Raw genomic sequence first — 144,179 nt, forward strand, 5'->3', positions numbered from 1 at the left:
TCCACAGCCAGGGAGGCTCCTGTCCCTCAGGAAGGGTGGCAGCCCCATTGCCAGTGCCCAGAGGTATGGGGCAGCTGGGGAGGGCAGCCAGATCCTGGCACCCCGCAGCATGGAGCAGCTGGGGCACTCTTTGGAGTGGGGCAGCTGAGGAGCCTTCCCCCACACTCATCCTTCATGGGGAAGCAGCCCCATTCCTAGTCCCCCATTGCTCAGGGAAGCTGGGGAGCCCCTGGTACAGGGCAGCTAGCCCTCTTCTCTGCTAGGCTGCATTTCTGGTGCCCTGTGGCTGGGCAGCCACCCCTGAACTGAGCAGCTGCCCCCACTGCTGGGAAAGAACCCCCACAGCCTTCATCCCTGGTGCTTCCTGTGCCTGCTGGCCAGCAGGCTGCAGCCCCTTCATCCCTGGGTTCCTCTGCTCCCACTGCAAAGCTGCAGCCCCTACCACCAGGGGGACCACTGCTGGACAGGAGGCCCCAGGTCTAGTGCCCCAGTGCTGGGCAGCAGCTGGGAGTGACAGGACTTAATCCTGTATTTCCAGGCTAGGTATACACTGTTGCAGAAGATCGACCCGCTCAGGGTCAATCTTCCAGGGTTTTGTTTTGTGCATGTTGGAAACAGCTCTTCCTAGGGTCAAAGTCCACCCCAGATCTCCTCACAAGCAGCAAGCATTAAGGAAGGTCAATGGAAGAAATGATCCTGTAAACCTTCTTCCTTGTATACAAACATTAAAGTCGACTACTGATAAGCCAATTTTAGCTACACAATTGGCGTAGCTAAAGTTGCATAACAGAGGTCGACTGCTGTGTCTAGTATAGACATAACCCCAGTGTGCTCCCTGTGGAGGAGAAGCCTATGGGGTACAGCCAGGTCTGGAAGCATCACATATTGGAGGATAACAAGATGAGGACAAGGCAGGTGCTTCTGAAGAGCAGTAACTACTTAATTGTAAAAACAAATTTTTAATATTTTTACATATTAGTTATGTAGTACATGTTTAATGGGTGCTCAGTAAACTTAATGTTATTTTGAACACTTGTACTGCATAGGTCTGATTGATTTCCTTTCAACTTGCTGGAGTCTGAGCAATTTTACCAGGTGTCCCATATTTGGTGTAGGGAAATATGGCCACCCTACTAAGACAGAGCTCCTAAGTTCACTCTCAATTTTAAAAACCCCTTCATTTTGTTTAATGTTCTGTGAGCCAAGTCAAATAGTCTTGGCTTTGTTGTCACTCCAGATGACATTAATGTGAGTTTTATCTGAGTAAGGAATGCAGGATTTGGCTGTCTTCCTGTATAGTAGCAAGAAATAAATTAATTTAAAAGCAATGTTAAAGTGAAGTTGGTTCAGCTGTTTATAAATATAGAGTAACTATAGCCTGGGCAATAGTAGGTCAGGGCCCCTAAGTGTCTGCATCTCTATTTAGGATTTAAAGTGTAGTCAAACCTCTCCAAAGCTATTTAGATCACCTCCATTACCATAGTACAGTAATCCCTCAAGTAACGTGAAGGTTGCATTTTCACGTACACTTGCATAACTCAGATTTTGCTAAGTTGGGGGCCGCGTTTTTCCCAGCAGAATGGAAGTTCTGCAGCTGGGGAAGCAGCAGGAGCACCTGGAGCTCCTTCTGGAAGGTAAGTCCTGGAGCTGGGTGGGGCGGGTCAGTTTGCAGGGTTAAGCCTGGCAGTGAGCTGGGGCTGCGGAGAGGGGCAGGAGGGTTAAGCCTGTGTGTGTGCGGTTGGGGCTGCAGTAGGGGTGGAACAGAGCTGGAGCTGTGTGCGGGGGGGCGGGGTTTGAACTGGGGCAAAGGGGGTTAAATGAGAGGGGTGAGCTGGAGCCAGGCCACAGGGGCATTGAACCTGGGTCAGGGTGGGTTGAGCCAGGTCTGGGAAGTTGAGCTGGAGCCGGAGCCGTGCAGGGGGGGGTTGAGCTGGGCTGCAGGGGTTTGAACCAGGGTGCGGTGGTGGCTGAACCAGGACATGGGGGCTGTACCAGGGCTGTGCAGGGCCAGGGGGAATGAGATTTTGAGTTATGTTTAACTTGCATTAATGTGAATTAAGCACAACTCGAAATTGCACATTTTGAGGGATTACTGTATCTGAGTACCTTAGTGCATTTATTCTCACAACACCCTTGGGAGGCAAGGGAGTGCTATTACTCTCATACTATCAATGAGGCACAGAGAGGCTAAGTGACTTGACCAAGGCGCCACAGGCAATATGTGGTGAAGAGAATTGAACATGGGTTTACCAAGTCACAACCAAGTGACCTTGTGGGTCATCTTGCCTTTGTGTCCAAGTCAACTTTTGGCTTCTCAGTCTAGGACAGTAGTTACTTATAACTTTTTAATGATATAGGTTGTTGTAATACTCACTTGTGTATTGTGCGTACAAAAAAGAAATACATATGTAGTACAGAATTTGATTCAGGAAAAAATGGATGCTCTCCAGCAGCAGTGTGCTTTTTTTCTTTCTCCATCCTACTTCACCTCTTTCTTGGACTGTTATTTCTCTCTCCAAACAGTCATAAATCAACAGAACAATCTCCCATTCCTGAAGAGGGTTTGTGTTACAAGTATAAGAGGATATATACATTCAACTGGAGATGTTCCCTGCACATTTTACAGGTTCTTTATACATTTGAAAGCATGCGTCTTTAAAGAAGGGAGAATTGTATTTCTTACCTTTGTACAATTTCACAAAGAAGCAAAATATGGCCAACTTTAAAAAAAAATCAGAAATAGTTCTGCTATAACAGCATGTAGATCCAGAGTAACTACTTTTGTTTTGGATATCAGAGGAATCGGGAATTTAAGGGAAGAAATAAATTGAAATGTTTCCCCTTTCTAAACAAGACACAGAGATATTCTGACGAGAGGGACCAAAAGTGAGAGAGTTTGCAAGAGAGGGAAATTGGAAAAAAAGAGCAGAAAAAGACAGCAGGAAAGGAACAGGGAATATGGGTAGTGGAGAAGCATGGAAAATAAAGGTGGGATGGAGGAATGGACATAAATTTTTGTAGCTGTATGAATAATAGTTGTCTAACTTCAGAGAGAATATTGAGAAAACAAGAAATTATTTATTATCTGTATTATTTATAATTGTTCTTTGTAAAGGATTATTGAGAAACTACTGAAATACCAAATGACAACAGAGAAAAAGGAAATGAGAAATCAGAAATATGTGGTTCCTAAAGAAAAGAGGTGATGTATTGGTGTATTTACCTCTGTTTTCAGAGGTAAATGTTACTGCAGTGAGTTCTGGGAGTTCCCCCACGCTTCTTGCTGGTGGATGCATTTGGGAGATGTCTTTGTGTGGGCTCAGTACAGCAATTGCATGTATTGGAACTAAAGTTTTCTCCTTTGGGTTTGAGAATCTTGCTGCCTTTGCTGATGTCATATTTTTGTTGCAAATGTGTTTTTGATGTTGCATGATGCACACCAAGCATCCTGCTTTCTCTTTCTCTCCACTTGTTAGTCCTTAACTGTGCTTTATGCTAATCTTTCACAGTGATGGATTTAAGAGCTGCAAGGGTCTTAGCTACCTAGCTCTCATTTATTCTATTCTGGGAACAGTGCTGTTGGATCACACTGGAAATAATGTGTGCTGCTGAATAGATTATTTGCACCAGCTTAACTTGCTATTTTACCAAGAAAGTAGAATGGTGTTGAGCAAAATGGCATTTCTCATAACAGAGTACAAACTTCACTGTGGAATTTGTGCTAGTACAGTACTTCAAACAAGGAGACAAGCACTTTACAAGGCTTGTAACTGATTTTCTACATGAATGATAATATTCCTTTATACTGCCCGCATGGTGCTATACAGACATAAACTCTTGTCTCTGAATACGGTGGTCATGATGTACCCCCAACTCCCAAATAAAAGAGCTATCGAAACACTATAGAATGCCAAGGCCCTTTATCTGGTAGAGGAGGTGCTGCTTAGCAGGTAGAGCAATTGCGTGGGTAGGCTTGCCAAATGATAAACTAAACCCTGGTCTTTAGCCATGCCAATGGTAGTAGTAACACCAAAAACAATAGGCCATTTAATCAAACTAAGAATGACTATAATGGCTTAGTACATAAGCTATGGTAGGAAAGCTCACTGGTTCAGTTTATGTACATGATTTGTCTGCAAAATTTTATACTAAACATTTTGCACTTCCTAACTCATTTTAGCTAAAGTGTATTTTGAAGGCTAAGCTTGTCACCTCTCCCATGAGGTAATTACTATTTATTACTATTGATACTAGTTGGGAGGGATAGCTCTGTGGTTTGAGTGTTGGCCTGCTAAACTCAGGGTTGTGAATTCACTCCTTGAGGGAGCCATTTAGGGATCTGGGGCAAATATATTTAAAAAAATCTGTCTGGGATGGTTATAGGTCCTGCTGTGAGTGCAGGGGACTGGATTTGATGCCCTCTGTAGGTCTCTTCCAGTTCTATGAGATAGGTATATCTCCATAGGTATACCCATTTTATTGATGGATAAACTTCTGTAAGTACAAAGAGAGTGAGTGAGTGACTTAGCCAGTGTCACACATTGGGTCAGTGGTGGGCTGGGAACAGAAACTGCATTATTGCAGACTCTCAGTCAGTGTTCCCTCTAATTTTTTTCCATCTGTGGGAGAAATAAATTTTGTTATGTACACCAAGGCATATGCAGATTTACACCATTAATAGAAACATGCTACCGGCTGGGGGAGGCTGTGGACTCTCTGCTAAGTAGCCGAGTGGCCCCTGAATCTCTCCTGGGCAGTTGCCCAATCACAGAGCTTACAGGAAACATGGCTCTCCAGCTCTCTTCTAATAGCAGTCCAAAAGCAAAGCATTCCTATGAATAATGTGTCCAGCATAGGTGACCTGGGGTAGCACTTAGGAGGTGCACCAGCCCCCCAAAATATTAATGCTAAATGGGGTACTTTCAGATGCCCTTCTGCCCCTCTGGGTGGGCCTTCGTACAACCCAGACCCCATGCAGACATGCGTTGCCCAGAATATCCATGTGCATATGATCCCTTCACTGACTGAAAAAGTTCTCAGTTAAAAAAGAAGAAGTACAGTTATTGTTTTAGGCAGAAAAAATTCTGGTCTGCACTTTGTGGGAATTCAGGCATGCAGTCCTCAAGTGGTCCTCTGTAGGATCAAGCTGTACTTAGGACAAACCCAGTGTGCTCTACCACAGTGGTTCTGACTATGTTGGTCTGGCTGGGCTTGACTCTCCACACTAGGCACTGCAACCTCCAGGGCTGCAGCATAGCTTAGGTTTGGCTCTGCCTCTCTGGACCATATTTGTGTAAGCAGAGTTGTGACTAGGCTCAAGGGGTTTCAGTGCCACTCATTCAAATGTGACCTACTTAGATTCCTATCATCATGGCAGCTGGGCCAAACCTGAGTGGGGCTCAGACCCCAGGAGTTACAGTGCTTGAAGCAGGGAGGAGAGTGCACTTTGTTTCTCTTTGACCTCTGCCTCTTGTAGTCTTTCAGACTGTGGTAGGTGTACCATTTGCAGTTCAGTGCATTAAATGTTAATTTTTTTTTCTTCTTGTTAATGAGGTGTTGCTTGTTCCCTTGTGCAAATAAATATCATAAGTATGTTCTACCCTTGAAATCAGGTCATATTTCAACCAAAATATGAGAGATTAGAGAGGTTTCATCCTCCTCTGAACAGTTACACATTACAGTTACACATTCATTACACATTAGCTGTAATGAATTTCTCCCATTAAGAAAATCTTTTTGAAAGCTGCAAACTAGCAGTAAACTAATTAAGGAAACGTTTTCCACACACAAGTCAAGTTATAAGTCTAATGACTGATCATGTGGCATTTTATCTAGAAAAATTCCTATTGTGATCCACCAAAAACAGTAACTATTTTTGTATTTTAGGGCATCAAAACTAAGCTTACTCACTCTATAGTAGATTTGTTGGGGGAAAAAATCTAATACAGTCATCAGTGACAAACTAATAAAACTTCTTCCAAATTATGTTGTAATTTAATGGAAATTATAAGGCAGAACTGAGTTCTAAGTGTCACATCATACTGAATATTTTTCAGATTTTGTTTTTGTTTGCTCAATTTTGGGGATACCCTGATTAAATCTGTGGGGCTGTCATGGAATCAGTGATATAATTCTATTTTCTAAATAGTTTCTCAGAACTGATATATGTTTTGTACAAGTCACATGAAAGCTTTTATTATATTGTTCACACATCTGTTCAAATATGAACTAAAATAAACTTAACTTTCATTAACATTTTTCAGTGGGAGGTTGTATTTTTTTATTTTTCCTCTGTCACATTTTTCTTTTTAATCTTCTTTTTCATTCTTTTCATCTATGGAGTCTCAACATTTTCTTCATGTGAAAGTGGTTATTTGAATTCTGGAGAAGTAATGGTGCATTAATGAGCTCCTGCTGGGTAAAAAGTACAGAATTTCCTGAAACCCTATGAGTTCAAATATTTGGAGTGTGTTTGAAGATCTCCCCATTACAGAGAATTTGAAAGAAATCACACAATACCAAGCTCTCATAAAACTATTTTTATTGAAAATACGTCTACAAAGTAATGGTTTTCAATCCACACTGGCTGCATTCAAGTGCAGAGCCAATGAGACACGGGAAATGGAATCTTTCTATAGTAATTGATTTCTGTATGAAACAAAGTTAGTAAAAAAAAAACAAAAATCACAAACTTTGTGACACAACTCATTTTTCTCAACTTATGTCATAGAAAGACAGCCATTTACATTAAGTCTTTGCAGGGTATTTCCAAATATTCTCAACAAAATTAAATTGTTATTCCATACATTCTAAAGTTAATTTTTATAAACACACATTGAATACAAGAGCTATATAAAATATCTCTAATTACATATCTGAAGACTTCTGTCTGCTTTCTAGGTTTTCATTCTGTTAGCAAGGAAAGTTCACACTTTATCACTTTCGGTCAGAGATTCATCTAGAGCTTTGAGGTGATTAAAGCACTGACTGCTGAATACTCTCAGCTTCTGCTCAGTTCACTCATGAGTTGTTTCTACTCAGGTTGACTGGGCTGCTAAAATGAGCAGAATTTGTTACTTTTGGGGGAAAAACCTGCCTTGTTGCTTAAAAATTGGAAAAAACTGCTTTCAATCATCACACTCAGGCTTTTACTAGTTACATTGACATTTACACAACAGTCTCAGAGGGGTAGTCATGTTAGCCTGTAGTTTCCCCTTTCCCAAAAAAATCTTAGTATTCTTATAGCACCTTAAAGACTAACAATTTTATTTATTAGGTAATGAGTGTTCGTGAGTAAGCTTTAAGGTGGTACAGGACTGCTTGTGTTTACACAACAGTTCTTATAGTCTTGTGAAGACAAAAGTTACAGGTGTTCTCGAATGTTTGGCAAGTTTGGAAATTGTGGTATGACACAAGAATATCTCAGGTCGTTCTCTCTCCCTAGTTCAGAACAAAACGAAATATTTTCCAGTAAAACAGACCACTCAGCCAATTTTGTGCTTGTGGATTCAGTTCCTTACTCACCTGTCTCTAACTGCACCATAAATCTTTCCAATTTGACTCCTACAATAATACAAGGAGCAGAAAAGGAAAATATATACAATGAATATTTTTCATAAAAGGGTCTCCTCTGGGAATAATCTTGAAATGAAAAAAAAAAAGCCATAGGATTTGGAATGTATTTCTCCCCCTGCCTTTTTTCTTTCCTTTTTTGTGACTTGAAGGCTATCTAAAATATTATTCTTAACTTTTTCTTATTATATTTTAAACATTTATTAAATGTATTTATTATTCTGCAGTTTATACATATATATTTTTTCTAGTAAGTAATGGAGCACCCATTAGTTTTGCTTTCTAAAAGATTATTCTTTATATTTGAGATGCTGTTGCTGGCAAACCCACAAAGATATGGGAACCTCACAGTGGGAGTAGGGAATTTCCTCGCCTGTGTACAAGAAGGTGTATTTGGCTAATAGTTTTATTTCATCACTCCAGACTAAATGATGAGAAGATTTCCATTTCTGAAAGTGACCTCTTGGTCACAGGACTGCCAGCAATGCAATTTCAGCACACAAAGACAGGTTTAGAGCCCCATCCAGTTAGATTCTGAGCTCCTTGTGCCAGGAATGAAGTACTCTCTTACAAAGTGCTGGTCCTCTTTGCTATATTCACTTATTTATTTATTATTTAGATTGTGACTGTGTTCACATTGTGCTAGGAATGACACACAAACAAAGTACAACTTCTGTCATATAGAGCATACAGTCCAGGGCCCTGATTCTTCAGGTACTTCTGCGAGCAGAGACATGGAAGTTATGGGGACTTCTCAGGTCAGCGAAGATGCACGTATGCATAAGTGCACTGGTCAGTGGGTGTTTAAGGTGCTAAGAACTTGTCAAGAACTGTCCCTCACTGACCATAAAATGTCCTGAAATTATCATGAAATCACCTTCTCAGAAATGACATTTCAGCTCAGCTGGTAAAAGTGCTGATTGTGGGTATTTGTTTAAACTGAACATCTATTTTTTTAAAATGGAAAAGTCCTCTTTTTTGTTATCCAGCAAGTAATAGGATAAAGATATAACATTTCACCAGAGGGGAAACAACTCAGTCCTGTTAGTTTCCTTATTTGGATGCAGTTATCAAGTTAAAATGTTGATTTGTGTGCTTACTGATATTAAGAAAGGGGGAATAGGTATTTAAAAAAATAAAAACCTTTTCAGGCTGCATTATCTATTGTGACTTTCCAGTTTACAAAAAGATCACATTTATAGGATTGAGTAACATATAGACTGGCTTTTTTTTTTTAATGATTTAATAGACATTCTCTCTCTTCTCCTCCCCAACATAGTTAGCATATCTCTAGCAGGACCAGTATGATAACGCATGAATTATTTTTTTAAGGGAGGCACAAACACATACCTTGGCCACTGCTAATTCAGGATCTTTTTGATGAACTCTGTTCCAATGCTATCATATGGGAGAAAGGAAGATATAAATGGTCTTCTTGAAAACAAGATATGAGTGATTGTAGAAAATATGTTTCCCACACTTCTAGTGTTTGGAATCAAGCCTGGTCTATCCTACATCTTGGTTTCACTGTCTAATGGTTTTTCGTTCTCATTTTCCTGTGAGATCAATTGGTACGGTTTTTTCATTTCATTCTCCTCTATCACAGAATTACCCATCTCGGCATCCTTATTCTTCAACTCATGCCGTGACAAATGCTCAACAATTCCTGCACCGATGGAGTCACCCAAGACATTTGTAGTGGTGCGGAGACGGTCCCTGTGGAAAATAGTTGAGTTAATCTTGTTTTTCCTGCTTGTTTAAGTGAAACAATCAGAGTCTGGATTAAAATAGCTTTTGAAAGTAACTATGAGATGATCCAACACTTCTATGTTTATTCATTTATCTGAAATATTAATATTCAACTCCATCTAAGTTGAAACTAACAAGTATGTCAGAAATCTAAATCGAAGGCAGTGACCTGAAGCAATGTTGCTAGCCAATTCAAAGGGCAATATGGCTGCTGTGTTATGAGGTGATACGAGCAAAGAGGGCTTTTGGCAGCTCGTGTTTGAGGACTTGTATGTTACAATAAGGCAGGGGTAGTGATCTCATGCTACCTGAATTGACTGAACGTTGCTTTCTTAGCTGTTATTCCCAGAATGAATATAAGTCATTGTAAATAAGATAGGGTGAGAATCACGAGTGATGTAAAGGGCCAGAGCTAGGGCCTTTATACCATGTAAGTCCCCCAAATGCTTTCACATAGAGACTGCAGACAAGCACCCTGCCATAGGGTGACTGGCCACTTTAAGAGCAGATGGGCACACTCATGCCTGTGGCCAATCAGCTGCATTTCAGTGGAAGTTCTAAGTGATTTCAAAGGGAATTAGGCACTTAACACTTTTGAGGAACTGGATGCCAGTCCGCACAAAGGCCAGCAAGAGATCAGTTGAGCTGGAGGATGGCAGGAATGGTTTTGTATGCGTCCCTATATTAAGGGAAAGATCTGGAGTGGATAAGCTGTGAAGGAAAAGCATCTGGAGTTCAAATCCATTGTGGGCACAAGAAATATTTTTTGACGTTTTTGCTTAAGGTTTGGTTCAACTGATTTTCTGTTATGGAATTACTTTTTCTTGGGCTGGTGGACAGCCCAGCAGCTTACCTGGGTCTGCAGGGGTGCAAATATACTTCTTAAATGCTGTGAAAGTCTTGCATAGAAGGTGACGATAGTAAAAGGCTGGAGGAAGGCCCACAGAGGAGCTACTGAGACATGTTTATGTAAACTTAGCGGCTCACAACACACCCCGTAGGCTGGCACAGTGGTTCTAAGCCATGGATCCACGGGGTCTGAGGCTTGGAGACTGAGTTACCCCCCTGCTCCCATGCACTCAGGCTGGAGTTTGATAGCATGTTGGGGGCACATCAGAAAACAAATATCAAGAACCCCATTCTAGCAGACACAGAAGTGGGGAAACAAATGAATCAGCCACAGTGGTCAAATGATTGTCCATATTCAGATGGCTGCTGAGGCTAATATGCACATTATTCAGATCCCCCTTCAATTCACCCAGTCTTAGGGGAAGTACACAGACTTTCACTGGTCTGGACAGTCTGAAGTGTTTGGATAAATCAACTCTGAGTTGATCCTTTGAATTTTCAGACTTCATGGTAAGGTAAAACTTTATTCTTCAAAATAACCATATTTACTAACTATTTTCAGTAATGGAATAAGCCAAATCATCAGATGCCTTGCAGGTTCAGAAATGATCAGAATGTACCTATCCAGTGTATTTCATAATATCCAATAGCCCTTAAGGACTTTAAGAAATACTCACAAGAACCAGTCCACTGCAATGATAAGAGTGATGTCCTCTGTGGGCAAGCCAACTGATGTCAACACAATGACCATGGTGACCAGTCCAGCCTGGGGAATTCCTGCAGCCCCAATACTGGCAGCTGTAGCTGTTATGCTATGCAGAAAGATGGCAGTGAAAAAATAAGTCAGCATCCAAAAATAATTCTTACTATTTTGTAAATACTTAACAATATGCAAAGATCAGTGATTTTAGTATGAATACATACTACTAGCTGCCCCAGGGATAGAGCAGCAAACCCTTGTGCTAGGCACTGTACAAACACAGAATAAAAGACAATTATCCCAGTTGTATAAAAGGCTCTTGAGAAAAAACCTTAATCAAGGCAAGGCATTTGGACTGGTAGTTTTCTTTCTGATTTTTCACACAATTTCATATTGTTGGAGAGGCATATGGTGCAGAGACCTACGGGTTCTTTACAGATGAGTTTGAACTAAATCAAACATCTGCACAGATGCAAACATTTGTAAAAGTATAGAACCGGATCCAGTAGGGATGACAGCAACTGTAGGCCCCAGGGCAAAGAGGGAGAGGGACCAAACTCTGCCCCAGAAGGGCTGGGGCCAAAAGCAGAAGGGGCCAAGGGCAGTCAGCCCTCAGCACGGCTGTTGCAGTGCTCCAAAGGCTCCCAGAACCCCCTTGGCCTCCCCCTCTACCCCAGGCCTCAGAGGGCCTCTCTGGAGCCAAACTTCATTGTTAGCCCTTATTGTAATAATGGGTCAAACTGAAACGCTGTATCTAAGCACCTTTTGGGCTTTAGAGAAATTTGGATTTTATTCTGAATTTTCTTGGTCTCATCTCGTCTCTGTTTGAGAAATAATCAGTATCTTATGAAGGAATTAAGATTTATAACACAGATTTAATGATAACACATAATTTATCATCCCTATGGAATATTGCAGAACTTAATCTAAAAGACAGCACACTATCCATATAATCCATGGCAAGTTTCATATATGTACTAGAGAGCCAAAATCCAGACTAAAAATGAGCCACGAGGGTCTGAAAGCAGAATTTTCTCTTGTGTTGATTGCAGGACAGTTTGTAAAACCAGAAATGTTCCTTACAACACAAAGTTAATAATGAACAAAGTCTGTGATTTGTCCAATTAATTATATTCCCTTAGCGTAAGCATTGTAACATGTTACTGTGCTGATTGCTTATGGGATGTACTTCGAATGCAGACAAATCATTAATAGGAACAATTAGACAACATTGACCGCTTTGCTATGTCTTATAAGCTGGGGATCAATAACACCATTTCTGTTCATAGAGTAAGATATCATATATATTATTTTTATTCTAAAATATTACAGGCTCCCCCCCACCGCCCTCCAGCACTGTGCAGGCCCTGGCCAGTGCAGGGCCTGGCCCAGCCCCCTGACGGAGCTCCCTCCCTTCCGTGCCAGCACATGGCTTGGCCCAGCCCCCCAAGGGAGCCCTGCCCCCGCATTGTGCCAGCCCTAGCCCCTTCCCTGGCTAGTGCAGGGCCTGACCTAGCCCCCCCACTGAAGTCCCCCTGCAATGTGTCAGCCCTCCCTCTCTCCCCGCAACCAACATAGGGCTCAGCCCAGGCCCCCAGTGCAGCCACCCTGCTGCACTATGCCAGCCTCAGCCTCTCTCCTGGCTAGTGCAGGACCCAGCCCCAACCCTGCCCAGCCCCCTCAACAAAGCCCCCCCACATCGTGCCAGTTCCAGCCTCTTCCCCAGCCAGCACGAAGCCCAGCCTAGCTCCCCAACACAGCCCCCCTCCACATCATACCAGGCCTACTCCTTCCCTAACCAGCACAGAGCAAAACCCCTCCCAACAGAGCCCCCCCCGCACCATGCCAGCCCCACCCTTCTGCTGACCAGGGCAAGGGCCCGTCCAGACCACAATGGAGCTTCTCCCCAACCCAGCACAGGGCCTGGCCCATACACTTTGAATTTTTTCAGGCGTAGGGAGCCCTCAACAGAGGGGCTTTTAACTGGCAGAGTCAGGTCTACACAACCTGTTTAACGCTGGCAGCAGCCTCTGGCTATGCTAATTAGCCCTGGGATTATGCTAGTGAGCAGTCATTTGCAATTGCAAAACTGCTCATTAGCATGAAGCTGCCTGGAGAACAGGTCAATGTAGACCTAGCCTTAAAGTAAAATACTTCTTAAATGATAGCTATTGGTAACTCTCTTAAATACTATCGTCAATTATTCACATCATTGGGAAAGCTGTGTTGAATCAAAGCATACACAAAATGCCTTCTGTACCTGATTGTGATAATCTGCCCAAAATTCAGTTCAAAGTTGTTAACCTGTGCAATGAAAATTGCAGCCAAAGCCTCATATAAAGCAGTCCCATCCATGTTAATTGTGGCTCCCACTGGGAGTACAAATCTTGTAACACGCTTGTCCACTCCATTATTCTCTTCTAGACATTTAAAGGTTATGGGTAGGGTGGCAGAACTAAAACAAGAAAAAATGACAATATAAACACACATACACACACACACATAACAATCTTCTGTCTTAGAGAGCAGTAGGCCTGAAGTAGTGTCCAAAACCACAACAAATTAGTATATGACAATGAATGTATTTAGTTATATCGGCCTGTGTAGTTTAGCAGACCAACAGTAGTACAGTGTAGATTTCTCAGATTTAGATATTGTTTAACTTTGTGACCAGAGTAATCATAGTAGTACCTCCAATTATATTTGTAAATATCTTCATAGGAGAAAACTACCTTTTCTAATGCCTCAGGGTATTTGGGTATATTAAAGGCCCTCTCTTTGACATCCATGGGAGAGTTGTACTAGGGACTGCAGGACTGGAGAAATTTTGGTCGGATTGCATTTATAATTGTGCCTTAAAATTTCTTAGCATACCTCGAAGATGTTCCCAGAGCTGTGATCAGAGCCTGCAGAAGTCCTCCAATAAATACCCATGGGTTCTTACGAACAATCAGGAAATAGAGCAGTGGTAGAACAATAATAGCATGAATGAGCAAACCAATGATAACTGTTACAGTGTACATGGCAAGCTGTCCACCAATCACACCCATATCTTCCATCTCAACAATTTTCCCAGCAATCAAGAACAGGATACCAACAGGGGCATACCTACAAATAAGTAAGCAAATCAGTTTGTACAAATGTTTGTTTATATGCTAACATACTGATATAATGACCACAAACATCCTGAACCCAATTCAAAATCCTGGGCAGTGGTAACTCAACTTGGTGAAGACTACTTCAGTGGAGACTACCTGCCTCCTGGTTTCCAGCGCTGCATATGTTTAGGGAAAGAGATACAGCCAGGAAGCTGTTAGGTTTGGCTGATGCCTGGTTGTTTCAGGTCATAGGTAGAGAAGCTTGGAGCCTGCTTTTATGATGGAGACTGTGCATAGGGTTGGGGCTTTGCAAAAGTAGCTTAAACCACATTGTGCCAAATACATTGTGCCAAATGTATTGTGCCAAATACAACTCAGCCAGAGTGGAGAATCTAGCTTTGAACACGTGAACCTGCTGCTTAAGGTACATAAAAAAATCATCTTAATTGGAGCCAGACTTTTCACAGAGTCTTATTGAAAAAGTCATCTGTCATTTCACTGCACATATGTAAGATAGTATAATTTGATTATCTGATGATATCTAACACTTCGCAACCATCAGACCGACCTTGAAGTTTTCCTCTTGTACTAATTCTCACCCCATATTTTAAATTCCCAGACATTTCTAATATAATACCTAAGAAAACACTCATGTTTAGAAATGGGTTTGTGAAAGGCAAAATGTTTGAAAAAATATGAGAAAGATAAACCTCTTTATAGTTTTACTCAAGGAGTTTCCATGACACTGGAGATAGATGTATTTATGTAAGATGATATGCTGTAGCATCTGAGGGAACACGTCATCTAATGAATAAATTGTTTTATTAGGCCTCTGACCAAGAAATGTCGCATCTTAGACTTTTTGTAAAGATTTCAAGGTAACTTTTTTAAGCAGGGATTTCAATTTGATTTGTCTGTAATATAACATGCAAAACTAATAATTATTCATGGGACAATGAGCATTTGTGAATGGCAGTGCCATTAATATGCTATGCACATTACACAAGCAAACAGTGTTCTGAAAATAATGGATGTATTGTTGGTAAATGGGATTGTGACATCTTTCCTTTTCTACACATTTAGAGGGAAGGAATGATAGGAATTAGGCTATGATAAGATGATCTTTATATGCCAAGCAAGCTGTGCTCTGGACTGTAAAGTATGTATTTACTGCTTAATCATAATGCTCATAGAAATTATTCATATACATCTAGAGATAACTATACACTGAAATGTTTAGATTCTCTTCAGATTAATCAGTGTGCAGAACTAAATTTTCAGAAAAAAATCACGTATAGTTAAACAGGTATCACTTTTCAGGACTGGATTCTCAGAAGCTATAGTCTGGGCTAAGTCTAATGAAATAAATGTAGCTATACCAATTGCCAGTAGAAGAAGATTCTTAGAATCATAGATTTTTAAGGCCTGGAGAGACCATGATGACCTCGTTGTCTGGTTTGAAGGAAAATGTATGTAGTCCTTCATAGGTGGGAAAGGCTGCCCCCCTAGAAAGACTGTGGAGTATGAGAGTGACATGCTGCAGCAGCTTCAGACCAGACCAATGTGGGGATGCTGACCCCTCTCCTACCCCCAGTGAGTGCAAGAGAAGGGTGACTCTAAGTGCGGGAGAAGCCCTCTTCTTAGCTGAATTAGGTGAAACAGCACCAATCCTCCCACCCACATGAAACAGTTAAATACAGGTTGCACCTCCCTCATCTGGTGCCCTCAGGACCTGACTGGTTCCAAATGAGGGAATTTGCTGGATGAAGGGAGATCCCCTGCTGCCAGCTACCCCATTTGCAACCCACCTCACTGCGGCGACCTCTGCTTTTGTTCTTTGCACCAGTTGAGCCCTGGGGACCCTTTATCTTCTGCCTGGACCTCAGCCACTGCTGGGTTGACACCAGCCTGGCCATGCTCAGGCTGCCAGTCATTGCTGCAGAGGCCAGCTCCATCTGGGCTGATGTACCAGGTCTCAGCCCCAGCTCCATGGGAGCCAGATGCAGCCATCGCCATGACTCTGCAGGCGCCAGCTCTAACTGTGACTAGGCCACCAGCACATCCCTGGCCCTTGTCCAGCCCCGTGGAGGCCAGCTCTGGCTCAGGCTGGCTGCTGCCTCCATCTGGGGACACAAGCCCAGCTGACTCCTCTATCACTGGGGTCTGCCCAGCCCTCCCCCACAAGCCTCCCAACCCAGGGTTTCTGGTCCAGTAACACTTGTGTTTCTACCAGACGACAGTGGTTGATGGACCAGAGAATGCCGGTTTTGGGAGGTTCAAATTTTCAAGCTTTTCATGATCTGCTATGGGGATTGTACCAGGAGTGTGTGGAGGAGCGGGAATTTTTTTTCCCCAAACCACCAGACTGACCAAGGTAAAGTAGGTTTTTTCACTTTCCCCACAATGGGTAGAGAGCTTAGTTTGGGCAACCACGAAATGGTGGTTAGGCTATGATGTTGCAACTCATCATGTAAATGTAGGGTGGATGGCTAATGCAGATACTCCTGAGAGGATGGATAAGGTGATAAAGTGGATTGTTGCACATAAAATGGATGGGCAAATGATTAAAAGGTGATACTTTTTAAAGCCATGTCTAGATGGCTGTTTAGCACAGTGCTGCTGCCAGCAGTCCTATGCTAATGACAGGTCATGAAATTGCAAATGGAAGACGGTTTGCAAACTCACACGACTAATTAGCATAACTGTGTAAGATTTTGCTGTCAGCAGGGGGCGTGCTGGCAGTACAGAAGCTGTGTGGATGTGCCTCTGCCAGCTAAGCCCCTGCCTTTGTCACCAGACCCTGTGCTAACAGGTCATCTAGATGTGGCCTAGATGAAAAGAAAGTGGGGATGCAGGTTTCCTATGCCTGGCATGTTAGGGAGTCAACCCCCATCTTTTATATAACTCCCCTTCATCTATATTTGTTGGGGGTTAGGGGAAGTGAGCTCCTGCCAGTGGATTGGCTGGGGACCAGGATGGGTAAAGGAGGAGGGCTGATAGCAGCTTCACCTCCTGCCCCTGGGCATATGTAAACAATTATGGAATTACTTGCCTTATACACTTTTATCTGTTGGGTGCTCACTGACATTTAGGACTAATTAAACTACAGTCAGTTCTCCTATTCTCCTTCTAGCTTAGCTGAAAAAGTAAACTTCTAATCTGACCTGCTACAATATACAGATCCTCAGTATCCAACACATGCTGGTGCTGAATTTTCAAAACATTTGGAAACAAGTTAGCATAGCATTTAACAGAGGCACTTACCACATGATTAGCGCTACCAATTTCATGATAGCTTCGTTAAGGCTATCGAAGAAGTCTCTTAATGGCTGTCCTTGCTCCTTCATGTTTCCAATCACCAGTCCGAAGCTTATTGAGAAGACCACCAGCCCCAGTGCATTCACTCCATTTACAGCACCTGGAACAGGGATCACTTCCTCTTTCATTCGAGTTAGGGTTTCCATTGCCTCTGATACATTGTTTATTATGGAAGGCACAACAGAAGTTTCATTGGGTGGAATTGCTACTCTAAACATTCTCTTCTCATAGTTCGTTTTGAACTTTAAAAAAAGGAGAAAAGACAGAAACCAGAGTGACTTAGTGCAAGAACAGACAAGTATACTCATTTATCACTGTCATGTGAGACAAGCAGTATTATGCCCCCAGACTGAGACGTCTTTTGATTTATTAGTTTGTTGGATTGCCAACCATTGAGGACTAGCCTGGAGTTCCCAGGACTTGAAAATTAATATTTAGTTAAAAATTATGTGATGTGATGAAATCACCAGGAGTACATACAACTAAAACTGGCAACCCTAGTTGTTTGTTTTATTTTTAGGGATAAAATAAAGGTTTAGGGTGAAATACTGGAGCCCCTAAAATAAATGAAAAATGTGCATTGACTTCTTTGGGACCAGAATTTCATCATTGTTTTCAAGAATTCAGGTTAAATTTTCACAGTTACGATTAAAACTGTATATTTTTCAGACATGATTTTTGTGACAAAACTGACTTTTAGATTGTGTTTTATGGGGTACTTTATATGCTTTTAAACTATTGATTACAGTAACAGAGAGGTAGCCACAGCAGTCTGTGTCTTAACAAAATGAAAAAGCAGTCATGTAGCACTTAAAGACTAACAAAATAATTTTATTAGGTGATTAGCTTTCATGGGGCAGACCCACTTCTTCCAAGTTGCGTGGGTACTTTGAAGTGCCCATGGCTACACGGCATGCCAGTGCTTCGAAGTTTGCAACTTCGAAATTGCCGCTGTGAGAATTAGCCTAATGAGCTGCTGCATATTCATTACAGCACCTCATTATTATTCCGTGCTCACACTGATTACCATGCCCCCTTCAAAGAAGGGGGCCAGTGTAGACAAGGCTCATTACTTTTCTTTTTTGAAGAACTGAAATTAGGACTTTTACATAATTTTTCCATGACAAAGCAATGAATTTATCTCTAATAATTTGCTATTGAGTTACCTCTTTGTTTGTAAAATAATTCTGTTTCATGTGACCACTGACATTAGATGGACAAAAGAGATTCAAGTTCTGAGCACTTTCCATATCTTTGCTTTGAAAACACTATTCCCAAATATATTCATTTCTGTTTTTCCCATGGTCATTTTATATCCAGAATATTTATATCTTTACCAGCATGGCTCTATCTTACATACACATCAGGAACCTAATTCCTGTTTATGCAAAGTAATTTAGGAACATTCATCTGATTGCACCCAATGGTACTTAGTCATCTAAGTCACTTAGGAGATGTTGATAATTTTACCCCAGTATACTTACACACTGAGAATGAGGATCAGGGCCAAAGAGTTCTGTACTATTATTCATAGTTTAAAACTATTGCAAAACTTTTGAAATTTCTATGTGAAATGAATGCACAGCTGGCTAAGAATTCTTGTGTCTAAGAAGAGCAACCTGTGTGCAGGGGAAGTAAAAAGAGTCCAACAAGTCTGAGATGTGGTTAGATTCCATATATCACACACACACATTCTTGGTACACTGCTGAAGAGTATCGGCTTAACCTTTGCAGGCATGCACTTCCAGCAGAAGTACTGTTCTGAAGATCTAGTGGAAACCTTTTATAAAAGGACATATTTCAACTAACCTTCAAGAATGTCAGATATTCCAGGTTTTAAATCAACTTTACAAAGAAACCCCTAACACTTCAATATGAGACATGGAAATTTCCTGGAATTTATAAGGAATAGTATTTATCTGACTCATCAGTATCTTGCCACATATCACCAGTGTGGTACTTCAGACCATTCCAGCCTTTTTTTCATTCACCTGTTAATGCTAACTGTGACTCATATTTGGTTGCCTTGCTATTAAGGAGGAAAAGTACCCCAGGAGGCTTTTGTGATTGTGCAAGAGCAGTGCATGTGTGAGTTACACAAACATATTTAAAATTAGCCTTAGGAGATGCTGGGTTATTGCCTTTTATCTTACACCATTTCTCAAATTCTATTTCAATATAGTGAAATATTTGATCCTTCATTAGATAATATTATCTTTGAAACAGGTTGTCAGGTTCAAGGATCTTACAGAGAGATGCAGAACTCTTCTGCTGATTCATACTGAGGGCAGATTCTAGAACCCTGCACAGATGTCAAAGATTTCTGATGACTCACCTTGTCAACCAGATTATGGCATTCTTTTAATGTCAAACCAGGATATGAAAGGATCTGAGTGGATAATGGGTGTCATTTTAAGGCACAGAAAACTAGGGTCTATAACATGGTAGTAGTACAGGAAGATTTGTAGTTTGTCTCAGGAGAAAATATAGGCCAGGGTTTACATTTTGTTCTTGCTTTTTAGATTACAGTAAAGGGAATTGCAATAAAAGAGTAAGTTGGTCTGCAGCCAGTGAATGTACTGTGTCAGGAGCTGGGTGGGAATGCCATCTGCTTACACAGGGCAAGATGAAACAATTTCTCCACAAATGGAGTAAATATTGGCAATCTTGAAATAGATGATTGGCTTGCCAAGTCAACAAAATTAACTGGAGGCTGCATCCTGTTCAACAAGTCTTGCTGCCATTTGTGTAGGAGTGCTAACCAACAGCAGCAACTTTTCTGGAACCAACTACTTTGAAGTCTCTGTGATGAAATGTGTTCATTGGTAGCATCACATAGACATTTTCTAGGAGGCTAGACATTTGCTTGTCCCAGCTCCAGTATTTCCTCTTGCCTTCAGTCACGATCCTCCAATCAGGTCATACATCAGTATACCTAGGGTTGCAGAGTCCCAAGGAAGATATGGGGTCTCCCACCCTCAGGATTGTGGAGAGAGGGGGAACATTTAGTCCAGTGATACTTAGGCCTCAGTCATTTGGGAGCCTAACGAATGAACCAACACTATGCAAAAGAATCACAATATTGTAAATTAATGTTTCATTTAGTGTGTGTATAATATACATAAATTTCTCACAAGAAAATGACCAAGCATTATCTTATCAACTACAGTATCAGCATCCAGGACTGCCTTAAAGCTGTCTCAGACCACTTCCTACCACATGCTCTCTCAGCAAAGTCTGAGGCTATATCTACGTGAGAAACATCGGTCAACAGAAGTTACTGTTGACAGAGAAATCTCGATGGACCCTCTGTTGAGAGATTGCTGCTACACACAACTTGCTCTGTCGACAGAAACTGCTAGGTTGCACTGCCCTCTGTTGACAGAAAGCAGAACGGCAACTCTGCAAATGGCTGCCCAGCAACCTGAAGCCCTCTGTGGACATAAATGTCTGTGCTGCACTTGTGTTGATAGTATTCTGAGCTCTGGGCTCAGCGCACAGGCTCTTTCTCTCTGCAGTACCCACCTTCAGGAGCTCTCAAGACAGCTCTTTCTCCATGCCCTTTCAGGTCTCCTCTGCTCTATCTCCACACATGCTTTGTGTGGCTGGGTTGGGTCACCTAGTCCCTGAGTTGTTCCTTAACCCTTTAGCTACATTGTGGGGTTTCATATACTGAACCACACAGTCTCCTGAATTGAGGCACAATGCTTGGGATGTTAATAAATTCTAGCTCTTATCAGTCTAAGCTGGGAACCAGAAGATGGTCACTTTTAAGTAGGCAGCTACTTCATCTCAGTGGGAGTAGAGCTAGATTATCTGTGTAGGCCCTTATTGGAAGGAAGAGACATAAGCTATGTCCTGGGGGAGTAGGTGAGGATGTTTCTGTAACTTAGGATGCGTCTACACTAGCTGGCTACTTTGAAGTAGCCAGCACAACGTCAAAATAGCACCCGTCGCGTCTACACGCGCCGTGTGCTATTTCAACGTTGAAACTGACGTTAGGCGGCGAGATGTTGAAATCGCTATTCCCATCCGAAGATGGGAATAGCACCCTACTTTGACGTTGAATGTCGAAGGAGGGTGTGTGTAGACGATACGCATCCCGCTCCTTTGAAATAGCGGGGTCCTCCATGGCGGCCATCAGCTGAGGGGTTGAGATGCTCTGTCCAGCCCCTGTGGGGCTCTATGGTCCCCGTGTGCAGCAGGCTTTAAAGCACCACGGACCCAGGTTTCCTGTGGCAGGAAGCTGAGAGCATGCAGGCAGCAGCACACGCACATGCTAGCCCTGCATGCTTTCCAGAGGACCCAATCTGCACAGCCACCACCCATGGCCTCAAGCCAGCCCCCCAAGCGCCCTCAGGGTTCCCGTCCTGTGGGGACCCAGGCACCCCCAGCAGCCAAGTGGGGGGCCAAAAAGAGGCAGGGCCACTCCTAGTTGGAGGCCGAGCTCTGAGACCTGCTGGGGCTTTGGGGTGAGGAGGAGGTGCTCCACGTGATGGGGAGCAAGCGGTGGAACGCAGAAGTGTTCGCCCAACTGGCCAAGGGCCTGGCTGCCCAGGGTCACTCTGCCCGCACTCCGGATCACGTCCGGAGTAAGGTGAAGGAGTTGCGACAGGGGTACACCCGGGCCTGGGACTCGGCCAGATGATCTGGGGCTGCTCCTGCTGCTTGCCCCTATTACAGGGAGCTCAGGGGCATCCTGGGCCCCCGGGACACCTCCTCCCCCCCCGGCCACCCTTGACACCATGGCCGACGAGCCCCCGCAGGTCTCGGAGCCGGAGTCCGGCCTGGAGGCCAGCTCCGCACCCTGGGGCCCACCTGAGGAGCCCCCCCTCTGGACAGCGGAGGAGGGGTCCAGCAGCGAGGAGTGGGGCTCCTCATCGACCTCCCCTCCCGGAGCACCAGCTGGGCATCTGCCCACCGGGCTTCCCCTGACTGCAGCAATGGACGGTCAGGTACGTACCCCACAGAGCACACACCCATGGGCCACAGGGCAGGGGCACCAGACACGACAGGGAGCCTCACACACCCCCAGTGGACCCCAACCCGCAACTGCCCAGCCACAGCACGGTCCCAGAATGGCGGCACAGCCATCAGCACCTGTCAGCACCTGCACCCATAGACAGAACTGTGCCTTAACCCCAGGTGCGGGGAGACAATGCTATTGGGACAGCCAACAGGTACATCAAACCCACCGATGGGGACGGAGACCCAGCACCCAAGGGCGGGGAGGGGGAACAGGCCACGGGCCAGGGCACTGTACTAACAGCCTTCCTCTCCCTCTCTCCCTCTCTGCAGCTGCAGCATCCAACGCCCCAGGCAGCCTCCGTCATCGCCGAGAGCCCGTCGGAGGTCAGCCACTGCCAGCGCCTGGAGACACCCCCAAGGGCAGGGGAACGGTCCCACCACCGCCGGACCCTGGAGATGGCCCCTGTGGACTCCCAGCTCCTGGCAGCTCTCTGGTGGCAGACGGAGGTGGCAGAGGAGAGATTCCGCTTTCACAGGGAGGAGTCCACCTGGCACTGGGCGGCGTGGGAGGACTTCATGGGGGTGTTCTGGGACATAGCAGGGTCGATCTGGGAGGCTGTCACCCGGCTACCGCCCCCCGCTGTCCCTGGGCCGCCCTCCCCACCACTCCACCCAAGGCCCCCCCGCCGCACTGCCTGCTGCCCCATCCGGCTCGCTGCCTACTGCCCCACCTGCAGCCCCACCCGCCTTGATGCTTGCAAGCTCCACAGAGCCCACTGGGGCTGAAGACCGGCCAGTGGAGGCATCCCGGCTGTACTTGCCGGTTCTCCCAGCCCCCAGCCAGCCACACCGGGGACCGCGGACATGGAGGGGGCGGTCACAAGCTGTACCCACCCAGGGTTGCACCCCTCTATACCCACTCCAGACTGATGGGCCAACGGCCGAGCCATCCGCCAGGCCCCCATGTATATAGTTGTCCCCCATGTATATAGTTGTCCCCCTTTTTGTATATTGCTTGCAATTTCTGTTGTGCACAAAACAAGTTACCAGTTTTCAGAAAAAAAAAAGGTTTTATTTTAAAAAAAGCTGGAGGCGTGTGCTTGTTGGGTGGGTCGCGTGCGGGTGTTGGGGGCGGTGTGCGGGCAGTGCGGGCTGTGTGTGTGGGGATCTTTTGGGGAAGGCCAGGGAGATGTTCAGGGATCTCCCTGATCAAAGTGGGCCCGCAGGGCCTCGCAGACCCGTACTACCTCATGGTGGACATGGTGGGTGGGTGCGGTGGCTGGCTGGGGGAAGCCTGTGCCAGCATCGACCACCCACCCCTGGATGAAAGCCTTCCCCTTGTTCTCGACGATGTTGTGGAGCGTGCAGCAAGCACCCACAACCTGGGAGATGTTTTGGATGGCCAGTTGGGCCAGGAGGCACCACCAGCGGCCCTTCAGATGGCCGAATGTCCTCTCCACCACCTGGCAGGCATGGTTCAGGCGGGCGTTGAAGCACTCCTGGCTGATGTTGACGTGGCTGGTGTACAGGCACATGAGCCAGGGCTGGAGGGGGTAGGCCACATCTGCCATGAGGCAGAGGGGCATGGTGGTGTCCCCCAGAGGGATCTCCCTCTGGGGGATGTAGGTCCCTGCCTCCAGCCGGTGGCACACGCCCGAGTTCCTAAACACATGGGCATCGTATGTGCAGCCGAGCCAGCCCATGTACATGTCCTGGAAGCGGCCCCGACTGTTCACCATGGCCTGCAGGACCACGGAATGGTAGCCCCTGCAGTTTATGTATCTTCCTCTGCTGTGGTCCGGGGCGCGGATGGGGATGTGGGTCTCATCCAGGGCCCTGAAGCAGTTTGGCAACCCCATGGTGGCAAGTCCGGCAACGGCTGCATCCAGGTCCCCAAGTCGGATGACGCTCTGGAGCAGCATCGTGTTAAGCACACAGACCACCTGTGGGGAGGGAACACAGGTGCCCATGAGGCTGTGCAGGGTGCCCCAGGGCCCTCCTGGGTACCTCCCTGGGCACGCCCCCGCCCAGCCCCTCCCTCCCCAGCTCCCCTTCCTCCCCAGCCCCACTCCCGGCCCTTCCCTCCCCAGCCCCATACTCGGCCCCCCCATCCCCCAGTGGGTGCATGCCCAGGCCTCCTTACCTCCATGACGACAGCCCCGACCATGGCCTTTCCCACTCCAAACTGGTGTCCCACGGAGCAATAGCTGTCTGGAATGGCCAGCTTCCAGACAGCTATTGCGACCCTCCTCTCAATGGGGAGGGCACGCCACATCCGGGTGTCATGGTGCTTCAGTGCGGGGGTGAGCCACTGGCAGAGCTCGAGAAAGGTCTGCCGGCGCATGCGGAAGTTCTGCAGCCACATGTCGTCATCCCACTCCTGCATGATGAGCTGCTCCCACCACTCAGAGCTGGTGGGGTAGCTCCAGAGGCAGAGGAGCAGCTGGCAGGGGAGGAAGAGGGCAGCCTAGTGTCAGGGGCGTCCCTGTCTGCCTCCGGGGAGGGCTCCTCTGACAGGAACCACTGGGTGGCCTCCTGGGCATCACCTAGCAGGGTGCTTGCCCCCTGGATGACTACCTGGAGGGCCTCCTCTTCCTGCTGCTGCTGCTGCTGTTGGGTGTCCATATCTGCTGTAACTTGGTCTGCGAGAGTGTGGCTACTGCTCTTCAGACCTCGTGCTGTGCAGGCCGGGTGTGTCTGGGAGCAGCCCTTTAAAGGAGCGGCTTGCTGTTGACCCGGAAGGGCTAGTCCAGCCTGTGACCGGGTCCGCGGGCTTTGCTGGCCCCTTATTTTGAGATGGAGCACTTGTGTGTGTGGACACTCCGCATTTCCTTCCGGGGCAGCTCCTTTCGACTTTCCCCATCACTAATTTGACGTTGAATGTTGACAGCACCAGCCCTGGAGGATGTGTAGACAATATGCATCGAAGTAGCCTATTTCGATGTTCTTACTTCGAAATAGGCTACTTTGATGTAGTGTGCTAGTGTAGACGTAGCCTTACAGTGTTAAACTGAACTCTAGTAGAATGTACTTAGATCAGTGACATTTTAATATCTTGTTTCCTGATGTTTCAAGTCTTTATTCTTTTGATTATTTTTTCAATGGAGCATTAAGACTATCCATGTATGAAAGACATTAAAAAAACTAGATTGTTACATATTTTGCACTAATGCACAAAGTCCCAGTCACCAACATATGATGGGCCAGAGATCCTTACAAGCCAATGGAGCTATGCTGATGTACACTAGCAGGTGGTATGGTCACTTTATTTCTAGGTAGAGACTTTTTTTCCTTGATAGAGTTACAAATAATGTCATTATTGCATTTTGGCAAGCTGTGGTGTTATTTCAGTAATGAATAATATATTTTAAGATACATTTTAATTCAATTATCCCAGTATGAAAACAAACAGCATCGATTGACTTACATACTAAGATGAAGTACTTATTTAAATTTCTATCATTCATGTCACGGTATTTGGTGACACAAACCACTGAAAGCAATTTTACTTGAATTTACCTCAAAACACTTAAATCAGAAACCTCATAATAGTGCAAACACTTCAGCAATTAACTTGCCAAAATAGTGACATGCAACAGCTGCTATTAAAATTGAGTATTTACCAACAAGGTGCAAGGATCTAAAGGAACTGAACAGATTCTCTCCTGACAGCTAGCTGGGAGGGAACGCCTTCTGGGGCAGACTGTATTTGCATGAACACACCTACTCAGCTTGGTGATGCTCAAAGTGAATAAACCATGGAGCATGTTAGGTTACAACCACTTTAGCAGTGAATGCAGGGGTAGTGAAATATTTTTTCAATGTTGTTTCATGGTTTCATGAATATATAGAAGCAGGACTGTGCTTAACCTGTCCCAAATGAGGGAGTCATCCACTTATCTGAGAGGACCTTGTTAAGCCAGAGGTTCAAATGCTAGAGACCTGTAAAAGTAAGAGGTATGGGACAGGTGTTCCAGCCAGGCGGTGTCAACACTCCTGCAAGAGTCTTTCCTGGACCGGTTTAACCTGTCTCTGAACACTGTTCAAAGAAAGAGCTGAATAAGCTTCTTTAGGGATGTGTAACTGGTTCTCACACAGGACTTCCAGCTTTGGGACCCTTTTGAACCCAAAACCAGTCAGAGACCTTCTTCTTGTGCAAGGACCCATGCCCTTTATTGTCCTGTCAGTTCCCACCATCTTCTAGATGCAAAGATTCAGCTCAGCGAGTGCTCACTTCAGCAGCTAGCTGGTTCACACATCTTGCCACTTCTTGACTACTCTTCCTCTCTCCCTACTTCCTTCTTGCCAGGGTCACATAGCCCTGTGGCTAACAAGGCCCGCAGGTCTACCCCATTTACCTTCTTGGTTTGGGCTTAGTCAGCACCAATTACCATTTCTGCTGCAGTTGGTGTGGCAGATCTCTGGCTCACTCTCTTTAGCCAGCAGTCTATCCCAGAGTATCATAGTTTCATCAAATGCTCCATCAAAGCTGAAATCAGTTTTGGTAGAACATTGTTTCTACTCTTCCTGCTAAGAGCTAAAAATGCCTGAGAGCTGAAGGCACTCACGATGGAGTAGTGTTTCTGCCCAGCCTGCAATGTTCTGAAAATTACTAAGAGACTGATATGCAGCTACCACAGCAAAAAGACAGGTGACAGCAGAAATTGACTGATAGTCGGCTGGTGAACTAGCGGTGAGGTGGAGAGGTGCAGCAAGTAGCTAGTAGGGCTCCTGGCAGAAAGGAGTGGTGAGCAAATGTCTGAGTGGTAGAGTGAGGAAAGTGCCTCTGTACACACTCCTCTCCTGACAGGGTAGGAAGTGAACTCAGCAGATGCATCTCTGAACTCTGGGTCAGCCACTGTGAGGGGGGTCCAGAGAAGGATTGGGTATGTGAAGGGAATGTTTAGATTGCTGGACTTAAGGATCTGAGGGGAAAAGGTCACTGCCCATCCAGTGTGGGGTTGGGTCTGTTGCTCCTGGTTTATGTTTATGACCCCCGTTTGCAGTGTTTTCCTAAATTAATTCCAAGTTACTTCCCTCCTTTTAATAAACTTCTCTTTCTTCCCTCAGACTCTGTGCTTGTGACTGGGGAAGTATTGCCTTTCAGAGATGCCCAAGGGTGGCGTGTAATCCCAGGTTACTGGGTGCACACTTGAGCTAGTTCTGTGTTGTATTGATAGAAGGGACCCCTAGATATTGAACCCAGGCCAGGTTGCTGCTGCTGGGTTCACCTGCCAGAAGGGTTACACTGGAATGAGTGACCATGAACGGATCACTTCCTCATAAGATGTTATGTTCATTTCCTCTGAATTGCTTGGCCTTGGCCATTGTCAGAAGACAGGATACTGAGCTAGATGGTCCTTTCGTCCGACCCAGTACTGTAAACCCTTGAGTTACATGACCCCAATTTACTTGACTTCAGAAATAACGGACTCTGTCCACCAACCCCCACATTGCAAATAAATGCCAGTGACTCACCAGAGTCGCTGGGGCTGGAGTGGCTACCGGAGCAGCTGGGGCCACCAGATCTGGAGGAGCCACTGGCATGGCTGGGGCTGCTGGAGTGGCTGGGGCTGCTGTGACTGGAGGAGCCACAGTGCTGAGCTTGCCAAGAGCCATGGGAGGTGGAAGGAGTCAGGCCGGTGTGCAGCTCCTCTCCTAGTACTTAGGAGAGTGAGATGGAGATATGAGGGGAAGAATGGGGAATGAGGGTGGAAGTGAAGAATGGTGCAGAGGACAGGACTGAGTGATGGACTGGGAAGATCAGTGCATTGTCATACAGTATAACCATTCTGAATTGACGGACTTTCAGCATTAACAGACATCCCTTCCTCCCATTACTTCATTAAAGTGGGGGCTTACTGTATAGCCGTTCTTATGTTTTGTTCCATTTTGCAAGGACTTGCAGGGAAGAGTAATAATAAAGGGATGAATAAGTTCAGAAAAAAATATAGAAAGCAGGATGAACTTTACCATTCCCTTATGTCAGACCTTGATTCCCATCATTAGGTACCACAAGTTGCTCTTTGTGATATTTCAATAGCCTTCAGTTCCACTGATTTGCAAGTGAAAACTGTCAAAATGCTGACAATTCCATGGGCTTTTGTGCTGCCTTTCCTTCCCTATGAACATCTCTCTCACCTCCTTGATGCAGCCTCAGAATGTGAAGAATTGGAACTGAAGAGGTAATTGAAGGCTACTAGATCAGATGCTAATTTCTCTAGATCATTCCATAGGCTCTTCAAATTTAGAGGAGGAAAAGAAATGAGGGTCAGAGCTAGAAGGCAGTGCTAGGGCTCTATCAGAATGTTGTGACAGAAGGAGAATATGGGGATCATGAAGAGAAACGAGTTTAAATAAATTCATCTAAAAATCAAATAAACACCTTGCCTATCTGGATACTTACTAAAACTGAATATTTTCAAATTCATCTAGTGCTAATAGCATGAAAACAAGTTGTCAATATACAATGGAGTGAAGGCTCTGACTCTTATCACATGAATGAACCCAACTGTTGTAAAGACATATTGAATTTTGTCCAACGTATTATTGATGAACTGGAAGAGATGCTAAGAGAGACAGGGAGGTAGTAGTGTATATGTTTTTCTGGAGAAGAGGAGAGTAACAAAAAATAAAACTCCTCATTGACATAGGCAGTTCCCAGACATCTAGGGAAGTATGTTATCTATATTAGCACAAGACGTTGCTGGTGATGATGAACCTTCCTGGCAAAAGCTATGCATCAGCACATTTATTCCGGCTTGACACACCACAGAAGTGTGAGTCTTTGTTCGTGTCTAGTGCTGGGTCCACAAAGTCCACTATAGGTTCCTTTAGACCGTGGAGTTGCATTCCAGTGGTGGGGACCTGACAAGTTTGTGCTACTTTTCTGCTGGGAATTTGTTGGTGGGGATTTCCCAGCTCTGACAAACATCCTTCATATACACCAATTAGGGACTCAGCAGGGCTTTTTTCTATGCTGTAGTGATTCCTCCTGCCCACCAGAGGCTGCTGTATTGCTGAGTGCCTGAAAACTGCACCACCACACTCAATGACCCTCTCGCTGATGCAGCTGCTCCCGGAGTGGGGGAGAACAAGGAAGTAGCTGCTTGTTGCTTCAGGGTTTTGCTGACAGAGAAGAGAGGGGGACAGAGCAGGGTGGAGGTTCAAAGGGCAAAAGAGCGAGTGGAAACAAGAGCACAATGGAGAAGACTGCTCCAAGGTCCTGCCTGAACAATCCCAAGTGTTCCAGGCTTCCTTCCCGCCCACAATAGCCTCTTCCAGTCTATCCCAGGGACTCCCTCCTGCAACTGGTCTGCCATGATTCCTTCCATTACCTTACCACTCACAGTCATTCCTGAGCCGTGTCTACACGTGCACGCTACTTCGAAGTAGTGGCACTAACTTCGAAATAGCTCCCGTCATGGCTACACGTGTTGGGCGCTATTTCGATGTTAACATCGACGTTAGGCGGCGAGACGTCGAAGCCGCTAACCCCATGAGGGGATGGGAATAGCGCCCTACTTCGAAGTTGAACGTCGAAGTAGGGACCGTGTAGTTGTTGTGCGTCCCGCAATATCGAAATTGCGGGGTCCGCCATGGCAGCCATCAGCTGAGGGGTTGAGAGACGGTCTCTCTCCAGCCCCTGCGGGGCTCTATGGTCACTGTGTGCAGCAGCCCTTAGCCCAGGGCTTCTGGCTGCTGCTGCTGCAGCTGGGGATCCATGCTGCATGCACAGGGTCTGCAACCAGTTGTCGGCTCTGTGGATCTTGTGTTGTTTAGTGCAACTGTGTCTGGGAGGGGCCCTTTAAGGGAGTGGCTTGCTGTTGAGTCCGCCCTGTGACTCTGTCTGCAGCTGTTCCTGGCACCCTTATTTCGATGTGTGCTACTTTGGCGTGTAGACGTTCCCTCGCAGCGCCTATTTCGATGTGGTGCTGCACAACGTCGATGTTGAACATCGACGTTGCCAGCCCTGGAGGATGTGTAGACGTTATTCATCGAAATAGCCTATTTCGATGTCGCCACATCGAAATAGGCTACTTCGATGTAGGCTTCACGTGTAGACGTAGCCCTGGTCTCCCAGGACCCCAGCTGCCCTGGTTCCTGTGCTCTGCCCTTTCTCCTCGTGCTTTCCTCAGTCATGCAAATGGAAAACAAGCCTCCATCTTAAGTCACGAAAAGACACTATAACGTCAGAGACTACAGTACTGCAGCATATCCTGCCACAACTGGGGAGGCTGGTGTACAAAATTTGGAAATAATTGGTTTGCTCCATTTGCCACTGAATAGAGCTACTCTTCTAATTCAAAAGGAAAGGCTCATGTTTCTAGTGTTGAAGTTGGAAATTCAAACAAACGCAGTACTTATATGTAAGGACAGGAGAGTAAAACCTCAGTATGTTTCACTACATGTATTTCCTGTGTGAGCTTGTAGGATAAAGAAAGAAATTACCCTAGTCAATTTCTGCAAATCTCTTTGTAACCCCAGAAGCACTGAACTAGTGCAGAGACTTCACTCTTTCTTGCCAGTAGTCTCAGCATCTCTGGAGTTATGTCTTCAAGCAAATAAACTTGTTTTTGAAGGAGACAACAGAACAGAGAGCAAAGTGTCACCACAGAATTCACCACATATTCTAGTTTTTAAAAAGATTATCAGAATTGCTTGACTTTGATGTAGGTTTGATAGGAGTTGTATGTAAGGTTGATGGCAATGGCTTCCATATTTCTGCAGCCAAACATCATTGCAATCTCTTGAGAGCAAAGGATTATGAAATATGCCTGCCAGAATTTTCAGTCTTTAGGCTGATATTTAAAATATTAGTGAACCAGATTATGCTTGTTGAATAATATCTTCTTCACAAATCTTCTGAGAATTACACTGAAAACTTTTATGTAAGGGCTGGGTATTCTGATGTCTAAATACCTTTGTAATGTGGTACATAAATACTTCTGCTGTGAAATGCATTGATATTTTACATTAGAGATTTGATTATGACAAAATAAACTCTAGTTTCTAAAAGTTCTGTTGTATTTTATCTATTTTATTTAATTTAAAGTTCAAGGGTTTGATTTAAACATTAATAATGTCAATATCGATGGATTTGAAGCACATTCTAATTATGAAAGGGACCAGCTAGAAACAGTTGTTCTTAAATATCTCCTGTTTCTTCAGTTACATCTGGCAATAGTTCACAGAATCACAGGGCTGGAAGGGACCTCAGGAGGTCATCCAGTCCAGCCCCCTGCTTCAAGCATGATCAACCCCCACTAAGTCATCCCAGCCAGGACCTTGTCCAGCCGGGACTGAAAAACCACAAGGGATGGAGAATCCACCACCTCTCTAGGCAATGCATTCCTATACTTCACCACACGCCTGGTGAAGTAGTTTTTCTTAATATCTAACCTATACCTTTCCCTCTTCAACTTCAGACCATTGCTCCTTGTTCTGCCATCTGACACCATAGAGAACAGTTTCTCACCCTCCTTTTTAGAGCTCCCCTTCAGGAAGTTGAAGGCTGCTAGTAAATCACCTCTAAGTCTTCTCTTCTGTAAACTAAACAAGCCAAAATCCCTCAGCCTATCCTCATAGGTCTTGTGTTCCAGACCCTTAATCATTTTTGTTGCCCTTCGCTGAACCTGCTCCAGCAAATCCACATCCTTTTTATACTGGGGGGCCCAAAACTGGACACAATATTCCAGATGTGGCCTCACCAGTGCTGAATAAAGAGGAATAATTACTTCTCTAGATCTGCTCGAAATGCTCCTCCTAATGCACCCTACTATAAGGTAAATTAATTAACCCTATATTATAAGGTAAATTAAGGAACACAGTACTTTGTCAACAAAACCTTCACAAAATTTTTGTTTGTATAACAGTTTTTGCACTTTATAGAATGGAAATTGTGCATTTAAGTAAAATCTTTACTCTCACAATAAGGTAAAAATCTCCTTGCATATGTTGGGATTAAAACAACTAGTATGAACTACTTTGCTGTTCGCTGATATCAGCCATTTAAACTGTCCCCATTCAGGTGTTTGTTCAGAGCTATTTTCCATGGTCGTGTAGTACCCAGAGGCACTCAGACCTCATACTAGGGTGAGTGAAGTCTCTGCTCTACAGCCTTAGCTGAGCAGCAGCTGGCCTTGAGCTCATGCAGTAGAGCACAGGTCTTTAGCCTCTAGGATTACAGGTTCAGTCCCTGTTGCTGGTAACCTGTAGCTGTCAGTATTACAGTAGCGTGGAGAATCACTGAGGTTACACCTGAGCTAAAGATAAGAAACTACTGTGCAAGATAGATGTAATCATAGTTACAGCAATGTATGCATATGTAGAAGGCTCACTATATCCATCCATTGCCCTCCAATGTTTTTAAAGGGGAAATTAAAATTCTCATTAGTGTCTTTTGGTTTTGTTTTCCCTTTTAACAGGAATGTTGGCTAGTGTAGACTAAAAATGGAGGAACAAGTGACAATATTTTTGGCATTCCCAGCAATAAAAGAGAAGTATGAGCACAGTTTTATATCAATTTGACCTCTTTGCTTTGCTTTTGACATTTGCAAGTGGTTCCTCTACTTCCAATCTCTGTTCTTTTGAGACTTCCTGAATATGTTCCAGCCTTCATAACAAAAGTATATGGGCACGTCACCATCTCCTCTTCTCCCTGAGCCCAATAATGTCTTAATAATGTACCACTGTGCAAATGACTGAAAACAAAGTACTCATTTTAGTTAACTTTCTTTAGCTGAAAAGTAACAGTACATGAAATATCCATAATTGCTGAAGGACAAGAAAAATCACTGACTGTTTCTTAAAAGAACATTAATAACATTTCAATATGTAATTTACTATATGAAGCGTGCCATTTTCAGTTGGAAACAATAACACAGTTTTACCTGTTTAAAGCAGGCTTCTACCAAGTTTGGAGGGAACATGTTTCTGTGAAAAGGAGATAACATAATGTGAGAAAGATAAACCAAGATCTAGCAACTTGTTAATCAGTAGTTAGCTGATAGAGATAAATTGATTCCTGAAGGCTCACTAATATGTATATGTTACAGTGAATAGATTTACTTACAGTATTATCTTTATTATCTTTTTCAGTACAAAATATAGGAGAAATGATTTGGGCCAGCCAGTAAAGAACTGTGTTTCAAATCCTACACAGTGAATGGTTATGAAACAGAAAGTTATTGTATTTGCCAGAGGAACACGATTAGAGGAGCTGTACTAACTTTAGGGATATAAGTATTTATTAAAATGATCCGGATACCAATTAACTTTGCTCAATATGTAATACAGTTCCACTTCTTTTCAAATGAAAACAGCTGACATTTTAAACTATCTAAACTATCTTATTGTGATCTCTGGAAGGGAATAGTCAATAAGTATTCCTAATTAGGACTGAAGGAAGTTTTTCAATCAAAACATTTTTGTCAGCAAATAATGCATATTCAGTGACACTTAAACATTTTAGAAACTTCATGCCAATTTTGCCAAGTTGTTTCAGTAAAAAAATCTAATAAAAATTTTCCCAAAATATCACATTTTGTTTTGACTTAGAACAAAATGTTTTGATTTTCCATTTGAAATTACTTTTTGTTTTGAAACTTCCTTTAATGTTACCTTTTTTAAATTAACAAGTGCGACTGCTGAAAATTGAACAGAAGTGTTTAATTTTGTTTGATTCATAGACATGTTTTCTTTTTCAGTTTGCCTAAAATTTTGAAAAAAAATATTTTGGTTTCATTATTTTATTATTTTTTGTAATTGCTAGCAAACTGAAAATTCTGTTTCTACTGCTCCCTTTGTATTGGTTTACGTACATTTGACATGCCATAAACAATTTTAAAGTAATTTGATAGGTATTACAAATGTTTTTTTTTCCACAATGCTGAAATTCCACAGGGAATAAATGCCAGCCTGCACCTGGATGGTCTTGAAGAATTTTGGGGAATGAAAGCCTCTTTGAGGCTTCCCTCCATATTTGTTTTCTCTGATCCCCTCCAATGGGGTTAACAAAGCATGAACGTCTTCTGGACTTCCTGGTGGTAAAGCCATTGAGTTCACATTATCTGCTTCCCTAGTTCCTAGCATACCCTGTGGAACACTGGTTGGATAGAAATGGCACTGCATAGTGTCTGTGAGCTTGGATGAAACATGCTACTTTGTTTCTGCCCCATTGTTCCATGCAGTTTATCTACTTTTCCCTTGTTTATGACTCTTCTCCATTCAGGTTGAGCAAAGGTAACCATATGCCCCCAAAGCAGGGCCGGTCAAGTAAAATTAAGACAACGGACTAAATGAATGGATTTGGGTGTAGTGAGACTCTTTTTGGAAAAGGGGGTAAGGCAGAGGAGTAGAACTTGGTGTTAGAAGCTGTAATATGGGGGAGAGAGAGATAATATTGTTCTGAATTTTCAAAGCAGTTTCTTACTTTGCCACTTTATTCAGCTGGTGTCAGGTGTAATGACATTATTGGCATTACCAGCTTCACATGAAACTTGGCCAGTTTAGCTACTCACTGTCCTACATTTTCTATGTTAATTTTCCTTGAGATATACATCTAAATATTACCATTGTTGCCATTGGTACTGAAGAGGTACAATATAACAGCCATACCTGATCAAATCAAGAAAGGCATCTGCTGCTGTCACTTGCATAATTTTGCCTTCCCTGTGCATATTTTCCTTTGTACCTTTCCCAGGGTGGATGATGACCACAATGATTATGCCAATGATTACAGCAATGATCGTAGTACTCATGTAGTAGACTATTGCTCGCATTCCCATCTTCCCTGATGCTTTACTATCCAGGGCAGCTGTTCCTAATAAATTTAAGCACAGAAACATTTACCTCATCAAACTGTGAGTAAAGATTGTAAACTCAGCAATCTGAATATGGTTTTGAGGGAAGAGTTCTGATAACCAGTACATTTAGAGCTACCCAAGTTATCCTGGCTCAGTAAAATTACTCCGTTTCTCTTCAAAGGTAATACGACCTCTGTTACCGACCCTACCTCTCATGCTTGCATAATTTTCTGTTACAAGCGCTTAACTTTCCTCTGAATTATCTGGCGTTAGCAACTGCTGGAATCAGGATATGGAAACAGACAGACCCTTGATCTGATCTGATATGGTAGTTTTTTTGTACATCCAGGATGATACACTGAGTTTTTCTTGTCAGATTAAGCATAAATCAAAAATGCTTTGGAGTTATCTGCTGCACTTGATCTGGAATGGCAGGGAAGAATTCCAGAGTACCCTGCAATAATACTCACTATATGATGGGTTTAAAGAAATGTATGTGTATGGGGTGCCTTTCATGAATATTTAATACAGTGATCTGGGTTTACATGTAGCCCAAGCTATGGGAGATCAAATAGACTAAGTGACCTCGCTTAATTCAGAAAATCCTGAATTGCTACAGTATGAATAAATATTTGGAGTGTTGTGTAGGCATCCCAAAAGCTTGAGACCTCAATTCTAAAGATAATCTAATCCTCATTCTAATCCCAATCTAACCCTAGTCCTAATACTGATAGCAGTACAATTCTGATCTACTATGAAGGCCAGGGTACCCAGTGTGACATTTACTTAATCACAAACAGAGCCAGATCATAGAGTCATAAAATCTTAGACTCATTGGACTGGAAGGGACTTCAAGAGATCATCAAGTCCATTTCCCGGCACTCCCAGCAGTACCAGGCATCACCTAGACCATCCCTGACAGGTGTTGTGGCTTTCAAGTAGAGGACTTTCTGTAGTAAGAGGTCCAAGAGGAATCCTGGCTCCGTGAGTAAGAATTTCCCAAAGATTCCAGAAAGTGCACAGTTCAGGTCGTTGACCTATCACTCTTTAAACAGGTACATTTAGTGCATCTCTTGTCACTATTTGAAAGGGTGAAGTGCCTTTCCAGCTTGTATTTGGGACACTCCCCAGCTATTGAAAAATATTAATAATACCTCCATTGAAATTGTGCCTCCCACCTGTTGAATGATACAAGGGATGTGGAATGATCCCTTTACTCTCTCTATCTCCATCTTAAGAACCCACATAGTGTTGGATGCTGTCTAGCCCAGAGTGTATCTGTTTCTGCCTGTCTAGATATTTACATCGGTACTGGTGGTTCCCTCTAATTTTTTATAACCCTGAGCAGAATGAATTTTCTTATGTGCACCAATACGGGGGTGATGTATGACACATCACCTTCATAGTGGTGCACATAAAAATGTGTTTGGTGGGAGTGGAGTTTGGAGTGTGGGAGGACTGGGCAGAGGGTTGGGATGCAGGAGGGTGCAGGCAAGAGTGTGGGGCTGGGTTTGAGGGGCTCAGGCCTGGGACAGAGGGGTACAGAGTCTGGACTGGTAGCTGGGGAGCAGGAAGGGGTTAGGGATATAAAATCCCATTTAATTGTTTAATCGGTTGAATGCTAGGTTTAACTGGTTAACCAATTAAATAGGTGTGGTGGGGGGGCTGCTGGGGAGGCCACTCCAGCCTACCTGGGCTGGAGTGGCCCCTCTGCAATAGGTGGTGGTTCCCCCAACCGTGCTGGAATGTCCCTGTCTGTGGCACCATTGTGGGCGAGGGGAGGTCCAGCACAGCCAGAGCAGCCCCTGTCCACAATGGCCCCAGGTGCACTGCAGGTGGGGGTGCTCCAGTCTGGCTAGAGCAGTCCCTGTCTGTGGAGGCCACAGGTGCACTGTGGGTGGGAGTGCTCCAGCCAGGCCGAATCAGCCCCTTTCCTGGAACTGTGGGTGGGGATGCTCTAGCCTGCCCAGCATGGGGGGCCACTTCAGTCCAATTGGCTGGAGTGGCCTCCCCCTGCCACCTCTTCCTCCTTCCCAGCCATCTCTCCCCCACAGGGCTGCCATGGATGGGGCTACTCTGGCCTGGGAGAAGCACCAGTGCTGGTCCTGCCAGGCTGGAGCAGCCCTCTTGCCCATGTCAGCAAAGGTCTGCTCCAGTCCATACAGGTCAGTCGGTTAAACTTTAACATCCCTAGAAGGGTTACATGCTCTGTGCTGGGGTATTTGCTTTGGGGTGGGGCTGGGAATGAGAACTTTGGGACATGGGAGAGTGTTCAGGACTGGGAGCAGCTCAAGGAGGGAGAAGGAGGGTGGGGTTGGCCTTACCTGGGCAGATTTCTGATATGGCCAACAAGGAGGGACACCCCACCAGCTATGGAAGCTCTGTGTTGAGGTCAGTGGGCAGGAGCTTACTTCATAGTCCCCAGTACACTTCAGGGCTTGAGAAGAGTAGTCTCTCCCTGTGGCAGCCCTGAGCCCCTGCCCATGTCTTAATAATTCCTGTGTGAGGCTTAAAGGGAATCTGGCTGGCTGCACAGCTCACAGGGAATTATGACTGGCACCAGTGACAATATCTGAGCATTATCTCTTCATTTATATGTTTGACTTTATGAAGTACAGTTAAATGTACCCATCCTCTTTCTAGTAAAGCACACAGCATATGAGAAAGGAATGCCCATGAATATAAAGTATCTGAACATAAATTATATGCAAACCTAAAACAAGAACTATAACCTAGTTAAACTGATTTGTTTTTGTAAAATATGTAACACGTTCACTGTAATTGTTATAAATACGCACACTTTGAATTTCAAGAGAAATGTACATTAATGTAACTGAGACCAAAGAGAGACCTGGGTTCCATTCCTGGCTCTGCAACAGACTTCTAGTGTGAATTTGATCATGCCATTTAGGCCTAACCTTTCATACGGGATGAGGCCTGTGTTCCCTTTTCATGGAAGAGGTGTGCCGTTTAAAAGTGTATACTCAGAAGGAAAGTGTATGCAGAAGGAGATTGATATTATACCTCTTCAATGGCTTGGTTTATACTTATACTTCTAATTCAAGAGCAAAGTTTTACAGGCCCAAATTTTATTCTCCAGTGGAAATCCAACCTTTGGAACATAGGGCCTCCAACTCCTCTGTGCCTCAGATGTTTCATCTATACAGTGTGGTAATGATACTTTCCTACAGTAGCTCACTGTGATATTGTGAAGCTTAATTCTACCTTTATGTACTTTGAGATCCTTGGATGCTATAGACTAGTGAGTGCAAAGTAGTAGTATTATTGTTTTAAACAAGAAGTAAATCATAAAAAGCCCTTTTATCTAAGGATGGGATTTTCTTTCTTCCCCCTCCCCCACCAAGTTTCCATAAAAAGAATTCACATATTCAGTTTACTTTACTAGTATGTCTAAATGCAAGTCTAGTAATTGTTGGCCCTTTCTGATCCCTAATGAATATGTTCAGTTTTCATACCAGATGGATTTGTTAGGATTACGCTATTTTTAGTTCCTCAGAATGATGAAAATAAAGCATATTAGTAACAAAGACTGAAAGAAAATATGACAGTAACAAAATCAAGAATAAATTTATATTCACTTTTCAAAACAATTTGTTAAAAACTTTGCTTATGTATTTTCAGTTTAAATGACTATAAGTTTTTATTCCCCTTGCACTATATTGCTAAGCAAATATCAATATGCTGTGCATTTTTTTCCCTCTGTATTTTAGCTAAGATCAGGTATAGTCTCTGTAATGTCAACTGTCTGGACATACTGTCCTCTTCTTATCGGGCAACAGACTTTTGCACTCATGCCGAATGCTCTTAATGCTTGGAGGCTTTGTAGAATTGGCTCCTTAATGCTTTTATAGGTTTTACCTGTATTTATACCTCAGCTCCCAAAGTTAGAGTTGGGACTGCTCAACACCTTTCTCAGGGTGGTCAGCACTTTTGCACAGTCAGACCCTATGATCATATTTCACTGATGGACTGGCAGGGGGGTAGTGGGATAATCTGGATTTGTTGTTTTACAGTATTTCTACACTATATTAAGGCTATGTCTACACTTGCCCCCTTCTTTAAAGGGGGCATGGTAATCAGGTTAATGGGAGGTTACTAATGAAGTGCTGCAATGCATATGCAGCACTTCATTAGGCTAATTCTCCCCCACATCAACTTGAAAGTGTCAAACATGCTGAACCCGAAGCACTTCATTAGTAATCTTCCATCAGCCTGATTACCACGCCCCCTTCAAAGAAGGGGGCAAGTGTAGATGTATCTGATGAAGTGAGTCTGTGCTCACGAAAGCTCATGCTCAAAACTTTTCTGTTAGTCTATAAGGTACCACAGGACCCTTTGTTGCTGATACAGATCCAGACTAACACGGCTACCCCTCCGATACTAAAAAACCTGTGGCTCAGCTGCAGCTGTCCCAAGTCTGCCACCTCTGGCTCATGGAGCTTGAGCTTCTGCACTCTAAAATTGTAGTGTTGGTGTTCAGGCTTGAGCTGGAGCCTGAGCTCCAGAGTTCCTCCCTTTACAGGAACTCGGATTCCAGACTCCAGCTCAAGCTTGAATGTCTACACTGCTACTTTATAGCTCTTCAGCATAAGCCCTGTGAACCTGAGTCAGCTGACCTAGGTCACTTCTGGGCCTTTTAGTATAGACATACCCTATGGGCTGATTCAGACCCCAGTGAAGTTAGTGGGAGGTTTTTTTTTCAGTTGGTTTTGGATGAGACCTCGAGTGTGTACCAGGAGCCATACTCTTTTCTTACTGAGCTGCTTTTCAAGTTGGCTTCCTGTTCTGTGATCAGGCTGTGATGTTGCCTTGTATTTCAGTTGTTCAGGTCTTATTCCTCTTCTTCCTCTTCAGACAAAGGATTTTCTAGTTTTTGGGGAAGGGAAAGACTGACTGCTCTGTCCCCTATTACTGACCCCTAATTGCTGGTGGAGAATGTTGAAGTAAATGTTCAAGATTGAGTGTGGAGAGCCAAATATTAACAGTCTCAGGTTTCCCTATTATGAGAAGGCAGATTTCTGCCTCACAGAGACTATTCTTGGGAGGTGCTGAACATCCTCACTTCCAACTGCAGTCATTAAGAGCAAAGGGCATGCAGTGCCTCGCAGGAAGCTGTTGGCACTTTGCTGGATTGATCCTGCAGCTTTCAATCATTTTCATCATGTCAACACTAAAAAAAATTATCCAAAAAATCCAGATGTTTTAAAAACATAGATGAATGAAAGGTTTTATTTTCCTAATTATGTTAAGAGTTGATGAGGCTCCTTAGGGCTGAGTGGGTCTCTGGCAAGGTCCTTAATGGAGAAGCAATAAAGTTAGCTCTGAGGCTTTTATGTGCCACAGGCCATTGTGTACATATTCTTTTCTTTCATAGAGAGCCAGCAAAAGCACCCATTGTTCTGTGGAGATGTATGTGCCCCTTTAATTCTGGTTGCAGCTTGCTCTCCCACATGGCTGCTGGCTCTTAACAACTCTGTCATCTCATTCATCTCTGGTCCATCTTCTTTATGAGTCCTCCTCTTTCTTCCCCTCCCCATAGGCCTGGGAAACCTGCTGCTCCACTGGTCACTGTAAACAAGAAACCCTGGCTGTTGTCAAGGCAACTATGAGCAAAGTGCCCGTAATCTTTGTAGGCACACACACAGAGGCCGAATGGGGGTCATGTTTTTGGGGAAAAAGAGGTCTCTAAAATTCAAAACAACCCCAAATTACCTCCCTCCTTCACATACTCTCTGCCTCTCTCCTGAAATGAGTGTGATCAGTCATACTGTGGCTGAAATAAAGACATAACAAGCAGTTCTCCAGAGTGCTTGGGACAAAGGGCAAAGCAGTGCATCATTCCCTAACAAAGATGTTAGAGAGGAAATTGAACAAAATGTTTTGAGAACTAGGAAAGGTAGCAACAAGTACGGTAATTGAGAGAGTGTAAAGAGTTGTCATTCATTATGGACATACAGTAATTAAAGACTGCATTTTTTTAACCAAAAGTGATTGAGTAGCAGCCTCTATGTTGGTCCTTACCCAATTGGATCACAGCCATACAAATTACCCTAAGCCTTTGCTTCTTGAACCCAGTTGTATTATTATTGTTATTCTATTTTCTTAATCATTGCACGCAGGGGGTCTGTAAAGTTGTTGTGAAATGGATGTAAACAGATGTGTAGTTTTGTGTTGTGGTAAGGTAAAGAACCAACCTTTAATGTACACTATCACAACAAAAAAGCAGTCATGTAGCACTTTAAGGACTAACAAAAAAATGTGTTAGGTGATGAGCTTTCGTGGGACAGACCCACTTCTTCAGATCAGACTAACATGGCTATCTCTCTGTCACTATTCAATATGAAAGGCACTTTAATATACAGTACTTTATAGTCCATTAAGGATAAAGTTCTGCCTTTGACCTTTTAGCTTTTTTACACTTGCATAGAATTTGATAGAATAACTGAACAGAAAAGATTGCAAAGGTAATGGCACACTGCTGCTCGTGACCAGAATCAGAAAACAGGCGGGTATTGCAAGAGAGTTTCAAGTGAAGGAGAAATGGGTAGGTGAACCCTGGGGAGAGTCTGTTGTCTATTTATAGTGTTCTTGCTGTTTGACTGTAGTACGTAGTGTGGTCTATTTGGGGAACCACATGCAGAGTATAGATGCTTGCTAGTTAAATCTGAGCACTTCTTAACAATGCGTTTATCCCTAATCCCTTTTGACTCCATTAATCAGGAAGAGGGGCTAATGGAGGGAAAACAGGGATTTAAAAGCCAGCTCCTGAGCAATCAGAGGAGCTAGAGACCAGGAGCCACAAACTGGGAGGTTTACAAGAGAGTTTAGCGAGGGAGTGAGAAAGCCAGATACATCTAACATTCTCTAAACTTAGGCCAATAATCCCCAGCACCCAAGACCCCCACAAAAGAAACAACAACATAAAAAACCCACATGTGAAAAAGAAATCCAGGCAGAAGACCAGCAGCAGCATGGGGGTTATTCAGTTTATTGTGCTGAATGCAGCATGTGTAATTACCTGCCTTGTGAGCAGGTGACATATTTGTTGCATTCAGTGCAAGGAGCTCATGGCCCTCAGCAACTGAAAATGGGTTCTTGAGAACAGAGTGGTTGAACCAGAGAAGCTAAAGAAACAGAAAAATACATTCATGAGATGTTCTGGGAGCAGTAGATCAATCCCACCTCCAGGGTTTCACAGCTCCGTGCTGCTATTGAGATCTGCTATTGAGTATGAAAGTCTTAAACAAGCAAAACATCAAAGAGGAAGGGAGTTGATACCACGCTAGGGGAAGCAACCCAGTTATTAGGAAATGACAGGTAATAGTAATGTGGGATTTGACAATTAAAAATACAGATAGCCACGCTTATGATGACTGGGATTGCCTGCCAGGTGTATAAATTGCAAATCTCTTGATATGGCTTGCTGAAGCTGGGGAGAAGATGGCAATCGTATATGTAGTAATAATGACATAGGAAAGAAGAGGAGAGTGGTCTTGGAAGCTAAATCCCTGCTGCTATGAGTTTGAGGTCCAGGATATCATTCTTTGAAGTGCTTCCAGTTCCATGTGCAGGGCCAGTTAGATAGGCAGAACTGCAGCAACTTAATGTGAAGTTGAAGTGGTGGTGTAGAGGAGGAAGCTCTTAGGTTTATTAGGAATTGGGAAACCATTTGGGAAAGGAGGAGTTGATACTGGAAGGATGGGCTCCACCTAAATTAAAATGAAGCTGGATTGGTGGCATGGAAAATTAAAAAAAGGTCTTAAAGGGTTTTTTAAACTATGCGCAGGAAGAAAGCCGACAGATGCAGAGGAGTTCAGGGGACATCCCACAGGGAGGATCTACTACTGGGGATTCTCTATAATCTAATAAGGAGGAAAGAAGAAAAGTTAATAAAGTACAGGTAGGAACTGAAGAGAAATGTCAAATAAAAGAGTCCATTTCAGTTGCATCACAGGAAAGCAGACAACTAAAAAGTGAAAAATATTATACAGTCTGTCCTAGCAGTTAAAGACTTGGGTGGAATAAGCTTTCTGCACCAACATTTGGGGCACCCATCAGCCACACTGGCTGCCCGCTGCGAAGGGACTGCCTGTCTTAGCAGTTAAAGACTTGGGTGGATCTTTGGGCCATCCGTCAGCCATTCTGGCTGCCCGCTGCGAAGGGACTGCCGGTCCTAGCAATTAAAGACTTGGATGTAATTAGGCTCACAGACCACTCATTACCCGGCCATCGGTTAACACAGACCCAATCTGCCATGGCCTTAACCCCTCCCACTCACCCCACAGACCCAATCTGCAGCAGCCTTAACCTCCCCACCCACCCCACGGCTCCCTCACCTGCCCCACAGACCCAACCCCCCACAGCCTTAACGCCCCCCTTTGGTTCAACAGACCCAATATGCCACCAGTTTTTAACCCTCCTTCCACTCATGGCCCCAAACTGTCCCCAGCCTTTAACCCTCTCCAACCCCCTCCCCTAAACCCAAGGTTCACTTCCCTTTCCAAAGCAGTGCCACATGCTCCCACTCCTTCACCAAATTAGGAGCACTTGGAACAAATCAGAAGCTTTTATGTGTATTTTAATGGGCATTTAGTGGCCCTCTTATGAGTTTTCGCCTATGAGCAGAAAGTTGGGAACCAACTGAGCTCATACAGTGAGGGATGAGTGTACTGAGGAAAGTGGAAAGAAGCATAGACTCAGGCAAGTCAAATGTAAAAGTATAATTAGACAGAGCAAAAAAGAATTTGAAGATCAACTAGCAAAATACAGAAACAAATAGGCTGGATGATCTAGGTGTTCAGGCAGCACTGAAAGAAGATAAGGCCACTATACTATTAAATTAATTCTTTGCTTTGGTCCTCACTGGATGTGCATGAGATCGCCACACTTGAACCATTCTTGTCAGGTGACAAATCTGAGGAACAGTCCCAGTTTGACTACAAAATGTAATATATAACCTATCACTTAAACCAGCTTTTGTACCAGATGACTGGAGAATAGCTAATGTGATGTAATTTTTTAAAGACACCAGATACAAACCTACCAATTATGTCTGATAAGGCTAACTTCAGGCAAATTGGTTAAAGCTATGCTAAAGAACAGAATTATCAGACATGCAGATGCACATGATTTGTTGTGGATGAGTCAACACAATTTTTGTAAAGGGAAATCATGCCCCACCAATCTATTAAAATGTTTGGGTAGAAGGGTGATCCTGTACATGTGGTATACTGGGCTTGCAGAAGACTTTGGTAAGGTCTCTTTTTAAGGCTCTAATCAGTCATGGTATAAGAAGGAAGGTCCTTTTGTGAATTAGTAATTGGTTAAAAGACAGGAAACAAAGGGTAGGAATAAACTGTCTGATTTCAGAATGGATAGTGGGGTCCTCCCAGGGATCTGTACTGGGACAACTGCTGTTCAACATATTCACAAACGATTTGGATAAAAGGTTATCAATATGGTGGTAAAGTTTTTAGATTACTAAATTACTCAAAATAGTTAACTCCAAACAGACTAGAGAGAGTTGGGGCTCACACAAAACTAGCTAACAAAATGGCAGATAAAATTGAATACCATAAATACAAAGTAATGCGTATTGGAAAACATAATCCCAAGTATACCTACAGAAGGACAAAGTCTAAATTAGCTCCCATCACTTTGAAAAAGAGATCTTGGAGTAACCATTAGTTAAGGGAAAGAGCATAAGACAGAAAATACCATTATGCCTCTATATAAATCTGTGGTAATTCTGGTTGCCCCATCTTAAATATATGTATATTGAAAACAAAACAGGTACAGTGAAGGGCAACAGAAATGAATTAAGGTTATGGAACAGCTTCCACATGAAGAAAGGTTAAAAAGCCTTGGCCAGGTAAACTTGGAAAAGAGATGAATAAGGGGAAATAAGGAAAAGGTCTATAAAATCATAAATGGTATGGAGAAAAGGAAAAAGGAAGTGTTATTTCCCCTTTCATGTAATACAAGAACCAAGGGTCATCTGATGAGGTTAATAGGCATCAGATTTAAAACAAAGAGAAGTACTTTTTCACACATCACACAGTCAACTCTTGAAACACATTGCTAGGGAATGTTATTAATACAAAATAAGTATAAATAGAGTGAAGAAAAGAATGGGGTAAATTCATGGAGAATAGGTCCATCAATGGTTCTTAGCCAAGATAGTCGGAGATGGAAGCCCTTGTTCTGGTTGTCCAGAGGCTGTTGTGACTGGACAACAGGGGCTCAATCACTTGATAATTCTCCTGTTCTGTTTACTCCCTTTGATGCATCTGGCATTGGCCCATCAGAAGACAGCATACTGGACTAGATGGATCATTGGTTAGGCTTATAGAGGCCATTCTTATGCTCCTTTCTTGGGGTTTTCCATATGATGTCAGTAGAGTTTGGGGTAATCTCCAGTTCCTGGATTTCACCATTTAAATCACACTTACTTCTTTGCTCTCCTACAGTAACTAAATATTATCTGAGACATAACATTATGCCCCAAACCTTTTTCAACTTTTTGCTTCTTTAAATAAATAAAGCTGTTGTCATAACACAGTTTTAATGTATGATTATAAAGCACTTGACAGCAACATACACTAACCTCTTTGACATTCGGCAACCCTGGGACCGGGAGGGTGCTGGATATTCAAATATGCTGGATATACGGGAGGTTCCAATACATTCTGGGCGGGGCACTGCGCAAAGAGTCGCTCTGGGTGGCTTGGTGCATGGTTGTGCCACATGAGGAGCTGCTCTGGGCAGGTCATGCATGGCTGTCTCGAGCCTGGCTGTGCTGTGTAGGAGCTACTGTGGGTCGCTTGTGCATGGCTGTGCTGCATGGGGAGCTGTTGTGCGTGGGAGAGCAGAGAAGCCACCTCCCACAACGGAATGCTGGTTAATAGTGAAGTCCATTTATTTGAATGCTGGCTAAAAGAGAGTTCACTGTAGTTTAATTTTTAATTTATAGACCAATATCCAAATGGTGAGTGGTAATAAGCAAAGTGATTTATGTTTTAATTAATATTTAATAGGGCAAATAAATAGAAAATAATTTATGGGATCCATTTTAAATTAATATTAGCTGTACATTTTTAAACAAAATTGGCAACAAGCTCTTCCCAAAATATTTTTACATACATTTCCCAGAAATTAACAGTGTAGTTCTTTTTTTCCAAAATAAGACATTGAAACCTGAATCATTTTGTTGCTAATCATTTTCATGATTAACCTCTTACAGACTATTATGAGGCTATAGTTTCTAGGAAAAGTCTGTAATGGTAGAAGAGTGGCAAAGTCAACTGTTGATTCATGAATGTGTCCCTAATTTTTTTAAATTTGTTTTTCATTCTATAAAGACATAGGTTTAGGCCACATCTACAAGCCGTGTCTACACGTGCACGCTACTTCGAAGTAGCAGCACTAACTTCGAAATAGCACCCGTCACGGCTACACGTGTTGGGCGCTATTTCGATGTTAACATCGATGTTAGGCGGCGAGACGTCGAAGCCGCTAACCCCATGAGGGGATGGGAATAGCGCCCTACTTCGATGTTCAACGTCGAAGTAGGGACGGTGTAGTCGTTGTGTGTCCCGCCACTTCGAAATTGCGGGGTCTGCCATGGCGGCCATCAGCTGAGGGGTTGAGAGACGCTCTCTCTCCAGCCCCTGCAGGGCTCTATGGTCACTGTGTGCAGCAGCTCTTAGCCCAGGGCTTCTGGCTGCTGCTGCTGCAGCTGGGGATCCATGCTGCATGCACAGGGTCTGCAACCAGTTGTCGGCTCTGTGGATCTTGTGTTGTTTAGTGCAACTGTGTCTGGGAGGGGCCCTTTAAGGGAGCTGCTTGCTGTTGAGTCCGCCCTGTGACCCTGTCTGCAGCTGTTCCTGGCACCCTTATTTCGATGTGTGCTACTTTGGCGTGTAGACGTTCCCTCGCAGCGCCTATTTCGATGTGGTGCTGCCCAGCGTCGATGTTGAACATCGACGTTGCCAGCCCTGGAGGACGTGTAGACGTTATTCATCGAAATAGACTATTTCGATGTTGCCACATCGAAATAGGCTACTTCGATGTAGGCTTCACGTATAGACGTAGCCACAGTGCAGGAACTGTATCAGCAAAGCTGTGGCACCATAGCTATGCCAGCATAACTCCAATGCACATAGTACCAGAAGGGATTTGCACACTTCAAGGCAACTGCTCCTATATTTCCCCTCAGTTGTCTAGCAAGGGCACCCACTCTCAAGGGTCCAACTCCCCAGACGTTGCTTTTCTGGATGGAGAGATGCGTCTCATTCCCTTCTGACTGGGGTATTTCTAGTCTGCACAGTTTCCTGCCTTCACTACAGTATTCCCAGCACAGACAGGCTGCTGAAGGGAACTTGTTTGCTTCCTCTTCAGAAATGAGTAACTGTGTGGCTGCCCACAGTTATAGTTACCACATGGGTCTTTCTCAGCAAGCCTACCTTACTCTTAAGATAAAAAATGAAAACATGCTAAACATTAACACAGAAAACATAATATAAGAATGCAAAAACATGCGAATAAACTTAACAGAGAACCCGCCGTTCTAACATGGATTCTGGAGAAGCTGTCCTTCAAGTCCCTACTCCATAGGATTTCTTACAAGTTCATCATAGCATCCTAATAACAGGCATAGTTTTCCCTTTATACAGTTCAGGGAGTTTTGACCTGTAGTTTCCAGGAGCAAGTCATTTGAAGACAATACATTTTCTCCCCAGAGTTTAGCTTCATAATAGTGGATTGAAAGTATGTCATGTACATTCTCCAGGTACTTCTTAGGAAATCCACTTCACAGGTAGTGTTGCAAAACATTTTTTGAAGTTCCTAACACCTTCCAGTAATTGAATTTGTCAGTCTATTGCAGAAGGTACATACATAAAATCCACAATAACACACACACACAATAAGGTTTAATTTACTTTAGTAAAGATTATTTTAACACAAATAAACCTTGGGGAATGATTAAAGAATATTGTCAACCTGTCATACATTTTTTCTGTTGTTGAAGGAGCACAGCCTCTTGAGTGGTGGAAGGTAGGCTGACAGAAACATTTCTTATATTGACCTGTGGGGATCAATTGGGCATAGGCTGAGCAGTGAGTGGTGTGAATTCTTTTGTGCTCTGAAGCAGCTTAGATATGTCAGTCTAAGACTTACATATGGACCAGGCTTTATAAACACTGCTTCATACTTCTCCCGCGGCCATCTCCTTCTGTACACTGGATGATGAGTAAGATGATATCTGGAGACTATGTCTATGTCTACACTAGAAAGTTTAATCAACAAAACCTGCGGAGTGTCCAGATTCCTAAGGTGTTCTGTTGACAGTAAATAGTCAGAACTCAGCAATTTTGTTGACAGCCTTATCCCACTCCACATGAGGATGAATGCCTCGGTCGACAGAGATCTGTCAACAGAAAGCCATTCTAGATGTCTCCGAGGGCCTTCTGTCGAAAGACACCCTGTCCACAGCAATCAGCACTCTTTGGTTCCTGCTGCTAGCCCCTCTTAAAGTCACAGGGAGCCCAGGGAGTCCTGTGACAGGAAGCTGAGAGTGTGGAAGCAGCAGAGGTACCATCTGCAGTCCCCCACACACTCTCAGACACTTTTTTCATCTGAACCTTCCCAGATGACAGACAGACAGCCACCCTGAGTCCCCCCGGGCCCTCAAGGAAGCAGTCCGAAGAGTTCCTGGAGTCACCCCAAGGCACCAAGTGGCAGGCCCCCTACTTAGCCCTGGCAAAGTTCTTTTACCTTCACCCATACCTGCTTCATGCTCTGTGTGGGGTGGCCCCATTCTGCAAGAGCGGTGGCCATCCAGGCATGGGGGGGCATCGGGGCACTTTGTCTTGGGTTTGAAAAGGGTTTTGTCCTCACCCCACAGGTGAACTTCCCCGGAGGATGGTGGGTCGCACCCAGGTGTCTTGTCTCTGGAGAGTTGGGTGTGAGGTGGTGAGTCAGGCACAGAGCTCCAGGAAGGTGATCTTCTGCATCCAAAATTTCTGCAGCCACTGCTAGTCATCCCACTGCCCCATGACCAGTCAGTCCCACCAGCTGGAACCAGTGGAGTGCCTCCAGATCTCCCTGTGCGCATGGGGTGGGCAGGCAGGCAAAGATGTGACAGTCCAGCAACCATGGCAAGTTCCTCAAAAGTGGTGTTGGGCTTGCCCTCCATGAGGAAGAGGAGGATGGATATCAAGAGGTGCAGCAGGTGCTGAAGCACTTCTGGGTGGGGCCAGTCAAGCCCAGGGGCTGCTCTGGCACTATGGCTCACTGGAAAGAGCTGTGTCTGCCAGAACGTTTTGAAGCCTTCCTCTAGCAGCTGTGCTGTCCCTCATGGAGGAAGGCCTACTTCAGCATGGGCAGGAAACAGACTTTGGTGGGGGGCCTGTTAAGGGCATGTATCACCAGGGCTCGTGGAAGGGATTGCTGGCTGTGCAACCCTGTCTGAAAGTGTTCTGAGTGGCTGTTTTGTTGAGAGAGCGAACGAGCAGTCCAGCTGCTTTCTGTCAACAGAGTAGATCAAAAGAGCAATCCACTTTGTAGTCTGGACATAAATTAGTTGGCAGAAGTTTTGTCAGAAGATATCTTCTTTTGACAGATCACTCTAATCTAGACTTAGCCGTTTATGTAAGAACAATTCCCATTGTGGATGGTGATGATGATGATATGTGGAATGAACAACAAGATCAGAGCAAGTATCTACCTGAAAAAGATCTCAAGAAAAGTCACTAGTTAGCTGAAACTAGTGGTAATTTTTGTCTGAGTGTGGTCAACATTGCTTGGGCTCAATGTGTCCCCTGAGAAGTACTGTCCACACTGGACTCCCATTGAAGCCAAAGGAAATGGAAGATGCTGATCACCTTTCCATATCAAACCCTACGTTAATACAGAGTTAGACAGAACTAAACTCCAGACGTAACAAAATTAACCAAAGACATAGAAGGAGATAATGCAATAGCAAAGAAGTATAACACTTAATACTTCAGCATCATATATGTATGTTAACTCACCAGTGCTAAAATGAATACAGCTGATGACAACCTGAATTCAAATAGAAGATGTGTCTAAAATGCAGCATTGTGCAATGTTTTGCTGTGCGGATCTGCTTCATGGTCAGAGATGTTGACAGGACCCTTAAATTTCTCAATTTCCTTTATCTTTACTTAGCTAGAAGTTTAATAACCAGATTACACATTTTAATAGGTTTTGCCCACTTTATCAAACACTGGCCTCAAAAAAACCTCATGAGAAAATCGTATTTAAGTAACATAAATATACTCAGTCCACACTTATGTGGCTCTGAAACAGATCATCTAATAATCATATTCAGGGTTTGTCAGAGAAAATCCTCCCTCATGTGAGAAGGCATCCCATCACTTGAGGCAGTCAAAGAAAGTACAGACTATAAGAAAAAGATGGGAATTGACAGGGCATGGAAAAGCCCCAAAAGCCCAGATGGGCAGCCAAATAGAGTAATGTGCTGCAAGGGACTCTCACAGACCCTTTGTTAACATTTCACGGCCAAACTAAAGGGATCATTGGGATGATTCCCTGCATTTGAAGGAGTGAATTCCTCTCTGGAGCCTGCTATCAACATTTCTGTAAAGTGTATGCATGGATGTGCACACAAAACATATATCCATGATAAAAGTAAAAAGACATTTGCTCTGCTATCAATAGATTCAGTAATTTTGTCAGACAATAAAAGCACTGCTACAGTAGCAAGTATGCCCATTGTAGATTCATTTGCCAATCCCTCCTTGGTTATTCCTATGAGGACACGTTTAAATGGATGAACAATTGAATAGATTTCTCAGCCCTCCATCTCTTCTGTCTGTAAATGCATGCCTGGTACACAGAATTTTATTACAGGAAGAAAGATTTTTGTGGAAGCTGTAGGCACCAATGACTGACTGAGTGTTTGCTGTAGGCACCAATAAAAATCTCAGGTGGTTTTACACTGCATTTTACCTTCTTAATACCTTATAACAGCAAAACTAAATACTATAAAAGTATTTTTTAGCACATTGATATTTAAGTTGTTATTACTTTCTTTTTAGACTGTTAACTTCATAAATCCATGTTTGGTGCATTAAAACAACCAATTTGTCAAGTAATATAGTGATTTACAATGATAGTAGGACATGATTTACTTGAAAATGGTTTCAATTTTAATACTGAAGCTTTTAAACTAAATATTCTTTCTATTTTCTTTCTATTTTCCCTTTGTGAGTTCTGCGTGATTTACATGAAGTACATAAGGAACTTATAAAAAGTTCTTTGTTGTAACTTCATTAGGACAGTCTGTTAATGAAGGCAGGAGAAAGTTAAATGAACCTCTCCAGGGCAATGACAAGTATCACTAAGTAATCTAAAACTAGATTACTGTACTTCACAGTTAAGTGAAAAGTGTACTGTATAATAAGTGCTCTCAAATGTTGCATGCTATTGTTTGTAATTCACCCTCTTACTGCAGGAAATGACAATGCAGCTGTTGGAGAAATGTATTGTAGTGTTCTGCAGACCACAAATGACTTACTTTGAAGTGCTGCAAGGCAACAGAAAACTTTCAGGTAACCGAATGCCAAAGTACATTTCCTGAAACCCACATCTGCTAGAGCAGGGTCCTGCTGTGGGGTTGTTTAGATACCCATTTAACTCTTCACATTATTCCATTCTTTGCTCACAGTATTGGAATGTGCCAAACAATATGGTTTTTGAAGGGAAACTAGGGAGTAATTTATCTTCTTTATGTGTGCTAAGCAGAGCAGGAGGGAGAAGCAAGTGGGGATTCACAGCAAGCCATGAAGCAATGATTAGTAACAGCTGACAATCTCAGACCAAGACTCTTTTTTTCTTTGGTTACTTCATTGTAATAGCAGAATACAAAGGACTGACTGTCCCAGTGCCAAGAATCAGAAACCCAGGAGCATAGAAAATAGCTGCTCAAAATTTTTGTAGGTAACAAAACACTGCTGCTACCTGCACAGTGTAGTTCTAAAAAGAAACCCTTTTATGTTCAGGGCAAAACTATTATGTTCTCCTAGAAATGTGATTTTTTTTCTGTTAGGTTTAAAGCTTCCCATTCATTAGCACAATGGCAAAAAAATCAACCAGAGAGATATTTGTTTTACAAAAAGGCTTGCTAGTTGATGACTGGTTGACTCTACTAATGTTAAATAAGCATGATTAACATGGTAAATAACTTCAGTTTAATTAGAAGTTCATAGTAGTAAGAAGCAAGACAAAGCACAATAACATAATTTGAAATTTACAGAGTTGTCGTTATAAGACAGAAATAAATGTATCAGTAATGCAACAAACATCTAAAGTCTGAAAACTAAATAAAGGAAACTTCCACTTATTCAGTACATTATTGCCAAAATATTCTGGCACAATGCTACTGTTCATAGAGATGTAGGCAACTTGTTTTCCCAGCTGTATTAAGCATGTTTCACCTGTATTCTACAGGTTTCTTTGGCTTGTAAATGTAGGTCACAGTATTGGATTTAATCTATTAAGACTTCGATCTGGATTCTGGCAAATAAAAGCCCTGATTCTTCAAAGACATATATATGAGCATAATTTTCAGCTTGTATGTATTCCCATTGAATTTGGGTTTCAACTGCTGAACCTGAAAGCTGGAAGAAAAACTGTTTTGCTGGGAAAATTAAACACTTACTCTAAAACAATATATGCTGTGCATATAAGGCATGCCGTTCTATGAATAGATAGTGTGCATATTACCTGATTGTAAACTTGTGATGAAATCACAGAATGTGACTTATAGTAACAGAGAGGGAGCCATGCTAGTCTGTAAACTATCAAAACAAAAAAGCAGTCAAGTAGCACTTTAAAGACTAACAAAATAATTTATTAGGTGAGCTTTCATGAGAAAGACCCACTTCTTCAGACCATAGCCAAACCAGAACAGACTCAATATTTAAGGCACAGAGAACCAAAAACAGTAATCAAAGTTGACAAATCAGAAAAAAATTATCAAGGTGAGCAAATCAGAGAGCAGAGGGGCGGGGGAGGGGAGGAAGCCAAGAATTAGATTAAGCCAAGTATGCCAAACAGCCGTTATAATGTCCCAGAAAATTTGTATCCCGGTTCAAACCACGTGTTAATGTGTCGAATTTGAATATGAAAGAGAGTTCAGCAGCTTCTCTTTCTGAAGCACACTGAAAATTCTTCTTCAATAAGACGCAAACTCTTAAGTCATTAACAGAATGGCCCACTCCATTAAAATGTGACATGTTTTGAGTACAGTTGTGAGCTGCAACATATTCCTAAATAAACAGTACCTACTATGTATATCTATTTTCTTTTAAATCTTTATTTTGTGATACATATATTAGCATACATTACCTAATTCAGTTTAAAATGAAATTAATTTATTGTTTCTCAGAAAGGTGTTGATTGAAAGGAAATTGAGATTCTCTTTCTATAGAAAAAAATTTATATGGAGTATAGGCACAAAAAATTTCCTATACATTGTCTTAATTTGCCTGAGCTCTGACCTGAGTGACTTTGAGGATGAGACAGTACTGCAGTCTATTTGTAGAGTCAATCCTAGGCCTCTTTGCTTAATCTTTCAGTTGTAATGATAGTTTCTTTAGTGAAGGTGCTTGTCCACTGGGAGCTGGACTGACACCACTACCACTCAATTTACATAATTCACAGAACCATCATAGACTGGTAATATCTCAGTCACAAGTGACTTAATTAGGATTTGAACTAGTATGGAGGGAAGGTTCTATACCCCATTATCAAATGCAGAGCCATTTTTCCCTTTTAAGCTAATTAATGTCCATCATGAAATTGGTTCTGAGTTACACAAAGGACAACTTCAGCATTCAAAATGTAAACAAGCCAACCAGAAGTTAAGCCATTCTCAGTCTTCTGTTTAGGGCCAGATTGTGATATCTCCTACCCAGCTGTAAATCAAGGATAAATCTACTGAAATTATTTAATATATATTGGTTTATAACTGGTGCAACCATAACTGCAAATTGACCTTAAGATATTTACTTCCAGAGTTTAATTCTTAATGCAATTAATAAAGCTCTGAGATGTCACCTTTCTTCTGTAATTTAACCATATTAAGATGATCTGAAACAAGAATTCTGCTAGGAATTGTAAATATATTCTCCAAATGCATTTTCCCCCAAAGGGTGTGTTTAATCATTGGTTAGTGATTTCCTAACCCGTGCTCTTTTGTGAAAATGTCTTTATTAAGTCCAACAGACTTGAATCTTGGATTCTAGTAACTGCCACTCAAAAATCCAATGTGATAAGAAGATTTTAATGGCATAATTGTACAGTAGGGTCTTGAGATTTATGAACTATGAATCTTTCTCAGAGGGGTAGCCATGTTAGTGTGTAACTTCCAAAACAATAAGCAGTCCTGTGGTACCTTAGAGACTAACAGCTGTATTAGGTTGTGAACTTAGGGGGATACACAATCTTTTCCAGAAATGCAAAGAGTACATTTCTACTCCCTAGGTCAAAATGCTTTTGTGAGATAAATGAAGGTGATGTCAAGGGTTTTTTTTTTCTCCGTATTTCTCTTGTAGATATCTGAGCAAGATCATGTAGACAATTAGATATTTTGGCTCTGAAGTCAAACTGTGATTCAGGATAGATTCTGTCTGCAAGAACTTAAAGTCTTTTCAGGACAACTCAGGTCAAGGCTTTTCCTGTGATGCTAAGAAGGGAAATGCCACAAAGTTCTTAAAATCATACTGGTCACCCTTGTTTTTATGGAGATAATGATATTGGCATCTTTTTTTTTCCCCACTTCACCTTCTTTCCAGAACAGATAGAGCAACTTGTGAAGGTGTTGCAAGAGGGTAGGTTTTTTGCATTTTATGACCTCTGACACAGTTTCAGTCCAGGGGCCTTTCCCTGGGGTAGTTCACGTATAGCAAGACTAAGCCCCTCAACAATTTGGTTCATCAAGTTGGTTCATAACAGGCAGAATTTCAATGGTGTTGATGGCTGTATATTTTCATGAGAGCACAGCTCAGAGTAGTGCTCTGCCCAGTTATCCCATCTGCTTGGTGTGGTTGTTGATTGTTTGACATCTTATTGATTTCAATGGGGCTGTCCCCTTTGAAGTTGACCCCAGGCTTTCTGAAACCAATCATACATGTTTCTGATGTTGCCTGTATTGGCTGCTAGCTGGATGGTTTTGCAGAAGTGTACCCTATTATCATTTGCACAACATCAAATGGTTTGTTGTGCCATGGGTCTTCTGCTGTCAGTGGTAGTAAGATTTTTTTCATAACTCTTGTCGTTTGTTTGGGCTGCGTGTTTGGCCTCTATGACTGGTGTCATCTCACTGGAATATGTGTCAAATCAATCATTAGCCTTGCTTTTCTTCTTCCCAAAGATTGACAGTGCTGCATTGTAACTTGCATTTTTTAGTTGTTAACATTTCTGCTAAGCACTTGTGGCATAATCACTGGAATCAAGAGCTTTTTCTAGTATATTCTTATATGGCTGACTTTTCTTGATCTACTACGTTACTCGTGTTAATATGAAGATATTCTTTTGCTTTAGATCTGTATATTTTCTTTGTTTAAAGTTTAACCTTGCTGCACACCAGAGAGTGTGTCTGTCACAATCAGCATTTTGTTAGCTGTGGGTAAAGAGGATGTTGCTAGGATTGGTATGCCTTGTGATAATAAGATCCAGTTGGTGCCAGTGGCCAGATATGGGATGTTTCTCCATGACAGTTCATGTTGCAGTATTGTCTGGAAGGATGATCTGTTGTTACGCAGAGGTCAGAGTGGGAACAAAATTCTAGCAGTCTCTGACTGTTTCCATTCATCTTAGCAGTTCCAAGACACCAAGAGAATTGGGCCATGCTTCATGATCAGCTTCCACTCTTGTATTGATGTTTACTAGCATATTCATAATTCAGAATCTTGCTGATGGTCGCGTTCAATTGGCCACCAACTGCTTGGGTACTTGATGTCAGAAGATTAGGAGAGTGTTGGGGCATACACATGCACAAGTTACCCTCAACTGTGAGCAAAAGTAATACCAAAATTCTCTGTGATCCATTTGCAGGTGACTCAGTCATCCCCTGAAGTGAGTTCTTATGGTGAATCCCACTCCATGCTCTTGTGTTTCTTCATCTCTTTTCCCTTATCAGAAAAACGTGTAGTCTTTTCCCTGAGAGAGCAGCTTGATCCTAACCATGTTTCTTGGATGAATGTGATAACCACATTTAATTATTTGAGGTAACCATTGATCACAGCCGTTTTACATGCATTGTTGATATGTTGAAGATACTCAGATAATCCAGCTGTCATGATACAAACATTCCAGCACCCTATGATTAAGGATGCTACCTTTCCTTTGCTGGATTTGTCTGGTGTGCTGGTCCATTTGTCAAGTTATAGAACTCTAAGCTTCAAGCACTCATTGAAGTAGGCAGACTGTGGTGGGACAACACTCCTATTGTCTGGGGCTTCCCACTTTTGTGATGGATGGTGGCTGTCCAGTGAGATGCGATGATCTTTCCCACTATTGGAGGCAGCTCTGATGCTCAACTCTACCCTTGTGAGTACGAGTTTAGAACAAGGGATTGCAGCCTCTTGGAGTATTTCAAAGTTTGAGGCAAAACTGGAGTATCTCTCCACTGTGCAAGTCTGCACAGATGACTTGGAGGCCCTGAGTGCCTCATGCATCAAGACCCCCTTCTCAACATCACTGGTAAAATCCAGAGATGAGGAAGAACCAATAGCTCCCGTACCTAATCTGCTGGAGGAGTTGCTAGAAAAATAGTAAAATGTTAGTGCCTGACTGCCTTAGGCAATCCACTCTGGATTTTTACTCTGTAGCTTTACAGTCTTCTGAATTCACATGCAAGGAAGTGGGTCTTTTCTGTCAACTACTCAGAAGGCTGTAAAGCTGCCTCAGTCCTCAATAACATGGTATGAAATTTGAAGAAAAAATGTACTGCAGTGTAGACTTACGTACTTTAAAGCTTATTACCAATGACATTTGGATAAGAAAATACTAGTTCATACCCCTGAGTGGATTTCTTAGTAAGAAATAACCAAGATGTTCTGCACCTGACTTTTTGCCCCTTCCCCTCTGTCAGTCCTCAGAAGTAAATGATGAATACAACCCCACTGTATTTTCAATTGATAAGGATCAAGAAGAAAATTGTTTCTCATTTCTGTGGTTAAGAATGGATAGTCTAACAATGTGCCACATTAATAGTAATGTGTTCGTTGCTTTAGCTGCAACTAGATCATTACATTTTAGTTATTTTGTAAATCACTAATGTTGCTTATACTTTTAGCAGAACTCATTACAAAATTGCACACCTGACATTTCTCTGAATGGGCTTTTGTTTATATTTTTCCCTGATCCTTGATCCTTAGGTCACTTAGGGCACTAAGCCAAAACCTCACATGATCAAAGACCTACATTTTTTGCTTTATCTTTGTGTACATGACTGAGGGACGCTAAAGAAAGAAATGAGATTTCCTCCAGAATACATGACCGTAGCCTTCAGTAGCTTTCAGTACTATTTTTCAACCGCTTTCCAGATCCTGGTGATCTTACATAGGACGGAAGAGTACGCTTTAGCTTACACAGCTCATAGATTACACAGTTGTCATGTGTGCATGACCCAGTTTTGGTTAGCATAAAGGGTCAGAAGTTCTTGGCAGTCTGAGGTTCCCAGTCCAAAAAAAAAAATCTTGCTTATTTTTGAGGGAAATAGATGAAAGTGAAGATAATTTTAGAACATTATTAGTTTCTGAAATTATGCAGAGCAGATAGGAAGACTCTTCATATCTCAAGATGTTGAACATTTATGCATTAAAAATCAATATTTAAACATCCTATCCTGATTTTGGGGGTTTGATTCTTTTCTCAAATCTATCTTCTTTTCATTTCTTGAACCATGCAGAGAGGTTGATATGGCCTGCATTTAATCAGTTGAGAGTTCCCCAAATTAGTTGTTTCAAGTGATTTAAGGGTTAAATTCACAGCAGTTGTGAATTTTAAATAAGTAGGCTACTGGAATAAGAATATTTTGATAATAAAATGCCCATTCATTAAGTGAACTTTTGACCAAATCCTACTTTTCTCTAGCTCTGAAAAGAATCTCTTTTCATTGGAGAATCCCTGATACTATCAAAGTATTTGTATATACACTTGGAGTGGACTGGTGAAATGACCTTAATAATGTAACTGTTGAATTGTACTTTTATCAATTGTGATGTTTCAGTATGAGAAAGATAAGTATTGGTGCACAAACTGATAGTGTCACAGCCTTTTTTTTTAAATTACCATCAGCAAAAAGTGGTTATGTTGGATAAATAACTACTATTTCTCACTGCAGAAATTTAAGTGCTTGTTAATTGTGATCAGAATTGTCTGTGGAATTACTATAAGCTAGGGTCTTGAATCTGAAGACATTTGCTCACATGCTTCATGGTAACATGCCTGTATGTGTTTTCAGGATCATGGCCTGGGATAGATCATAAAATAAAATAATTACAAAATAGGTACTATAGTAGTATCAGACACTTTGTTGAGTGAGAACAGACCTGTGAAATATTATTTACTGTTGTTGAATTCAAGTGTCCAAAAAATTTGAAAATTTTTTCCTGATAATTAGTGTTTTGTATGACAACTCTTTTAGTGTTTCTTTAACAAATGGTTCTCCTAGGAGGCTCGTGTGCATGGCTTTTTGATGTACTACATGCAGCTCTTGCAAATCCACATTTGTTTGGGCTTCATTAGTGTGCTTGATCTCAAGGAGAATTAGAAATATACTGAACCTGTTCCTGCATTCAGTCATAACTGATTAGCTGAAAAATAACCCTACTGAAGTAAATGGGGGTAATGAGGGTGCAAAACTGGCATTCTTTTTCTCTTTGTGTTTGTAGTGCTTGCCAAATGACCCAATAGCACTTTTATCAGGAGAATGAAGGGGCTTAAGGTTATCATGAAATCTGGTCAGCTGACAATCCTCAATAACATGAACCATTGACTGATGGATGCCACATTGACAAAGTGGGTTGTTGCACAGACCTTGTGCATAGAGGTTACCTTGGCCAGTTGGGAAGCTGTTCAGTAAAGGTACTGTGGCAGGTCAAGTTCTGGCAGTCACCTGGTTAGATCTGTGACAAGAAAACATTTGAAAGGTCTTTAGCATTTGAAATATTTGAAAGGTCTGTCCATTCATAATGCTGTGGAGTTGCTGCTGACAAATTCTGGTTTGGCAGTTGAGACCAAAATAGACACTTCAATGTAAATTGTGCTCTGGGGTGACTGAAAATGTCCATTCACAGTGAGAGACATGGAATGGCACAAAGCTTTTCTACCTGTCTTTCTGTAGGCTGTCTGCAAAAAATTATGTGGAGGGACTTTGTTGCTTAGCCATGGGATAGGAGTGATTCATAGGGTGCCTTTGATGGCATACATGATCAAGTTGCATCTGAAATATACCAATTTAGTGTGAGGTGAATGATGTCACACAGTGGCACATTATTCAAATGAGGAACAGTACAGTGCTAGAACTAATGTGTGAAATATCTGTATGACTGCAGCCCCATATTGAACTGGCTGATTCGCTGATTAGATTATTCCTGGTCCTGATTTTGACAAGAGTCTTTCTTAGATGGTAGTGGAAAGTCAAACAGCAGTCCAGTAAGACACCAAAGTAGACTGGTTTGGCCTTGTATTTTAGTACTTTTCTATTTAGCACTTGTGTTCTGGTGGTGGAAGATGCCTGAAACTGTCTTCATCGCATGTGGTTGGAGGCGCTGATCACTACAGTATGGTACCCTCTTGGTCAGGTCAGTACACAAGATGTTTTCCAATTTGGTGAAAGTGCACCAGTGGATATTGCACTAATGTGATCTGCGCAGATAAAATTTCATGACTGAGTCAAGAGCAGGTCTTTTGTGTACAAGCTGAAGAGATGGGCACAAATATGGAGTCCTGGGGTAAGGTGTTGGATTTTTTTCTCCATGTACTTGGTGTGTATGACCCATATGGACATGAAAATGCTGTCATGAAGTAGAAGTTCAGCAGCATCCACCATCTAGTCTGGAAAAGATTTTGATATTTTTACCAGAAGACTAGTATGCCAAACTGTTTCATAGGGTGCTCTCAGGTCCAAGAAAAAAGCTCCTGGGTTCATATTCCATTGAAGCCCATTTTGTATATATGTAGTGATGGCTAGGACTTGATTGCATACTCTTCAACCCTTCTAGAAGCCAGCTTGATCAACACTGGCAGTTGTCCCCTCCTCTGGAGATATAAGATGGAGGATAAGCCAATCAATGACTTTAAAAATAACAGGCCATTCTGAGGCCAAGCATGAGTGGGGCAATGATCTGGAAATCCACTGCCTCCCCAGTTGGAGGAGTTGCACACAATCAATGCTTAAGGGCTAACCTCATTAATAACCTACATCAGGAATCTGGATAACCATTGATGGGTGTTGGTGCCAAAGTGTTTCAGGAACTCTGATGAAATACCGTCATAGCCCACCACCATTCTTGATTTGATTTGCTCAGTAGTGTTTCATTATTTCTTGTGAACTGGGCTATGCTCTGATGAAGCAGATTACATCATCTGAGTTGCCTTCAGTTATGGAGTATCTGCTTTGTAATCAGCTTATTCAGGGGAACCTTTGCAACCTGAAGCAAGTGACTAGTGACTTGGTTTGGGGTGGTAGGAGAATGGGGTAGCATTGATGGTTGTGCTGTGTGAAGTCAACGAGGAAGAATTCAGGATTTCTGGCTGGAATGTGTGAAATTCGTATTCCCTGTTGTTTCTTCCTATCTTGTTCCTTTCACAGCAACAATATCTGGATCACCAGATGATTCATAGCACTTCAACAGTTCTAAAGATGTAGTCCATATCTATCTCCATTCGCAGCTTCTTTTGGAAAATCTGGCCCTTTTCTGAGAGAACAGGTGGAGTGTCTACATGCAAAATTTGCTCTTTCGAAAGCAATTTGAAAGAATGCAGCTCTTTTTCCAGATTCCCTCTTCCACTCCCAGATCAGGAAGAGTTCCTTCTTCCAAAAGAATCTTTTAAAAAAATGCATGTGTAGATATTCCGTGGGCCTTTCTTTTAAAAAACGACTCCTCCACGGTGCTGGCTAGCTGGAGTACAGAGACACCCCTGCCAGCATCATCAGGGCCCTATGGTCTCTGCCTCTTGCTGTTCTTAAAGCAGCAGGGACCCAGAAACCCTGTGGCAGGAAGCTGAGAGTGTGGAGGCAGCAAGCACACCAGCTGCTGACATCCACACCCTCACACCCACCCATCACAGCTGGATTGAGGCCATGGCTAGCAGCCAGCAACCCCGTGACCCTCAGGTCTTCCAGGGACCCTTCGGAGGGGTCCTAGAGCCTGCCCAGGGCAAGAAGCAAAGGGCTCCCTCCTGGACTGAGCCAGAGCTCAAGGACCTCCTGGTTCTTTGGCAAGATGAGGAGGTCCTCCAGGCCACCAGCAGAAAGAGCACACCTATGCCCAACTGGCCACTGGCTTGGCTACCCAAGGCCACCCTGCCCAGACTGCTGACTGGGTCTGGTGCAAAGTTAAAGAATTACATCAGGGCTATGTCCAGGTCTTGGACAGCACAAGGGAGTCAGGGCAGGAATTGGCTATCCGCCCATGCTACAGGGAGCTACACAGGCTCCTTGCCAGAGATGACAGCTCCCCACCCCACACACTGCTATACATAGCAGTCCTGGAGAGCCCGGCCACACTGGAGTGGGAACCTGGTCCAGAAGGAGACCAGCCCAGACCCTCCAGCCAGGCCAGCGTGCTGGACCCAGGCCTCCTCCAGCTATGACACCTCGAGCCAGGCATCCCCCAACCTCTTTGAGGGACTCTCTGATAAGTGCGTGGCATATCGCATACCCCAGGGTGGGGGGACACCCACCCCGGCCATGGCGCAAGGCAGTCTGGGTACACAGGCAATGGCCCAACCCCAGATGTCCCATCCAGGAGTGCACCCCCAGCACAGGGGCACATCTGCAGGTGACACTCATTACCCGGACTTGTGGACAGCACTGTGAGCTGCACGTGTGTGTTGGGGGGTCTGGGAAAGGCCAGGCTGTGCCCAGCTCACGCACCATCCAAGCGAGCCCCCCCCCCGAGCCTGGATGACCTCCTTTGCCTGCTAGCCTATTCCCCGGGCAGTTGCAGGGGGGCGTGCAATGGCCAAAACCGTCTCCAAGGCGTTGCAGAGGCCACGTGTGGCATGGGCCACTGTGCAAGGTACACATGCCACTGCTACAGGGACATACCCAGGACATCCGTGTCCCTCAGCCCAAGGGCAGGGGCAGCAGCTCATGGGGGGCGGAGGGCATGGCAACCACAGCTGGGCTGTGGGACTGACTCACTCTCCCTTTCCATCCCTTACATCTGTGCCATCTGTCCAGGTTGCTGGGCTGCCAAATCCATGAGTGAGGACCAAGAGGGTCAGACCATCCCCACCACTGCTGTCTGGATGGGCCCGCAGATGGAGGGAACATCGCCGGGGGTGGGAGGATGAGGCCACCATTTACATGGCTACCCTCTGCCACCAGAACACCCTGGTGGAGTTGTGGCTGGCACTGGATAAGGCTGACATGGCCTGGCATCAGAACACATGAGCAGAGCTTGCAGGGCATGCTGTGTGCAGGGTCCTCTCCAAGCTGCTGCTCCAGCCTCCTGCCCCCACAGCTGCCCCCCAGCTGTTCTCCCAGATGCCCCTGAGACCCTTACTGCCCAGCTGCCACCCAACCTCTCCCCTGCGACCCTACAGGGCCTCATGGCCTGGATTATACCCAGGGTGGGCCCTGCTGAGGCAGCTCCCCATGCCCCCTCCACCAAGGCCAAGACTACTGCCTCTTCACCAAGGCTGAGACTGCAGCTCCCACCCCCGACCCATACCTCCCTATGCCCCTAACCCCATACCAGCCCCAACAGGGACCCCACACCTGGGGTGGACAGGGCTCCTGCAGCTGCTGGGGATCACAGCTCTCTCCACAAGAATAATGCCCCCCAGCTCCACCACCAGCCTTCCCTCCAGGTGGACATTCCTCCCCATCCCAAGCCTGCCCCCAATGCATGTAGTTACCCCCGGTCACCAATATATATAGTTAAATGCATGGTTTTCATTTTTCTACAGTTCCTATTTTTCAGTAAAGTTCATTAGTTTGAATGTTGCCCATTATTGTTGGGGTGTGGTGAGGGGTTGATGAGTGGGAGGGGCCTGTGTGTGAGGGGGTGGATTTCCTGGGGGAATGGTCACTGTGGCCTGCAGGCAAAAGCCTTCCAGAGGGCTTCCTGGATGTGGAGCCCATTGCAGTGGACCTGGCAGTCAGGGACCACGATGGGCTGCTCGTATCTGGGGCTGGCCTCAGCCATTCAGCCGTGGAGGAAGGTCTCCTCCCTGGCTTCAGTGAGGTTGTGGAGGGCACAGCAGGCCCCCCATGACCTGGTGGATGTTCTCCATCCCATCGTAAGGCACATTAGGAGGCACCTAAATCTCGTCTTTAAGCGGCCAACGACCTATTCAATGAGGTAGCATGCCCATGTGAGACAGCCATTGAAGAGCTCCTGGCTGGTGTGCCATGGCCTGTGTATAGCTGCATAAGCCAGGGCTGCAGAGGGTAGGCTGGGTCACCCACCATTCAGAAGGGCATGGCCATGTCCCCAAAGATGCACTCCCCCTGGGTGATGTACATCCTGACCTCCATCCTTTGGTACAGGCCTGAGTTCCAGAACACACATGCATCATTTGCCTTGCCTGGCCAGCCCACATAAATGTCCGTAACAGTCCACCAGCACCTGGAGCACAATGGAACGGTAACCCTTCCTATTCATATAGCAGCCAAGGCTGTGGTCTGGAGCTCAGATGGCGATGAGCGTGCCATTACTTGCTCCAAAATAATGGGGGAAGTAGAGGTCAGTGAACCCCATGATGGCCGTGTCAAATTCTCTGACACACATGAGCCTCCGGAGAAGCACCCGGTTGATCGCTCTCATGACCTGCAGGGAACAGAGAGCAAGCACATTTGTGGGTGTGAACAGGGGTGTCCTTTCCCTCTCCTTGGACCGGCTCCTTGGATCCCTTCCCTGCGCTCCCTTCTGGACCCTCTTCCAGGCCCCCCTCCCATGGCCTCCTCCTGGAGCCTCTGGGCACCCCCTCTGCAGTGCCACCCTTCTGGCAGTGGGTCTGTGTAAGGGTAGGTTGTCTTGGTTGCGTGGGGCTGGGCTTCCCTGCCCCCGGCTCTACCCATTCTCACCCATGCCCCTGGCCTCCAAGGGTCCCCCTTTGTCACATGACGGCCGTGTCTACACTAGACAAAAACTTTGAAATGGCCATACAAATGGCCATTTCGAAGTTTAATAATGAAGCGCTGAAATACATATTCAGCACCTCATTAGCATGCGGGCGGCCGTGGCACTTCGAAATTGATGCGGCTCGCCGCCGCGCGGCTCGTCCCAACGAGGCTCCTTTTTGAAAGGACTCCCAGTAAGGGGACTTTGAAGTAGCCAGGGTCCTTTCGAAAAGGAGCCCCGTCGGGATGAGCCGCATCAATTTTGAAGTGCCGTGGCTGCCCGCATGCTACTGGGGCGCTGAATATGTATTTCAGAGCTCATTAGTAAACTTCGAAATGGCCATTTGTATGGCCACTTCGAAGTTTTTGGCTGGTGTAGACATAGCCAATATGTCAGTTGATGACTCATTGTGAACTTTGCCATAAAAGGCTTGCATCATTCTATTATTTTTATTCCTGATTTTTATAGTACCAGTAATATGTTTGCTGTTTTACAGATGAGCAGATAGAAAAATTCCACAACACAGAGGAATTGTAATAACTATAGCTCAACACAGAGGAAGAACGTGAGTAAGAAATGAAACATAAAAACAAAAGCAGACTATGTTAGCTACGGGTCATGCTAAACAGATCTTGGAATCATTGTGGATAGTTCTCTGAAAACATCCACTCACTGTGCAGCAGCAGTCAAAAAAGCAAACAGAATGTTATGAATCATTTAAAAAGGAATAATACTGAGAATATCTTACTGCTCCTGTATAAATCCATGGTATGCCCACAGCTTGAATACTGCATACAGATCTGGTTGCTCATCTTGACATTGGAAAAGGTTCAGAAAACGGCAACAAAAATTATTAGAGGTTTGGAATAGGTGCCATATGAAGAGAGATTAAAAAGAACTAGGACTTATCAGCTCAGAAAACAGGAGACTAAGGGAGGATGTGATAGAGGTCTATAAAATCATGACAGATATGGAGAAAGTAAATGAGGAAAAGTTATTTACAGTAAACCCTCAATTTAATGGACTAATAGTGGGGAAGAGATCTCCATTAATGCCAAAAGTCCATTATATGTGAATGGTTGTACTGTATGATGATGCACTGACTTTCCCAGCCCATCACTCGCTCCTGTCCTCTGCCCTGCCTCTTCCCTTCCTCCCTCCTGCCCCATTCTTCCCCTCACACCTCCATCTCCCTCTCCCAGCTACCAGGAGGGGAGCTGAATGCCAGCCTGGCTCCTTCCACCTCCTGCAGCTCTCAGTGCTGCAGCTCCTCCAGCCCCTGGCTGTGCACTGCCCAGGTGAAGGTAGAGAATGGCTGCCCCCAGCCAGCCAGTAGGCAGCAGCCTCCAACATCATGGCTGCTGCTCAGCGCCATTGCAGGGGGCAGCATCCAGCCACCAACATGCTCCATGCACATGGAGCTTGGGGAGGAGATCTCCTGTGACCCACCACAGCCCCCCACTGGCTCCTCTGGCCTTGGTGGCCTCAGCACTGTGGTTGCCCCTCCAGCCCCGGCAGCCCCAGCCATTCTGGCAGCTCCTCCAGCCCTGGCAGCAGCTCTGGTGAGTCTCCAGCATTTATTGGTGGGGTGGGGTGGGAGCTGGCAGGCATCATCCATTATTTAGATTGGGGTCCATTAATCCAGGGTTTACTGTACTTGTTCCCATAATATAAGAACTAGGGGTCACCAATTGAAATGAATAGGTAGCAGGTTTAAAACAAACAAAAGGAAGTATTTCTTCATGCAGTGCACTGTCACACTGTGACCCTCCTTGTCAGAGGATATTGTGCAGACCAGGACTTTAACAGCGTTTAAAAAAGAACTGGATAAATTCATGGAGGATAGGACTTTTGGGGCAAGTACTAGTCTCTGTTCAATCTGTGGTATTGTATATGAAAACTAAGGAGGGAGCTAAAGATCTGCTTTAAAGCAGCACTAATGGTTGTGGCTGATACTAAGCAGACACAGGGTCCCTTAGCAAATGAGAGCATGATTTCTTCAAGGAAACTTGTTTCTAGGTGGAGAGAAAACCATCAGAGATATATCAAGGGGGTACAAATTCATGCAGTGTAGTTCATGAAGATCTGGGGAATGAGGGAAGATTCCCTGCCTTCCTTGTTTGAGGGACTGATTCCTAGAAAACCCCACAAGGTGAACATCCTAGAGATTTTTGCTGCCTCAGGAATATTATCATTTAGGAGTTAGTCTTTACATTTTCTGCTAATGCTCATGTCCATGTCTTATGAAAGGATACTTATGACTGTCATAATGATAAAAATTTACTAGAAGACTGTCACAGGGCATCGCTGTCACTTGAAGATGCCATTTCAGGAGGGTGTGTGTGCAGAAGGGGGTATAGATATATATGTCGAGACGTTGCTTGCTCTTCCCCTCAGTGTCAGGGACAAATACACAGCTGGCATGGCTTATTCCTGTGCCTCCTCTGCCACTCTCACAAGCTGGATGTGAGAGGAATGCACACAGGCGCTGTACTTTCCTCTTCTTCCCTGATGCTGAAGGGAAGGGGAAGAAGAGTAAGCAGCATTTTACTGTGCACAGCTTTAGACTTCTCATAATGATGCCCTTGCTGTCACTACCGGGTAAAGCACACTTCCTGGCTAGTTCAGGTAGTTTCACAGTCACAAACACATAATGGCTGCGTCTACACGTGCACGCTACTTCGAAGTAGCGGCGCCAACTTCGAAATAGCGCCCGTCACGGCTACACGTGTTGGGCGCTATTTCGAAGTTGAAATCGATACTAGGCGGTGAGATTTCGAAGTCGCTAACCCCATGAGGGGATGGGAATAGCGCCCTACTTTGAAGTTGAACGTCGAAGTAGGGCACGTGTAGATGATCTGCGTCCCGCAACATTGAAATAGCGGGGTCCACCATGGCGGCCATCAGCTGAGGGGTTGAGAGATGCTCTCTCTCCAGCCCCTGCGGGGCTCTATAGTCACCGTGTGCAGCAGCCCTTAGCCCAGGGTTTCTGGCTGCTGCTGTGGCAGCTGGGGATCCATGCTGCATGCACAGGGTCTGCAACCAGTTGTCGGCTCTGTGGATCTTGTGTTGTTTAGTGCAACTGTGTCTGGGAGGGGCCCTTTAAGGGAGCGGCTTGCTGTTGAGTCCGCCCTGTGACCCTGTCTGCAGCTGTTCCTGGCACCCTTATTTCGATGTGTGCTACTTTGGCATGTAGACGTTCCCTCGCAGCACCTATTTCAATGTGGTGCTGCCCAACGTCGAAGTTGAACGTCGACGTTGCCAGCCCTGGAGGACGTGTAGACATTATTCATCGAAATAGACTATTTCGATGTCTCTACATCGAAATAAGCTATTTCGATGTGGCGTGCACGTGTAGACGTAGCCAATGAGTTCTTTTCTTACACATGGTAACACTGTACAATGCAGGCTTACTGGCAGGGTAGGCTTCCCTGCAGCCCTCAACCTCAACCCTGGTTCACCCTCTGAAACTTTTTCTGAACTTCACCTTGCATCCTGTTTCTTTCACTTATATTCTCCCAAATATCTTGCTGGCCCAGTGATTGCTCTCCAGGATGCTCACAATCCCCTAGCAGCAAGTGTTTTATTTTTAACTGTTGGGTCTGCAGCCATTTTCAGGAAATATCAATGATTAATGACACCTAATGGGTGCTGCTGATGGTAACCTGTCACAAGAACAAGTGTCATCCATAAGCACATCTATTACTTGATGCTGAAGGTAATGTTATGAAAACAAAACTTATAAATATGATGTGTGTTTGGATGGAATTGGTAATAGAAACTAATTTGGACAGATGCAGCAGGCTTGGTAATAAAATAGACCAGGACAAATTCTCATAGATATAACTTCATTGGTGTCCATGGAAGTTTGTTTATTTGTACCAGTGCAGAAAATAGCTCAGCAGCTCTATCCAATTTGAGTTCTAGTTCTGAGCACAGAGCTAGAATCCTTAAAATTATAGCAATAAACTGCAAAACCAAAATTATGCCACATACTAATATATGAATTGCTGTCCACTGTAAAGAGTGTCATAAGTATGTTTCCTTTATTGACTTGAATAATAACAATAATAATAATAACAACATGTGTGTATATATATATATATATATATATGACATTAAGTGCCAAATCATTTGGAAGCATTTAATGTGTTTGCTCATCACATATGTTCATGCAGATGATTTGTTTTGGAATGTGCACTAAAAGCACTCAAGATGATTATCATTATGTTTGCCTGGTTGCTTCTGTTTTTCCTCTTCTCATTTTTTAAACTTAGTAAACATTAGGCATTGTAGTGTTTTATTTATATGAGGTAACCTTTCCATGCCCAATCCTTTACACTGTATTGTTATTATCTTTGGGATCACAGAATTCAACAGCATTTAGAGTAACAGTCTACTCTTGCGGAGAGGACACCGGGACAGGGGCTGTGTCTATACGGGCACAAATCTTCGAAATAGCTGTATTTCAAAGATTACTAATGAGGTGCTGAATTGAATATTCAGCACCTCATTAGCATTAGGACGCTTCCGGCTGCGGCGCTTCGAAAGCGCTGCTTTTGAAAGCGCACGGCTTGGTGTGGCTACACGGACTCCTTTTCGAAAGGACCCTGCACCTTTTGAAATCCACTTATCCAGATCACTGATTGGAATAAGGGGACTACGAAATGTGATGGTCTTTTCGGAAAGGTGCCCCATGTAGCTGCGCCAAGCCGCGTGCTTTCAAAAGCGGCGCTTTCAAAGCTCTACAGCCAGAAGTGTCCTAATGCTAATGAGGTATTGAATATTCAGTTCAGCACCTCATTAATAATCTTTGACATACAGCTATTTCGAAGATTTGCACCCATGTAGACACAGCCAGGGAGTCCAGAGATTTGGTTCTGTTTTTAGTTTTGCCTTTGACTTGCTATGTAATGTCAGACAGTCATTTCACTTCTCTTTATCTCTCTTACCACTTCACCTTTTGTCTGTCTTATTTATTTAGATTGTAGATTCGCTGGGGCAGGACTGTCCGTTAGTATTTCTGCTGTTTCTAGCCCAATGAGGTTTTGGTTTGGATCTCTAAGGTCTATTTTAACATATAATAAATAAAATTATGTGTCAGTGAAATATTGCCAAGGGTTAGACATGCTGTTTAAATCTACATGTCATTGGATAGTAACATTGGTATTACAAGGACCATTATCAGGTGGCAATGAGTGTGCCCAGACACTTTAACATAGGAGGAAAGGGAAATTTATGAAGAGGATGCATGATGTCAAAATACACACACACACACACACACACACACACACACACACACACACAAAATAAGAGAATATCTATTGACAGTCTGAGTTAAGCAGGCCCTTAGCAGTGGAAAATCAGTTCCCAAAAAAACTACTCATGAACTTGCCTTGTAGTTACCAAATAGCCAGGGTCATAACCAGGTTAGTCCTGATCGCTTTGTGTTGAATGTTCTCTCATACATGCAGCAGTGATGTAATGAACAGGGCTTTTTTCTCCTAGAGGTGGCAGTTGTCTCAATACTGGGGGACTGGGAGATTCTTGCCTCTTCTGCTTTCAGTGCCTTCCCACACTGATGCACAACTAGTGTGGCACCTTCCAGGAGAAGGACATGGGGAAGAGGAAACAAGGAGGTGAAAAGGACAGAATTTGAAGGGAAGTGGGAAGATGGAGGGCAGGTTGGAAGGAAAGGGACTCAAGGGGAGATGCACAACTCGGTCTCTAGTTTCACTTTGTGCCAGGCTTTCCAGACCTCTGTGAGCTATGTGCATAGAAACAAACTTCTCTATCCCAGTTAAGTTTGTCAAAATAAGTACGGTTATTGCAGTACAAATTCAGGTTTTCATAAATAGCAGAACTACATGACTATTGTCTCCAAGGGCATTATTTCAGAAACATTCTGGGAGAACAACATTATTTCAACCTTCCCTCTGAGGCTAGGTACAGTGGGGTGAGGCTGACGTTATGGAGATTTGACCCCTAGCCAGCCCCAGGCCTGCCCCACAGGTCTGAAGAGATGCCACAGAGCTGGCTGGCAAGGAGCTATGCAAGGTCAAAGAGGGGCACAGCTCCCCCTATGCCCCATATAAAAAGTTCCCATCATTCTCTAGCACATGTGAAGGTGGGATGTGTGCTCATTTGCTTCCAGAGAAATAGGTCCTCATGGTAAAGAGTTTAAGATCCGCTGGAGTAGAAGATTGTGATACTGTGTATGAATTGTATAGCCATAAAACTAGTATGGCCTAGTGCTTAGATCTGAGCCATATGTTTTGGATTATATTCCTGCCTGTGCCATGGAGTTGTGGTGTAACTTTCTGGAAAACTCAACCTCTCTATATTCCAGTTTCTCCCTTTCTCCATTGTAAGAAAATCACTAGGAAAGGACATCACATTTTTACAATTTCCCCACCCTTATTCTCAACCACATCACTAGCTTGACTAATATCTGGAACAAATTAAAAAGGACATCTTGAGGTCTAGAAGAGCTGCCCATTGAGTGGAAAAGGGAACTCAGAACTGAGGCAGAAGTTCCACAAGTGATGGAATGGAGGATGAAATTTCCTGAGCAACAGATACATATTTTTCCTAACCTCCATTCTGCTGCTGAACAAAATGGAGGTAGACAAGTCAATGACAGAGGAATGGCAGAGGTATCTACCCAAGCTCCTCACAAAGCCAGTCAAATCTCCAATGAGCCTTGGAACAACAATGGAACACAGACTGTTTCTCTTACCCTTAACAGCAGTGGGACATTGTGGAAAACAGTTACTGCATAGGATGTAAGGACAAGGAGGAGGAGTACAATCAACTACAATATGTTGTCCCACATAGTTACAATGACTTTGGCATTTGAAAACCCCAGTTCTTGGATCACTTGACTGATTTTTGAGGGTGGATCTACTTTTTTGTTACACTATACGTTAAATGGCAACATCAGCTGTGTCTCTTTGCAGGTTAGTATAATCTTTTGTATAGCTTTGCAATGCCATGTCTATCTAGATTCCAGACGTATGACTCAGTGGCTTTTATCTTTAACAAATTCATGGAGAGTAAAGCAAATTTTTAAGCAGTTGATTAGGCTTTTGTACCTGTAACTAAACTGGATACGATGAGTGGTAGGACCAACATCTGCAACATTCTCATCAGTAGTTCTCCTGGAAAGGAAAAGTACTTGACTTCCCGGTAGCTCATTTGGTATGGTCGGAGACAAAATCCAAGAATTATTCCTGAGGGAAACAAAAAGTATGACTCACTCTTTTAAGTTAAGCACTAGTAACATAATATAAACAAAAATGTTTCTGCAGTAGTTGCCATTTAGATGTCTCAGTAGAATATACAGAGTGTTTATTATGGACCAGATTCTCATATCCTTACTAGGAATGCCAATTCTGTCTGAAGTTATTTCAGATTTTTTTCCCCAACATGATGTATTATCTTTTCTTAAACTATCCTATTAAAATCTCCAGGATTACTTTCAGTAGTCACCAGGAGATCAATGCCAGTTCTGGGAGGCTCCTGGACAATCCCAGAGGGTTGGCAACCCTAATCCTTATACACATTGAATGCACCTTATGCACCTTACTTCATGAATAGTCCCATTGAGGTCAATGGAAATTGCTTCTGAACATGACTAAGAGTATCAGAAAGTGGTACATTGTTTGCACTTATATATTTTTTTATTTATCGGATTTAGGGAAGAAAAGAGTTTTCAGGCATTAGGTGTCCAGTTAATAGCCCAGGTGCCTTTACAATATTTAAGAATACAGTTTCAAATAATTAAAAAAACCCACAAACCAATGACAATACACTGACTATGAGGCCATATGGCCTGGGGAGAGAAGGAATCTGTGAGTGTACAAAATTGCAATGCATGTTACAGAGTTGGCAACTTGCTCTGAGTGGAGCTATTCTTACATTCTACTGAAGTATGTTTGAGATTGTTCTCATCAGCGGTGATGGGTGGGTGGGTGAGGATGTGTTAGATCAAGTGCCCCCCACCCACCCAATTAGCCTGCTGGGGACAGGGAAGAAGGGCCCTGTCCTTTTCCTGTGCCTCCCCCTTCCGTGGCATGGTTGGACGCTATTCCCCAGTAGATGGGCAGGGAGCAAGAGGGTCCCACTTCTGCCAGAGAGACCCTGGCTAGGCACCAGCAGCAGAGGCCAAATATCTGCCTGGGCTCAACTGCCTGGGACAGGGCCTACCACGATGGCATGGTGGGGGCTCTGGTTTGTTTGGAGCCAGCCCCTGCCAGCAGGGCCAAGGGAGGGCTCAAGGCTTTGATTCTTCCCATCTAGGTTTTCTCAGGCAGAAATGGCTCTGTCCTGCTCCCTGAGTTATTGTCAGGGCAGTGGCCAAACACACTGAGGGGATAAGAGGGCGAAGGAGGGAGAGAACAGAGTCCCTGCTCCTCCCAGCAGGTAACATGGTGTGGGGAAAGCAAAGTGCCCAGGCTGAGTGCAGGGCAAGTGAGTCACTAGGCAGAGGAGAAATGTGAGGTGGTGATGTATCCTTCCCTTTCGACTGTCCTCCCTCCCAGTACAGGGAAACATGAATCATCAGTGGTCCTTTTCTTAGCGTGGGAAACACAATTTTTGGGCATAAAGAATCCATTGGTATAGTATATGTGGACAGTTCATTTCCACACTTTAAAAGTGTTATGTTGAATAAGCAAGTAGAAAAGACCAGTTTCATATGTAGACTCTGATCCTGCAATTATCTTCAGATGGATTTATTCTTGTGCCTGACTGAAATCAGTGAGGGTCTGTGAGCATATCGGGATTCAGTTCTGATACTGTGTTAGAAGGGGCACATTTTCTAGTTCACTAAGGGCATTTTTTTGCACATAGTTCAGTTTGTGCCTCCTTCAGTGAATAGTTCTATGAATATTAGCTGAATGTCAAAGCAAATTACTGCAGCTCCATCCTGAAACTTGAGAGATGAAAAATTTCTCCAGTTTTTTTTATTATTACTTAGTATACTTTTCAGTAAACCGCTATATGCAGTATAACAATGGTGGTCTGGAATTACATAGTAGAAGGAAACACAACTCCTGAGGTGCAGAGAATCATTAACTGACATCCTGGCACTGTAGTCTACAGGGCTAAGCAGAGTCCTAGGAATAAGAAACTGAGCATTAGTCTTTTTTTTTTCTCTTTTTTGCCAAAGACATAATCTACGGTTGTGGGAAAGTCATTCAGCCTCTTTGGATTTCCATTTCCCCATTTGTAAAGCTGGTGTAATGACTCATAAAGCACCTGTTTCACAGTTGTGCTTTTGGAATTAATTATGGTGATATAATGGTACTAGTGCAGGTGAAATTTCATAAATTTTAAGGTCAGGCCAGGATGATCATAATTATTCTACCTGACATTAACATCTATAAAAATAAATATTTAACATGACTTTAATAGCGATTTTTTAATATTTAAATACCATGTTGTATTTCCTTGCTATAGAACATGTTGACAGTGGTTTTTTCTTAAGTTACAATGAATTTGAACTTAAAAACATATAGAAAAGTTTCTTAACTTGTTTCAGTTCAAGTTTTAGCACTAGCTTTTAAAAGTCTTAAACAATGAGACAAAGGTAAAGCATAGTGATAAGGTAATCTATGAAAATCAAATCAGGAAGCAGTGCCTGGTCTAGTATTGCTGTGAAGCAAAGTGTTTAACACCCCTCTGCATTTGCTAGTGCCCTCCCCTCAGAAACAGACTTGAAGCAGCTGAATGCTGGAACTGGCCCTTTTCAGTAAGAGTTTCAGGTTTCGAATTCAGTCTGAACATTGTAATAGAACAAAGTCTCCCATAAAATGTTCCCATAACCTGCTGCACAGGTTTTTCCTCTACCTTTTTATACAAGTAAAGGGCAAGCACTCTATGGTATCAGAAGCCGAACTTTTTAAATGGTGCGGCCCTCCTGTGTTGTAGTGGAGAATCATTATGCAATAGAAGCTTTTAGACAGTTTCAGGGCAAAAATCAATTTTGTTAAAGTCATAGAGTGGAATTTTAAATTTTATGATGCTACTGCAGTAAAACTAGACCCTTGGTTAAACTGTACAGTTATTCTTGTAAACAAAAAGAACTGACATTAGGAATATTCAGAGATTGCTTTTAGGATGTCTGTTGATTATGCACAGATGCAACTGAATTCCTGGAAGACCACCAGCCTGTGTGAGAGGCCCCTTTTGCTGTCTTTCATGTATTGACTGACATTTTACTAACTGCCTAGAAGTATAGAGAGCTAAAAGTGTTGAGGGTGGTGTGATTTCTGTTGATCAGCTGTGAGAAAACACTCAACGACTGGCGCTCCTTCCTTAACTTGACTTGAATGTGAAGTTGCAGGGATCTTGATGCTGCGACAAAATTACCTTTGGGATGCATGAGAGGAAGTAATCTGAAGAAAGGACATAGAAGGTTAAAACATATGTGAGAGGAGAGGAATGAGGGGAAATTTGCAGGAAGAACATGGGGCTTACAAAATTCTACGTCCAGCCTTGGGAATATTTTATTGCTGTATTTTTCTTTACTGATTATATTCAAATAAGAATCATCATGTTTAAATACAATTGATGAAATGGTCCAAAATGCAAATTATTAGTAGCAAGAAGAAATCAGTAGGGCTGACAATTAAAGAGGGATGAAAATGGGTAGCAAGTTAAATGTGATCTTGTAGTACCTATGGTAGGAAAGAGAGACACATGTTCTTAGATTGCTCATGTAGATATGACAGGGAGAAACATGACTCAGATAAGCTAAACCTGGAATATTTCATTCAATTCTAGGCACCTTCACATCAACAAGATGTAACAAATTTGCAGTGTCATTTTCCCCCTATTTATATCTTAGAAACGGCATCTGTTCCTGTAATGGTTAGGAAGCATAACAATTGTCTGTAATTATCCAAAAGGTATACACACTAAGGTGGAGAGCAATGTAGTGCACTACAACTAAACTTTCTGCCAAAAGGAAGTCCAAAATTGATATATGTTAACTATGTTGTATGTGGACATGGCAAAAGGAAATTTCTGAGATTCTACCAGAGTAATCTAAGCACCATAAGTTTACTTTAGAAGATCAAATATTATGCTTCATTTTCTAGAAATTAAAATGAACATAAAGTTCCCCTATCAAAATGATAAAGAACTTCTTATGATCCTCTCTGTGCAACAATATGGACTTGGTCTTGAAATGTTTCAGGGCCTGACCCATTTGTTGTATATCTGGGATGGATAGCAGGCCACACATCTTCAAAGAGGATTTAGTTTCTTCATCCATGGAAACATCTGGTCACAGTTAGAAAATTAGAGGACCCTAACCCAAAATCAAGCCTGTGAACTCTAGGCAAATTTAAATAAAATCTCCTCTCTAGTGCTGATTCTTTTCCTGAATTCATCACCTTGATATCTATCCTTTATAGTTGAGTCTTGCAGTAAGTTTTGTAAGTTCAGAAGACTTCTTCCCCTGAAATAATTGAAATAGTGAAACTAGCCCTGAAATTCTCAAGTTCTTTGGCTGAAGACTTTCTGACACACTTCATCTGCTGCATCCAGACTATGTGTCTGCTTTTCCAAGACCACTCTTGGAAAAGTAGACACATTCTGGCAACATTCCTGTACACCTGTGCCATGAGGAAGAAGGGATGTCCTGGCAGATGGGCATTTCCTGACGTTTGGCCCTGTGCAGATGGGCCAAATGTCAGGAAAGCCAACAGAACTGTTGACAAAAGATATGCAGATTGTGGTGTGCAATTTGTGTATATTTTGTCAACAGTTCCCTGCAGTCTAGACCCAGCTAAAGATAAAAAGACACCCTTGAAATGAACTGTAATAGGAACCCTCTTGTGTAAAACCATCAAGTTTCCAATTTTAAAACTAATTGTGGAGTGTTTTGAATCTCTATCCAGTTCTCTATTTCAGAAACATGCAGTTATGGATGTTTTTAACATACACATGTCTGTAATCTTCCCTAACATCAAGAGATCAAAATGTCATTATTTCAATTATAGAATCTATTTCAAAATGAGTGGACTGCCCTTCATGGAACTAAGAGTCCAAAAATATGCTTCCAAATGCCAGAATATCTGGCTTTGAGGCTGCCCTGCCATGTGGACTGCCTAAGCCCATCTAGCTTACTGGTGATTCAGGCTGCCAGCTGACTTGGGAGTCTGGAAGCCCTAGTATATTTGGGCTGAGGTAGCCCAGAGGTTGAGCTCTGCCCCAGAACCACAGACTCTGGGAGCTCCAGGCAGCTCCTGAGTGAAACTGTCAAGGGTATCAGTTTCACTAAGTAGCTGTCAGGATCCTTGGGAGCAAATTTAGTTTCAGAAATACCATGTCTTGGTGTTTCAGAAACAAAATATTGTTGGAATTTTGATTTAGGGGAAATTTTGAAATACCAGAATTTCCTATGAACCTGAACATTCATGTTTTGGCAATTCTATTTGTATAATGAATTGGGATGGTACTGCAAGTGCTATTATAAAGCTAATTACTTGGAAACTGCAATTGTAAACAAGTTAAAAACAATCATTGTAATCAACTCTTTGCTACCTTCAGATGTTCCTTTTCTGCTGAGTTTTGCTGTACCTTTGTTTTGTTTTCAAATCTGTCATCCACCTCACTCTTTACTGTTAGGCTTCAGTAAATCTTTTATGGTGCTTTGTATACCCAGATCTTAAATACTTTCTTGGTTCTTAGCTACAAAATGCTTTCTCTATCATTCTTTAAATTTCTTCTTAAAACCCTCTTCTTCCATGAATCCTTCTTACACTGGTTTCTCACTAATGAGTTCTCCTTTACCTGAACTGCAAGGAAAGTGGGTCATGTGGGTAAAGCATAGGATTGAGAATCAGCAGGTGTAGTTTCCATTCCTGGCACTGTCACAGATTTCTTGTGAGTCACATGACTTCTCTGTATCTCAATTTCCTCATCTGCAAAATAGGGATAATAATGCTGTTGTAACTACTGTACCTAGCCAGAACATGTGTCGAGAAAGATAATTTCACAGGGCATTTCAAAATTTTGAAATTTGATTTTGGTCCAGTTAGGAATGAAAATTAAATGTTTGAAAGTCTCTTCTATAAAGGAAAGCCCTAGAGTCTGCATTTCCAGGGCAGTTCACCTGGCTGGTTTCTTCAGAACTGCAGAACTTAGAAGATGTGAAGTACTTGATTCTGGCTCAGTTCACTTGTCTGGCTCCCATTGAGCCATGGATCCAAGGCCCCAACTCTGGGGTAGGTTTTCTGGCTGTGTGCCCCTAACCTGTGGACCCTGGAAGCCCTTGGACTGTGAAAGCAAGCATCAGGAAACCAGATATATTTCAAAAGTTGCCTGGCAGGCAGAGTTCCACAGGAACTTCATTGAAATAGAATAATCTATAAGGGATGTTTCGATTTTGATGAACTGAATAATTCTGACAACTATTTTGGAAGAATTTTTTGACTAGCTCTAGTTTCTGAGATTCTGTAGTCCATTAACACACATTGAGATCCTCAGACATTATTTAGAAATGCAGAATAGTACTGTCCTGTTTTTAAAATCTGCTTTGAAGCATAGCGAGTGTAAGAGGGCCAAGGCAGCAGATCCCGGGTGGAAGGGTGGAAGGCAGCCCAGAACCCAGCCTGGGCTAGGGAAAAAAACAGAAGGAGTTAATTAAGCTCCCAGGTGGAGGCAATTGGGTGTGGTGCAGGTAATCAGTTAGCAAGGTCCAGTTGAGCTAACTGCCAGGGGAGGCAAACAGAGCAGAGGGAGGAGAGAGAAGGCAGAGGAGTGTGAAAGACATCGTGAGGGAAGAACAAGAGTAGACCAGGAGGAGAGTGCCGATAGCAGGGCTGGGGAGGGAGGAGTTGTGGGCTCCCCTCCCCAAGCCAGGCCGACAGATCTCTGAGAGAAAGAGGTAAGGGGCCTGAGCCAAGGCAGAGGGGGACACCTTGCCACAGGAGTTAATGTTAGTTATGAAGGTGTAAATCTTAAATATTCTGCTGAAGTCACCAGAACTACCACAGATCATTATTAGTGTAAGGAAGATCATAATCTGGCTCATAGATTATATCCCATTGTATCAGAGAGGCAGCTGAGTTAGTCTGTATCTTCAAAAACAAGAAGTTCTGTGGCACCTTATAGACGATCAGTTATTTTGGAGCATAAGCTTTCATGGGCAAAGATGTAAAAGAATAAATGGACATAAATCTGACATCAGGAACGGTAACATACAAAAACCCGGAGGAGAGCACTTCAATCTACCTGGACGCTCACTAATAGATTTAAATGTAGCAGTCCTACAACAAAAAAACTTCAAAAATAAACTCTGAAGAGAGACTTCAGAGCTGCAATTCATTTGCAAATTTGACTCCATCAGCCAATGACTGAACAGAAATTGGGAGTAGTTGGCCCATTACAAAAGCAGTTTCTCCGCTCTTGACTTTCACACCTCCACATTAATTACTGATAATGGGCCACGTCCTCCCTGGCCGAACTGACTTGATTTCTCCTCTCTTGATGTGCACAACTCCACATGAACTGCTGATAATGAATCACATCCTCCATGACTGAACAGACTTTGTCAACTCTGGCCCTCCCCTTGACTGAGACTCCCTGTTTAAACCCTCCTCTGAAACCCCCTACTCATGCACCTGACAAACCTGATCTTTGCCTACAAAAGCTTATGCTTCAAAATATCTGTTAGTCTGTAAGGTGCCACAACACTTCTTGTTTTATTCCATTATATGTATTAGACAGATCTATGTACGATTAAGGTGCTATTAGTCACTTTGTAAAAATTGTAATAGCAACAGGTATTTATATTATACTTATATTTATATATATATATTTAATTACATTTACATTCTCTCTTCCTTCTGGATATTCATGCCTGCAGCACCCTTTTGACAAGTGCTCGTATTTTTGGTCCTTGAAATAATAGCTTTCAAATTTGAAAAGTAGAATATTGAATTTTAATATGCTAGTCAATTTACATAGTTTCTTTATTAACTTTTTCTCTCCCATTTCTTTGTTTTCCAGTTCTCCCTGGATTGGAAGTGTATATATTCCCTAACAGCTTATGATTCTTCCCAATTTACCATGGAACCATTTCAAAATGTCAACATCCATTATAATCTTTCCTTTATATTGGTAACTACCCAAAGACCACAGTTAGGAGCCTGGCCTCATAGAGTCTGGCATTGTACAAACACACAGGTGTTTTTTCCTAAAAAGTTTACAATTTAATTGTCCTTCTCCAATCCTCTGCGACTTCACCTGTCTTCTGTGAATTCTCAAAGATAAGTTTATTATTGCTTTAGCTTCATATTGTACTTCTTATAACATCAAGCTTCAAATACTCTAACTCCTATCCATCACTCCCTCTAACCCTTTTGGGAAGGAGTCAGAGGCACCATGACACAGTCTTGCTTATAAACAACGTACTCATTGTTTTCACTAGTTCCCAACACTTGGCTCTTACCGTATGCATAGCCCTTGAACATCCAGAATGCACAGTCTCTGTAGAGACGTATCATAACTCTTGATTCCTGCCATGCCCATCCATTAATGTATGAAAACTGGTATTTGGGGAGTCTAACTGTGTAACTGAGGCGTCTGTCATTGTTAGGCTGACCATATCTCCCTGTCCCAACTATGGGACGGGGAGATATGGGAGGGGGTGGCTCCCTGGCTGCTCCATGCCTCAGGGAGCCAGGAAGGAAACTGCAGTGGTGCCTATGGTGCTCCCAGCTCCCGCAAGGCACGGGGAACCAGGAGCTGGGCAGCAGCCATGTGAGTAGGCTCCCTGCTCCCTGTTCCTTGTGGAATTGGGAAAGAGGCAGCAGCAGCACCCATGCTCCTCCTGGCTTTCCTGAGTCTCAGGGAGGCGGCAAGGAGGCGACAGCTATTGGACCTCCCCCAGGTTCCCCGAGCCTTGGGGAGGCAGCAAGGGGGTGGCATCTGCTGACAGCTTCCCCAAGCCTCAGGGAGCTGGCAAGGAGGTAGCAGCTGCTGGAGCTCACCTGGGTTCCCTGAGCCTCAGGGAGGTGGCAAGGAGGTAGCAGCTGCTGGAGCTCACCTGGGTTCCCTGAGCCTCAGGGAGGTGGCAAGGAGGCAGCAGCTTCCCCAAGCCTCAGGGAGGTGGCAAGGAGGTGGCAGCTGCTGGAGCTCCTCCAGCTTCCCCGAGCCTTGGGGAGGTGATCAAGAGCTCCAACCTTTTTAGTGCCCCCCTACTGGCTCCCTCATCCTGTGGCTGGAGAGCACATACTTACATATAATATGTGCTCTCCAGCCAGCAGCTGCACCTGTACAGATGCTGAGGGAAAAGGTCAGCTGGTGGGGGCCAAATATGAGACAATTGGCCCCTTTTTAAAAATAAGTAGGGATGCCTTTTTGGTGCCCAAAATATGGGACTGTCCTGCCCAATACAGGATGGATGGTCACCCAAGTCACAGTGCAAAGTAAGTGATGACTCAAATTTTGCTTCTGACAAAAGTATTTTATGTCTGTAAACACTAGAGAGCAAAGATGTTTCATTTCATTCAGCACAGTCTCTTGGGAGGGACATTGTCAAAGAATTTTTGAAAATCCAGTTCAATTATATTTCCAACTTTTCTCTTATCCAAGATTTCTTAACACACACAAATACTCTGAGTAGCTTAGAGCAAGGATTTCCCTTAAAAAAAGTCAGGCTGGTTTGTTCCTATAATATAAGTGTTTTTCTATTTTTTAATTATCTGTGCAATCATATCTCCTGGCATTAAAATAAGGCCTTCTGATTTGTAATTCACAAGATCATCTCAATTAACTTATTAAAAGAGAGGTAGGTTTCTATACGACATTTGCAACCTTCTAGCTCTCTGGTATAGTAGTTGATTCCAATAAGTTACACTATTTTTGCTAAGGTACTCCCTTTTTAAAATTTCTTAACAATTCTTGGATGAATACTTTCCAGTACTTCTGCCAGTACAGTCTATTTATTGTATCAATTTGTTACAGCACCTCTACTGACATTTCATCCTCAGAGTCTGTCATCTGCATCTTCCCAACAGTCTTTTTGGTGCTTAACCCCTTGAAAGATCACACTCATTGGAAAGAAGGGTGGTCCATGAATCATGAACCTGAAATCCTGTTGAATACAGAATTAATGTATATTCACATCATCTGCAGATATGACACCTACAAAAACAAAAAAAAATCTCCTGGTCTGTTAAATGTCTTTCAGATAGGGCTACAACTCACTCATCCTCAAGGCTACACTAATGGCAAAAAGGTTAGGTGAAAATAATTGTAACTCCAAAATCTTTGCACTAGGCAGTGTCACCTGCCTTTTTTGTACTACTTATAATCTTTGATTAAGTAGAGTCTTGAGAGATTTGATACCTAATCATGTTGGCATTTTTTATTTGTTTGTAAAGTTGATCCCCATGAAACAGGAATGGATACAATGAACTAGAAGCAGTTAGGGGTGTAAGGAGACCCTTGTAATCGTCTCTTGTATACAATATTACATGTAACGTGTATCAACCAGAATGTACAACCCACTTCTTATTCAATCTTATACTTTTCTTTCAACAAACATATTTGCAAAGAAATGTTGAAACCATTCCAATATCTACTAAGAATGAGCATGAAACCATCTGTCTGGTTTGTATTTATGATCTAGAACCCATCGCAATAGCCAGTCTCCAGATTTATAAAAGAATCAAACAAAAATGCACAGAAGCACACCTATTTCTTCTATTTAATGTTATCAGTTCAAACTACCTCTAATTCCCTTCATCTCTTCTACTTAATTCTGCTTCTCTTCCCAGGTGTACATTTCACCTAAACCTATCATCTCTTCTTTTGTATCTTTCAAAATTTTCCTCAAAATTCAATTTTGGAAGTATTTTTATGACTTTTCAACTTTTCCTAGCTGTCACACAGCCTACCTTCTGGGACTAAGGTTATATCTGGTAGCCTCAGAAATATGACAGTTTTCACTTTCTTTTTTTTTTCCCCATAATTCATACTAAAATTCTTAACATCACAAGTCCTTTATGTACTTTCCAAAATGCTTTTTCTCAGAATTAATCTGTAAAAACTTTTTAATGTGCCATATCATGTTGTCTCCATAATTACCTTGAAATACTCTTTAAATATCATCTGTAAGATTCCAGATTATTTTAAAGAAATGATTGTTAACATTTCAGACTGAAAGGTGAAATTTTCAGAAATTTGTAAACAACTGAATCATAGAAGAGTCAGACAAACTTAACAATAGTTTTTACAACATTTCCTGCTAAAATAGTGTTTTGATCATCCTTTATGCATATGCTGCGTGCAATGCAAATATATAGCCCATAAAATTACCGTCATACAAATTTCAGGTAAACAATTATTTTTATTGTAATATTTTTTTCTTAGAAGCTTTGTCATGTTCTGCTATAATTTTACATAGGGAATTTCTTATTGAAATCATAGTTAAATTCATAAAAACATCCTTAAACTATGCTCATGCCAATCTCTCATATTGCATGCAAAATAACCTTGTAATCTAGTCTGTAAGAAGTAGCTCTTCTATTTAGAAAAAGTTATGGTATTCCCCAGTTTGTATGTAGAGTATAGAAAATGTGTATGTGTGTAAACCTATTTGATGATTGATCCAAAAAGTTATATTTCGGCACTATTCTACCTTTTGATCATTCCAGAGTTTGGTGCAAGGAAGTTTATACACATTGGCCATGTCTACACAGCCTGTTAGCACAGCACTAGTGTTGGCAGTGCTATGCTAATGACAGTTTATGAAATTGCAAATGGAGGACCATTTGCAAACTTGTGTGGCTAATTAGCATAGCTGTACAAGCATTTGCTGTTGGTAGGATGGGTGCCAGCAGTACAGAGGCCATGCGGACATGCCTCTGCCAGTTAAATCCCCTTCTGTCGCCAGTCCCTTATGCCTGAAAAAAAAAAATCTCAGCAGCAGTGCTGTGCTAACAGGCCTGGTAGATGTGGCCATAGTTATATATCTAAGAAACCTTGTATCTTGGTTGATCCATTCCCAAGATGTACATTTTTGATTCCCAAATTGCCCAAATAGATGATTTCTCTTTATTTCATTTGGCTTTTAATAAAATAGTAGTCATCTGAACTTTTGAATGCTGCTTAGTTTCAAAAGATGAGTGTGCATTAACTGAAAAATTAAAGGTGTAGTAGTATCTTAAGAAGAAACTGCTAAAGCAAACTTGGTACATTGGAATTTTCAGGTTTTGTTCTTCAGTAAGAAAATTAAAAATAATCTTTTGCACTTTTCCCCACCGTGATTTTTTTCACTCAACTCCAATTTAAGTCTTTGTTTGGGAATATGCTTGAGACATTTGAAAAGTTCAGAATTACTCAGTGAGGCTATGTCTACACTATGAAATAAAGTCAAATTTATTGAAGTCAACTTTTTACCACTAGATTTTATGAAGTCACCTGCTCAAAAATTCGACATAGTGTGCCTGAGCTAGGTTCGACTGTCAGCAATGCATTGTGGGTACCTATCCTGCAGCCCCAGAGTACCTGCAGCCCCATTGCATTCTGGGTTTTTGTACCAGTGTGTTATGGGAAAAAATGTGCTGCAAGTGCTTGTGGGTGGCTGATGTCATCACCCCAGAGTGCAATGCCCTCAATCCTACCACTGTTGGAAAGCAAACAGCCAGAGGAATTTTGCACTATTTTTGGGCCATTTTCCCAAAGCCTGCCACTGGCTCACATTGCTGCATGGCACTAGTATGGATCCTGAACAGCTTCCAGCCATTTCAAAGTGTGTTATGGCCACTTCCCGTCCAGTGGTTTTATCAGACAAAGCCAGTGGGAAATTGAGGTGGATCCAGACCTTTATATGGATGACATTGAAAGACTGGAAACCAGGAATGCACAGCAGCTGTCTGCCCTGGATGTATTGCATGTAGTAGAGTATGGGTTCTGGAGACGTGAAACCAGCACACACTGGTGCGACCACATCATTTTGGAGGTCTGGGATGACAAGCAGTGGATGTGGAACTTCCGCATGTGCAAGGCCAATTTAATGGAACTTTGTGATTTGCTGTCCCCTGCCCTGAATTACTGTGGTACCAAAACAAGAACTGCTTTGACAGCTCACAAGCGAGCAGCAATTTTTTTGTGGAAGTTTGCAATGCCCAATAACTGACGTTCAGTGGAAAATCAATTTGGAGTGGGCAGATCTACAGTGGGGGCTGTGGTGATCCAGGTAGCCAATGCAATCAATGCTCATCTGCTGCGAAAAACCATGACTCTGGGAAATGTCCCGTACATAGTGGATAGCTTTGCTGCCATAGGGTTTCCTAATTGCAGTGAGGTGATAGATGGAATGCACATCCCTATCCTGGCCGCAGACCATCTGGCCTCAGAGTATGTAAACTGTAAGGGGTAATTTTCCATAGTGTTGCAAGCATTTGCGGATCATGAAAGTCGTTTCACCGACACCTACGTGGAATGGTCAGGAAACGTGCACAATACCCACATCTTTAGAAATTCAGTTCTGTACATAAAGCTCCAGGATGGGACTTTCTTCCCAGACCAGACACTCAAGATTTTCCCTCTGCTCCCTTGGCTCATGAAGCCGTACACAGGTGCCTTGGACCACAGCCAGGAGTGTTTCACCTGCAGGCTGAGCGAGTGCCTTTGGACATTTAAAAGCCATATTCAGTTGCCTTTTGACCTGTTTGGACCTTTGCGAAGCCAACATCACTGCCATGGTTTCAGTGTGCAGTATTCTCCATAACATTTGTGAATCAAAGGGGGAAAATTTCATGCCAGCCTGGGGGGCAGAGGCAGATGCCCTGGGCAGTGTTTATGACCAGTTAGACACAAAGCCAATCAGCAATCAACAGATAGAAGCAATGCAAATCAAGGAGGCTTTGAAACTTAGCTTTATGAATGAGCCGACAGCCACACAAACCTGCTGCATTTAACTATTTTGATACCACCCCTGGCCCCCACAATGAAGTGTGCTTAACCTTTATGAAAACACCTCCAAATGCATTCCCCATGTGAATCAATAAATGACACTATGGTTTTCACAAAAGCGTTCTTTTTATTTAGGGGGTGAGGGGTTAAGAGGTGGGGAAAAGAAAGGGAATTCTGCCATCATGTGTGGGGAAACGTGAGCCTTTTGCAGTGTAGAGAGGTTCTGGTGGAGGACCGTAAGACTGTCCTTGCCCTCCTATTACCTTTGGGGCCCCTGATGAAAGGAGGTCAGGCAAAATCGAGGGGTGATCTGGCAACAGGGTGAGGAGGCTGCATAATTGTGGGTTCTGTGGTTGGTGGCCCTCTGCAGTTCCAGCATGTACTGTAGGATTTCAATCTGCTTCTTGATAGCCATCAGCAGCTCTGCTGAGTCCTTGTTCCTGTATTGGAGCATGCTTTGCCACTAGTGCAGGGTCTACTTTCTGTGAGCAGCAGTTTGGGCTTGCTATTTCTGGGCCTCTTGCAAACGCTTCAGGGTGAGGTCCTGCTTTGTTCTCTTCCTGCATCGCATCACAGTCAACACGCTGATCCATACAATGAATGGATGTCTCTTTTACAGTCCCTGCAGCTTTTGTTTCCTAAGGCCACTTTTGGCTTTCTTAAGGATGACAGAGATCAGCCTCTGCAGGACAGAAGTTAAACTTTTCCAGAGCATTTCATTGTGGACATGGTAAGACCCTGGAAGCTAAGGGAGCAGTGGGTGGGATGGGGAGTTTGAAACAAAGCCCTGTAAAATGTAAAGTGCAGAAAAAAAACTTTCATGGCATCTTTTTACTGTTCAGGGAAAAAGCCACTTAAAGCAGGGAAAGCCCACGCTGGACGTGCCAGTGTCTGGAAGCAGGGTCCACACAGCCTGGCAGCTGTGTGGTGGAGAGAAGGAGTCAAGCCCACTGGCTGCATGGTGGGCTGGGGGCAGGCACCCTATAAAATGTAAAGTGCGGAAAAACACTTTCTCGCTGTCTTCTCATAAATCCACTGCAGAAATGGGGGCAGGGGGAGAGCCAGGGAACCCACCAGCAATGCAGAGGGGGTCAAGCGAGAGACCACCAGTCAGATGGTGTGGTAGGGCAGTCCTGGGAAATTTAAATGGCCAGGGAGCAATGCAATAATTTTGACAGGACAAACTTTAATGGCATTTCCTGTATTGTTTGTAGGGTTAAAAAAACAAAAAACAAACAAAAAAAACCCCACCAGCCTTCTAAGAACTCCTAAGATAGTAAAAAAGAAAATATGCTCATACCTTGTGAGCACAGGGCTGGAAAATTTGCCAGAATGCTGTGTGGTGCCATGATGCCAGGTTACTTACTGGTGGCTTGGCATGGCAACGTGTGCTATTGTGGAAGCCGGAATAAATCAGGCGTCCCCAAAACCTTGTGTGAAAAATAAGAGTACATGGCCAAGACCTTTATGGAGAACTTTCATCCCCAGAAATATTAATAAGCTGTTCTAGGGGCATAGAGCCACCTCACCCACCCGCAACCTGCTTGTAAGCAGTTTAAAAAAATATGATCAGCAGAAATAAACCTATATCCCAACCCAGCTGCAACCCACTTGTACCAAATTAAAAAATATACTCACAAAAATGTCCTCTCCAGTACTGATGGACTCCGAAGCATCCAGTGTTGATGAAGGGACTGGCCCAGCGTGAGGAAGAGCTCCTGGCTGGCAGGATCAGCTTTTTTAAGCATCTGCTGACTGGCAGCATCTTCCTCATCAGCCTGTCTCTCCTCCTCAGCCTTGCTGTCTCTCTGGAGAGCCAATCATGGTGTCCCGAAGAGTCCATGCAGTTCTTGGCAACTGTGGTTGGGTCCTTCCCAAGAATCGTATTGAGCTGCTTGTAAAAGCGGCATGTTTTGGGAGATGTCCCAGATCACCCATTGGCTTCTTTCACCTTCTGATAATTCTGCCTGTGCTCCTTGATTTTGCCTGGTGTTGATGAGCATCCCTGGTGTACCCTTTTTCTCCCTCATACCCTGGGAAGCGTTTCCATTAAAGCCCTCATTTCTTTTGCTGCCACGCAATTTGCTTGGCAATGATTTGTGCCCCCACCCCAAACACACACACAAATGAGATCCTGGCTCTCCTGATGGCTCCATGCTGGGGCTCTTTTGTGACTCTGCGAATTCTGATCAGAGCTAGAACCCTGAGAACTCATAATGGCTAAATGTGATTGCTCCTTTGGTGCACTCCTGAGGTGTGCTATCCACTCTGGGTGGAAAGAAAATTAATTCAAATTCCCAGGCTTCCTGCACACTGGAGAGCAGCAGAGGTGAAAGTGGCCAAAAGGGACACATGGGGCATTGTGGGATACCTCTGGAGGCCAGTAAAATCGATTTAAAGTAACACTGTTTCTACAACACTTGCATTAATTCAACCTTTCACATTTGAACTTGGCATTACTTTGCCTGGGAGGGGTGGTGCGAGAAAGTTGATCTTAGTGACCCTTAAAATTGACCTAATGGTATTTGCAGTTGACTGTCACTTTGAAAACTGAGCTAAATGCCTTAAAATCGACTTTATGCTCTAGTGTAGACAAAGCCTGAGAGGAGTCAGTGTGGAGCCTGTAAACTGTGCAGGTTCTTTAGCAGAACACTGAAACTGAACAGACTGCTTTATAGCTTCTGAACTCCACATGAGTAGAACTCAGTTCCTCATGGACCACTGACTTCTTTTTAGGTGTCTCTGTCTCTTTTGCTTGCTTCCTGGTGCACTCTTTGTGCCCTGTGTGATGTGCTCATGCCTGCTCACTTAAGACCACACCTTGGTGTGGTTCCTTACTATCAGCTCCTGATGTCTTGGTCCCATAGAATTTTAAAGTTCCTTAATGCATGCACTATGGCCATGGGAACGTACAGAGTAAATATTATGGTCATGTGCACCTTACATGGGTAAAATTATATTCCTCTTCTCTGGATGACAGAGGGCTCTAGAGCAGCAAAGGAGGTGCAGTTTCACTATGCAAGGGAGGTAAAATTTGAGGACACCACGTTCGAGTGTACATAATCTGTGTTGCTCAAGAGTTCTACACTTCAGAACTCACTGGGTGTTTGTTGCATAGGGGCTTGTGAGGGTGAGTCCTGAAAATCTTCTGCTTTGCACATGCGCTAGTCCTTCACCTATTCCAATCAGGCTCAATTAGCAGTCACAAGGCAGCACCACTTTCACTCCATGAACTGTGGAGTGGATTCCTTCCCTTATCCAACAGCATGTCCTAGTGCACAGCCAGATAAGTTAGGCAGGTCACTGTGAAAAGATTTTAGCTAGAGTTCATTAAGATTATGATCACCTCTCAAAATATGCAGGAACTACTGCTTATCTCATATACTCCCTACTCTCCTTAACATCCCTGGACTTCTTAGTTTTAATAGTTCTCCCTTGTTACCAACTTCACAAGAGGGCTACTCATAAACTCTGTATGACTCTATCTTTTCCCTTGAATAGCTGCCAAACTCCACTGGAGTTTGTGTGGGGTTTCAGAGTTCTTCTGAAAAAAAAATGGTCTCCTGTGGAGTTTTGGAGACTGGGTGGGAGGAAGGAAAAATCAGGAGCAACTGTACGTGGAGAGAAGCATGGGGGAATGGCACAGCCACTGAGATTATGCCAGAGTTTTTGGTGAACATTTCAAAGTCTCTAAGACCTCCTGCAAACTTACTGAAAACTGTAAGTACCCACCTCCCTGAACACCTTAGAACTACTGGTCATTTTGACATACTCAATTCACTAGTGAACAACTTGCTAAATACGCCTTTCTCCATCTCATAATAGGTCCTGTACCCTAGATCTTGCCAGGATTCACTGAAAAGCTAATTTAAAGTTTCTAGACACTCATTTTGCAGACAAAAATAAATTACATGAGTTTTTAAAGCATTAGCGTGACCAATTTTTTCCAGATCATATAACTAAATAATAGCTTGTTTGAAATCCGCTTCAGTTTTATAAAAATGTAATAATAACCACCTGATATAATAATGATCACCTGGTCAGCCCCATTCAAATTTGACTCCAAAAGGAATTTACTTGGCGATTTCAGAAAAGGGGCAAAAATCTGGCATAGAAATTAGTTTCAACTTCAGCTTTGGAGAATCTTCTGCCATCTCCATATAAGTATTTTTATTTTTACTTTAGTTGCTTTTATTGCAGCAGCTAGGGAAGCTTTTTATTTGTACCACAGCAACTGATTCTGTGCTTCCCCCTCAAAGATAATTGGCACATTGTCTTGCCTTTTCTCATGTTTCATGCTTTGCAATAGCATGCATGCATCCATCCTCTTTTATCAATTCTCTTCATTCTCTTCAATTTTCATTGCCCTCACACCAAATGTTAGAGGCAATAGATATATTTCCTCTAATCTTCTGAGGATCATGATGTTGTATTTCCTTGTGCATTATACTCTTACTTATTAGTGTTAGATAACATCAAGTCAGCAAAATATATGTGCACAAATCAAATACACCTGTACCCACTTTGTATGAGTAAATATGTGTCTACACATACTTAACAACCATTACATGAGCTCAGATGCCTATTTGAAACTATGGTCCTGAAATAGTAAGCTAAGGCCTGTGATCCTAACTTCTCACAGAATCACTCTGACATATGGTGAAATGGGAAGTGCCATTTTAAACATGTCCCTTGACCAAAAACCAAAAACAATGTCTGGAAGAAAAATGATGGCAAACCAACATTCTTACTTTCTTTTTAACCTTTGATTTTATTATTAGTGAATTCAGTCCTTGTACATTGACAACCCTGGGAATTGAAGTTCTTGGTTTATTTATTTAATTGGTATAGTTTGCGCTGTTAGCAATAAAAGCTTCTTCAAATGTGCCGTGCCTGATACCCATTGCCTTGGAATAAAAACAGTTGAGTTTTCCTATTCATTCAAACACATGTCCTTTTACTGAGCCAACAAAGGTATCAATTTGTGCTAATTGTGGTTAGTTTTGTGATGTGGACTACTGTCCACTCGAACTAGACCAGGCCCACCATCTGATTTTATGTGGCTTGCCAAACAAATAACAAATGGTAATAAAATTCAGTCATTACCAACCTGAGCCAAATTCCAAATGATGATTTAGAGGTGCCCATACTCTTAATTCATCCAGTACCTTATTGATTAATATTTCTGCATCAGCATATCCGTTACAGGAGTGCTATTTAATAACCGCTAAGAAGTGAAGTTGCAGTTTTACTGAGACCCATCTGTATGCTTCCACTTTGTGCATATACTGTAAGTTTACACATCATTTTAAAAAACACAGGCAAATTCTGTCCTCCATTGTATACAAAGTAACTGCTCTGAAGCTGCTCGAGGTATTTTAATTATATTGGTGTGTGAACAGGCAGTATATGCTACAATGGTCGCTTCTACACTGGGTATGCTCAGCAGTTCTACAGGTTGAGCATTTCTCATCCAGCACCCTTGGGACCTGGCCAGTGTTGAACGAGAGAATTTGCTGGATGATGGGAGATCACTATTCTCTAGCACAGTGTTTCCTAAACTTAAAACATTCATGTACCCCTTTTAGGACTTCGGTCTTATTGGCATACCCCCTCTTCCAGTGCTGTCCCAGTGCTTATCTCCCAACTTTTAGTAATTTATTTTCTGCTGCATACTCCTTGAAATCCTTTTGCATACCACTGGTGGTACGCATACCACACTTTGGGAAACACTGGTCTAGCACATTACCAACACTTCTACTGCTTGCTGCGCTCTTAGAAGACATTTGGGGCAAATTACAACTAAATAACAGCACAGGACACTGGGAGCCAGGATGGATGGCTGTAAACAAGCTTTATGGGATTACAGGAAACTTGGCCACACCTATGACATGTGGTTGTCTGGCTAACTAAAATCATGTTGTCTGGCTAACTAAAATCATGTTGGATGTTGCTGGATGAGAGAGTTCTGGATTAAAGACAATCAACCTGTAGTACCATTGCTGCTTCATCAGTACTAGCAAAGGTGGATGCATTAATGAGTGTATTTTTAACTTCAGATTCTATAATGCACCCTTCTCAGTGGACAACCAGTTAAAACATATAATTCTGTTATGTTACTGATATAAATTTTTTGCTGAACATGGCAAATTTTTAGCAATCAAATCATTGTTAATCAATTGCTGTTGTTAAATTGTGAAAGCATATTATTTCTGTTATGGATATAAAATGTTTGACCCACAAACTGCATTTTCTGTCAACAGAATAACACCAATGAAATCAGAATTATTACACATACCAATAGATACAAGGAGCTGTAAAAACAATGTCTGATTTCTAAAGAAGCTTTGAAAAAGATGTAATCACGTCCACATACAAAAGCATCACTACAGCAGTTTTTACAAGGTATCAGTGGGACTGCTCACCCAAGCAGGATTTGGCCTTATTTGTAAACTCTAAAATATGGCATGTGGATGGTCAAGTTAATATGTTTAGGCTTGAAATTAATCAGCTCTCACCAAAAAAAAAAAAAAAAAAAAAGTTATAGAACAAAAATCTACTTGCTCCACAGTAGATGTTTTATTCAATGTGAAAGGGTATTGTTTAGACAGTGATGTTCCAGTAAAGAAAAATAATTATGAGCAACAATAAAATATTTCTACATAGACCACATTTTGGTGAAAGTTTATCAAACCATCTTGTATATGGCTATAATATTTTAAATGAATATTTTAAAAATATTCACACATTCTAAATACAGTAATGCTCATTTTGCAGGTCAGACCAACTTCCATTGAAGTCAATAGAAGCTGAAAAGTTTGGGTGTACTGTTTGATCTTCTGAATTCCATCCTGTGTAAAAATAGTGTCTAATAACGCACCAGCCTGCAGTCCTTGAGTGGGTAGGACTTTCACTATTCCTAAGATTGCATCAGAAAGATGCAAATGTAAGATAAGAGTTATTGAGAAAGTATGACTTTGGCTTTATGTTTGTGTTTTCTTTTAGATTTATGAAGAGAAAACAAAAGGTTTAGGCTCTGGGTTCTGATTCTGATGTTTTGGCTTTTCTGAGGAGCAAATGATCCTATAATTAATATTTGGGATTTCTGCCTCTCATTTCAATATGTTATTAAAACAAAAAGCAGTCAAGTAGCACTTTAAAGATAAGCAAAATAGTTTATTAGGTGAGCTTTTGGGGGACAGACCCACTTCTTCAGACCATATCCAGACCAGAACAGACTCAATATTTAAGACACAGAGAACCAAAAACAGTAAGCAAGGAGGACAAATCAGAAAAAGATAATCAAGGTGAGCAAATCAGAGAGTGGAGGGGTGGCGGGGGGAGATCAAGAATTAGATTGAGTCAAGTTGACTCAATCTAATTCTTGACCTTCCCCCCACCCCTCCACTCTCTGATTTGCTCACCTTGATTATCTTTTTCTGATTTGTCCTCCTTGCTTACTGTTTTTGGTTCTCTGTGTCTTAAATATTGAGTCTGTTCTGGTCTGGATATGGTCTGAAGAAGTGGGTCTGTCCCCCGAAAGCTCACCTAATAAACTATTTTGCTTGTCTTTAAAGTGCTACTTGACTGCTTTTTGTTTTGATAGTGTATAGACTAGCATGGCTTACTCTCTGTTACTATTCAATATGTTATTGTATGGGTTAGTGGAAAGTGACATTGTAGGACAGTGTATTGGAATTGTTTGATTATTCATTCCTTTTGGTTCTGTTACAGTAGGATTGATTCTTAAAAAGAAGAAGAACAGAACAGCTGAATTAATTTTCTTCACAAAACTGATTCACCTCTTTGAATACTAGAATAAATAAAACTATATGTTCTCCAAAACTTCAGTGCACAACTTTCATGGCCAAAAATGTTCTAAGCTAGCAAGTTATTATCAGTGGAGAAGAAATTGGGATCTCTTTCAAAATGCTAATTGCTGAAGCCGAGAGACCTTTTCTAAGGCTGTTAGTTGCAATATCCCTATAGATCAAATTACTCACCAACAATGACAGCAATGATGGTGAAGAGCACAAAGGAATTCCTCACTAGGTAACTTTTAACATCATCCTTAGTTATGCTCTGCACCTTCTTTTTTGCCAAGAGTGTACGTTTCCGGACTCCTTGCTGAAAGCGCTCCATTCTATTTCCTGATCTTGGATCTTCTCCGTTACTTTTAGTCATCTATATTTTGAACTGTGATTTCTTCTTTTATAATTTACTGCTGTTAAAGTCTCCCAGAAAGAGTACCTTCTTCCTTGGGAAGTGTGGGAGGAAGCTAGAAGACAACATATATCAAATGTCAAAATAAGTTAAACTTCAGAGGCACGATCAGTTCTAACTGCACATATAGGCAGATATTAGTCATGTAAAGATCAGGTGCGGGTTATTTAGATTATCAAATTAACTGATGCAGTATGTGGTAAATAACAATGTTTGGTGGAAACTTGATTTGAAAGTACAGATTTGTTCAGATTTGTATTTCTGTATCTGCAGAGAATGGGCCTGATTCTTCTTTCACACTGATATAAATGAGAAGTAACTTCACTGCAGTCAATGAAATTACAATAATGTAAAATGGATGTCACAGGAGAATCAGATATTGTATGTTTATAGCTCTTGATCAAGTTTCATTTTCATCTGTCCAACAGGCATACATTTGCCTGAACAGAATCTGCTTATCCCATGTTTCAAATTAAATGACTGATAAATAATATTTTTAAAAGTATAGGTTTCAGAATTTTATGTATTTCAGGTGTTTCTAAATAATTTTAATGCTTTGTCCTGCACCATTTTCTCCCCTATTATATGGCAAAACACAGCAGGAATAGTTTATCTCATTGGTTACTACTCAGAAGGTATGCCTTTGATAGTAACATTCACCTTTGAAGTTTGTAAGCTACTTTGAACACATCTGTAAAACATCAGAAGATGTAACTCATCTTGTTGCTTCATATTTGTTACAAGTTAACACTATAAGATAATATTTTGCTTTGACTGGTAAAGCACTGATATATTCTGATAAAACCCATGCTATAGATTCGGCTTTAAGATTGATTTTTTTAAAAGCTTTAATTAAAATAGCTGGGACAAGTTAGCATGATAAACTTTTGTTTCTGACAGAAATTAATTTATTCTTTAATTAAATCTGCACAAAGCTATGTTGCAAAGTGGGAATCTACTTTTTCATAATGTTGGATAACACAATCTGCTACCTATCCCAGTATATCTCTGGGGGGCATGGGTGGGCATGGGAGGAGGATGGAGGGGTTAAAAATTCATGAATGGATACTGCTGGCTGCAGCATTGAAATCCTACAGTTATTTAGATGGTTTACATCTTTCTTCCTTGCTATACCTATTGTCAAATTAACTTTGCAGAAAGCATTTAGACAATTCAGGTTTTTGAAGTGGGAGGATTGAACATGTTATCATGTTATTTAAAAGGTAAGAAAATTATTTTGCTGGAATTTGGTCTTGCTTTTGGAGTTAAATATATGATTTAAAACTAGTACATTACTGTACTATTCTCTCTGATTTTAACATGTTGCAGTATGATTTTTAACAAGATTGTCTACTCTCTCTCACACACGTGCGCACATGCATACACACACACACACACATTCTCCCTTGCGTACTTCCCTTCATTCATTTATTTTTAACAAATGCATATTTTAAATTGGAAAGAGCTATAATAGTTGATTAGCCTTTTCTAGATTGGCTACAGAGTGGGGACACAGTCTTAATTTGAGCTAAATATTAAAACTATTCTGTACAGTTTTTTTGGTGTTGGAGGTGTGACTGCTATGTGTTTGAAGGATTTTTATTTGGTAAATTAGTTTATTTGTAACAAACTTACAGATTGACTTAGCCCCCTTTTTCCCTCCAGTACCATATTATCCTGAGCTACCATTTGTAAAGTAAGATTAAGATAAGCATTCATTATACACCCCCAAGCATCATAATATCAAATGACCTAAAAAATATTTTACAAAGAAAAAGAATGAAAAACAAGACATGCCAGCAAAATAAACAAGCTCACCTTTTTCAGTTCTGCAATGTTCCAAGCACAGAAGTCCAGCAATAAGGTAAATTTCCCGACAACAGCATAGAGAAGAAAAATTCAGTAAGGAAGAGAAGGAGAAGACTGACAATATTCATGTGCTCTGGATACAGCAACTTACTATCACTGCAACTTAAGAAAAAGGGGAGGAGACTATTAATCCAAATCAGGAAAAAAAATAAAAAACACTACTGGTGTAGGGAAAAAGCTGAGCTTCTGGAATATTGATTAGTCTTGGCACAGTAAAAACGGAGTTGCTTTCTTTGTTTTTCCCCTTTAGACCACTTTCACGCTTTGTCAGTTCAGTTTCATTAGAAATGCAAAATCAGGATTCAGGAAGAATTAAAGAATGTCACACCACACAGAAGGCTGGAAGTCTTTGTAATTAGATATTCCAAACCAGGAGTCTGTAAAAATTAAACATAATTATATAACATTAATCCACTACCTTTAAAGAAAGATGGGCTGTCTGAGAATATGAGCGCATTATAAGAAGTGTTTTAGTGTGGGGTTCCAGTGTATTTCCTAATCCTAAATGTCACTTATTTAAGAAAGCTTCTGTAGGGTGGGGAAAAAGCTTTACACCTCTCAGGAATAACTGAAACATGACAAAGAAAATATCAAAATCTGATCATATAGAGTTCTTCGTTATTTTTTGTTGTCAAAAAGCAAGATGAGGCTTGTCTGTAATTCAGTAATTTAAACTCTTTTAGAGCTAGACCAGTTCAGCAAAGATTGTCTCAACAGCACAGAGTGTGACTAACAAAGGAACAGCACAAAACCTGCAGCTTGTCCTGGAAGAATGTTTTTTGGGAGAAAGCATCTTGTACTTTTTCAGAATATGAATTTTGATTTTTAATGCTAGTTCAGTCACTGACATATGCCAAGTGATAAATCATGTGGATTAAATACAAGAGGCTTACATGTTAGCATATCTTTTATGAGCTTCCTGAGGTATAACTCCCTATTGAGCATTATAAATGAAAATGATAAGTATGTTATGCATTAGGTGCTAATATTACTACTTCTATTTCAGAGAACAGGACTTTCAATTAATAAGATTTCTTTAAAAAAGAAAAGTATATAAAATGTCATAACTGTCATACAAATAAGACATAAAAAGGGTAAACTCAGAGAACAAATTGAATTTGATAGAACTAAAATTATTTGCCAAAAGCACACCAACAATTCTCCTTTTTAATCAGGGAGCAAGTCTATATTCACTATGCGTTCTGTGTCTGATTTCAGTTGCATTCGAAATAAAATGATAACTATCTAAAAAGATCTCTGTCAAAACCAGGTAGAGTCATTGGATAATTACTGTCTACTCTCCTTAACAATGTTGCTTTTAGGCACAAACAATATTGGATTAAAGAATGTTTACAGTCAATTTAGGTCCAAATTCTGGTTAGAGACTGAACAAGATGGTACTTAGATATTTAATCTTGAAAAAGAAAACAAATAGCAAAATGAACTCCTTGTGAACGGTCAGTGAATTGGATGAATACATGTATAGTTTTTTCAATTAAAATTACTTTATATAGTATCTATTTTAATAAAAAGAGGAAGCAATTGTAGACATCTTATATTGCAAATTTAATAGCAATTTCTATTTTTAACAGTACCTGCTGAAATTTAAATTCCTGACTAAGGGGTCCTATTTATCCCATCAATCAATAGAATGGTATTTTTCATGATGGAGTTTTTAAATGCCTTTGCTATGTAGCCTGAAACTGGTATTTGACCTTTTATCTGACCTGTGGGTCCTGTTTTTTTATTTTCCCTTGCAGGCTGTCAAGCTTTCTGTGGAACTTAACAAATAAGGGTTTCATCCTCTCCTGGTTGAAATCAATAGTAAAGCTCCCATTGAGTTGATTGGAAGAGGATCAGAAACTGAATCAGGTGATTTGCAAGTATTTCTTAATTTAATTTCTTATAGATGTTATGAGATTGTAGTATTTTCTTGTGAAAGGAAACAAATTTAGTATAGAAACCTAATGAGAAAATGGACATTCTGCTGTCCTAAAGTTTAGCATTTTAAATTCAACCTGTGGCTCCAGTAATGCTAGAATTTTTCTCGTTTCTGGGGAAAGGTGTTTTAAACGTGACAATGTGAGACTGAAGAAAATCAAGAAAGAAAATGTAAGAGAGAGAAGGCAATGTGTCTCGAGGCTAGAGTGAGGGAATGTGAAAGAAGAGATCTGCAATCTATGCCACTCACTCACTGCATGATCTTTATCAAATTACACTAACTCCTTTGTGCTTCAGTTTCTCTAGCTCCAAAATAGAGTACGTTTTTCTTTGTCTGTGTAGGGTTTTACTGGTGCTCATCACTGAAATAGCTGAGTGACTCTGTGAACCACTTTGAGGTGCTTGGATGAAAGGTTCAATATGAATGGAAAGTATTGCTATTATATCTCTGTAGATATCAATCTATTATATAACAACCAAACGAGTCTAGCTGTAGAAAATGTCAGAGAAGGAAATTAAGTAATAAATAATAAACTTCAGTATGCCTAATTTCATTTTTTGGGTGATAGTAATATATGTAACACAAATGGGTACATTGACTCCAGCTGAAGTATATGCTTTAACCTTATAAAATGAACATATTCTCACCTTTAAGCAAATGAACACTGTATGAGAATGCTGGGTGAGCCTCAAAAGTTCTGGACATTTAGACATGCTCAGGAGTGTCTCAAAGCCTTACTCAAATTATCTTGCATCAGAAAAATTGGCATGGAAAGCTCATGAGAACTTGTTCTCATATGTGATATGTCCTGCTTTTGAACCTTTGGGACAGCGTGCACTTAGTGCTCATCCATAGGCCACAGACAAGTTTTGAAATGTGGCTAAGTATCATTATCTCCTACTGTACTATTGGAGAAAAGGAGGAGCACAGAGTTACATGATCTACCCAAGGTTACATAGAAAGTAAATGGCAGAGCTAGGAGACAGATGATGGCCTCTAGCTTTCTGGTTTTGTCCTCTATCCACTAAAAGCTGTGTCTACACTAACCCCCTCCTTTCGGAGGGGGCATTTTAATGAGGGATTTTTGAACTTGCTAATGAGGTGCACCATGAATATGCAGTGCCTCATTAGCATAATGGCCGCGCGCAATTTGAAAGTGCTGCCAAAAGGGAAGAAGGGCCTTTCAAAATTGTGAGTTCTTTCAGAAGGCCCCCGTCGACACAGATGGCATGCATTTCGAAAATGGCACTTTGAATCACGCATGGCTGCCATTATGCTAATGAGGCACTACATGTTCATTGGCATCTTCCAAAATCTCTCATTAACATTCCCCCCTCCGAAAGGAGAGGGCTAGTGTAGACATGGCCTAAATTATGGTCTCTTCCATGTTGTGAGAATAGTTTCTTTTGGGATATTTTGGCGGTTTTATTTCCAGTCTAGGTGAGTTAACAAAAGGGGCTCCATCCACCTCTGATTATCACAGGAGATGCTAATGTGTCTGATTTTCCAATGACCATATGTGAAAAATGTATTGTATTTGTGCGTAAGGGCCAAATTCTGATCCAGTTACATGTGATGGCAAAATTCTTGTTAAAGCAAGTGGAACCTGAAGATGGCCCTTTATTCCACTTACTAATATGTGTTCAACACATGTCCAAGACTATGTTATCAAAGCCGATCTAATTCTTTCTAATGAATGATTCTTTTTTCCAAGCACATGCTTCAGTGATGTTTTTTTTTCTAAATATTACTCAAGGAAGAATGAAACAAGAAATACAATTTAAATTCATACAGAAAAAACAGACTAAGCTTACTGTAGGACTAGTCGGTTTTCTTTCCTCAGCAGGAGGTATTTTATGATCATATTTGAAAATATAAAGTGTCCCCTAACAAGGTGTAATTCCATATAGAGAAAACGATATGAAATTTACCTAAACTGTCCCTTGTCTTCTAACTGAAAAAACATGATTCCAGAGAAAATTAAGTTATGGAAAAGTTCCCATAAGAATTGGTTTAATTGACTAAATAAAGAGGGTGCCATAAAAATGCTGACATTTGCCAGTTTTTCACCACACAGTTATTGCAGCTATCACTGATATCTCAAATGACACTGTGTGCTAACTACTAGCAATGCTAACTCTTTAATGTTGATCATGTCAGGCTGTTTTAGAGCTTCACTTCTTAGGTGTAGTAGACATGTCTGCATCTGTCTGTGGCATGTGCCAGGTCTACAGTTTTACAGGAATGCTGGAAAAAGAATGTGTAGTAATTATCATCCCCTGAAGGAGTTATTTCAAACCTACTCCTGTGCTTGCCAATTAGTTGAATGTAGTAAGGGGAAATCCAGTATTTCCCTCTATATCTTAGGTTGCAGCTACACTTCATTCCACTTTTGGAAGCAAAATGCAAATGAGCAAGATCAGAAATGCACATGAGGTGCAGATTTACATATCTCATGCCTCATTTGCATATTCTTGTGTGACCTCACATTCAAAAGAGCCTTTTCTGCAAGCAAAAACAGCTGTGTAAATGGGGTTCCTTCAAAAACAAACTCCTTTTTCAAAAGAACCCTTCTTCCAGTAGCAAAATGGGAAGACAGGTTCTTTCGAAAACAGGGTTTGTTTTCAAAGGAACCCTGTTTACCGCAGCTGTTTTTGCTTCCAGAAAAGGCTCTTCTGGAAGAGTGATTGCACATGATACTCAAAAGAGGTGTGAGATATGTAAACCCACACCTCATCTGCATTTCCGATCTCGTTCATTTGTATTCCTCTTCTCAAAGCAAAATGCAGTCTAGCTGCCGCCATATAGTTTAAACTAAGAAATTACTATTTGTAGTGTTTTGAAGGGTGTTTATCAACACTAGTGCGTAATGACATTTTCAAACAGGGTTGCCTTTCACCAGAGGAATGACAGTGTTTGAAATATTGCATTCCCCCTTTGTGGTGGACTCAGTCTCGTTCCTGGGCCCCAAGTCCTCTGTTTAGTCCACTGGCCCCACTGTATGAACCATGTTACCTGTGTTGGGGCATGGCTCAGTCTGGGGGGGAACCCAGTCCCCACCTACTTGCTCTGGGTTCTGGCCCAGGGACCCTGGACAGCTGCTACCCATGAGGGCTGACGCACTTTGCCCTGGCCCCTGCAGGTCCTCTCCCGGCGCCACTTCCCCCAGACGCTTCTCCCTGGTATCCCCTTCCTCGAGTGGTAGTCGTGACAGCAAGTCCCCTCCTTAGTTTGGTTCCTTCAGCTGACCAGTTCCTACAAGCCTCTGGTGAGGCTCCAGGCCCTCCCTGGGTTGGGGCAGTACAGCCCCCTGGGCTGCTGAGGCTCCTCTCCGCTTTCGTGGCCCCAGCTGTCTCTCTCAGTCTCCTTCCTTCTCCTCACTCATCTCCCAAACTCTCCTTCACCGCCCTCTCCTTGCCCTGCATGGAGAAGAGCTTATAAAGGTAGCCCTGAGTAGGGTCAGCTGGCCCTAATTGATTTAGGGCGGCCTAGTCCTCAGCTGTTCCTACTGTGGTTGCCAGTTCTGTCTCAGCTCCCTTTTTACTCCTGCCTCCCCTCTCCTGGCCCCACCCTGCCACACCTTCCACCCAAACCATCATGCAGAGATAGATTGTACCCTGCTTGCTGATGTGATGGAGCAAGGATCCTTTCAGGTACTACAACGTGTTCTTATCATGTTCTCTGAGAACCACTCTAAAATGGGGGGTGGGGCATAGGGCCTTCATTCAGTTCTGATCTGAGCAGTTTTGTCTGCAAACTAAGCCAATGTCTATATTACAAAAAAAGTTGAAATAAAATTAAATTTATCAAAGTCAGCTTCGTAGCACTGGGTTTTATAAAGTTGAAGTTGAGTGTCCACACCTCCCCATAAAGTCGACTTACTGTGTCCACACTAAATTGTGAAAGTTTGACTGTGCAACAGTGCACTGTGGGAGCCTATCCCACAGTTTTCTCAGCCCCATAGCATTCTGGGTTTTTTTTGCTAGTGTTCTGTGGGAAAAAATGCCCCACAAGTGGTTGTAGGTGAGTTATATCATCTGCCCACACTGCCTTGCCCTCATTCCCCTCCCTTTGAAAACAAATGCCTATTTTTCAGCAGGAAAGAAGAAAAGGTAGGGAATCCCAGAGGGCATTGGTGTTTAGTGGTTAGCATTATTCAGAAGAAGAAAAGAAGGAAAGACAGAGTGCTTTGGTTTTTAGTGGTTAGCATCCCTTCCCCCAGTGAAAGTAAACCAGACAGGAGACAGGAGACAAGTGGCTAGGGAAAGACTTCATATTATTTTCAAGGAAAAAAGAGACAATGAAAAAGTGGTAGTGTATCTGTCTGAAGGCAGTTTGAAGCCAGGTTTGAAGCAGAGAGTGAGAGAAATCTGTGAGTAGTCACCACATGTAAGTGAAGAATGCACGAGGGATAGATAGAAAAGTGCAGGAAAGAATGAAGGAATTCCTTTGCCTCTTCTAGTACAGAAGGTCCAGCATCAGCAACTGCCTGTGTGAAAGAGGGAAGCTGCAGAGAGGAGGGTCCATAAGCTCCATTCTGTCAAAGGAAATCCCCCCTGAGCCACATGGTTTGGGAAGGGTGCATGTGCTCCAGATGACTGTGCCGTGTCAACAGGTACCTCAGTTCCCCCCCCGTAAAAATGCAGCAAACAGGCCGCTGCTGAGACTGTGGGTCCCCCAAGCCACACAATTTGGGAAGGGATAGTCCTTTAGTGGTGTGCCCATGTAGGGAGGCCAGTCCAGAAAATTTACGCTGACCTCTGTGGCAGCCTCCATAACCTGTTGACATTGCTCTATCACTTGTGTGCCGAGGTGGGGGACCAGTCCAGAAAATAGATGCAGCTGGCCAGTCCCTCCACAAAGCTAAGGAGCCAGCTGAAGCTCTTGTTCACATGTTGCAGTCAACTGGTTTCTTACTAGGCGGGAGGCCAGCTCAGAAGTTAGTTGCAGCTGACGACAGCTCCTCCAACAGAGCTCATGGGCCAGCTGAGGCTTCTGATGACATGGTGCAGTCAACTGGTTTCTTATGAGCCCTCCTCCGCTGGTGCATGTTGCCTGACGGGCCAGCCAGACCCCAAAATCTTTGCTGTGTGGGGAGCCATCCCCCAGTGACAGTCTCATGCAGGTCATTATGCTTTCTGGAAGTATGGTCTGCACTGCACCACCGGCATGTAGTGTGATGGGGTGGGGGGCTAAACCACTAGCCACATGGTGCCTGTGTGGGAAGGGGGCTGCACCATACTAATGTGAAGAAGTTTCTCGGTCTCTCCTGCAAGCACAACCCCCACTGCCCAGCCACCACGTGGTGTGGTGAGCCAGCGCTAGCTTGCCAGCCACATGGTGCCTGGGGGTAGAGGCTACCCATGTGGTGTGGTGGGGACTAGACCTCTGACTGCATGGTGCCTGGGGATGGTGTGCCCCACACAAATGTAAAGGTCAGAAAAGAAGTTTCTCAGCCTCTCCTGTTGCATCCTGTGCAGGGAAGAAGTGTTTACCCCATGCAGGGCAGGACATGTTGCCCCACTGTCTGATGTGCTCTTGTTTGGCCCCAACACCAAGCTGCCATGTGGTGTGGTGGTGTGGCTAGACTGACAGCCAAACTGAGACCTGGCTGTCCTGACGGTTACATGCTGGGGCTCTCTTTCATGGCTAGATGCTATCGCCACACTAATCAGAAAGATATGAATTTAAAATGCTGAGCTTCCTGTTTCCTACATCCCGCACATCTGGAGAGCATTGGAGGTGAAAGTGGACAGAACACACACCTGTGGGGCATTGTGGGATACCCACAGGACACTTCTGCAAGCCAAAATATCAATTTAAAGTAACACTATTTCCACACTGGCATTAATCCAACCTTTTAAATTTAAATTCGGATGATGGGCACAAGAAAGTTGACCGTAATGCTCATTAAATTTCACCGAATGGTATTTGCAGTGAAGACACTCACATTGTAAAATTGAGCACAGTGCCTTAAAATCAACTTTATGCTGCAGTGTAGACATATCCTTAAAGGTAGTTTCCTTGTAATAGGAGGTACTCTAATCAGCACCTGTGTGAGAGAGCAGTTTATCGAGCACATGGAATAAGTCTGGTGCTCAAGATTTTGCAGGTGCTCTAAGGAGGCAAAGAACCTCTTCTTGCTCAGCCATAGCAAAATCATGTCACAACTGGTCACCAATGTGAAACCTCCTCTATTGGCAACATCAGCCATCTCTTTTCACTTCATCTGTTGAAAATAGTCAGGAAACCAATGTGATTTATCATGGTGAAGTTGCAGAAAAGAATACCAATGGGTTACTCTATTGATGATGGAGTATAAAGGATTATTATAAAATCCTACTGAACCACCAGAAGTGTGATGTTTTGGAAGCACATTTTTTTCTGAGGTTAGGTAAATCTCATCTGCAGGGCTCAGATTTTCAGTGATTTCTATCTAAATTTGTATTGGTTTCAGATTACAGTATTTGCCATTTTCCTGCATTAGTGTGTTTCTGTTGACTGTAAACAGAAGACAAAAACTCTGATTTTGTTTCTAATATATTTCCTCCAAAATCCATTTCCTTTTAATTAGAGAGCGTTCAAAAGTTTTTGCTATGACTATAAATGGTGACTCTGTGCTGTGATTTTTGGCAGCTTTAGACCTAAAACTGCAGCAGTCTCTCTGCCCTGTGAAAGTTCTCAGCAGAGAAACCTGAACCTCCAATATCACCATTCAACATCATAGATTGATTGGACCATAACATATATTGTGTGTCTGGCTGTAGCTGAACTGGAAGCCTTGTTTTCCTTAAACATAAGGACATTGATCACCACTTCCTGCTATATGTTGGAGGAATATGTAATGGCTTTCTACAAGCAGAGAATAAAACTTATGGCTTCCCTTCTGCCCCAAAAGTATCACATAAAAGGAAGGTAACAGAGAGAAAGAATTAATGGGCACAAAACAGACATAAGAACACTTCTGATTCACAAACTGGCCAGTCAACATTTTAATGGAGTGGGCCATTCTGTTAATGACTTAAACGTTTGCGTTTTAATGAAGAGGAATTTTCACAACAGTCTGCAAAGAGAGGCTTCTGAACTCTCTTTTATGTTCAAATTTGACACATGAACACATGGTTTGAACTGAGATGTGAATTTTATGGGTCATTATAGGGGCTCTTTTGCACACTTGGCTTAATCTACTTCTTACTTTTTCCCACCTTCTGCCCCACCTACTCTCTGATTTGCTCACCTTGATGATTTTTTTCTGATTTGCCAACCTTGATTACTGTTTTTGGTTCTCTATGCCTTAAATATTGAGTCTGTTCTGGTATGGCTATGGTCTGGAAGTGGGTCTGTCCCACAAAAGCTCACCACCTAATAAATTATTTTGTTAGTCTTTAAAGTGCTATTTGACTGCTTTTATTGTTTTGATAAAAGGAAGCGGGAGAGTAAGTGTATGTTTGTGTATGTAGTCAATGTCCATGAGGTAGTTTGCTCACAGAACAAGTAGAGAGTATCATGTATCATGGATCTACAGAGGACTTTACACTACCCATAGACAGCATTGTTCCCAAGGTGTCTTGTGGTGTCTCCACCACAGCTTCTGGCAATGTTCTGCCTCTTAATGGGATTCCAAGACAGCTTTAGGACTAATTATGGAAGGGGGACTGGATGGACTGCATTGCAGTGAGAATCCTGCATTCTTTTCCCTGTAGTTCTATTTAATTCCCATTCCGTTCTCCTTTACCTGTTTCTTTAAGATGTTCTCTAATCTGTTCTAACCTTTACCAGTTTCTGTACAAACGGAGCTGCGGAGAGTCCTCAGGAAAAGATTTTCCTGGGAAATGCACACTGAAGGGGCATCTCCAGAAAATTTCAAGTCAGTGGTGTTCAATGTGGGAAGGGAACAGAGCTGTAGTCCCACTCCTGCCTCTTCCAGGAAGAGCAATGCCATTGGAGGATCCAGCTGTGCTCATTGCATGTATTCCTTTGATACTTCATAGGAGGCCTCAGTGCAAGGCACAAGAGGGACTAGGCTTTTTACCCTGAGTTGGAGTTGTACTGGTTGGGGCTGTACTAATTTCTCTGCAGATTTCTCATACAATTAGTAGAAGACAAGGTGAATTTCTTGGATCCTGCTGCTCACTCTCCTACTTTGGGTATCCCCCCACCCCTGGGATACAGGAGGCATATGATGCTGTGGAGGTAGTGGGTGACTTCTCTTCCATAAACGGAAATATCATTAGGACATGATTGGGCTCATACAGTGATCATAATCACTTTGGTTCCTTTTCTCTGTCTCTCCCTGTCTGTTTTCTAAACATTCTGCCTTAGAGTCCCCCATGAGAGCAGGACAGACAAATGAGAAGTATGAGTAAGGAAATTACTATTTTTAGAATCAAGTGATTCTGACTGCATCTCTGTGTGGTGCTCATACTATGCACACACTCTTCATTTATGCATCTGCTACTTACCTCTAATGAAATGCCATGTCTAAACTTAATGAATTCTGTGTAGCTGTTATGGTTGTACATAAAATACAAATGCAGAGAACATCAGTCATTTAAATGTAGCTCAATTAAGGAGACTCATTTATGCAGAGCATTATGTAACGTGCGTTATTTAATACATGTACACTGTTATAGAATTGTAATTATGGTAATCAAAACCCCATATAAATCTTTTGTAAAAATAATTATAATTTAAAACACAGCTCAAAGTGCTGTTATAATAACAACTATTACAGAAACTGTTTAGTGTTTGGACTTCTCTTGGCAGAAGGACTATGCATTGTTTATTGTGAGAAAGAAACGGGCTCTGAGAAAATATGCAAATTTTTAGCAAGTGGAAAATGCAGTTTCCATTTTAGAAAACTGAACAGCAAAAAGTCTTTTGTGTTATTGTCTGTGTATATAATCAATCCATAACGACTGAGATGATTTCAAGTCATTATGTTCTGCTGGTTGGTCTCTATTTTATATAACACAGAAGAGAACTCAAAATGCTATTCAGCTTCAGAGTATACGTGACATCTGCCATTTCTGCTATGAGGTAGGCATCCTTTTTTAACCCTTTCCCTGCCCCCTGCCTTTTCCCAGCTTTTTTTTTCTGAAAGCCTGTCCTCTGCTGGGGTCTGATCTAGTGCCCCTAGAAGATGTGGGGAGTCTTTTTCATTGACTTAAAAGGGTGTTGGGTCAAGCCTTTGCTTCCCATTACTCTTTCTCCATCTGAAAAGAAGGTCAAATGACTGTCTTCAGACCCTGTAGGAAAATTAGGCTGGTAAAATTACTACACAGCACAACTCCTTTCAATGGAGAACTGACATGCCACTTACATGAAAGATGGTTTCAGTTTGCTCAGTTGGGTGGCACTATATTCTTTCTTTCATTATTCATGTTGAGTGTTAAAGGTGATATGAGCATTCATGGAACAGGCATGCTGTATTTAAGAAAAAATAATACATCTATTAAATGTGGTATGCTTAAACTTTTGCATAGAGGGTGACCATATCAGCAGCTGCAATGGCTACGTTATATGTTATTTATTTAAATACGTTCACTAACAAGTAAAGCACTATTGATACATTATAAGCACAACTGTAGAAACAAGAATTAAACTACCCCAAAACTACTTTATTCCAAACTACACAATAACCTACCAAAAAACAAAAAATCAAAATGTACCCTCTTCTACCCACAAATTTACTATGTATTAATATCAAAATTGCTTTTTTATTTACTTCATGTTCGAATTATATGCTATTTCTATCACATAATCCATAAATGGTTTGTATATGCTCTTGTACTGACATATAACTCTTATCATAGTTGCTCTGAAGTTGTATACATTTGTATAGAGCAAAAACTTACAGGATCAAGGCCTCGATGTTTGGCTGATCTTTGTTCTCATTTCCCATGTATATTTTAAATTGCACTACTAGTTAAATCTAAATGAAACTTGCATAATCAGATAATTGGTGTGGATTAAGAATGATTTTCTTCTAAAGCACATCCAGGTCCAAGTAGAATAGTTTCTGTAGATGACTGCCTTGTCAGACATGGCTTTAAAATAAATAAGTTTAGTATGATCAGTCTGTGAGGTGAAAAAATGCCAGATAGATAATTTATCAAATTCAGAAAGATCTTTAGTGTATAGAGCAGTGTCTGAAACACAAATTATGTGATGGGGCCAAAGTGCTGTATGCTGCTCCTCCCATTTTTGTTGGGGTGATCAGATTTTCAGTGTGCAAAAACCCTTCCCTCTCCTGTTAATCCCTCTATTCTCTTTTTTAAATACATTAGTCTTGTGCTTATTTCCTCTGATTTACAAATGGTTTATACTTCACTCATGCTGTCTCCCACATAGTTGTCCAGTCCCTCACTTATGTACACACTTATTCCCTTTCTTACCCTTTCATACATTCTGACCTACCTGCTGCCTCTCACTTGCATTGCTTTCCCTCTCAGAGGTGGGTATCTCATGCTCCCTCCTGTGCTCCTTTCCTCCATGGAGGCACAGGCCCTGGGTGACGTGCCTGTTCTCTCCTACAGACAACCTCCCAACCTTATGAGCATCCTCACTAACAGCCACAGTCTATACCCCAGGAATACCAGTCCTGGAACCTTTCCCTGCAACAAAGCCTGCTGCCAGCTTTGTCCACATATCTTCTCTGGAAATACCATCGCTGGACCTAACCAGGTTACTCACAGAATCACGGACACTTTCTCATGCTCCTCTACTAATGTAATATATGCCATCATGTGCCAACAATGCCCAGATGCTTTGTATATTGGACAGACTTCTAACTCCCTTAGACAAAGGGTCAACGGGCACAAAACAGACATCAAAACACTCCAGATCCACAAACCAGTTAGTTAACATTTAATGGAATGGGGCATTCTATTAATGACATAAAGGTATGTGTGTTACCGAAAAAGAATTTTCGCACCATTTTTCAAAGGGAAGCAGCTGAACTGGCTTTTATATTCAAATTCAGCACATTAACACATGGTTTAAACCTTGACAGGAACTTTCTGAGTCACTATAGGGGCTCGTCTGCGTACTTGGCTTAATCTAATTCTTGACCTTCCCCCCTCCACCCCTCCGCTCTCTGATTTGCTCACCTTGATTATCTTTTCCTGATTTGTCCTCCTTGCTTACTGTTTTTGGTTCTCTGTGCCTTAAATATTGAGTCTGTTCTGGTCTGGCTATGGTCTGAAGAAGTGGGTCTGTCCCATGAAAGCTCACCTAATAAACTATTTTGCTAGCCTTTAAAGTGCTACTTGACTGCTTTTTGTTTTGATAGTGTATAGACTAGCACAGCTTCCTCTCTGTCACTATTCACTCCCTCCTGTTAGTCTTGTATACAGATGCCCCTCTCCCAAATGTGCCCATTGACAATAGCTCCTTCTCCACCTCTTTGTTCAGTTGCATCTATGGGGGACAGACTTCACTCCTTCTGAAATATGATGGGAGTTTACCACTGGCTTCAGCAGGAGACTGTTTCAGGCATTTTATCTTCTTCTCCATTGGTCTTTGCTCATTTTTGCTCTTTGAAATCCCCTCCCCTGACTCCCAGTCATAACTTATTTTGTTCTCCTTCTTGATGTATCCTTTGTCCAGAGGTGCTGGAACAATTTGTCTAGTTGGGGTGATGAGAGCCAAGGAACCAAAATGTAGGCACCTTATATAATGGTAACCACTTCAAACCAAGGGGAGTGGCAGCATCCTTTGCACCTCTAATTCCAGCACCTATACCTTTATCCTTCTGGTTTTTGTTCCCTCATTTTTCTCCTTCCCCCTCTGTGTCCCTTTTCCTTCCTTTGTCCTCCCCCTTTAAAGCCTCCTGCTTTCATTCTCTGCTCTCTCCTCTTGTTTGCCCTCTGCACTGAAGTCTGCAATTCCAGACTAAGCAGTGAGAAGGAAGGGGTTGGAGAAGTAGTGGGAACCTTTGGGAGGGAGATGGGTCGTTTCCTGGAGCAAGAGAAGAGGAGGTGATGACTATGGGGATCTGACTGAGTCTCTCCCTGGTTCCTAAACTGGATGCTCTCCAAGAGGGAACTATGGGAAAAGTCATTACAAAGCTGCAGGAGACTCTCAGCCACATCAACATTTACAAGTTTACAGCAGCACAGCTATACTGACACTGCTGTACCTCTGTAAGAGTAGTCATGGGCTACGTCTACACGTGAAGCCTACATCGAAATAGGCTATTTCGATGAGTAACGTCTACACGTCCTCCAGGGCTGGCAACATCGATGTTCAACTTCGACGTTGCGCGGCACCACATCGAAATAGGCGCTGCGAGGGAACGTCTACATGCCAAAGTAGCACACATTGAAATAAGGGTGCCAGACACAGCTGCAGACAGGGTCACAGGGTGGACTCAACAGCAAGCTGCTCCCTTAAAGGGCCCCTCCCAGACACAGTTGCACTAAACAACACAAAATACACAGAGCTGACAACTGGTTGCAGACCCTGTGCCTGCAGCATGGATCCCCAGCTGCCGCAGCAGCAGCCAGAAGCCCTGGGCTAAGGGCTGCTGCCCATGGTGACCATAGAGCCCCGCAGGGGCTCGAGAGAGAGCGTCTCTCAACCCCTCAGCTGATGGTCGCCATGGCGGACCCTGCTATTTCGAAGTTGCGGGACGTGCAACGACTACACGGTCCCTACTTCGACGTTCAACGTCGAAGTAGTGCGCTATTCCTATCCCCTCATGGGGTTAGCGACTTCGACGTCTCGCCGCCTAACGTCGAAGTTAACTTCGAAATAGCGCCCGGCGCGTGTAGCCATGACGGGCGCTATTTCGAAGTTAGTGCCGCTACTTCGAAGTAGCGTGCACGTGTAGACACGGCTATGGTCACATTATGCTGACATATGAAAAGCAGTTAGACAAGCAGCAGTAGCTGTGTTGGCAGGAGAGTGTCTTCTATTGACATAGTGCTGTTCACACAAGCATGTATGTTGGCAAAACTTATGTTGCTTATGGCTGCAGTTTGTTGTGACTATGCTCTAAGCTGAGATGCTGTGGTGGTAGGGAATGGGACAGGGAAAGGTGATTAAGTGGGCTGGCTAAATTTTGGCCAGTGCACACTGCTTGAGTTTCAGGGCCCTGGACTGGGGCATGGTGAAGAGTGAGAACCCAGGTCCCTCTAAACACCCTGGAGCTATGCTTGTGGCCTCAAAGAAGAGTTACCATAAAAAAGGCTCATGCAGCTAAGGCTTCATCCAGATGGCAGGAACACCTTGAACTAATAGGCTGGAATTGGAGGCCCAGGACTAACTGTCTGATGAGCATCCAAAGCACCCCACTAGAGACTGATAAGAGTGGAGTTAGAGGCCCAGACAGTAGGTCTGCAGGCCAACTTAACCATGCTGCAATAACTGATGGAGAAACTGGTATCAAAGACCCAGATCACCAGGCCTGCTGACGGCACAGATCTCCCACTCCACCGATCCTCACCAGGATCTACATGTGCTTGACGCCTTCGCTCCACAGATCAGCACATACAGCAGCACAATGGGAATAGTGGAGCTAGGTGGAAATCTCCTGGAAGATCACATTTACTCAGAATATATTGAAACTGAAAAATATCCCCATTTTCAGTACACTAGTAGGAGATGCAGGGATATCCCGTCAGTCCACAACAGGAGTGTAAACAAGTAATCATTTTAATGAATTTGTTAAACTCAAATGACCTCAAGAGCAAACAGCCAGATACCTCACAAAACAAAAATTTAAACATTGATATAAGGCCAAACAAGTGAATTCATTTAAAATGCCTCTTTATGCATGTTTTTCACATTACTTCACAAAATGCCTGTATTGCTTCCAGTTATGTCTACCACCTACCGTTAACTTCAGAATAGTGATGTATTGGGTGTCTTACTCAGCTGCTCCGTGAATGGGCCCCATTCAACATTGCTCCTGACTCATTCCTCATGCAGGCAGAGCTCCCACTGAAGACAATGGGAATTCAGCACTCCTGACCCACTCTTCACTCAGGCAGAAATACCATTGTCTTCACTGGGAGCTTTATTCACATAATGAGTGAGTCAGAAATGCTGAAGAGGGGCCTGAATCAGAGGTGTCTTGATTTCTGTTTCCTGATGATGATTTTTTTAGCCTCTAAAATCACTATAGAACTCCTTTTCATGCTATTAATTTACACTTTCAATTCATTCCATAAACTTAAAATACATCCTCTGGGATAGAGCTTTATAAAGGTGTATAATCTGATTAAAGCATGATCCTACAAGGTGGCTGAATATTTCCTGATAAGAGATGATTGCTCTCAGCTCCCAGTAACTCCAGTGCAAGTTCAGACCACTCAACACATTGGAAGTTCAGGTTCCTAATATCACAGATAGAATTCCAACAATTCCAAAACTCATGGCAGAAAAATAAAATGAAAGCTGTATATCATGATATAGGGTAAAGCTCTGGGATTATGGTCTGCTACTGAAAAGTCTAAGGGAAACAGCCCTTTCTTTGTGGTTGTTTATTGCTCAGCATGTGGAGTTCATAGTCCATTCTATAACTGTTTAGTTGAGTATGGGCACAATGGAGAGCCTGTAGGTTGATAGTACAGGACATACTTAAGTAGTATGGGAGCTGGAGGACCAGAAAGGAAGTACAGCTTCCAGAAGCTATATCCAGAAACATCAGTAAGGACTCCCATTTTATAGTCATTACACGTTCCATTGATTTCAATGAGAGCTAGATCAGGGCCTTGGGTAATAGTTAGACATTACATATAAGCTGCGTCTACGCGTGCATGCTACTTCGAAGTAGCGGCACCAACTTCGAAATAGCGTCCGTCGCGTCTACACGCGTCGGGCGCTATTTCGAAGTTAACTTCGACGTTAGGCGGCGAGACGTCGAAGTCGCTAACCTCATGAGGAGATAGGAATAGCGCCCTACTTCGACGTTCAACGTCGAAGTAGGGACCGTGTAGACGATCCGCGTCCCGCAACGTCGAAATTGCTGGGTCCTCCATGGCGGCCATCAGCTGGGGGGTTGAGAGATGCTCTCTCTCCAGCCCCTGCGGGGCTCTGTGGTCACCGTGGGCAGCAGCCCTTAGCCCAGGGCTTCTGGCTGCTTCTGCGGCAGCTGGGGATCTATGCTGCAGGCACAGGGTCTGCAACCAGTTGTCAGCTCTGTGTATCTTGTGTTGTTTACTGCAACTGTGTCTGGGAGGGGCCCTTTAAGGGAGTGGCTTGCTGTTGAGTCCGCCCTGTGACCCTGTCTGCAGCTGTGCCTGGCATCCCTATTTCGATGTGTGCTACTTTGACGTGTAGACGTTCCCTCGCTGCGCCTATTTCGATGTTGGGCTGAGCAAAGTCGAAGTTGAACATCGACGTTGCTGGCCCTGGAGGACGTGTAGACGTTATTCATCGAAATAGACTATTTCGATGTTGGCTGCACGTGTAGACGTAGCCATAATCTGATAAGAGATTGAAACGTAGCCACCTTTTCTTCAAGAGTGTGCTCCTGTCTATTAAACATAGGAGTGTGTGCTCACCACATGCACTGGTGACAGATGATTTTCTCTCAGCAGCATCCGGAAGGGACCAACTACAGCAGTCCCTGGAGTAGAGCACAGATTCTACTCTCTTTAGGGTGCTGACAGACACTTTCCACCCTCATTTCTTCCTTGCTGCCAGAAATGATGCTTCAAACTAGGGTAGTACAGCTATCACTGTTACTTTTTTCTTATTGTCAGGAGATATTGACTTGTAAATTGTTTCTTTCTTAGTAATTAATAATTCATAGTTTATCAGAAGCTATAAGTCCCTTAGGGGCACTGCCTCAGGATGGAGCATGCCCCAGACCCCTAGCTTTAAGTCGTGTGTTCACTGCCACAGGCCTATGCCCACTAGTGACCCTCATGATGATTGTTTATGGTGTTTAGGAGAAGCTCATATCAGTGACAAGTGCCAAATCTGCAAATCCTTTCAGCCAAGAACTAAAAGGGGAGAGACATTCACTTAAGAGCTCTCCTCTTGGAGTCGGGTCTTGCCACACAAGAACAATGCTCTGATGTTGCACTGTGCAACAGTGCTTTGGGCACAGTGCTCTGCTGGTACCATCCAGAAATTGGCGCCCAATCCCCATCCTTCGCTCCAGCTAAGAGGCCACAGAAAGCAGAAAGTGATAGGTGTCTGGGGCTGTGTAAAAACAAGGGCAACTGGGGAGGCAATCTGGACATCACTGAGGCAGTTCCATTGACCTCCAAGGCCCCTGGTCAAATGGAGAGCTGTACTCCACCCCATTCTGTACCATCTACTTCAGGGAGTAGAGTCCAGCTCTGTGTGCCATCCATCCTGGTGGCTCTTCAGGCAGCCCAAGACATTATGTCAGTGCTGGTGCCACCTACTCCAGTTGCAGCTGGGCCCCATTATAGGGCAAAACCAGTGCTGGGCTGCTTCAGTTCCCTCTTAGGAGGTGTTCCTATTTTAGAGTGGCATCACACCAAAGATCACCTCCTAACGCCAACAGGCAGATGGCCTGCAGCACAGTCTTCAGATGGCCTGGCAGGGTGTTGTAGCTTGAGGAATGGCTTGCTGGGTTGGGCGTAGCTGGGCATAGAACTTCTGAGGCACGCAACTCCATGGCACACCTGGCATACCTGGGACTGGTGCTTATTGTATAAAGCCTCTGTTCAGAGCAGCATAATGCAGATGTACATCCTGTAACTTTCAGTCATGGTGGTTTTAGGTCCTGTAACTTTCTGTAAGCTTTGTAACAGTAGCTTTGTTTTGTAGACTTAGCTTTGTTCAATACAGTTGCGTTTTGTTTCGTGAGCTTTGTTTTGTGGCAGCTGCTGGGTCTATGTTGACTGTTACAAATCAGTAAGAAATTGTTTATAGATACTGTGAAGTTAAGAAATTCTGACTGTTCCTCTCTGTAAAAGAAACAGCTTTCTCTAAAGTGAGCTTTCCTTTGTGTGAGTGAGGAAAGCGTGAACATGGGTGTGCAATGGAATCAGTCCCTGAAGCCTGCCTGTCTGGACAACCAACTGCCAGAAGCACCTTGAATGGCCAGAGAATAATAGGAGCTGAGCCCTGAAAAAAATCCACCCAAGAAATAGAAAAAGGCCCCGTCAAGTGAAGATCAAAGTCTGATCTGCTGTTAGCTGATGACTCATGGTCATACAGAGTCCTGGAACAGCGGTGGTGACTCATGGTTATACAACATCCTGGGACAGTGGCACAGGACAATTGCTATTGGCTTGTGTAGTGAGTCAGTATGGCCTCCTGCTGACTCAGAGGCAGAGGAGGCTGCGCAGAGGCCCTGGTGGGCGGGCCCGGAGCCAGAACACCAGTGGCCCACCCCTCAGAGGGCAGGGCCCAGGGCTAGAAGGGCCAAGGGCAGGGCTCGGGACCCATTAAAGCCTGGGCCTCCGGGCAGGGAGGAGGCTCCTGCACGAGCTCCCTGGCGCCAAGGGCAGAGGGCCTGTCACCGCCCGGCCGGGCCGGAGGAGTAAGCCCCCAGCGGCCCCGAACAACCATGGATCCAGATGCCCCAGGGGGACTACCCGGACTTCCCAGACCTGCCAGGACCCTCACGCCGGTGGAGACTCCCCGCCTTGGAGGAAGCCCTGGACGCGGCCAGATCGGCAAGGGTGAGCAACTCCGAGGGCCCAGGAGCAGCCTGCCCCAGAGTCCCGGTGGACCACTGCAGCTCCCAGGCCCGGGATCTCCTCGAGCCCACCGGGCTACCGCCGCCAGACTATCCCAATGACATTGAGATGAGCGACTGGCCGGAGCCCCCGAAGGTGGACGATTTGGAGGAGACTGACCCTGCGGGACCCCCTGACCAGATGGACTGGGACCTTCCCCCGGTGGAGGTAGAGGTAGGAAGTGGCCCGGGGAACGACGCTCCCGAACCCAGGGCAGTGTGTTGCGGCCTGGATCCCCACTGCCGTGGTCATGTGTGAGCAACACCCAGGGCCCCGGGCCGGGTGGCAGTGGAGTGGGAGGGCCTGCGACCCCCTACCCCCTCCCTGACAGGGCCAGCCCGTGCTGGGCCTGTGCTCAAACCCTTGTGCTGTTGCCCCGCCCCAAACTGAGGGCTGGGCCTGCACTCAAACCCTTGTGCTGTTGCCCCGCCCCACACTGAGGGCTGGGCCTGCACTCAAACCCTTGTGCTGTTGCCCCGCCCCACACTGAGGGCTGGGCCTGCACTCAAACCTGTGTGCTGCTGCCCTGGCCTGAACTGAGGGCTGGGCCTATACTGTGTTGCAATTGTGAACCGCTGCCCCACCCTGGACTGAGGGCTGGGCCGGTACTGTATTACTGTTGTGAACTGCTGCCCCGCCCCGAACTGAGGGCTCGGCTGGTGTTATAACCCTCTTTTGGTTGCCGCCCACCCTCGGCCAAGGGCAGGGCGTCCCAGGACTCCTGCAGCCTGATGCATACAGAAGATGGATGCAAAGCTATAGGAGGTCTCTCCTTTTTTCCTTTCTCTTTGTGCCGTCACCACTCTGTAGGAGTTAGTCTCAGCTGGGGACAGGGGTGGGGCCAAAGTGGGTGGGAGGCAGGGAAGGATGGGGAAGCCCAGGGCCAGGATGGATGGCACTGAAGGTTCCTGAGTACTCAAACTGACAAAGAGAGCAAGCTGCCAAGGGGATTATACAATCAGCTCAGTGCCCTGGATTCATGACTGCAGCCAGCCACACTCAACCTGCTATGCCTTGGCTTCCTCTGCTGTCCCTGTGCAGCTCTTCACCTGCTTGAGTTCCTCTTTGTTAGTGTGTGAGTGCAGGAAGATATGAGTTTGTGTGGGTGCTTGACAGCTAGGTCCACCTTTTCCTTTAATCCAATAGTGGCATTTAATAAAACACATAGGCTACGTCTACACGTGCACCCAACTTCGAAATAGCTTATTTCGATGTTGCGACATCGAAATAGGCTATTTCGACGAATAACGTCTACACGTCCTCCAGGGCTGGCAACGTCGATGTTCAACTTCGACGTTGCTCAGCCCAACATCGAAATAGGCACAGCGAGGGAACGTCTACACGCCAAAGTAGCACACATCGAAATAAGGGAGCCAGGCACAGCTGCAGACAGGGTCACGGGGCGGACTCAACAGCAAGTCGCTCCCTTAAAGGGCCCCTCCCAGACACACTTTCATTAAACAGTGCAAGATACACAGAGCCAACAACTAGTTGCAGACCCTGTATATGCAGCACGGACCCCCAGCTGCAGCAGCAGCAGCCAGAAGCCCTGGGCTAAGGGCTGCTGCCCACGGTGACCACAGAGCCCCGCAAGGGCTGGAGAGAGAGTATCTCTCAACCCCCCAGCTGATGGCCGCCATGGAGGACCCCGCTATTTCGATGTTGCGGGACGCGGATCGTCTACACTGTCCCTACTTCGACGTTGAACGTCGAAGTAGGGCGCTATTCCCATCCGCTCATGGGGTTAGCGACTTCGACGTCTCGCCGCCTAACGTCGATTTCAACTTCGAAATAGCGCCCAACACGTGTAGACGTGACGGGCGCTATTTCGAAGTTACTGCCGCTACTTCGAAGTAGCGTGCACGTGTAGACGCAGCCATAGTGTAAGCCTGGGGTGGTCTCTAATGTAAATTAAGGTAACTGTACTCTGCGTGATCTAGGCACCAGTCAAGGGACAGGTTGCCCATCCATCGGCATCACTCCTCTCATTGGTGCTGATTGTGTGCACTACTTTCCCTGAGATGCATGTCAGAGAAGTGCATGGGGTCTACATGATCCTGCTGTGGATCCCAGCAATGGTTGTCTGCTGCTCAGTACTGGTTGCCCACCCTCTACTGGCTTAGATTACTTTAGTTCCACTAATCACAAGAACACTAATTTAGAAATTTCTTCCATTGGTTGGGACAACCTCGACCAGGAGTGGTCGGGACAGTGCTGAAAAGAGTGACCACTTGCCCATATCATGATCTCCAGGCATTGTCTGATCTGTGAGCCTTGCATCTGTGCCTTGCTTTCTAGTGCTGTCCCAGGCCTCAGTACTGACATCACTACCCTTGTCAATGATGTCACAGACAGGGCTGCGATCTATGGTTTGTCTTCAGACCCCTGCTTACCTAGTGGTGTCTTTAGAACCCATGGGACTTCCCTGTGCAACGCCAGATGCCCTGTTTGGTAGCCGGGGCATCAGAAGTACCATCAGTCTCCTTTTCAAAACAGACCCCAGCACCAGTAGCATCCTGGCCTGCCACCCCACCAATAGAGAAAGAGATAATACATAGCAGAGCAACTTTCTGCTCCCCAATTAAGTCCAGGCAAGCATCCTCCTGTTTGTCTCCAGGCAAGGGCATTGTAGGGCCTCTACCAGTGTTCCCATCTAATTAGCAGAGTACCCACAGCCAACAACACGTGTTTCTATTGGTGCTGCATATCCTCACATGCCTTGATGCATACAACATTTATTCTGCATGCGTATGGAAAAAATGAGAGGGAGCATTGGGCTCCACCAGTAGTCCCTCATGATAATGTGAGGGACAGCTAACTTTCTGAAATGGGGGGCCTCAAACTTAAATCGCCAGGCTGACGAGCTGTAGGTAACCCACAGATAACCTCTTTGGGGTAGCCCCAGCCAGGGTGGCCTTGCCCCAGCATGACGTTGTCATGAAGATCATGAAAGCCCTGTAAAAGACTCCCTCCTTTCTGAACCCAATCTCCAAAAAGGCAGAACATAAACATTTCATCCCCATCAAGGGCCAAGAGAACTCATATATACACCCAGCCCTTAATTCCCTTGTTGTGGAGGCAGTGAATCACAGGAAGTGTCCAGGCCACCCCATTGCCACCCAAAAGAATAAAGATTCTAAGAGGCTTGATTTGTTTGGTCACAAAGCTTTATTCATCCTCCAGCCTCCAAATCTTCATTGTGAACCAAGAGGCCTCAATAGCCCCCTATGACATTAATATGTGGTAGGCACGGGCTGACAAGGGTGCTTCTGTGGCAAGAGCGGTGCTCTAGGCAGCATCTGATGTGGTGGAGTCTGCAGTTCGTTCCATGGCAAAAGCAGTCTCCATACATAGGACTTCTTGGCTGCTATTCTCAGGCTTCTCCATGAAGGCACAGCAATCAGTTCAAGCTTTCACCTTTGCTGGGATTGTACTATTTGCTGAGCAAGCAGACACTAAGGTGCATGGGTTGAATCATAGAATCAAAGAATACTAGGACTTGAAGGGACCTTGACAGGTCATCGAGTCCAGCCCCCTGACTTCATGGCAGGACCAAGTACTATCTAGACCATCCCTGATAGACATTTATCTAACCTGTTCTTAAATTTCCAGAGATGGAGATTCCATAACCTCCCTAGGCAATTTATTCCAGTGTTTGACCACCCTGACAGTTAGGAACTTTTTCCTAATGTGCATCCTAAACCTCTCTTGCTGCAGTTTAAGCCCATTGCTTCTTGTTCTATCCTCAGAGGCAAAGAAGAACAAGTTTTCTCCCTGCTCCTTATGACACCCTTTTCGATACCTGAAAACCACTATCATGTTCCCACTCAATCTTCCTTTTTTCAAGACTAAACAAGCCCAGTTCTTTCAGCCTTTCTTCACAGGTCATGTTCTGTAGACCTTTGATCATTCTTGTTGCTCTTTTCTGGACCCTTTCCAATTTCTCCACATCTTTCTTGAAATGTGGTGTCCAGAACTGGACACAATACTCCATCTGAGGCCTAACCAGAACAGAGTACAGCAGAAGAATAACTTCTCGTGTCTTGCTCACAACACACCTGTTAATGAAAGACTCTCATACTATGTTAAAGACTCTGGAGTCGTGCATCCCTCCTCCTGCATGCAAAAATTTAAAGTTGCAAGCTCCCTAGCCCCAGGGATCCCATTCCTTCCAGGAGCTAGTGCAGGGCAAATACAAGAGCAGGCCAAGCAAACAACCCATTTCCTTCCCAATTGTTCTCTGACCATTCCAAACTAGGGGCAAATGCTTTGTTTCAGGGTACAACTGATGTACCACTCAGGGTCTTGGAATCCTCCCCTTTGTTTGCCAACCATGTACAGTAAACTCTTTCATATCCAGCAATCTATTAGCCAGAACTTTCAAATTACCAGCATTTTAACCATGAGTAAATTTTAGTTACATTTTCCATAAGTACAGGATAGTGAAAGTAAATATAAATAAATACAGCAAATACAGTATAAGTTTACAGTGTACAAATACTACTGTTGTAGGTAAATAAAGTATTCTGCATACATTTTTGTTTATTTTTAATATCTAATCTTGTTTTTCTTTAGCATTATGTGTTGCTAGATATATCTATCTATTATCCAGAATATTTGAATATTCGTCAACCTCCTGGTCCCGGGGCTGCTAGATATGAAACAGTTTGCTGTATGTCCCTTCCTCCCCGACTTGCACTTTGTGATTATGGACAGTTATTCCCTGCAGCTCACCTCTACCCTACTCCCACTCCACCTCCTCATCCCTCTTCAGAGGTGCCTCTCATGAAAATTTACTCATGCAGGAAGTAGAGGGATTGTTGCAGATTGTGCAGTGGGGAAGGTTCCACCCCAGTACAGGAACCAGGGGATTCTATTTCTGCTACTTTTTAATCTCCAAGGCCAATGGTGGTCTTCAGCACATCCTGGATCTTTAAGACCTGAATTACTATCTGATGAGACTCAAGTTCCGCCTGATCTCCCTGGCTTTCATTATTTTTTTCCCCTGGATCCAGGAGATTGGTATGTTGCCTTCAGTCTCAAGGACACATACTTTCATATCACAGTTTTTGAGCGATGCACATGTATCATCCTGTTTATGCTAGATGACAACCATTTTCTGTTTGCAGTCTTCCTGTTTCCCTGACTATAGTCTCTTGGGTGTTGGTGAAATGTAAGTTGGTGGAAGCAGCTTTCTGACAGCACCAAGTATCAGAGAGGTAGACGTGTTAGTCTGTATCTTCAAAAACAACAAGATGTCCTGTGGCACCTTATAGACTAACAGATATTTTGGAGCATAAGCTTTTGTGGGCAAAGACTCGCTTTGTCAGATGCATGAGTGGGCATATGATGAAGCAGGTCTTTGCTCACAAAAGCTTATGCGACAGCACCAAGACATTCAGGTATGCTCATTTTTCAATGACTGACTCCTCATGGGCACCTTCAAGTCTAAGGTCTGCAGAGACATGAGTCTCCTTCTATGCACATCACCAGTTTGGCCTGTTTATAAACACAAGAAATTAATGTTAGTGCCGGTCCAGAGAATTGAACTGATGATGAATTGACTTGACTTCAGCTATGGCGTCGCTACCATGGGACAAGTTCCAATGTGGAGGAGATTTCCACCTCTCTATTGACCACTGCCAAGGTCTGTCTTCATCTCTTGGGACATATGACAGCATGCAGTTGTGTGGTGTGCCATGCCAGGATCAGGCTGTACACTTTTCAGCAATGGCTGGCAGAGGTCTGTTCACCCTCTAGGATCAATTCATGACCAGCTCAGCAGGGATTCTTGACTCACTCTCCTAGTGGACCAACCAAGAAAACATCATAGTGGAGGTTCCATTTTGGGACACCCCACATTCAGCTGAATGGGAGTCTGAAGTTTTGGGTCTCAGATGGGTCACTCATCTTGATGGCCTTTGTGAGGTCTTCTGCCTCACTGGTTGTACAGAATGGTCAGAGTCCCCAGGGACAACACAGCCAAGATATTCTACATCAACAGGTATAGCAGAGCTCATTTCTCAGTGCTTTTTAGGAAGTGGTCAGTCTGTGGGATTCCTGTGGTCTCTACAACTTTCATCTGGAAGTGCATCACATTCCAGGGGCCAGGGACTCCACGGCCAATCAGCTGAGCAGAATTTTTCTCTTACCACGAGTGGGTTCTCCACTCAGAGGTAGTTTCTAGTCTCTTTCAGCAGCTGGAGGACCTGTTTGCCACCAGAAAGAACAGGAAGTGCCACAGTTTCTGTTCTATGCAAGGCCTGGACAAGGAATCACTCTCAGACACTTTTCTCCTTCCATCGACAAGTGGGCTGTTCTATACCTGTCCTCCAATTCCCCTCATTGTCAAGGTCTTGCTGTAGATAAAAAAGGGCAAATCTATAATCATCCTTATTGCCCCAGCATGGCCACACCAACCTTGGTTCAGCACTTTAATGAACATGGCCGTGCTCCCACCATGGTCCCTGCCAATCCAACCAGACCTGCTGTCTCAGGATCAGGTTGTCTGCTGCAGCCCAACCTGGTGTCCCTACACTCACTATATGGCTGAACTTGGAGGAGCTTTTTAGCTCTGAAGAAGAATGAGTCCTTTTGGAAAGCCAAAATCATACAACCATACAAACAGACATAGCAAAATGGACAAGATTCTCAATTTGGGAAAGATGGTGTGGGATTTCTTGCTCCATCGGAAGCATCAGAGCCTACCGCACACTTTTATCAGGGTATAGCTGGCAGCAATTTTGCCTTTCCATTTGCAAATTCAAGGTCAAATCAGTATTTTCCCATGGCATGACTGTCAGGTTCTTGAAGTGCCTTGAGACACTATTCCTGTAGGTTCAAGCCCCTTTTCCTCAATGAGACCATAACCTGGTTCTTTCCAGGATAATGGAGCTTCTCTTCAAGTCCATGGCCTCATGCTTTCTCTCATACCTGTCATAAAAGGTAGCCTTTTTGGTAGCACTAGGAGAGTCTCTGAACTGTGTGCCTTGACTTTGCATCTGCTATATACTGTTTTTATGACGTTCTGGCCCCACCAGACCCTCCCAAGGTAGCTTTCACATTCCGCATGTCAAGACATTTTCCCACCAGTTTTCTATTCACAGCCCCATAAGACCAATGAGGAAAGGCACCTCCATGCTCCAGATGTAAGGAGAGCTCTCGCATTTTACCTAGATCGGATGAAGCCCTTTTGTAGGTTGTCCCAGCTTTTCATCACATCTGTTGAAAAGATGAAAGTTCTCCCAGTGTCTGCCCAGAGTATTTCTAACTGGATAACTTTTTGTATCCAGGTGTGCTATGACATGGTAGGAACTGAACTGCCACCATTGATGAGTGTACACTCGATCAGGGTGCAGGCTTCTTTGGCAACCTTCGTGGCTCATATCACAGTACAGGACATCTGCAAAACTGTGATGTGATCCTTGCTTCATATGTTTACATCCCACTACACCGTCACATAGCAAGCCAGGGAAGACGCAGCATTTGGCAGAGCTGTGTTGCAGCTGGCATGTCCTTAAACACCTATCACCCTCAGAAGGTACTGCTTGGAGTCACCTAAGTTGAATAGATATGAGCAAGCACTCAAAGAAGAAAGCACAAGTTAACTATTTCAATAACTGATTTATCCAAGGTGTGTGGCCATCCATTCAACACCCCACTCTCAGAGTTTCTAGCAAGAAGGAACTGAGGGTGAAGGGGGTCCAGCAGCACTGAGTATCGTATGGTGTGTGCTGGAGCCAGTCCCCAATGTATACTGCTGAGGGAAAATCTTTCAGCACCATTGCATGTGGTGAGCACACCACCTATGTTGAATGGACGTGAGCAGCACATCTCTAAGAAGACCAGTTACAGAAACTGTCTCTTTCCTCTGGTACCTCATGCACCAAATCACTAAAAAAAAAGAAGCTGAAAAATTCTATCTAGCCTCAGACAACAGAAAAGAAATATGAGTTGATAGATCAAGCCTGTCTGTCCCCATTTGCAGATTGGCCAGAGAGTGGCTGTCTGGGTTTAATGATTAAACTTGAGAATAGAAATGATCTGGAGGCTGCAAAGAGTTACATATCTGGTGATGGAGATTGTGTATAACTGGACTGATCCCAGAATGAATATAAAACACTCTGTAGTAGAAGCAAGAAGATTTTATTCGCTGCACAGGTGAAATTTACTGAATCAGTTCCCTCTGAAATGATATTTGAGGTAAGTAAGTTTTCCTCTATTACACTTTTCTGAAGTATGGAGTAGGTTCCAACCTTCAAATTTTCCCTTTTTGCGTGTCTACAAAGCTTACAATAATAAAGCCTTGCTGTTTGAAGACCTTTTCAGCTTCCCCTTGATTTTTTTTTAAATTACTAAACTGTTTTCCCAGATTAGGTCTGCTATGCTGGTTTTGCAAGCAGTGTTGGAACTATTCACTGTTCTATTGAGTTTCTATCTGAGTGTTGCAGGTAAGAGCTGTGAAGAAGGAAACACATACACATTCCACAGTAGGGTATTAGAACATTATAATTACCTCTCCCACGGTTTCAAGATCTCAGAGCTATTCACTTCATACTTTTAACGCAATATAATAAAGGGAAACTTTCAAACTCTCCATGCACTACCTCCTACTGAGAGCCCGGAACTCAGGATGCACAGCAGTCTTCAAAAAGAAAGAGAAATTCTATTATTATCTTTGTGTTTTTTATGACACACTTCTGTCCAAATTCAGCAGGACAGCTGTGTAAATAAAACTGTTTTCAAGACATTTTCTTTGTGTGATTATCTTGACATAAGCAAGCTCCCTGTACATAAACACGCATGTGTGAAAATTCATCCTTAGTGTGTATACACAAGCCAACTGTTGACATCAGTATAGTGTAAGGGAGTGAGGGGACGGCCTGGCAGTGCAGAGGCTAAACAAGGTGTGTTTTCTGAATTAACCCCACCCCATTTCACCTGCAGCCAGTGTCAGACCTGGATGGAGGATAAAAGGAGGGAAGCTAGCCCATTTAAGGGCTGACCAGCAAAGAGTCAGGAGCTGCTCTGCCACACAGAGGGCCTGAGCAAGAGCTGCCCCCTGGGTTGGCTGCAGGAAGACACAGCCTCCAAACCCTTCCCAAGGTTCAGTGGGGCAGGACCCCAAGGAAACCCACCTGAGAAGGAGGAATCTAGACTCTTGGGGCCATGTGCCAAACTGAAGCTATGTCCACTTTAGTCAGCAGGCTGAACTCCTACACCTTGGGCCCCTAGATAGCTTGGGATCCTATCCACTAAGCTACCCTGCTGCTAGTGGGTCCCACTGACATATAACTATGCCGGTTAATCCCAGCTGATGATCCGGAACCTATTCTCTGTAATCTTTATTATATATTGCACTATTCAGAGTCTAGAAAAGTGATCAACTACAATTGTTAATTTCATATGTTTCTCATGGTTTTATTTTATATATTTTCATATAGAAATATTCTCTCCTGTTTGACAATTATAATGCATGATAATATTATTTTTAAATAAAACTGAAGTTGTAGTTTGGGGCACTGTGATGTCTTTTTTTCTTTAACAGAACATTAAGTAACATTTAAATAGCTAAACAATTTTTCCTCAGCAACACCGTCTATAGAAAGAGTTAATGACTCATTTCCTTGACATGAATATGTTTGAAAAAGGTATCAGATGGCTTTCAAAGTTCAGAATGTATTTAAATATACTTTTTAATTACAACCTGAAAGAGAATGCAGCATCCTCATGCTATTTTTTTCTTGTTGATATTCTTGAGTCCATACCATCCTCCTTGTGAAGAATTTTTCAATGTCTGAGTTACCTATGGCTTTTCCTTGAAGTTTTTTTCCTTTTAAATGTCATTTACTTTACAGGTAGAGCTAGTTGAAATATTTGTATGAGTTAGCAAAATGGTGAACATTTCATTAATTGCTAAGAAAAAAATCAGGGGGAAAATTGTGAATGGGATGATAAGTTCAGGTAGTTAGAAGAAGTCATCAGTTGTTTAAAGTATTGAATGTGAAGAATTCCAACATGATGTTTTGCTCTTTACATAACAAATGTAATATGGAAGGCCTAGATAGCCACAGTGGGTATAACCAACGAGGCTCGGGTTCCCCAGAAACGAGGCTGCACCCAGAAGGCGAGTGCTAGATTTTGGTTTATTGAAAGCGCGTGACACCCACGACGGGAGCCCCGGAGACGCCGCAGTCACCAGTGGGGGGAAACCTGAAGCGTCGGAGCTTCGCTTGGGGAGAGGCTCTGTAACAGACCTCCTAACACTAACTGATAAATCTCAACTCATTAGCATAAGATTGCCTAAAATTGCCTATGCATTCCTTATCACTATCTCTTGTGGCCTACTGCCAGTGTAGCCTTGAAGTGTTGGTAAGCGTGCTTTGTTTTGCAGGTGTTGTCATAGGATTTCTCTGAGGGTTCACAGAGGGGTCAGACTGCTCTCATGAGACCGTTACAAACTCTTCTCGCACCCTACAGTGGGGTTCAACTAACCTTTTTCTAACCATACCTATAACATGCAAAACCTAGCTATATATTTATTTACTGCTAGAGGTGATATGGAGGATGCCCACGTGGGGTTACGTGCCCCTGCAGATTTGTGGTTTGGCATGTACTAACCATGCTCTTATGAACTAAGCATGTTCAGTAATGCTGCTGAAGCCAGCTGCTTTCACTCTGTGCCCTCCTTCCCATTTCCAGGTACTCTATGTACTGCTTTTCTGGCAGATTTCTAAATCTAGAAGACAGGGCATCACTAGCTGAGTTTATGCAGGAGAAGCGTATTATTAAGGTAGCAATGCAAGCATGGTAGGAAATAGCATATTCATTTAAGGTTGCTTTGACTATATGCTTTTAGTTTTTCCACTATAGGGTAAAATTTGCAGATACTGCTGGAATGAAAAGGCTTCAAAGCATATTTTTAAGTTTCTCAGTAGATGGAGGACACCCTAGGAGTTAGCACATTTTAGGGTTATTTCAATGTAAGACGTTAGTGTACAAATTACTATTTTCACCCATTATTTGGCAACAAGCCATGGAGCAGGTTTTATGGGCCCTGTCTTTAATTCAGTTGTTATTTCATCATGTGCTGCTAGTCATAACAGCTACCGATGAAAAGCATCCTAAGACCCTCGAGAAGGGACTTGCAAGGCTATCTGAGAAGGGCCACACCACTGATAAAGATAATTTGTATAAATGATAAGGCAAAGCTGAATTTATCCCCTCATCCCAGCAACAAGGGGTGCGTCTACACTAGCCAGCTACTTCGAAGTAGCCAGCACAACGTCAAACTAGCACACGTCGCGCCTACATGCACCGTGTGCTATTTCGACATTCAAATTGACGTGAAGTGGCAAGACATCAAAATCACTATTCCCATCCGAAGATGGGAATAGCGCCCTACTTCGATGTTCAAAATCGAAGTAGGGTATGTGTAGATGATCCGCGTCCCGCTACTTCAAAATGGTGGGGTCCGCCATGGCAGCAATCAGCTGTTAGGCGGAGACATGCTGTCCAGCCCCTGCGGGGCTCTATGATCTCTGCGCCCAGCGGTTCTTAAAGCTGCATGGTCCCAAAAACCCTGTAGCAGGAAGCTGACACCATGCAGGCAGCAGCTGTGCCACGAGGTGCCCCTGCACAGGCCAGACGGACTCCATGGCAGTGAGCCAGCCTCCCGAGCGCCCCCAGAGCTCCCCCTCCAGGCCATCCCAGGGCTCCCAGGCCTCCAGCCGGCAGGGTAGGAAGCGGGGCCCCTCCTTGCCTGACTCTGAGCTCTGTGACCTGCTGGGGCTCTGGGGTGAGAAGGAGGTGCTCCACATCATGGGGAGCAAGTGGTGGAACGTGGAGGCATTCACCCAGCTGGCCGAGGGTCTGGCTGCCTGAGGTCTCCCTGCCCGCACTCCTGAACATGTCAGGAGTTAGGTCAAGGAGTTGCAGCAGGGTTATGCCCAGGCCCGGGACTCGGCCAGCTGGTCTGGGGCTGCCCCCGCTACTTGCCCCTATTACCAGGAGCTCAGGCTATCCTGGGCTCCCGGGGCACCTCCCCCCCGCCCAGGCACCCTTGACACCACAGCTGACGAGCCCCAGAAGGCCTCAGAGCCAGGGTCGGGTCCGAAGGCCAGCCCTGCACCCCCCAGGCTAGAGCCGGGACCCTCCACTCTGGCCACTGAGTGGTCCAGTGAGGAGGGGGAGCTCATGCTGGACATCCCTTCCGTCAGCTCCAGCCGGGTGTCGGCTAGATGGGCCTCTCCTGATCCTGGCAGTGCACCGTCGGGTATGTACTCCACAGGGCACAGACCCCCTGCGCATGGGGCTGGGGCACCACTTGATCAGGGGCCCCCCCACATCCCCACAAGACCCCAGCCTGCCATGGCCCAGGCAGACCACGGCCCAGGGACGGTGCCACAGCCACCAGTGCCCAGCAGCACCTCCACCCATGGACAGTGCCCGTGCCCCACCCCTGGTGGGAGGTGAGAGGGGCAGACCACTGGAAGGGGCCACCCACAGGATCACTGCACACACCAACGGGGGATGCGGGGGTACCACAGGCCCCTGGGGGGATGAGGGGTGGGCCACGGGTCAGGGCTGGATACTCACGGCGTCCCTTCCTCCTTTCCCCCTATTTCTGCAGCCGCACCATCCGTGGTCCCAGACAACCCCCCGAGACCACTGGACCACCAACAATCGGGGTCGCTGCCTGCACCGGGATGGGCCCACCCCCACCAGGGCCACCGCTGCAGCACACATGACCCGGTGGTGGCTGCTGCCCTCTGGCGCCAGGTGGACATCATGGAGCGGAGATTCCAATTTGAGGAGCGGGAGGCCGCCTGGCGCCGGGAGGCCTGGCGGGAGTTTATGGCCACCTTCAACTGGGTGGCTGACACCTTTGAGGAGCTGGTGGCCCGTCTGCCCAACCCCCCGCTGCCCCGCCTGCTGCCTCACCTGCTGCCTCACCTGCTGTCCCGCCTGCTGATGTCCCACCTGCCGACCCACCCACCAGCTCCGCAGGGCAGGAGCCACCCAGGGCCGATGACCGGGCCGAGGACCCGCCTCGGCCATACCTCCCCATCCTCCTGGCCCCCAGCTGGCCTCACCAGGGACCCTGGCTCAGAGGGGGACCGGCCACCCGAACACACCAGGGGTCGTGCCCTTCCACCCCGCCTCCCTGGAATGATGGGCTGATGAGTGGCCTGCCCACATCTCCCCCCGTATATAGTTGTCCCCACCCTTGCATATAGTTATTTATAGTTGACCCCCCTGTACATAGTTTATTATAGATGTCCCCACTTGTATATAGTTATTTTTAATTATTCTGTTTTATTGGGTTTATATATGCTGAAAAGAGGTGAAATTTTTAGTTATTTAAATAATGACAGTTTTATTTTTCAAAAAACCTGTGTCCCATGTGCTTTTGGTGAGGGTGGGATGTGGGTGCTAGGGTGGGGTGCAGAGATGGCCTGGGTGTTGCTCACTAGGCCCCCTGGTCGAAGTATTCCCTCAGGGCCTCCTGGACCCAGACCCCGTCCTGGTGGGCCTGGCAGCTCGGCGCAGCGGCTGGCTGGGGGTAGGCTGTTCCAGCTTCCGGTGCCCAGCCTTGCACGAAGGCTTCCCCCTTGCTTTCCACCAGGTTCCGGAGTGTGCAGCAGGCACCCACAATGTAGGGGATGTTTTGGAGGCCCAGGTCTAGGCATGCCAGGAGGCAACGCCAGCGGCCCTTCAGGTGCCTGAAGGCTCGCTCGACCACTTGGCGGGCATGGTTGAGTCGGGCGTTGTAGCGCTCCTGGCTAGCATTGAGGTGGCCTGTATGGAGCTGCATAAGCCAGGGCTAGAGGGGGTAAGCCGCATCCCCCACAATGCAGAGGGGTAAGCTGGTGGTAACCCCCGGAGGGATCTCCCTCTGGGGGATGTAGGTCCCTGCCTGCAGTTGGTGTCATAGTCCTGAATTCCGGAAAATGCTTGTGTCATGGGTGCAGCCGGGCCAGCCCACGTATATGTCCTGGAAGCAGCCACGGCTGTCCACCATGGCCTGCAGGACCACAGAGTGGTAGCCCTTCCTGTTGATATAGCGGCCAACACTGTGGTCTGGGGCACGGATGGGGATGTGGGTCCCATCGAGGGCTCCAAAGCAGTTGGGGAAACCCATGGCGGCAAATCCCTTGATGGCCGCATCCAGGTCCCCAACTCTGATGACCCTCTTCAGCAGCAGGGCATTGAGTGCATGCACCACCTGTGGAGAGGGAACATGGCTGCCTGTGAAGGTTTGCAGAGTGTGACTCCCTCACACAGGACCACCTCACCCAGGCCCCCTTCACTGAGGACCCCCTCCCAGGCCCCCCTCCCTAGGGGGTTCAGACCTGGGCCTCCTTACCTCCATCAGGACAGCCCCAACTGTGGCCTTTCCCACTCCAAACTGCTGTCCCACGGAGCGGTAGCTGTCTGGAGTGGCCAGCTTCCAGACAGCTATTGCAACCCTCTTCTCGACAGGGAGGGAGCACCTCATCTGGCTGTCATGGTGCCTCAGTGCAGGGGTGAGCCACTGGCACAGCTCCATGAAGGTCTGCTGGCTCATACGGAAGTTCCACAGCCACTGTTCATCATTCCATTCCCCCACAACCAGGTGCTCCCAGCACTCTGTGCTGGAGGGGTAGCTACAGAGTCAGCGGGGCACCCGGCAGGGGGTGGGGGGGGGAGCAGGAAGGCCCGATGGTCTGGGGCATCTCCTGGTGCCGGCTCCCATTCCAGAAGCTGCTGGGAGGCTGCCCAGGCAGCATCTAGAAGGGCGCCTGCTCTGCGGGAGGCGCCTTGGAGGGCTTCCAGCTGCTGCTGGACGTCCATGTCTGTGGGCTTGAGGTCTGCGAGGCTTGTATCACCAACGCAGGGCTGCTCATGCAGTGCAGGCTGGGTGTGTCTGGGAGAGGCCTTTAAGGGAGCGGCTTGCAGCTGCCCCGGAAGGACTAGTCTGCTCTGTGACCCTGTCTGCGGGCTTTCTTGGCCCCTTATTTCGAAAGAGGGGGCTTGTGTGTGTGGACGCTCCGCATTTCCTTCCAGGACGGCTCCTTTCGACCTTCCCCGGCGCTACTTTGACATTGAACGTCAACGTCACCAGCCCTGGAGGACGTGTAGACGATAATCGTCGAAGTAGCCTATTTCGATGTTCTTACTTCGAAATAGGCTACTTCGACGTAGTGTCCTAGGGTAGACGTAGCCAAAGTGTGTCATAGTTCCATTCCCTTTTGTAGCAGTTATTTCATAGGTTCCTGCCTAACGACAACAGCATTTCATCCTCTAAATAAAGTGTTACACAATGAACGCAAATGGTGTTAGTAAACTATGTGGACCAAAGGTTTTGAAGATGCCAAGAAGCTTATAACATCTGAAAGGGTACTTATACACCACAGCACACCTTTGTCTGTGAAATTAGCTTGTGATGCTTCCCCTTGTGAAATGGAAGCAGTGATTTCATATGTGATGGACGATCATATTGAAAGACCTATATTGCCTTTCCTTCTAGATCTTTGTAGAACATACCGATAGCCAACCTGATAGTCAAGCTATTTTAGTTTAGATTGGGAGTTTAAAAGTTTAATCTATATTAGCATGGGAAACCATTTACTCTAGTTACAGATGATCGGCCTTTAATTTCAATTTTGAATACAAAGAAAGGAACACCAGCAACGACTGCAAATACAATTAAAGAGAAAAACAATATACTGAAATCTGTAGAACTTACTGCAGTGTTTTGGGACGTTCGTATAGAGTGGTTCTTAAACAAGTGTATGTGTAGTCCAAGGGGTGTGCAGAAGTCTTCCAGAGGGTAAATAAATTTATCTAGCTATTTGCCTACTTGTCTTCATAGTCATAGTAGAAGCTGTAAATGAAGTCCTCAATTGAAACTATAAAGGGCGCGATCCATAGTCTATGCAGACTGAAGGATGCCTGCTACTACCTATTACAATAGGTTACATAAAAAGCACTAGTGAAGTCAGTACAAATTAAAATTTCATATAATTACTTGTTTGTAAGAAGCTAAGAATGGCCATGCTGAGTGAGACCAAAGGGCCAATGTCCTGTCTTCCGTCAGTGGCTGATGTCAGTTGCCCCAGAGGGTGTAAACAGAGCAGTTAATCAAGTGATCCATCCCATCTCACCCATTTCGAGCTTCAGGCAAACAGAGGCTAGGAAAACAATCCCTGTTTATCCTGCTTACTAGCCATTGAGGGACCTATTCTCCATGAATTTATCTGGTTTTTTAAACCTTGGTATAGTTTTGGCCTTCACAACATCTAGGCCGTGTCTACACTAGCCAAAAACTTCAAAATGGCCATGCAAATGGCCATTTTGAAGTTTACTAATGAAGCGCTGAAATACGTATTCAGCACCTCATTAGCATGCGGGCGGCCGCGGCACTTCGAAATTGACGCGGCTCGTCCAGACAGGGCTCCTTTTCGAAAAGACCCTGGCTACTTCGAAGTTCCCTTATTCTATCTGCTCATAGGAATAAGGGGACTTAGAAGTAGCCGGGATCCTTTCGAAAGGGAGCCCAGTCTGGATGAGCCATGCGGCGGTGAGCCGCATCAATTTCAAAGTGCCACGGCCACCCGCATGCTAATGAGGTGCTGAATATGTATTTCAGCACTTCATTAATAAACTTTGAAATGGCCATTTCCATGACCATTTTGAAGTTTTTGGCTAGTGTAGACGTAGCCCTACTGGCAAAGAACTCTACACGTTGACTGTGTGGTGTGAAAAAAATGCATCTTTTTGTTTGTTTTAATTCTGTTGCCTATTAATTTCATTTGGTGACCCCTAGTTTTAGTGTTGTAAGAAGGAGAAAACAAAACTTCCTTCTTTACTTTCTTCAAACCACTCATGATTTTATAAACCTCTACCATATCCCCCTTTAGTCATCTCTTTTCAAAGCTGAAAGTGCCAGTCTTATTAATCTATTCTTTTAGGGAAGCCATTTCATAACCCTAATAATTTTGGCCCTTTTCTGTATCTTCTCCAATCTCAATATAATTTTTTTTGAGATGGGGCAATTGTATAATCACACAGTATTCAAGATTTGTTGTCTCATGGATTTATATAGAAACAATAGGATATTTTTTCTTATTATCTATCCCTTTCTTAATAATTCTCAACATGTTGGTCACTTTTTAGACTGCCACTGCACATGGAGTGAAAGTTCAGAAAACTATCCACAATGACTCCAAGATCTCTTTCTTGAGTGGTAACAGCTAATTAGATCCCATCATTTTATAGGTCTTGGGTTTAACTTTTGGTTTTAAATAAATCTGAAATCACAAAGCAGATTGAGAAGAAACAATAGCATTTTGAATGGCTTAATGTTTAAGCCATTGTGATTTACCAAGGGATAATCCAGACCAATGTAGGGGCTGTGACACCTCTGCCCTGCATCTTTGCCTTACAGTGTCTTGCTGAAGTAGCTCCTGTTGTGAACAGTCCAAATATCTAAGTGCACTATTCCCAGAAGGGACTAATGTGCTAGTTCATTATCTCAAATAATTATTCAGAAACTTCAGTTAAAAACACACTGCATTTTCCTCCAACATTCTTCTCCTGTTTGAGCTTCCTTTGTCTTCCCTTTCTGCTTGTTGAATCTGTTGACAGCTTAAATGTGAATTAAGCATAGCACAGATTCCTTTGTCAAGGAACCTTTTTGACCGCTTCTGTTTGGGCAGAATTGTATAGTTTGAAATATGTGCTAATACCGCTATGCTGGGAAATCTTATAATTTCAATTTTGCCATGTGTGTTTTATCAAGACAATACTTATGAGCAAATTATGAGTTTTCAGATGATTCTTTACAAGGTATACTTTGTGCAAAGATTATGACAATAATGTGTAGGTTTGAATACAGGGGTGTATTCTTTCATAGCTGTCATGCCCACCCTGCACAAGTGGGAAGACAGGAGATGACTATGAAGCTTGGATTTAAGTTCATCCAAAACATCAAAGTAGGACAAAATGGTTAGCCCAATAGCTTTCATCACCTACGCTTTTTTGAAAAAAGGGTGTATGAAATGTTTTAGATTAGAGAATCAGTTTTGGTTTCCCAAACTGTTTTAAATAATTGCAACTGTGACAAGAAACACTGTTTAATGAATTCAGATAGCTTTATCATTAGAGCAGTATTATTGTTTGAAATTCTATCTCCCAAGCTACAAAATTTCCATTATAACCATGAATTTAAGTGCTGTGTAACCTTCTCCATGGCAGGAATTTTGGTATCTGAAGAAGTGAGTGGTAGTATGCCTGAAGAGAGAGCACCAAAGAGCTAATTCCAACCTCCAGAAGAGAATGGCTCCCTTTTTACATGAAGGACTCCTACTATGGGGTGAGTTACTTCTCTTTTATTATTATTATTATTATTATTATTATTATTATTATTATTATTATTACAGAGTGATGGGAAAATAAGAATGAAAAAGCAAACAGTGAAGTATTCTTCACTCATTTTCCTCATTGTATAAATTTTTACTTGAAAAGTATTCTCAGTGTACTAGGCATTTAGAAATGTCTAATTTTGAAGGGAAATGGAAATGGAGCTCCTGACAAAGATCATTTTGTTGAGAGTATATGAAATTGAACAATAAATACTGCATGTATCATTGGCATAACATACTCTTGCCTCTTCTTTTTCATTCAGTGCTTATGTTTACAAAGGGTCAAGAGTTGGCACAGTAGAGGTTTGCTGTTTATCCTTCAGCTAGATACAGTGCTGTAAGATACAGGCAGCTTCACAGGGAGCTCCCCTCAGACCTTGCCAGTAACCATGACACCTTGACCAAAAAGGAATACTCTCTCTGTGTGAGATGTAATTCAATATCCCTGCTAGTAAAATCTGGGGCTAGGGTCATGAGCAGAACAGCAGTTACGTTTGCATGGTGGCTTGGTAATTTTATGCAGAACTGTGTGTTTTAGTCAGACACTCAAAGGGAGCTCAGCATGATCTCTGTATTTGTGCTTGCAGGTTTTTGCATGTACAAAACATTGTACTTGAATGTGCAGATTGCATTGTTTGCTATACCAATGTCTGAGCAGTATACACCAGTCTGTACATACCATGGCAGTATGTTGTGTGACAGATATGCAATTTTCTACAATATCTGTGGGACATCTTACAGTGTTAAATTTACATATCATTATGCATCATTTATGTGTCACATTTACTGTATGAAGTCATTGTACGGTTCAGTGGTTCTCAAACTTTTGTGACCCCTTTCACGCAGCAAGCCTCTGAGAGTGACCTCCTCCCTTGCATATTAGAACCACATTTTTATATTTATAACACTAGTATAAATGCTGGAAGTGAAGTACGGTTTCTGAGTGGAGATGACAGATCATGGCTCCCCCATAACCACCTCTCAACACTCTGAGAGGTCATGGCCCCCAGTTTCAGAACACTTGTACATTCAGAATAACTAGCACTGGAGAAAGCAAGGAGGTGTTTAAAGGAGAGAGCTATAGGCAGGTGAAGAAACAGGGACTGCTGGCAATAAAAAGGTGAGGTCAACATCATGCAGACTTTTAGATCAAAGAGGTTATGAAGGACCTTAAAATATGGGCAGGAATCTTATATTTGATTAGGAAGTGATGGGATGCTAATTGTGAGACTTAAGAAATTGACACGGTCCGAATGAGAACTCAAAATGATCATTTTAATTACAATATTTTGAATAGAGTGGAGGGGACCAGCAGGGGTGTAGTCAAGGTGAGAAAAGATGAGGTTATAGTTGTCATGATTAGAAATTATGAGGATTTTGAAGAGAGTTTTGTTCGCATGGACAAGGTGACTTACGTTTAGTACTGGAGAGGAGGTTGTGGTATATGCAGGTATCAATGACATACAAAAATGTAGGAAAAAGGTCCTGGAGGCCAAATTTAGTTTGCTAGGTGAAAGATTAAGGTCTGGGACTCCCCTAGTAACATTCTCTGAAAGGTTTCCAGCTCCATGTACAGGGCCAATTAGGCAGCACTGCAGGGCTACTATGCATGGGTGGGATGGTGGTGTAAGGAAGAGGGTTTTAGATTAATTAGGAATTGTAGAATCTTTTGTGAAAGGAGAAGCATACACAGAAAGGATGGGCTGCACATGAACCAAAGTGGAAATGGGTTAGTGGCATGTAAAATTAAAAATAATAGAGAGGATTACTTTTAGATAGGGCCAGAGGAAAGTAAATTTTAGTGACGTTTTCCCTAAGTACAGTGTCGTGAAAGTAAATGCAAATAATATATATGTTTACAGTAAACAGTATTACTGTTGTTGGTAAATATAGTACTCTGCATACATTTTTGTTTGTTTCTTAATATCTAATCTTGTGTTTTTTCAGTGTTATGCATTGCTAGGTATATCTCCTCATTATCTTGAATATCTGAATATCTAACAACTTCTGGGCCTGGGCCTGGGCCTGGGCCTGCCAGATATGAGAGTCTACTGTAGGACGAAAACAGCTGAGGATGATGGCCAGTCCTGCCAGGGCACAGGATAGGATATTTATTAGCAGTGAACAGTTTAGCCGGGCCCATACTGTAGCTCTTCAGAGCTCTATGCTGCCTACTGTTAGGCTTGATCTTTACAAAACATCAGGTTTCATATTGAATACAGCATGTATTAATAAAATGTAATCTAGTGAAATCAACATTAGGATTTCCAGCTTGGAATATGTCATTGTGACTAAGTAAAATAATTATTGGGACAGTTTTGATAGACAAATACATGCTTTCTCATTGGGAAACTCCCATTATGTTTCTTTAGAGAGAAATGGAACTCTACCCCACTCCTCCCAGAATGGAAAATATTTCAATTAGTCTATGCCCTGATTTTCTTTATTTTAGACCAAAAATGTGCTTTAATTAATGTAGAGATACAGTTTGCATCTTTAGAAAATTAAAAAGTATATACAAAAATACTAACTGTTGGATTAAGGTAGAGTTATCCCCACTGAAAGATGACCTTCTAAATCTCTTTGATAGTTGAGTGCCAGGAGATGCTAATGAAGTGATAGGAAGTGGCCATATGAACTCCTCTGACAGCACTTCACTCTGAAAGCTGAGGAAGTTAGACCAGAATAAAACAAATGTACCTCAGCTCATTCAGTTCTCCAGATTATATAGTGTCCACCTGCATCTTCCAGGAAGAAGTGCAAAGCAGCAGTAACACTTCAGTGAGCACAGTCTGGTGAACACAGCAGAACATTGGCTTGTGTTTCTCAGTGTTCCTATGAACTGGTAAGGTGATTAAACAGGAAAAGGATGTTGGTAAACAACTGGTTTGTTCTGCAAGAGCAAATCTTTAGCAACATGAATAGAAATTGCTGATCATAAGAAAAACGAGATGGAGACCTGCCTTCTGATATACAGCCTCCTCTGGTTCACCAGCAGCCATTCTCAGAGCTCACACCCAAACATCTGTGTAAGTGTAAAGCGACGTTCGAATTAGGCTTTTCTAACTTTAATTAGAATTTGATGGATGTACGCACTATGCATATCCAAAGGCACCTTTGAATTCAATAGGGGATCTGAGAGAGCTATAACTGGACATTAACTTTGTGTCCTCTTGCAATAGCCTTGCACATTAATATATCCCCAAGGCTACGTCTACACGTGAAGCCAACATCGAAATAGCTTATTTCGATGTAGCAACATCAAAATAGGCTATTTCGATGAATAACGTCTACACGTCCTCCAGGGCTGGCAACGTCGATGTTCAACTTCGACGTTGCGCGGCACCACATCGAAATAGGCGCTGCGAGGGTACGTCTACACGCCAAAGTAGCACACATCAAAATAAGGGTGCCAGGCACAGCTGCAGACAGGGTCACAGGGTGGACTCAACAGCAAGCCGCTCCCTTAAAGGGCCCCTTCCAGACACAGTTGCACTAAACAACACAAGATACACAGAGCCGACAACTGGTTGCAGACCCTGTGCCTGCAGCATGGATCCCCAGCTGCCGCAGCAGCAGCCAGAAGCCCTGGGCTAAGGGCTGCTGCCCACGGTGACCATAGAGCCCCGCAGGGGCTGGAGAGAGAGCATCTCTCAACCCCCCAGCTGATGGCTGCCATGGAGGACCCGGCAATTTCGACGTTGCGGGACGCGGATCATCTACACGGTCCCTACTTCGACGTTCAATGTCGAAGTAGGGTGCTATTCCGATCCCCTCATGAGGTTAGCGACTTCGACGTCTCGCCACCTAACGTCGAAGTTAACTTCGAAATAGCGCCTGACGTGTGTAGCCGCGACGGGCGCTATTTCGAAGTTGGTACCGCTACTTCGAAGTAGCGTGCATGTGTAGACACAGCTCAAAGGTGGAAAGCTTTGGATTTTCCAGGTTTTTCTTATACATAAAATCCTTGATAAAAGTTCAGGGTGGTGAGTGGTTGTTCCTTTCCCAGTGTTCCAGAGTGAATGCAGTAGGCTGATTTGTCTTTGCTGATGTCCTCCTTGCACTGTGTTCATTTTAGGACAGGCACAGAGCCTCGTTGTTTCCATAACACACTTTCTTGATGTCTGCCAGCAGTTGTCTCTGGGGCTGAGTTTAAGGTGTTTGAATACAGCAATGATGAATAACAGCATATGAGTACCTATATATACGAACTGTGCTGGCCTTTATGGTCAGTGCATCTTTGACCATTTTGTCTTCCCTTTTCTCACCAACATTTTTATCTGAGCTATTTTTTTCTTGGCTCTTCTGTTGGCAAAGCAGTTGCTTCTCTCTGGGCCACTTGGTCCAGACTTACTTTATTTATTGTTGTTGCTAACTTTTGTAGTGCAGCCGGTTACATGGGGATGGGTGTTATATAACAATTACAACAAATAAATAAGGTTCTTGCTGTTCAGAGGGAAGGCTGTGGTCATGGAGAAAGGAGCTTATTACACAAAAATGCCCTTTCTGATCTTAATTGGGGCAAATGGCTAAAGAACAGGAGGGTTTATTTTTGGACACGTTGGCTGGGAGCTGTATGTAAAAGTAAATAGGCTATCAGCCAATTTAGGGACAATAGTAAAATTATCAAAAGTTTTTGTTGTAAAACAGTTGATCCCTAATATTGCCTTTTAATCCAAGCATGCCACATGTTAAATTCTTGACTCTTCCCCATTTCATATGGCTCAAATCCAGATCGCTTCTGGCTTCTGATGAGGCGTACTGGCAGATTCTTGACATATTATGGAAAGTTGATTATTCAGAACCAAGGATCTAATCAGGGATTTGTTCATATGAAGCACTCAGCTGAGTTGGTTTGAAGCACTGGGGAGTAGTTTGTATAATTTAGGAATACAGGTTGAACTTCTCTAATCTGGAACTCCCTCATCCAGCAAACTCCGTAGTCTGGTGTGATTTTAGTTTGCTGGATGACGAATTATGGGTGTGGCCATGTTTCCTGTGATGCCATAAAATGTGTTCCCAGCCACCAGTCCTTGTTCTCAATGTTCTCTGCTGTCATTTAGCGATAATTTACCCCTGAATTTATTCTAAGAGCCCAGTAAGCAGTGGAAGTGTTGGTAATGCTACTAGACAATCTGACCTCCTGTGGTCTGGCAAATTCTCTCATCCAGCGCTGGTCAGGTTCCAAGGGTGCCCGATTAGAGAGGTTCAACCTGTAAATTGAATTTGGGAAAGAGAAGGAAGAGTAGGTCATAAAGGCCTGTTTCTGCAGTAAGCAATAGGGTTTGAGAAAAAGCCATTGCTAGTGTGGCTACCTTTCCAATAGGCTTAATAAAAGACCAAAGATCTTTTCTCCTCTGCCCCTCCACCACTTTTGTGGGACACTCCACTTTTCCCAGCTTTCTGCACATCTAACACTTTTCCTTACCTCTTACTCCTGTTATTCCATCTCAATATTTCTCATGTCTTCTTCTCTTCCTCTGAACTATTTTTTTCTTGTCTTCTTTAATTACTGGATTCATGTACAGTACATATTATATTGTTTCTCTAGGGGAAAGGAGAGACACAGGCATTGGGGAAATAAACATTCTCGCTAGGAGAAGGTCTTTTTTATTCTGAGCTGTGTAACAAGGTATACACTTATTTTTGCATGCTTAAATACTGAATAAGAGAAAGAACATGAAGATATGCTCATCTTGTAGAAATGGAAGGGACCTTGAAAGGTCAGTGAATCCAGTTTCCTGCACTCACAGTGGGACCTATCACCATCCCTGACATTTTTTTTTAAATGATCTAAGCTGCTCCTAACCCTTGGAAGGCCTCCTCAGGGAGTGAGCTCACAACCCCAGGTTTACAATGCCAATGCACTAACGACTGAACTATCCCTCTCCTCAGATATTTTTTTAAAGTGCCACATTCTTCTGATTTAATATCAAAAGAAAGCATTTTGTGCACAGATGTTCCATGGGATTTATCAAAAAAGCCCCATCTTTTTAAATATAACTTGCTAGTGTAGATGTAGCCAAAGATTGAGCCTAGGTTTATGAGGCCAGTGTGCTAACCACTGAGCTATCACCCTCCCCAGGTATCACTTTACCTTTAGTCGTCTCAAGAAGAGTTTTATTTTACTTGAACTCATAATCCAGAGTGTCAATCCACTTAAAGTTTCATTACTGTCAGTGGCAGCCTATTTTGACAGGCTTCAGGATTATCATGGTACAGTATTCTCACTCTAAGGTAATCCTACAACAGCTGAAAATGGAAGTAAGTAGAAGCGCTGCTTTACACATACTCCATGGAAAGACAGCCTTCAGTCTGTAGCAATAAATCAGGAGAATGGTCTTAGGCTGTGTTGTTGTAAGGAAATATGCATTGTTTCCTTTTAAGGTTGACTTGGAGGTCTAAGGTTGAGGATGTTCACTGCAATGAAGAAGAGGACAGATTCAATTTCTGCTTCCAGTCCCATGTTCTGTTAAGGTAGCAGGGCTCCAGGAAATCGTCAAAACATTGCGTTTTGCCCCAGTAAGAGTGTGAGGCAGGGGTGGGGTGGGGGGACGTTCACACTTCTCTGCAGTCTTTCAGAAAAGTTAAGGAGTGGTATAAAAAGCAGTCTGATGCCATTAGATTAATGCTAGCTATTTCAGAGCCACCTTTGTAGTGTTAATACAAGAAGGAATGGAGATGTTCATGTTTCTTCTTCATTGTAAATGTTAAGTTCAGTTTCCACTGTGCACAGTCCAGCACACAAACAAAACCAAGGTAACTCTCTTGGGCGCTCAGCAGTAGTTGAGGAAAAACATGATTAGTCAGTTTGGCCAGAAGGAGTCTTGTGAGAAATAAGGAGATTTGTTTATAGGTATTTAAATTAATGCCAACTAAAGTAATAAGCAATACTTCTGTCTCTTTAAAGGTGCAATGAAAATGAATACTCTCTAACAGTTCCAGGAGAGGGCTGAGCCCTATAGGACAGAAAATTTTGCTGAACTTCAGGGCTGGGAGTGTGCTGGGGTCACCCTGAAGGTATACCCAAGGCCAGGTTGAGGCCTGTTGTGATGTAGACAGGCTACTGGGTCATAACACTGACCTACAAAGCATGCAGAAACTCAGGCTGTCTGTTGAGCCACAGAGCAAAGCATTTAAGGAATCCAGGGTTACAGGCCAAGCAGTGACACGACTTCTCACTGATCTGGGTTGAACCCAAGAATGTCACAGTTATACAAAATTGTTTGAAACACTCAGTGAGACTTTTCTGCTAAACTTTCCTCACTACTTCTGAGCATTCTTTGGGATTTGGTCAGTGTCCTTTCAGGGCTCCTAGTCCTCACTTTTCCAGTTCAGGCTTGTCTTCTGGACTATAGCATCTTTTCTATGACCCCTACAACCAGTTTAAGTGGAGGAAACTTGTAGATGACCTATGCTCCACTCTAAGGGTTTAAGTCAAGTAAGAGTATATACAACCAGCTCCCTTCAGCTGCATTTGGTGCAACAATCAAACTGTTCTTAGTTTCTCAACTTTTCAAATGTTTAAAATGTACTTTTGTCATCTGGTTTTCTTACTCCTTCCTTAACCCTCCTTCAGGAGTTTCCACTCCTGCAACCCCTCTCCCTTCAGATCACCTGGAAAAAATTGATTCCTCCAGCTCGGGCACGAGCTTTAGCATAGCCACTGTCATGGCAGAGCATGATTGTTACTTAGTACTAATAACTTCTGTTTGTTCTTTAGCTTCTTCCAAACAACGTGTCATATGTAGCAGAATCTTTGTCAGCCAATGGCTGGTACTGAGAGTTGGAATTATACGTAGAATTCATAAAAAAATCAATCAAAATGTGTAAATTGTACACAGATTATCCAAACTATCATGGCCTTAATATTCATGCTTGATAAAGTCCAGACATATCAGGATTCAGCTAGATGTCTATTGGCACTGAGGTTTACTTGAAGTTCTTGAACAAGATGGCACATAGATGAAATCCATCATTAGGATATATATATCCATACTCACATTTTACATAAAACTAACCACAATTTTGTCACATTTCCTATTAGTGTTTTTGTAAATAATATATTTTATTCTGGAATGACATAAGAAAAACTATGAACAAAAATCCAGAGAAACAACTTATCCTGCCTTCATGATTAATTTATTATGAGGCTGAGACATCCTAATTAATTGGATTAGAAGGAATTAAAATCATTGGGTCAAAATGCAAAAAGTTGTTAAATTTTCACCTACTCCCTCAGCAACTAAGGCCCTTTCACCAAGCTGAGGCCTGTAGGGTCCTGCTTTCCCTCAGTTTTTGCAGCAGGGGACAGGCTTTAACATTTACCTGAAATAAAACAGTCTGTTGTTTATATTGTGCCAGCCCCAATATCCTCTTCTTGAAATGTGTCACTGTAGTGGAAGTTCTTGGTAGATTAGCTGCCATGGGGCTTCCTCCCTCCCACTGGGGTTTGGTGTCAACAAAACCCCACAATTTCCAGCTACCCTTCAGTTGTTAGCATAGGCTAATAATATTTATTGCAGATGTGTACAGCAGAGGGCACTAGTTTTATTTCTGGAGCAAAAAGAATTTAATCAATGACTGACAGAATAAAAAATGTTGGCTAAATTATTTGTCAAACACAGCTAAGCCATCTATACAGCTTGTTTATTGAATAATATATTAAATGAAAAAAAATCAAAGTTTGATGCTTCGAAATTGCTGCAGGGGCGAATTAGCCTACTGAAGTGCTACGTATTCATCGCAGCACTTCATTTGTAATCTCCCATCCCCCTGATTAACATGCCCCTTTCAAAGTTGGGGGCAAGTGTAGACAAGCCCTGAGGTTGTCATTCGCTTGGGTGGTTTTAATTCTCAATGTCTCATCCAGATAATAAACAGATTAGGAATTTTGTTGGCATGAGTTTGCTATTGGGAGTATAGAGGGTTGATTTACTGCTATGTCTCCTAATCTAAATGCTAGTGTACTATGTATTTAGACTGGCAATGTAATCGTAATATTTCCCCCTACAGATTAACTGTGAGAGCTTTCAGCTTTTCTGTGAAAACACCACATTTTTGTTTTCATCCTAAAAAAGATGACGGCAAGGAGGAGGAAGACTTAATACAGTGAGTGTGAGCTACATTGTTTTAAAATGTGTTAAAATATGAGACAGTTCTTCAGAGACATCCTGACTTGTAGAGTTGGAGTGATTAAATTGCAAAGTAAAAACAGGTACATCTGAAATAAGGCTAAGTGCTTTACTGATGGAAAGTTCCTAATGAAAAATTTCTCCTACAGTCACACTAAAAATCCAGTCAGAAGGTTAATCATCCATTTAATAAGAGATAACACCTTTGATCTTGAAGCTCTAAAAAGTCTAACAAAATTCCCTTGAAGGAGAAGCCGCATTAGTCTGTAGCTTCACAAAAAACAATCAATCCTGTAGCACCTTAAAGACTAACACATTTATTTATTAGGCAATGAGCTTTTGTGGGTAAGACCCACTTCAGATTTTCAGATTAAAGCAGACTATTAGAATCTAGGGTTAATATACTGGGTGTGAGGGGAGGAAGGCAGGGAAAATGAGTGGGGGTCATCTCTCAGTAATAGGACCAGTGGAAGAAGTAAAGTAACAGTGAATATCGAAGGTGAGGAAATTCCCCTTGTGATGTGTAAGATAATTGAGGTCTGTTAAGACCAAACTTCCAAATGGATTCGAATTCAGATGTCTGTAATCCTGTGGTAAAATTCTTTGGTAGAAGAACGGCTACTTTCAAATCCTTTATTGAATGTCCAGGGAGGCTAAAGTACTCCCCTATAAGTTTATGTATGTTCCAGTTCCTGATGTTGGATTTATGTCCATTCATCCTTTGGTGCAGAAACTGTCCAGTTTGTCCAATTTGTCTCAAGATAGAGACTTTTCCTATCTCTGAAATATGAACACTGCTTGAGTGAAATGTGGCAGCAGTGTTGTATTTATGGGCTTGTCCAGATCAACAGTCAGTGCACAGCAAACTAGGGTATATATGTGCAGTGCAATAGCAGGGTATGAACTAACTGTTTGTGTGGACCGAGCTCCATCCATAAGAAATTCTGAAACAGGAGTAGGTCAGTGTGCACTGGGGAAGTTTTAAAGCACAGCACTAAAGTTCATATGGACAGTTGGTGCAAAGAATGCTAGAATGCTATAAACTGCCACGCCATCTGAGCCCTTGGCACCTAGCAGTTGATCTACACTAATCTTCAGAGAAACAATTTACAACAATAAATGAAGGAGAATACTGTATTTGGTTGAAACTGCAGGGAGGAACATAGATGTGCAAAATTTAAGTACCCAGATTGGAATCTGACCAGGATTTCATTACTGTTAACTCCATTATTCTTACCAAAAAATGTCGTGCAATGTTCAGTGGCCACATTTGTTCAGGTTTTTGTCTTATATCACGTCAAGGATAAATGGGAAGAAAGAACGTGAGAATCACTCATCACTTTGAAAATACAGTTCTGGTGAGGTTGCAAACAACATCCCACTATACACTCTTCATCGTAATACAGAATTGTAGAATTAAAATGGAGAGTTTCCCTTAGCATGATGCAAAGGTCTTATTCATAATGTTATGCAGCCTCGAAAAAGGGACTTTTTATCAAAACATAACTGTGTTTAGTTTAACTGTGAGAACTGTACATAGCCATTTTATGAATGCAC

At 43.5% G+C, this 144,179-nt stretch overlaps 1 protein-coding gene across 5 annotated transcripts; it reads right to left on the reverse strand.

Annotated features, from left to right (window-relative positions):
- Nucleotides 1-9,083: 9,083 nt before the first annotated feature.
- On the reverse strand, nt 9,084-93,559 carry SLC1A3 (solute carrier family 1 member 3). Of its 5 annotated transcripts, XM_074994313.1 has the most exons (9): nt 93,379-93,559; nt 71,530-71,667; nt 34,873-35,077; nt 33,147-33,189; nt 17,233-17,528; nt 13,745-13,978; nt 13,131-13,325; nt 10,848-10,982; nt 9,084-9,288 (listed from the first exon to the last, which is right to left on the reverse strand). In XM_074994313.1, the coding sequence occupies exons 1-9, from the start codon at nt 93,557-93,559 to the stop codon at nt 9,084-9,086; spliced, it is 1,632 nt and encodes a 543-aa protein (XP_074850414.1). The 5 variants fall into 5 exon arrangements, with proteins under 5 accessions (XP_074850414.1, XP_074850417.1, XP_074850416.1 ...); XM_074994316.1 differs by lacking the exon at nt 71,530-71,667 and having other exon boundaries at nt 34,873-34,940; nt 93,440-93,559; XM_074994315.1 differs by lacking the exon at nt 71,530-71,667.
- Nucleotides 93,560-144,179: the final 50,620 nt, after the last annotated feature.

Source organism: Carettochelys insculpta, chromosome 5, assembly GCF_033958435.1.
Source record: "Carettochelys insculpta isolate YL-2023 chromosome 5, ASM3395843v1, whole genome shotgun sequence".
NCBI classification, from domain to species: Eukaryota; Metazoa; Chordata; order Testudines; family Carettochelyidae; genus Carettochelys; species Carettochelys insculpta.

Bases quoted from the DNA above. Each gene is read 5' to 3' on its own strand.
- SLC1A3 (XM_074994313.1), bottom strand. From the start codon at position 93,559: ATGACTAAAAGTAACGGAGAAGATCCAAGATCAGGAAATAGAATGGAG. The intron at 17,529-33,146 runs GTAAAACTGTGT...CTTTTTTTAAAG, and splicing joins TAGAAGCCTGCTTTAAACAG to TTCAAAACGAACTATGAGAA. The intron at 13,979-17,232 runs GTAAGTGCCTCT...ACTTATTTGTAG, and splicing joins TTGGTAGCGCTAATCATGTG to GTATGCCCCTGTTGGTATCC.